This window comes from Zalophus californianus, chromosome 10 (assembly GCF_009762305.2).
Source record: "Zalophus californianus isolate mZalCal1 chromosome 10, mZalCal1.pri.v2, whole genome shotgun sequence".
Classification (NCBI taxonomy): domain Eukaryota; kingdom Metazoa; phylum Chordata; class Mammalia; order Carnivora; family Otariidae; genus Zalophus; species Zalophus californianus.
In genome coordinates this window covers 89,114,845-89,246,237 of record NC_045604.1, presented here as the reverse complement: position 1 = coordinate 89,246,237, position 131,393 = coordinate 89,114,845, and the positions used below count along the sequence as shown (strand labels likewise).

At 45.7% G+C, this 131,393-nt stretch overlaps 1 protein-coding gene across 1 annotated transcript; it reads left to right on the top strand.

Annotated features, from left to right (window-relative positions):
- Positions 1 to 9,812: 9,812 nt before the first annotated feature.
- On the top strand, positions 9,813 to 93,913 carry CACNG3 (calcium voltage-gated channel auxiliary subunit gamma 3). Its single transcript, XM_035722370.1, has 4 exons — positions 9,813 to 11,038; positions 83,486 to 83,573; positions 88,343 to 88,488; positions 92,807 to 93,913. The coding sequence occupies exons 1-4, from the start codon at positions 10,828 to 10,830 to the stop codon at positions 93,316 to 93,318; spliced, it is 957 nt and encodes a 318-aa protein (XP_035578263.1). The 5' UTR covers positions 9,813 to 10,827; the 3' UTR covers positions 93,319 to 93,913.
- Positions 93,914 to 131,393: the final 37,480 nt, after the last annotated feature.

Sequence of the window (131,393 nt, the reverse complement as noted above, 5' to 3'; positions counted from 1 at the left end):
GGACAAAAAGAGCCAAGACACCTTTCTCCCCCAGGGCTCATTATTTCCCCCACCTCACTGAATCTTACTCTTCAGTCCACAGAGTCTAGATGGGAGTCATCAGAGGCAGGGCGGCAGGACCTGTCTGGTCATCTCTTCATGACCCCAGAGGAGTTATTTGGCAGCTCTTTGGCTCCAGATGTGGGAATATTTCATGCTTCTTGTTTTCAGCCTTAGGACTCTGGCCAACATTCCTAGCCATAGGAAAAGTCCTAAACCACATCCCGTTCCACTGATTTTAGGAAGGTGTCTAAAGTGATGTTAAGCCTCTTAGTTATCAATTGAGGTGTTTACCTCACCTCTCAATAAAGACACCATTTGAATCTCTAACTGCCTCTTGGGTCATTTTGCTTTCCTAGCACAGAGTTCTCAAGGAAAGTGATTAACCATGTAATAGTCACCCGTGTGTTATTCTGAAGGCGGTAGATTAAAACTAATCTTGTTAAAGAGGGCTGGCTTCTTTGGCATCATTCTTTTATTTATAGCTACAGCTGACAATTATTGAGCACTTCATATACGCCAGGCACTGTGTTAAGCCTGTATGTGTATCGTCATATGCAATCCTCATTATATGATAAGGACGTCATACGGACCAAAGACATAGGTCCTATTATTTTATTTACAAGGAAAGAATGGCACAGAAGGATTCCATAGTTCTCTCAAGGTCACACATCAAATGATGCAATTAGGACTTGAATCGGGTTTCAGCTGACTCCAAACCCATACTCTCCACCAGTTCTTTCTGCCGGGCACCAACCAAATACAGTGTTTGGTGCTTCTGTCCCCAAAACCTGTTTAGGATGATAGAAGAACAAAGGCTCTCTCTCCTAGTTTTCCTGGCAAAGTTTGTTAAGGACACTATTTGGGGTCTCTACCTTGAGTCTGATTTCCTTAGTCAGATCTTGAGGAAAAGACAGTGTTTTCCTTCCACATCCCTCATCTTAGAAGGTGGGAAGGAGAGCAAATAAATATCCTGGAGAAGCTCGAGGCCAAAGAACTCTGCTATTTTGTTATCTTCCTGGTCTCTGTTGTACTTTCTATTCCATGGAGCGGAGCCAAGGCTCTGATGTAACACATACACACACACACACACACACACACACACACACACACACACACACACACGCACACACACACACACACACCCTGATCGCATCATTTCCTGCTAAAACATCTCAATTCCCCACTGCCCTCAGGAAAGTCATAGTCCTTAGCAACCCTAGTCTGAGATGCCAATACTTTTAGCCTGAATTAAAGCAATAGCCTCCTAATTTGTCTCCAGACTTTCACTCTTGCCTCTGTAGAGTCTACCCCCTCAGTGGTCAGAGTGAAATTTCCAAAGTATAGATCAGAACATCTTACTCCCCTGCCGGAAATCACACAGTGGTTTTATGCTGTTGAAGAATACCTGTTCACCCTGGCCCCTGGTCTGCATAATCTGACCCTAGCCCACATCCCTGACCTCACTTCCTATGATTTTTCCTCTTGTTCGTAAGATTCCCCCCATGCTCTCCTTTCTGTCCTTCAGTGAACCATATTCGTGCTCACTTCAGGGCTTCTGCACTTGATAATCCCTTTGCCAGGGACATTTTCCCTAGATTCTTTTGGGGCTGACTCCTCTACCCCTGACTTTACTCAACTTTGTCACCTCAGAACGCCCTCCCTGACCATGATACCTAGCGCAGTCCTTCCTCCACCACCAACACTGGTCGGATCCTATCAGATGACCCAATTTTATGTCCTTCACAGAATTTACCACTACCTGCATTTTTGGTTTGTTTAGTTCCATGTTCAGTGGCTGTCTCTGTCCCCTAGAATGGAAGTTCCTTAGGGACAGAGAGTCTGTGCTATTCACTCCTGTATCCTCAGTAGCTACAGCAGGACCTGGTAAACCGGTGAACCTTAGGAGATAATCTGTTGAATGATCTAACATGGCTAAAAGACCCTGTGTGATCTGATATCTTCTCATCTGTAGCGCACCATGAACATCCCATCAACTATTCATCCTTCTTCTGGTAACAGCACCTTGATTTCCTCTAAAGCATCAGCCCTTTATCCCACTCTCAGGCTACATGAATTAAGGTGAGGCTGATCTTCCTTTTTGTGCGTCCAGGGACAGAAAGAGAGCCCGGGCCTGAAAATCCATGACTCCCATTTCCTGGCCACCACAATTGATTCAGGTCGTTATGAACAAAAATGGATCAATGAGAAACCTGCCCCAACACCTTTACTGTAACTGTTGATGGAGAGATGTCCTCTTTCTTCTGGGGTTGCTCAGCTGGGAGGATGCAAGCCAAGAGTTCTTGGTACTTGAGAAGTGAGCCAGTCTAAGAATGGCCCAGTCTACAGGGAGACGGGGCTGAGATGAAGATGCAGATCCCAGATCCAGTCATCCATGAGCTTATCTACTTTGTAGTCACATGTCCTGATTGATTGCTTTTGTTTGTCTCATACACTTGGAGTTGAGTTTCTGTCAGCTGGGGCTAGAAGCTCCATGGCCAATAGCCTACTTCTCTAATTTCACTTCTTGTCATCTGTATAAATTGGGATTTATATTCATCTGCTAAACTTGAAAAGGGATGAAATAAATTGAATCTATTTTTGTCATGTAATAAGAATTTTGAAGATAAGCAATCCTGGCCTGGAATAAGAGTTCCTTTTAAAAGCAGAGACTGAGGTACATGCAGCAGTCAAGGTTCATGGGAATGATCAAATCCAATTGAGTAGGAATGACCAAAAAATCTCTTTCCTGAGGATGGAAGAAGTTTCCTAGTGAGCAAGGAGGAACTTCCTTATCTCTTGCTTTCCAATCACCCTTCTATCTGCCCTCTGGGAGACTCTCCTCAGTCCATCTCTCCACCTGGACTCATTTGAGATGAAATCGGGGAGGACAAGCTCTCCACTGGGCTCAAGGATCTTTTCAGGATTCTCTTGTTTCGAGGTTTAATATTCACAGGTTGCTACGTATCAAGCTTGGGAACTATTCGAAACTATTGGGAACAATATAATTCCTCCAAAAAGCGAATAAGCTTCCAATATTTTCTGGAAGAATATTCATGGCCAAATATCTTATCTGTACATAATATTCAAGAGTGATGAGTCAGCCACACTAACCCCACATTATACACCTGCCATACTAAACTTTTTCCATTCCTTCACATTCATCAGGCACCATCTTTTGAACACACTAGTCCAACTGCCTGGAACACAATTTCCCCAGCTCTTCACTTGGCTACTCATCCTTAAGGGTTTAGTGTAAATGGAACTTCCTCTGTGAAGCCTTCTTCGATGACCCTCCATGACATTAATTGTCCCTGACCTGCTCTCCCCCGCCCCCCCCCCCCCCGCCAGAGCACTTGCCAGCCCTCCTCGTTTTCTTAGGTAGAGTTTCCTAGGAGCAGAGCCTGAGGCAGGATTCCACTACATGTGACTTATAGAAGGAGTGATCTTTAGGGAAAACCTGTAAGGGAGTATGGGAAGCAGCATAAGGAAAATGGTGATTCTCCACTTGTGATTTCTCAGCACCCTTAGCATCACCCAGGAACTGACTAGAAATGAAAATTTTTGAGAACCATGCTAGAAGCCCTGGGAGGTAGAACTCAGTGATCTGTGGTTCAGCCAGTCTTTTAAGCGATTCTGATGCACACTAAAAGTTCGAGAACCACAGGGAAAGGGGGCAAAGTCAAACAAGGGTGTTGTCCCAGGTAAAGTCTAGCCTTGGCCTGGCCCATGGAAGGCTCTGGAGCATCATGTGCACCAGAGCATTATCCCTCTGTTAAGAGGGCAGCCTTTTGCACCCTTGTTTCAGCCACTCACTGACTGCAGGCTGTCCCTGAGGGAGGGCCTAGAAGTTCCTTGGGTTCAGCTGCTCCTATCAACTGAAAGCAATTCTCCCAAGAATGGGGAGCTGAGAGCAGGCAGGCGGGCTAAAGAGGTCAAGGATGGGGTACAAACGCACCAACCCAGTAAAGGGTACCAGCAGCATCTACTACAGCTGTGCAATTATGTCCGTCCTCTCTAGTGGACTGAGACTTCCAGATGATCAAAACATGTCTGTCTTGCTTATTACTGACTTTCCAATGCCTGTTGCAGGGTGTGAAATGTAATGATTCTCTTTATGCAATTAATTGATTCATCAAATGCTAACTGAGTGCCTACTATATTCTGGGCACTGTTCCTGGGTCTTCTAATTTAAATGTGAACAAGACAAAGTACCTGCCCTCCTGGAATTCTTTTTGCTCTAGTCGGGGAGGTGACAATAAACACAGAAACATATATACATACCAATGTCCATATGTGTACAGATATCCATAGGATAATGTCAGATACATGCTATGGAGAAAAACAAAACAGAATGAGAGGACAGAGAGAAGCACAGGGTGTTATTTTTGATAGAGCAGTTAAAAAAGGATTCTGTGAGAAGGTGACATTTGAGCTGAGATATGAATGAAGGGAGGGGTGGAACCGAGCGAACATCTGGTGGCAGCAACTTTTATGTAGATGCAGAATTATTTCGAAATAAATGTGGTTGGTTTTTGTTTTGTTTTGTTTTAACAAAAAGGATATCTCAGGGAAGAGCATTTCAGGCACAGGGAATAGACAGATGAGTCACAGGAAACACCTGGCATTTCTATACTGATAAAGCAGGAGGTGGCTGAGAGAGAGATGGACAGGTGGCAAGCTGCATACTGTTTTTGTTTATTTTTTAATTGACTTTAAACATTTATCAAAGTATACATGCACAAGATTTTAAAACACCAAATAGGATGGAAGAGGGGGTAGATTAAGAACTGATTTTTTAAGAAGATAGGAAGTGGGGAAGAATGAAGGGGGGGAAATTGGAGGGGGAGACGAACCATGAGAGACGAATGGACTCTGAGAAAGAAACTGAGGGTTTTAGAGGGGAGGGGGGTGGGGGGATGTGTGAGCCTGGGGATGGCTCTATCTGACTGGTCCTGAGGGACCGGTCTCACACCTGTCCCTCTCCCCCAAAGATAACCACAGTTACGCGTTTCTATCTTAGTTCAATGTGCTTCACCCCAAACACAGTCGTAGGATATTTTTAGTTCCTCTGGTGGTTAGCTTTGTCGCTGTCAATAACATGCTCTAGTCTCTAGTTCTCCTTTCATCAACTCCAGGCAGTATATCTTAGCTGTTCTGTTTGTAATATCAGGGTGTTGCGTCCCTGCCATCATCCCCCTCCCCGTTCCACCATCCATCCGCTGTCCCATCACCTTTGTATGCGGTGGGAACAGAACACGCAAGCGCTTGAGTGTAAGCAAGAGAGAACAGGGGGCTTCCATTCCTGAAAGGTTGGCAAGGCTGGAGTTTAAATACGAACGGGAAGATGTGTTTTATAGCCACATTTCACTTTCAGTGCTTTTTCCATAAGCTGAATCTGAAAGTAGAAAACTAATAACTCGACCGTGTGAACACATCAAGGAGAAATTACAACATGGTGGGGGCTACACTCCTCTGTCTGTGTCTGCTTGGTTTTCGCCCTCTCCTTCACTGACATCCGTGCAGTGCCTGTCCTTCAGGCAAGTTTAGATAAGTTCTTCTCTTTTCGCCTCTGTCCCTTGGAATAAGGGCATAGACAAAAGGTGAAGCTAGTTTGGTATCATTGACACATAGCCCACATTCCACTCCTATCAGAGGGGTCCAATATCTTCAGAGTCCCCCAAACCATGCCATGGGTTGTCTTCTCATTTTTGATCCTGTTTTACTGCTGGGCCCCTAGGCATCATGCAGTGGTTCCAAATGTGAATTGCGCAGACTTTTCGTAGTAGTCTTTTAAGATGGCACTGAGGGACACCTGGGTGGCTCAGTCGGTTAAGCATCTGCCTTCGGCTCAGGTCAGGATCCCAGGGTCCTGGGATCGAGCCCACATTGGGCTCCCTGCTCAGTGGGAAGCCTGCTTCTCCCTCTCCCACTCTCCCTGTTTGTGTTCCCTCTCTCGCTGTCTCTCTCTCCGTCAAATAAATAAATAAATAAAATCTTTAAAAAAAAAAGATGGCACAGAAATTCCTCCTACTCAGAGAACTTTCTTTTCCTCCCTTCCTCAGTTCACAGTGGCTGGTCCTGATAGCCACGTTTGTACCACATGACTTTGTCTCCATGACCACAGCTGGGTGGGCCAAGAAATGGCACATGACACAAGCTAGACCAATCATTTGCTCTCCTGGAAATTTGGAATTGGAACTAAATCTTCCCACTTCAGTAGAGATGATGTAAAAACTCAAAATGCAGGTTTTATCTTGAAGATTGAGGAATAGAGAAGGCAAAACAATTTTTCTCTTTTTTAAGATTTATTTATCGATTCCAGAGAGAGAGAGAGAGAGCAGGGGGAGGGGTAGAGGGAGAGGGTCTCAGCCAGTCTGACCCAGGGCTCGATCTCACAACCGTGAGATCATGCCTGACCTGAGCCAAAATCAAGAGTCAGACACTCAACAAACTGAGCCACCCAGGTGCTCGGGCAAAACATTTTTTCTCAACAAAAAAATAAGAAAAAAGAGGCAGAGATGAAAAATGAAGTGACTGCTAAGACTCCTGATGGCTTTTATTTCAACTCCTTGCTGAGGCCTGATTGTGTCTTTGCCCTAAAATTCCTTAAAACACCACCATATCCTTATACAAAACCCCCCAATTTCTTAACCAGCTCCAGTGAGTTTCCACTGTTTACAGCCAAATGTAGTAACGAGAGACCACCTACTATAGAATGGGCTCCTTGGGGGATAGGAACCATATCTTCATGTTCTCCAAAGTGCTAAGCCTTGCACATAGTGGGCACTTGAGAAGCATGTATTGAATTGAAACAAGTGTCAACACTCCTTCCTGAATGACACAACCACTTTCAGGGGGCACTGACCCCTCCTGTGTTGAGGGTGACTCCAATCTATAAAAGGATGCAAACAAAAAAAAGCAGGTATTCCATGCTAGCTACTCCACTAAAGAGTCCAATACAAAAAAAAAAAAAAAAGAAGCCTTAATAAGAGAATCAAACATTAGTTTTAAACCACTTCAATATCTCCCAATCTCCTATCACAAAAGTAGGATCAGAAAGGATCACCAGCAAACAGAGAGGGCCTGGCTCCGTCACCGTAAGAAGAGATAGTGCTTTGAATCTCTTGGGTCCCTGATTGATCTGGTGAAAGAGCCCTCTAGTGGTAGAAATGAGCAATTAAATCTAGGCTTAGAAGCCGATTCCACACACCCCTGTATGTACGCCTACACATCCAATTGAATGAAAGGATGAGGTCACCCCCCTAGTAAGTGGGGAGTCATCCTGGGAAACTAGCTATGGCCTCCCTACCTCCGCACTCCCACTCCAGACAGGTGTTCTGACTTGCTCCAAATGCAGGCTCAGGACTTCCCACATTCTGTGATCAGCTTTGGCCCTGAGCAGAAGTTGCAAAGGGTGATCCTGCCTCACCAAGCCAAAGCCTCAGTATAAAGTTCCATCTTATAACAGATGTCCCTTTCTCTCCTTCAGAAAAACTGTCTACATCCTGACCTACAATTATCACCTCCACCTGCCTGGGCTCCTGACCCTCCTCTCCCTACTCCACATTATCCTACTTGGTTACCCAATTCCTTGTGCTGAACCTCTTGGGTACAACACCTTGTCTGTCTGGCTTTATATCACAGAGCTGTGGAGTGGAGCTGAAGCTGCTCTCATTTTACTGCAGGTCTGGTGAGTGGAGTGACTGGAGCATACTCTCCCTAAGTCCAAAGCCCATTGACCTTTCATCTACATGGTCCTCCTTTGAGAAAAGAACTTTCTCTTCCTTACTGGAGTAAGGGAAGAACGAAACAGATCCTAAAATGGCTGTTTTGGTCATTTTTAAATTATTTTATATTATTTAAGTTTCTAAGAGGAGGGAAGGAAAATTTCACGAATTTAATACCCCCTCCCAGGAAGGACCAACTTCACCTCCAAGTTATAGATAGTTTTTTCCTTAAAAAAAGAAAGGTCAAAGCAGAACATTTTAATAAGAAGCAAATTTTCTTTTTTTTTAAAGATTTTATTTATTTATTTGAGTGAGAGAATGAGAGAGAGAGAGAGAGCATGAGATGGGGGAGGGTCAGAGGGAGAAGCAGACCCCTGCCAAGCAGGGAGCCTGATACGGGACTCTATCCCGGACTCCAGGATCATGACCGAGCTGAAGGCAGTTGCTTAACCAACTGAGCCACCCAGGCGCCCAGCAAATTTTCTTTTTTAAGAAAATAAATTAAGTAACTTATAGAAGGCCTTGGATACCTTCCCCTATTGTCTCCTATTGTTCTTCGGGGGTAAGGTGAGCTGCTGTCCTGGGCCTGAGTTTATCAGTTCCACTTTGGTTACGTGGCAGATTTTTCATATTTCTACTTCCTGCCCATAAAACAGTGCTCGTGAGCCATGATATATGCCTATGTAATTAAATGAATACAGGTGCACAAACATGCACTATATCTATTCACAAGCATGTGTACCCACCCATGCACATAGCTATGCATTTGCAGCAAACCTATTTACATGGCCCACAACACTGCATACAGGTACATATATATTTGCATACATCCTTTTCTTGTGCAACAAATTTGCAGGCATTCAGAACTCATAACTAAATTGAACACAGCACAGGTTAACATTTAAACACCACGACCAGATATTCAAACCTATGTATGCCCAGATATGTTTATCTAACACCAAGAGTCAAGTTTTCAAGTGACCTTGACACCAAAAAAAAAAAAGTAGCAAAGTCACTGAGAAGTTGTGATCTACACTTGAGAACTCTTCAATATATTGCTACTACTCAGTCATCTGCATAGAAGCTCTTAGACAGATAGCCAGAGATGGCACCAGGGGACTATATGTGTCTGGAATTACCTTCCATTATTTTTTTGTCCAGTTAAATAACACTCAAACATGACAGTTGACAGTGGACACATCTCAGAAACAACCCAAGCAGCCTCAATTCCAAAAACCTGGCCTCTGGGTATCCCTCCCATCATGCCATAGGAAAAGAATAATAAAGGCATTCTGTGGACTGTCCTTAGTCAACTCAGCGTGTGCTCATGTATACGCCAGAATACATAGTAATAGAAAGATGGTCAAGTGCTGATCTTTTGCAACATCGACTATTTTCCAAAGGGAGAGTTTCATTAACTTTCAGGTGCACAATGGCATTTGCACTTTGGACTAACAAGGAAAGCAGACCTAACTTCACCTGCTTCATGGTCTAACTTGGAAAAAGATGTTAACAAATGAACGTTCCAGGGACCTTTGGAAAGAATCTGACATTTTCATGGACTCTCCCACCTTGAATCCATCAACCCCCCCCCCCACATACACAAATGTAAGAATGTTAAAATATATGAGGTGTATTCAGAGACCAATATCTCACACCCCGTCGCCCCAAATCTGTGATATGTGTACAACAGAGTCTATATACATTCAGTTCCTGATGTCTTTTAGGAATACATGATCATATGTATATGAACAGTTCCGGGTCTGATCTGAGCACGTTGTCTCCGGTGTAAACCAGAGCTCCAGAGAACGAAGGGTAGACATATTGGTTTGTTTTCTGGGGAACCAAACTGAGACAGACTATACACAGATGTGCCTGTGACAACACTTTTTACCCGCCCAAGTGAGACATAGATGCGTCGCCCAGAGTCGCCGGTCCCTTTAAGAAGACTCGGTCTTCCCCAGTGGGCTCCAGCGGCGCCCGCAGCAAAAGGCAAACTTGCTTGGCTCATTGGTGGGGGGAAAACGCCGCGCTGGGTGGGAGCTGAGAGCGCGCCAGAGTGCGCTGCGGGCTTCTTTCCCCTTCCCCTTTCCTTAACCCTTCCGGGAGCAGAGGAACAGGGTGGTGCTGCAGCACCGACGAGCCGGGCCGCTGACTGCCGTGGGCTCCGGAAACTTTGCGCGGAGCATGGGATTGACTAGGCAGAGCCGAGCCGGCTAGCTGGCCTGGAAAGGGACGGGGGAAGGGCGGCGGGAGGGAGGTCCGACCCTTCAGCACCCCAGGTCTCTAGCCCGGGCGCTAGAAAGGCAGGGGTGCAACAGCAGCGGCAGTGGGGGAGCTGTCCCTTCAGCACCACCGACCTAAACCTGGCATTGGGGAGCCGGAGGCCGGGCAACAGGCGGGAGCTGTCCCTTCAGCACCGCGGACCTTTGCCCTCCGATGAAACCGCCTGGCCCCCAGCCCCAGGACTCTCTCTTTTCTCCAGTTTGAGCGGGGGTGTCAGGAGCAGGCGGAGAGCTTTCCTGGGAGGCTGGGGAAGCAATGAACACTCTTCTCAGCGACTCGCCTCCCAGCAGTGCTATTTTTTGCCATCCGCCCTCACCCCCAGCACACGCGCTCGCACACACACGCACGCACGCACACACACACACATAGACCTCTCTGGATTTCTTTGCCTTGAGTCTCCCGGGGCTGTGAGGAGCTAGGCGCATCTCAAACCGAGCTGGCAGCTCCAGGCTCCGGAGCCATGCCCTGCACGGACCCTCATCTTTACCAAGCTCCTGAGGAATGAAAGGAACCCAGGGATCCTCAGAAGGCAGCAGTGATGTACCAACCCCTGGAGCCTGCACCCTTCCAAGGGCCATAGGCGACCCAGGGAACCGGAGAGAGCTCCAGACAGGAAACCCCAGCTTTCCTAAAGTCTCTGTGGATGCTGACAAAAGGAGACCCGAATTTTTGGAAGAGCCTGCCCTAGGTTACCCAGCTGCAGAGTGATTTTTCCCTCTGGCATCGAACCTACCCCTCCAACCCCCAGCCATCCAGAGTACCATGAAGAATTATGAGGATGTGTGACAGAGGTATCCAGATGTTGATCACCACTGTGGGAGCCTTCGCAGCTTTTAGTTTAATGACCATTGCAGTGGGCACGGACTACTGGTTATATTCCAGAGGTGTGTGCAGGACTAAATCTACAAGTGATAATGAAACCAGCAGGAAGAATGAAGAAGTAATGACCCATTCGGGGCTGTGGAGGACCTGCTGCCTAGAAGGTATTTACAATTTCTTCCCAACGGCCCCAAATGATGCAGTTTCTGATATCTGATATTCCAGTGGGTGTTTGGGGAGATGGAGGCAGTGACGGGGAAAGAGGAATAGTTTGAATTATTGCTGAGAATGTGCAGATGTCCAGATTGTTCCCAGCAAGACTAATGCTGTGTGGAATGAAGAGGTTGGGTCTTGTTGATTGTTTTTGGTTTAAGCTTCATGTGATGAGATTTTGTGGCACTCTAAGCAGCTTCTGCAGTTGAGCAAAGTCTCCAAATCCAAAATTCTTAAGCATTTTGTGAACTGCTTTGATCTGTGGCTTGTGATGGGGTCTTTCGCTCAGCTTAAATTGCATTTCAGTGGGGAGGGGGAGGGAGAGGGAGGGAGAAAGAGAGAGAAAGGGAGGAGCGAGAGATGGAGCGAGAGAGAGAGAGAGAGAGCTAGGCTGGCACACTCTGAGCTATTTCCTTATTTCTAACATAGTCTTATCAGTTTCTTCTGAGTTTGGTCTAAGTAGATATTTTCATGAACTTGCATTGCCAACCAGACTAACATATGTGAACCCCTACACACACACACACACACACACACACACACACACACACACACATTTTAACAAAACTTCCTTATTAATACATGTTTCACTGTTTGTAATCAAAACAAAACTGAAGTGTTAGCATTTGATATCCACCTGTCTTTTTTCTTAAATCATTGCCAAACTCAACAAATATATTTTCATGACATTTGCATAAGACTGATTCTCCAAAAATCACAGCTTCTAATTTTAAAAAAAATTGAGAATTTGCTCTAAATTATAATGAGGAGACAGACCAATTTTTAGAATGTCAAGCTCTTGGTAACCTGTCTTACTATTAAACTCACTTTCACTACACCAGAAGTCACTCTCAGCAGCACTGGGCAATGCCTGAATGTCAGTGGTAGTAAATAGAAAGATAGAGAAGAAAATCAAAGCTCTTTCAAGCTTATGTGCCTGAGGGAAGGCACTGGATTAGAGGGGCAGAAGGGAGTTTTCTCAGGCTTCTGAGAATCTGTGAAGCTTCACAGTGATGAGCAAGGAAATCTGGGTTTCCTATATGTTCCCCTCCCCTGTTTGCCATTGGCTCTCCATGCCTGCATTCCCACTGGCTGGCATTGGTCAGGGCTTTTTGAGAACTTGCATTTATGTAAATCACTTAGGAAATCATGCTATGACATCACTTGCTAGTGTAATATTGCATCATTCCCTGGCCTTCTTCCCATGTCCTGACACTCTGAACAACTGCTCTCCTCACTAGCACTACTACAGTCAATTCTGTTTCCAACACATATTGCAACTGGTGGAATCCCAGGTAGGAAAAGACTACTTTAAATGCAACAAGGATCATTGTGCTTGAAGTCAGAAGACCTGGGTAATGCTGCAAACTATCTGTGTGACCTTGGCTAAGACATTTACCTCCTCCAACCCTCGTTTATCAATCTGGGAAATGATTCCTTTGGAATAGGTGATCATGAATTAGCACTATCCAAAGCTCTTAGTTTATCCAGTGTAATGATGGAAATTTTAGAACAATTCTTTCCCAAACATTGACAAAAATCTAATATTTATGATCATTGGTGATCAGATATGGTGAAATCATTTACCTTGGGGAAATTCCATAATTCTCTTTCTTCTATTGACAACAAAGAATTGAATTACCTTTGTAAAGCTGTGATTTGGTGGATGTTTTGATGTCTACATGGTTCTAGGGATGGCATAAAAAATCTGAGCCAAACAAGGTATATATGTAGACCATGTTTCAGTTATTTCCAGTTCTTCTTCTTCTTGGAGCAAAACCTGGGAATGTACAATTAAACACCAATTTTGGCTTCCCCCATTAGGGCCTAAAATCCCTAAATCCTTGCTCAGAATTTCTCAACTGATGGTTTCTCTTTTTCTCCAACATCATGTCCTACACCCACAGTTTGTACAAGGAATTGGAACCCCACCCAGGCATTCTGTGGGCTTAGTGGGAGAAGTAAGAATTTGAATCAAGATGGAACTGGATGCATCCAAGATATACTCTTGGTCAGGTGAATTCTTTTGAGAAAATTTGTTGCAGTCTTCATGCAATTTGACTCAGCCATATTTTTTTTTACATTTTTTGAAGTATTAAATATGGTAACTTTAATGAGTCACAATGAATTTTTAGCTATGTGTACACCCATGTAACCAACACCTAGATGGGCCTGGCTGGCGTCTGAGCCAAGGTTTTTCTTCGTGTACTGAATATATCAAGTGTGCAAGGAATTTCAGGAACCTCTGATTTTCTGCATGCAGTAGGCAGAATCCATCCTCTGGAAGAAAGGTGTATCACCATCTCTAATTCAGTATCTCCTGTCTCCTAGAGTCTCAACATCCTCATTTTCTGGTCCTTTAGTGTCAAAGAATAACTGGAGGTCTTGCAGCTCAGTTTTCCCTGATATCAAATTAGAAGTCCATCATCACACTTTTTTAAGAGCCATAAGAGAATGTGGCTATTTTGTCCAAAAGAGAATGCTCAGGAGGAACATGACAGCTGTCTGCAAATATCTGAAGAGTTGTCATATGGGAAAGAGATTTGGAATGTTCTATGTGGCCTCCAGGGGGTAGAAGTAAGAGCTAGAGGAAAACAGGTTTTACCTCAATGTAATTAACCATGCAATGTGGAAGGAGTGGGTTCTCCCACCCTAAGAGGTATGGTTCTCTCCACCACCAAAGATATTCAAGAATAAGGAAACGACATCAGTGTTTCCAAACTTGGCTAGTCATCAGAATCACATGGGGAGCATTTAAAAAAAATAGATTATTAGCCCTCACAACTAGATTCTCTGCTTCCATAGGTCTGTGGTGGATCTGAATTTTCTGAAACTCCTCCAAGCAATTCTGATGTTAAAGCCAACACGTATTATTTACAATGGGCCTGGCAACCATTACATGTGTTAAAGAGGATCACATCACTCAAAGGAGAGAAGGGATATTTCCAGTTTTCATTGCTATAACTCATCAGGATGTCATTTCTATTTAGTACTTACTCTGTGCTAACACTATTCTGACAATTTTGAAAAATTAACTTTTTCCTCTTCAGAGCAGCTCACTGATGGAGGTATTTTTATTATCCTCACTTTAAAGGTGAGGAAACTGAGGCCTAGAGAGATTATATGACTTGCCTGAGGTCACATACCTAAACCCAACAGGTACTACTTCACCTAAGCCATGTTGCTTCTCGGAGCATTTGCTAGAGATCATTAATTCATGCTCCAGTGGAGGTTCTTTGGTACAAACATTAGCTTGTGAGAATGCCCAGACACATGGGTTTTTCCATTCAGAAGCCTCAGGTCCCAGAACACTCAGCATGCCTGTGCCTCGTCTGCAGGGGTGCAGGAGACATCAGACAAACTCGGAGACGGCAAAGGACACGTTTTGAATGAAGAAACAATCGACCTATGTAGAGACACCCACACTCAGAAAGCCTGACTCATTATCTCTATCTGGAAAGCACGCAAGGCATTCACAAAGTGGGGCCCCAACTTGCTGTGTGTTTTCAATGGCAGCATGTGTTTGAATGAGAATATGTTCGGTGTATGAATCCCCCCCACAAATAAGACCCCTTGGAGTCCTAGACACAAGCAAAGTGATATATTACGGAGTGGAAAGACCCCGCTGGACTGGTAGCAAGGAACCCTGAGCACTCATCACATTTCTGTCACTACCAGTTACGGGAATTGTGCATGTTCTTTTCCTCCTTTGGGCCTCAGTTTATCCAATTCTGAAATGAAAGCTTCAGATAAGATTAGGGAGAACAAATCCATTGTCCATGTGGACAAGGCAGGTAATGTAACAGTTGAAACAAGCATTTCACTTAACTCAATTCTATAGGGGGAAATCACTGCACTTGAGAAGATATATGGTAACTGAAACAAGGTCTCTGTGTGGCGGGCAACAGAGATTGGTGGGGACAGAGGCAAACCAGAGAACACAAGCCCTCATCCAAGGGACAATTACTATGTGACTTGAGTTGATATTTACTCTGGGGAAATGTGTACCAAATTCATACCAATATCCCAAATATTTAAAATCCACGTGTAAAATCTCTCGATTTTTAAAATGTGGGCAACTAAATTAACTTTTTAAAAATGCACTGCCTGCCAAGCCAAACTTGCCTTGTCGTTGAATCTGACCCATGGGCTGCCAGTTTAAAGGTCCCTTTAATCCAAATTTCTGTTATTTCCATATTTTATTCCTGAGTTATTCTCCATTAGTCAGTGATCACTTTTTCAATTCATTAAAAAAAAATGCTGACTAAGAAAATAAAGCTCACTTAGCTTTTAGGACAAGGAACTTGAAATTATGGAAAAGAGTTTCAATAGCAGAAATAGCTACAGATGGGCCTGGATGACATCAAACATCTGGCTGAAAAACTGAAAAAAAATTAGCTAGTCATTAGAAGTTCCCCCATATTTCCAAATCTCCAGATGGTTGACTTTTTCAGCCAGATGGGGTTGCAGCTTTATTTATGTGTTCAGAAGCCTTTGGGGAAGCTGCAAAGATGTGATTAAGGACAGGGATAAGAGAAGGACATAACAGTGGTCGAGTATTTCTTATGTGCCAAGCCCTGTGCTGGGTGCTCTCACATGCAGTAACTCATACACTTTTCGTACTTCCTATCTCCCTCCAGTAGAAGATAAGGACAGGGGTCCTTGTCTGTTTGGAGCACTGCTCTATCTCTACAGCTTAGGAACAGTACCGAGTAGTCACTTCTGCTCCTTTACTCCAGCATCTGACACTGCGTCTTCCCTTAGATGTGGGTGCAGAATGCTCTGACTCTCTTCCCTACCCTTGACCTTCTCCCTGGTCCTTTCCCTGCATGCTTCCTCTTTGCCTCTAAAGCCCAAGAGGCAAATAGAGGAGAGAAGTGGACTAGAATCTTAAGGCAAATGAGGGTGAGTGACTATGCCTGTGTTTGTGGGACCAGTCAGGATTGGGGAGGTGGCAGAGGTTGAGGTGTGAGCATGATAATATTCAACCAGAACATGTCTGTATAGCCATATTGCTTGTTAAAATGTTGAAATACTTTCCTACTTCTTGGTAAACAGCATCTGGTCCAAGTCCCCCATCAACCCTCCCCCTCCCACCACCACTATAGCTACCCTAGCCTATTCTGGAACCTCCCAGACATCTACGAGATCTGTCCAGTAAAGAGTTAAGACCTGGCCCAGCAGAGGCCATCATGATCATGATCCCGTCATGATGCTATGGAAGCATCCATTCTGACTGGCTGGTCTCACGTCCTACCTGTGATTAAATATTCTGAATATTATTCCCAGTTCTATCATTGGTGGAAAAGACCTACTCCTCTTCTTTCTACCTCAAACCCAGCCCCCTACCTTCTGACTCTAATATCCTACTCATTTTAAGAAGTAGATGATTTGAAAATAATTCTGTTTACTTCATCACTTGAAATTTTATATTCTGGATTAGAAAAAAGGCAAGTGATCCACATTCCAAGGTTGGGTAACCAGTGTGGGTTATTAACATGGTGACTAGTGTGGGTTACTAGTGTGTGTCAAGAAAAAGTAAAACAAGAAAAAAAAAACCCACAAAAAAAGATGACTGTGTCCTTTGAATGTTCTCTTAGAACAGTGTCTAACAATCTTACTGAAGGGATCATCGGATTCTTTAGAGGAATGTAATTTTTGACTTAGTTTTATTATAGATAAAGGGCCGTGGTATAGTTAGATGTTTATTTGTAGAAAACTTGGAAAGATGCACATAAATTTGCTCATTAGAGGTGCAAGTGATTTCTGTTCATTAGAAGAGATAAGCTCAAATGTTGTAGATTTATTGCCCACCTCTCGGACATGAATCAGTTTTACATCTAACTTGACATTCTTACTTCAGAATTTTTTCCCTGAGAAACATATATAACATCCTCCTTTGAACTAGCTTTGTCATTCTGCTAGTTCTCTCATTGATGAGTTGAACTAAATTTGACATGAGCTCATTGTATATTTTAGGAAAATTATGTTTCTAACCATTTAAAAATTATATTCTGACATGTGGAAGCACCCCCAGTGAAACCAATGTTTCTCAGGTTAAAGAGAAGCCCACAAAACTGCAATGTTGTTTTGCTTTTTCCTCCATCCACATGACCCTGCCAGAGCCCCCTTTTTCATTATAGGAGCAAATGGGCCTTTAACCACTTATGAACTGTTCTCTGACCACAGAGAATATGGGATAACAGCAGGGGTCTTGAGGTCAGGTAGACCTGAATTCTTACCTGATCCTGCCATTTACTGGCTGCAATGCCTGGGAAATTGCTTCACCTCTGAGCATGAGCTTCCTTACCTGTAAAATGAAGACACACAGTAGCAAGCACTGTTCAACTATTTCTATTTTTGTGGTTCCTTTATTCCTTCATACCTCTAAATAATACATTGGCCAGGGCGCCTGGGTGGCTCAGTTGGTTAAGCGACTGCCTTCGGCTCAGGTCGTGATCCTGGAATCCCGGGATCGAGTCCCACATCGGGCTCCCTGCTCAGCAGGGAGTCTGCTTCTCCCTCTGACCCTCTTCCCTCTTGTGCTCTCTGTCTCTCATTCTCTCTCTCTCAAATAATAAAATAAATAAAATCTTTAAAAAAATACATTGGCCAGTAGTCCTTAATTTATCCTTTTTAGACAACACCCATTTGCAAAGACAAATGATAAGCTAGCTTCCTTATGCCACCTCCCTTTCTCCCAAAACTTGTTCTTCAGTGAGTTACCTGTGGCTCCAAGAAGAATCATTCACAAAGATTGAGGGTGCCTGCAAAAATGAGAGACTGGCATCATATTCCTGGGTTGGACACTGCTCACGTGCCTACTTTAGTAAGGAGGCTGAGAGAGAGAATGGCTATGGGGCCGCCTTTGTGGAATGGGGAGGTTTTGCAGGTTGTGTGGATCTGGTAGTGAAGAGCTGAGCTTGAGCCATTTGGTCAGTATCCCACCCAAGAGAGCAGCCCAATAGGCAAGAAGACCCCAGTCAGAGCTACATAACATTCACGACAATGTTGCCCTGCACAGGGCTGCTGGGCTTAGTAGTGATGCAGGGGCTGAGAGTGGGCCCCTGCCCCATTCCCCAAACCATGCACCTTGGCCTAGAGCTGAGTCCATCCAAAGGGAGGAGGGGCTTTAAAAAATGTTCACAGGGTACTGTATGGTCCAGCAGCATGGGACCATGAGTTGCCAGTGATGGAAGCCAAAGGGGGATGGAAGAGACTGGATCAGATTCAGATATCCCACATGGGGGAAGGAAGTTGCAGTGGGAAGACCTCCTAGGGTTCTCCAATCACCAAAGCACGTGTCTCCAAAAGTCAGTCAACTTGTCGACCCCTGCCACACAGAGAACCCTGACGATCAGTGTTAGCTGGGGAAGTAGTAACAACAGTAAAGGTTTGCAACTTCACCCAGCTAAGTGAAGTGACATTTTGGCCTTTTTTTTCTTCCTGCTCCCTGCCACAACACACTGAAGGCGCTAGAATCTAAAAGAGGGATGAGCAGAGATAGCGCATTGCAATCTGGAAGTTTTAACAGGCAAAAGTGAGTGGAAAGTTATGACCTCTGCCCAAAATACTATTTTTTAAAGATTTTATTTATTTGTCAGAGAGAGAGAGATAGAGCACAAGCAGGGGGAGTGGCAGGCAGGCAGAGAGAAAAGCAGACGCCCCACTGAGCAAGGAGCCTGATGCTCAATCCCAGGACCCCAGGATCATGACCTGAGCCGAAGGCAGACGCTTAATCGACTAAGCCACCCAGGCGCCCCCACCCAAAATATCATTGAGAAAATGAGAGGTTGGATATAACACAGTTGAAAGCTAAAAATAAAACAGTTAAACATTCACACTCCACTAATTTGAGATTCTTCAATAAACAGGGTATATGTCATCATGCTTTGTCTCTAAAATTCTGAAGTTGAAAACCCAATGGTGTGTATGTATATCTACTGTGATACATAATTGTATCTCAGGGATTGGCAAACTATAGCCCATGGACCAAATTCAGCCCATTGACTATTTTTGTACAGCCCACAGGCTGAGAATATTTTGTACATTTTAAGTAGTTCAAAAAATTAGATAATATCCAATATTATTTCATGACACACAAAAATGACAAGAAATTCACATTTCAGCATCTATACTTCTGCATATTGCCAATAAAAATTTTATGGAAATTTGTTTTCTCTCTTGTTATATATGTATAACATATAGTATCCTCAGTTTTGCTGCTTGGCCTGCAAAGCCTAAAATATTTACTGTCTGGCCCTTTACAGAAGAAGTAAAGTTTGCCAACTCCTGTTATATCTCACTGGAGAGGCATGGAGGAATCTATAATAACATTTTATTTCTAGAAGTACCCTTTGTTTTCCTGAGAATATTGGTTGTTGTGGCAGTCGTGGTGGTGTTTTTTTTGTTTTTTGGTTTTTTTTGGACTATTCACCTTTATCACTGACTCTTCGTCTGACCCAGTATTCTATGAGTCTTCTTCTCTTTCCTGGAGAACTTGCACTTAGCTCTTTGCCCAGGTAGTACTTCACTTCTTCCTGAGACATAGAGAGGTTGAAAGAAAGTCAGTGAGATCCTTCCCTCGTAAAGGTCTCCAGGAAAATGCAGCCCCTGCCCAGGTACACAGGGAACGATGCCTGTCTGGGCTGGCAAGAGGGGAAAACTTTGGGGGCCGGTGTTCTGATGGCAATGAAAAGAACAGGACACTAGAGACGGGGTGAAGGTAGACTCGATCAGACATGGTCACTGAGTAAGTGAGGGTGAAGAAATTGATGTCCACAAAAACGAGGCTGTTGGTATTGGAAGTCAGATAGAAATCCTCCTCCATTTGCCCCGTGGATGAGGTTCAGCATGCTCATGAAACTCAAGACAAATATTCTGGAAATGGGTGCTTTTATGGAGACATAGTCGTCCTCCAAAAATGTTAAGAATCACTAATGTAGAGCCTAGGGCAGAGGTGAAAGCTGGGATGACCTGAGGATCACCCAAACCTAGGTGGGAATTGAAGATGCAAAAGTACACAAGAGGGGCCAGAGAAAACCCAGTGGGTATGAAGAGGGAAAGTGACAAAACCCTAAGTAGCTTTGACACTTGGGGGGCTGGGAGCAGAGGAGCTGGTGAAAATTGGAAAGAAAAGCAGAGATGAAGAAGAAATTATCAGGATTCGACTCGCATTTTAAGGGTCCACGGAGGTTTGCTCCAAAATGATGGAGAAGAACAATCAAGTTGAGACTAGCAGCTCTCCAGCCCAAGAGGTCTGCACGAGAGGACCCACGTCCAGGGCAGATCTGCCCTTCCTCCTGGAATCAGTAAGCAGGTGGGGTGTCCACAGAGATCCTGGGGGCTGCTTCCAAGGAAGCTGCAGAAGGAGAGCCTGGGCCATGAGAACCCCAGAAAGAAGTGCCAAGGAAGTAATAAATAGCGGACACTTAATGAACACCCTCTGTGTGCCAAGCTACCATTACTAGGGCAGACCGAGCGTTTATTTCTGGACTAACCCCTGAGCACCGATTGACTGATTGATTTAACAGACACATACAATATACCAGCCACTGTTCTAAGTGAGCACTTGGCAAATGTCATTTGATCCTTGTTACATTTTCAGGAGGTAGATACTGCTAGTATCCCCACTTTACAAGTAGGAGGACGGAGACCCAGAGAGCACATGATTAGTAAGAGGCAGAGCTGGGATTTCAACCCTACCCTGTGCCGCTTTTGGTGACTGTACTCCAGGCGCTTGGATAAGTACTTAGTGTAAACAGATGCAACTCATAATAGCCTGTGTACTACTCAGTAGCTCCACCCACAAGGAGACTGAGGCTCGTAGAAGTGAAGTAGCTTGCACTAGATCGCCTGCTAGTGTGTTCCCCAGAAGCTGCACCCTCAACACCACACTGCACTGCCTTAATAGAAGGACTTAGGCCTGGTGGGCAGGTCTTCTTCAACCTGCTCACTCCTTTTTTTTTCTTTAAAGATTTTATTTATTTATCTGAGAGAGAGTGAGTGAGAGAGAGAGAGCATGAGCTGGGGAGGAGCAGAGGGAGAGGGAGAAGCAGACTCCCCACTGAGCAGGGAGCCCTAATGTGGGGCTTGATCCCAGGACTCCAGGATCATGACCTGAGTGGAAGGCAGACGCTTCACTGACTGAGCCACCCAGGCGCCCCTCCAACCTGCTCACTCCTATGTCAAGGAGGGTTTGGTGCCAGTCCCTAGCTTTTAGCCATTCAACAATTGGAACTTTGGTGTAAAATAATTATCCCAACCTTTCCCAATTTTTATTACAAATCCAGCAAGGTCAGGGAAAAGAAATGGTAGAACAAGATTTAGATATGGTAGTACTGGGCTGCTGAGAAACACCACCTCTGGAGATCAAATGTAAATTTTCTTTAAATGGCAACACCAATCATTTGGAAGTGAGAAGAGCCGAGTTTCTTAAGGAGTTTCTGATTAGACGCAAGTGGGCAAAGCATTGGAGATTCTTGCATCTTCTACATTGGATTTGGGTGTCTGCAAACTTGGGGAGGCCATTAGGTTCATGGCTGTCCCACTCTCCCAGGAGTAAACTTGGACATGTTGTTTGTTTGATTTATTTGAGCTTTCGATTCTGTGTCATGCAGGAATCAAGTTCTGGTTTAGGGATCTGCAGCCTGATTCTCATACAGCGCTTAAAGAGCCAAAATCATATTTGAAGAGCACGAATACCCACTAGACATGCAATAGACCAATGTACCACCAGGCCGGGTTCTTGGTGACCTTGGGGTTAGAGAGGCCAGAAGTGGGCAACAAAGATGAGGTTGGGGCAAGCAAAGCCTGACACCGTACATCTACCTTTCAATCTGCATGTTGTAAGAAATGTTATCAACTATCTTGTTGCCACCCAAATACACTACCAACCTTATTTTGCTGAACTGGCACATAGTAGATGCTCAATAAATATGCATTGAGTTTGTTGCTTGAGGGTAGGCAATTCAGTCATCTTGAGCTTCTCCTAGTGAACCCATGCTAATTGCTACCAATCGCTATTCTGCTCTTAAGTACTTATAAACCACTTTTAAAATAATGTATCCTATAACTTCCCTCTGTCTTAATTGCTGATAATTCCGTAGCCTGTATTTTGAGGAAGTCTGACTTCACAGTCAGTCCTGAAAATCTCCACATCATTTGTCCATCCCTTATTTTCCATTTTTTTCCTCAAAGATTATTCAGAGTCGTTCAATAGTCTGGGTACAACCTGGGGAAAGACAAAAGTAAATACATGTTGTGTGGACATATTGTAGGCAAATCCAGCAGACACTGTTTCTATTCCTTGTGCTTCAGAGTCTATATATATATTTGGTTACCTGCATGTTTAGGAAATGGAATCTCCACAACTCTGTATTCTGCAGCATATGCTATTCTGCATCATGCAAAGCTGCCTTGGAATACAATAATACCTACCTGTTAAAATGATTCCAGAAATCATGGGTAACTGTTGAAGCATCTTCCACCATCTCAACTATTACAAAATCCTACTGTCACCTGTGGAAATTCGTTTTGGAATGCAGCAGTTCATACAGATGCATTATTTACAACAAATTGTTGTGACCCTTTGCAAATTACAGGACGGCAGAACCAATTAGCTGTTTATCAGCTTAAAATGCCTTAAAATATATCCTACCAAGTAAGTCCTGGCTTTTCAAAATATTACTTTTCACCAAAGATGAATCTGGCTTGTGATCAAAATGCTCTAAGTGTTTAGAGAAAAATAAAAAGATCAAATCAAGAGGCAATGATGTTAATCTGAGTCAAAGGTCTGCTGCACAGCATAGTAATTGCTCTCCTCTGCTTCTTCACTCTGTGGTGAGTGATGGCTTAGCTCCCGAGCACGGGGGAGATGGCAGGTTGGGTTCCAAGAGATAATAAGGTCTGAACCAAGGAAAATTCTGTCTGGTCCACCCCCAAAGATGATTTTCCAGTTATACTCCCTAGGGCTGGGCTGCAGCACCATCCCTTTGGCTTAGGTAATGCACAGTCACAGCCCAGCACTATGGACTTTCTCCAAACCGTCCGAAAGCTCGAAGATGCACTAGAGTGGGAAGGGGGATGAGATTGTAAACAGTGTGATCAAAGTAGGCCTCCCTGAGAAGGTGACATTTAATCCTGGATATAAAGGAGATGAAGAACCAAGCCAGGTGGCTATCAGGGGGAAAGAGCATTACAGATAGGAGAAAGCAAATGCAAAGGCCCAGGGGTGGGACGTGGCTGGGGTGTTCAAAGAGCAAGGGAGTCGCTGCGGCTGAAGAAGATGATGAGCTCAGAGGAGGGAGTGTATCAGTTGAAGGGGCTTTACCCCAGACTGTGGCCCAAGACTGACATGTTCTTGAGTTTGCCATGCCCGGGTCTTCTCAATAGAGTTATTTGCTGCTTGATGGAAGGAATGCTTTGTCCTGTGACCTCCCTTGCTTCTTGCAGGCAAGAACTTCAGCTCTAGTCTTTAAAAGTTTTTGCCTCACCTTGCCCTGGCGCTTCTTGAAGACTGGGCACAATGGAACAGCATCCCTTCACCATCATCTTCCTCCTTCCCCTGAAAGCAAACCATGGTCCCTTACTGTTTTCAGTATTGTATTTCTTTACTGTGGGGAAATGGGGGGATGACAGTGATGTGGAGGTTTCTCATGCGTATCGAATCTCATGAAGTTCTTAGACTCATCCTTCCCGATGGGCAGGCCCCCCTAACTCAGATTCTCAACCTCCTCCAGCTCCGGCGGTCATCTTCTCCCATCCTGCTCTCCCTTCTCAGCCTGGAGAGCCAACAGGGGGGGTGTGAAGTGAGTGATTTGCATCTGGAGGAACTCCAGCCTGGCTCCCTGGCTCTCTATGTCCTTACTGAGCACCTACTAGGTGCTAGACATTATGCTAGGTGCGAGGATTCAGCAGAGAAGAAAATAGACAAGTTCCCATCTTTGTAAAGTTCAGAACTGTAAAGCGAAGACACTGAGAAACTGCCTCCAGGTAAACAGAGCAGGATACTCCTGGAAGATGCAGTAGGAGCCCTGGGTTAGTCAGGGGGAGAGGAGGCTTGACACAGAATGTTCTCTTAAGGGCTTGCATGTCTCCAAGGGGTCTGGCCTACAACAGATGCCCAAAACACATTTGGCAAATAGGTTACCCAGAGGAGAACGGACTTCTCCAAGGATGGAATGGAAATGAATTCAGAGCTCCTGGTTTCCTATCCTTAAGCAGATGGGAAAGAAAGCAGGACAACAGCCTACTTCTAGAAATCCATGGAGACAAAATGAGTGACTACACATTTCTCTTGGTGTACATTTTTAAACTCTCTTAAAAAAAAAAAGCCTGGGTATTTGATTTTTGTCATGCTTTTTGAGTGGCATATTTCTCTTATTATATTTTCTTAAAATACTTTTAACATCAAAGTAACACAAAAACACATTCTCAATATAAACTTTTAAGACAAAACAGACCAGGCAAGGGTTCCTCTGTACTCTCTCTGTATCACTCATCCCTTTTCCCCCAGATGACTGCTACTTCCATGAATCTCTAATAAATATCATTTCCCTGTCTTTCTGCTCTACCATGTCAAAGAGATTAGAAAGGGTATATTTTTCTCTTCCAGTTTAAATTCTTCACAATTTACTCAAAAGTTTTTAAAAATTATCTTATAATTTACTAAGGCATTTAATCATGCACATTATTTTTAAAATTAAATCATGTAGAAGGGCTCTTAATGACAAGCATCCGCCTCAGGGGCTCTTCCTCCCCTTCACCCCAAGTTCTACTGCTCAGAGCAAGGGTTTTTCCCCCCCTCCTTAACCATTTCTGATTCAGCTCTTGCGGTGGTTACATCTATATCTCTAAATAACGTGTTTATCCTGTTTCTTGATTTATAAGCTGTTGACTTCCTGCCATGATAGGTGAGGATTTAGTTAAATCATTCCACCCTCTGTATTGATTCCCTTTCTAATTTCTAAAAACAGCATAAACCTTTATTTCTTTTCCCATCCCCCTTGGGTAGAATGTTTCAGCTTCTCACTTTCTAGAATGGTCCACATTCCCCCTTTCCACTTACCCGTGTCCATTAGTTGTACTTTTGCTTTCTCTTTGCCAAGAATTCACTCCGTTTGCATTTCACTCTGCAACTATGCTAATGCCTCCCATGCTGGGGTTATGGGTCAATTCTGAAGTTTGAAAGCCAGTGAAATTATTATGATTAGGTGGACAATGTTTAGTGCAAAGCTAAGTTGATTCCTAGGATTTCATTTTTCTCTTTGCGTTTTCAATGTCACCATCTTGTAGCCATTCAAAAAAACAAACAAAAAGGTCCAAATGGCGTCTTTTTTTCTAACATTTATCCAGTTGTTCAAAATCATGCCATATATTTGTTTGTGTCACACTTGGGCTTTTTGGTACAGTTTTCATTTTTCCTGGAGTTTCCTGGAGTGACTCCAAGGTTGTTGTTTTTTTTTTTTTAAACAGGTCATTTCTGAGCAAAATTGGGCTTTTTAAATATAAGTCCTGGGGTGGGGGAAAGAACCTTCTGGAAAAATCATACCTCCCCCCCTCCTTTTTTTCTGCCTTCTCAGTACAGTGTAATAGTTAAGACCTCACCTCTATGGTCAGATTCCTTGGGCTCAGATCCCAGGTCAACAATGTATCACGGTGCACAACGGTGTACCAATGCTACTTAACCTCCCTGTGTCTTCTGTTCTCATCTGTAAAATGGGGGTGTTACTGTCCCTCCTCATAAGGTTGCTTGGGTATTTGATGAGTTCATATTTGCACAGCACATAGAACCAGTGTCTGGCACGTATAAGTACTAACTTGGTGTTGATCATTACCATCTTCCTGTGATAAACAGACTGGACAGAATCTGCCCATCTGTGTCGTTCTGCCCACAGCAAGGAACCCTCCAGAACATGGTTATCACCATTCTCCTTCGTCCCCCAAATCTTCACATTGCTTTTGGGGGCAAAGCCAGTGATACAGCTGATGGAGACCCTACCGGGGAATCAGATTCATGGTCTCTAGTGACACTTCTTAAGCCTCTTTTCATACTGGTTGCTGAGGTGGTGGAAACCTTAGGGAATCTGTATTCTAGAATATCCCTCAGAGGAGCCACATTGAGGAAAGATTACCCCTTAATAAATAACAATGGCAAGTGCATACCGAGTGCTTTACATGCATTTTCTCACTCAGTTCTCTCAAGAGCCCTATGGGGTATTACACCCATTTTACTGAGGAGCAAATGTAATTCAGCAGAGTAACTTCCCAGTTCTCCCAGCTAGTGAGTGGTAGTGGTAGGACTCAACCCTGAGTCTTTCAAGTCTGAGAACCGAGGTCCCTAACGTTGATGGGATAGTGCAGGGTCCTCAGAGTGCATTCTGTTAACCCTGGGGATAAGGGAGGCCCCCAAAGGCCATTTCATGGGGGGTCTGCAAGATCAGAACTACTTCAGAGTAGTAATAAGATGTGATTTGCCTTTTTGATGGTGTTGACATTTGCACGGATGATGCCAAAGCAGCAGTGGGTGATGTTGCTGGAGCCTGAGCTCCCACGAAAGGAGTGGCGCCAACCTATCCTCGTTGTCACTGAATTCATCACCACCACTCCCTCCCAGTGAAAGGAAATGCTAGTTTCCCTTTGAAAGGTCCTCAATGAAACAGTAAAGAAGGATTCACCTTATTAAATTCTATGACATCTCGAACCTCACATATAACAAAATGGGAAGTACCCAGAAAGCACTTCTGTGACAAGCCAAAGCACACCGTTGGTCTCCAGCAAAGCCATTTGTGCAACTGAGTTGTGTGCTGAACTAGCTGCAGTTTTTTCCATGGAACACCAAATTTACTTGAAAGAATGACTGACAGGCAAATTATGGTTATTCAGGCTTGGATATTTGGCAGACATTTTCTCGAAAATGAGCTAAGTGACCCTGTCACTTCAAGGAAAGCCACTGATGGCATCTATTGCCAATGATAACATTCAAGATTTCAAATGAAAATTACAATTTTGCTGGTATCTGCCCTTTTGGGTGAATGTGATTTTTTTTTTTTTTTTATATTGTGTCATGACATGTGCCAAATTTGGGAGACCTGTATAACTCAGGGAACCAGTATTTCCCAAATGGCCAATGCATGATGTTAAAAAATTATCCCTGAGTAAAAGATTCGGTCAAAATATGGCATGAGAACAAGGATCTTCATGCCCAAGAGCATGAAAAGTTAATTAATATGGATTCAGATTCCACATTGGAATCTTTAGGTTCCACATTGGAACCAGCCTTTAAGAAATGGCTGTTATTGAGTTTTGGTGTAGTATCAAAGAAGAATATCCACAATTATCTTCAAAGACTATTCAGATACTCCTATCTTTGCCAATCACATATTTGTGTGAGGCTGGGTTTTTTTCCTATGCTTCAACCAAAACATTTGGCAGCAGACCAAGTACAGAAGCAGATATGAAAATCTGTCTATTAAGCCAGACGTTAAAGAGATTTGCAAAAATGTAAAAACAAATACCACGCTTCTACTTTTACTTTTTTTTTGGTTTTAGAAAATATCATTATTTTTCATATAAATATGTTATTTCTGTTAATATGCAGTTGGGTTTAACATTGCTTATAAATGAATTTTTAAATAAATATATTTACGTGTTCTGAGTTAGGAAATATGAGCAAATATAACCCATGTTAACTATGGCTCAATAATTTGCACAAATATAAAGGAGTCCCGAGATGAAAACCTTTGAGAATCGCTGCTACAGCTGTATTTTAATTGTTGACAAACTTCAAGTGGTTGAGGAGAGAAACCGAAGGAGCCATTTTCATACTTTTGTCGGAAGATTTCCTTCTAGTTCTGCCTTATCTTCCTCGCTGGGAGATGAAACAGGCCCTTGGCATGTTCCAGTCTCTCTGCTCTGAGTTCTCTTTAGCTGCCACTAAGCTCCACCATTGTTCTGCCATCACTGGGATGTAAGAGGCAATGTGAGGTTCCAGCAAGCGCTGAAAGCTATGTCTTTGATTAAAATGCAACCCTGCTGGTATAAAGTTTGAGAGGGCCTGGAGGATTCATCGTGCCTTGTGTCTTTGTTCACGAACACCAACAAAGCTCAGCCATGACTCCACAAAGAGCTGGAGGCTTGGGATCTGTGGAGAGATTCCTGACATGTGGGACAAAGCAAAATGCAGGAACACTAAGCTAATTCCTCAGCATTTTAATGGATGGGGGCTTACATTTATAAACTGTCCACCTTTACCTATAATTAAAGAACCCTGTGCGTGAAGATGGAGAGTTTAGGGAAGGGAGGGGGCTGCCGGGCTGCCACTTATGAGGCATTCTTTCTGGCCAGTCCCAGTGCTAGGCACGGGGAAGCAGAGTGAAATGAGAAATAGAAGGGAGGCTTGAGGATGCTGCCAGAGATGTTTGTTCTTGTTGGTCTGTTGGTTTGCCACCCCCCTCTTTTGATAAGAGTATTCTGATCTTTTTGGGCTACCATGTCACTCTATCACTCCCTCCTCTGTCCACGTGGCTTGAGTGGAAATGACTCCAGCCTGGCTCTCGGGATGAGCACGTGACCCAGGCATGACCTTGAAGATTATCAGAAGGTATCAAGGGTTTATGCTAAGGCAGTGGTTCTCAACAGAGGATGATTTTGCCCCTCCAGGGACATTTGGCAATGTCTGGTGACACTTTTGGTTGTCACCAGGTGGGGGCATGGGGGAGGCCAGGGATGATTGATAAACATTCTGCAGTGCATAGGACAGCCCCTCACAACAAACAGCTATCCAGCCCCCAGTGTCAACAGTGCCAATTGGGGTGGAGAGACCTGACTGGAAGATAATGGAAAGCCATGGAAGGCTTTTAAGCAGAGGAATGATGTGCTCTGAACTGACATTTTTTAAAGTATAGTCAGGTGCCATGTGGAAACAGATTTTAGAGATTTAAAAGTGAAGCAGAAGAGAGGGCTGCCTGAGTGGCTCAGTTGGTTAAGCGTCCAACTCTTGATCTCAACTCAGATCTTGATGCAGTCCTGAGTTTAAGCCCCACGTTGGTCTCCATGCTGGGGGTGGAGCTTACTGAAAGAAAGAAAGAAAGAAAGAAAAAAGAAAGAAAGAAAGAAAGAAAGAAAGAAAGAAAGAAAGAAAAAAGAAAGAAAGAAAGAAGAAAGAAAAAGAAAGAAAAGTAAAGAGATAAGCCACAGGACTATTGCAATGACCCCAGTAATAGAAGACTCTAGAAGTTTGATCTGGAAATACATATTTTGAAATCGTCAGTGGCAAAGGTAGAGCCTTGGTGTGAATAAGAGCCTCCACTAAGGGGGCTCCTGGGTGGCTCAGTCGTTAAGCATACTCCTTCGGCTCAGGTCATAATCTCAGGGTCCTGGATTGAGCCCCGCTTTGGGCTCCCTGCTCAGTGGGGAGCCTGCTTCTCCCTCTCCCACTCCCCCTGCTTGTGTTCCCTCTCTCACTGTATCTCTCTGTCAAATAAATTTAAAAATCTTAAAAAAAAAAGAGCCTCCACTAAGGCTGCAAAAAATAAGAGAAGAGAACCAAAGACAAAGCCCTTCATGCAACCGTGTATATAGCAAGTTAAATAATGACAGTATCTAACATTGCTTGAGAGTTTATGTGCCAGCTACCATGCTATCATTTACATGATCATGTTTGTCCCTTTTGACAAGGCTTATCGTCCCCAGTTTATAAGAAAACTTAGGAACAGAGAGATTAAGTAACCAGCCCAAAGTCACACACCTAGTTATTATCTGAGACAGATAATGAACTCACAACAGCACGACTCCATGGCCTTTTCCCTTAACCACTAAGCTGCCGCCTCCCTGAGCTGAGAAGCATCTTCCAAAAGAAAAACTACTTCTCTCACAAGAGCTGAAGGATGAAGGGGAGTTAGAGAGATGGACGAATGAGGTGGTGTTCCAGGAAGAGCATGCACCGCGGTCTTGAGGCTAGTGAGAGCACGGCGTCATAGGGAAAACCAAGCATTAAGTAATGGTAGGATGAGGGTGTAAATTCATAGGTGGGGTGAGTGTCAAGGATAGCAGGGGGCATGTCATGCAGATCTGTGGAAAGTATGTTAAGTTTATCCTGAGAGCAACAGGAATCCTTTGAAACATTTAGAATGGAAGTATAAAAATCTGACATCAGGTTTTCATTTTTGAGGCTCTTTCTGGCTGCCAAGTGGACAATTGATGGGGCAATGGGAGAAGAATATTTGAAGGCCAGCTAAAAGTCCTTCATGCAATAATCCAGGAGCAATGATGGATTTCCCTATTGGGGAAGTGACAGTGATGACAGAGACGTTGGCTGTCACTTTGGGAGATGCTTAAAAGCTGGAATCAACAGAATTCCCTGTTTGTTGTATGTCAAGTGCAAGGGGAAATGAGGTCAGGGGACTCCCATGGCTTTAACCTTTGAGTGGATGGTGATGCCTTCTACTGATGGAGAATTTGTAGGGGGAGCTGGTAATTAGGTTTCGAACATGTTGAATTTGCAGCTTCCCATCTAACATTCAAGTGGGGGTGTTAAGAGGGCGATTGGATACGCTAATCTTGAACTCATAAGGGATGTTTTGTCTAATTACTTCCCCATACTCATCCCTGTATTTTTTGATCAGGAAATAGTCAAACATGTATATTCCAACCTCTGCTAATTCCATTACAGACAACTAGTGAAAGGTTATAAGATGAGGCTCCGTGTGACAGAGGGACTGATGTTAAAAGTCTGAATGCAACACCCGGGAGGTCATTGCTAGTTTAACTGGGCACAGATAGTTTCCTGGGTCATGGAAAGCAAGCTGTGTATACCCATTGTTTCAGCCCTTCTCCTTCCATTTCTGACTTATCTGATTTGGGGTGAACGTTAAAGAATCTATTCATAAATGGTGACCTTTTGAAATTTGAAATGATGGTTTCAGCTAATTTCCATTCCAGCCCTGGGGCTGCTGCTTGAAGGTCATGAGCTTGAAGCTCTTGACTTGTCTCTAGTCTGTGCTCTCCACCAGTATTTGGAAAAGGGCAGTGTTATCTTCATCCTTAACATGCCCATCATTTGGATGAGGGATCATCATTCATCATTCTGTGACCACACACTGAGGATGAAAAATGTACTGAGTGCCGAGTTTGTGTTAACAGCAAGACCCAATCTATTCTGGTGAATTGGGGAGCATATCATCTGAGATCATAATAGTATAATAATATTGCTGTTATCACATAGAGTTCATTCCATTGTAAGTGACAGAAAACCCAATTCTGAATGACTTAAGAAAAGAGAGACCTCTATTGGTCTCTATTGGCTCACATAATCGGATAGTAAAGGTACGGCTTCACACAGGGATCAAGCTCCTATTTCTCTTACCATTCTTTCTCTGCTTCCTCTCTGTTGACTTCATTTCATAGTAATGGATGAGTGTTGGTTTGTAAACTGGACCCCACACCCGGAGGGCAAAGAGAGACCCAAGAAAGAGTCAGACCACTCCAGATGGGAAGGTGGCAGTTTTAACAAGCAAGGGAACTTACATAGGAGGGTTGTCCTAAGCAGCTGCAAGACAAGTAATTCTCTGCATCCCCCGCCAGAATCTTAAACGTTTCCATAGAGGCCTTAACTGGCTTCAGTCACATTGTCAGTCCAAATGGTCCAATACCACCTTACTCTCTCGAGTCCACCTCCTTGCAAAGGGCTCTGACTGTGGGGACAGTGGACAGATAGCATACATTCCAAAGATGGGGGTGGGACATGAGGAGCCTCCAAGTGCCTGGGTCCAGCTCACAGGTCAACTTGCAGCCACATCCTCTCAATGACCTCCTCCAAAATTGAGAGACTCAGGGATACAATATGGATAATATTATGCAACTCTCAGGGCTATATTCTATACTTGAAACCAGCCTAGGGCATGAATTTCTTTCGCAGCAACTAAAAGCCTCATTGCCTTTCATTGGCTCTGATTAGGTCACATGTCCATTATTGACCCAATCACGGTAGACCAGGGGTCCCAAAGGGCTGATTGGCTCAGGGCTGAGTCTTGTGTTTTAACTTTGGAGTAGGAGAGACATAGACCCCAGAGATAATTATGATTATAAATGACAACCATTATTGATTAATTACTGCATGTCAGGCATTGTTCTAAGTAGTATGGTCCTTTTAACAACCCTGGAGGTACCTACCCTTGTTATCACCCTTCTAATGATGAGAAAAGCCAAAATACAGTGAGATTAAGTAACTTGCCCCAGGACCCACAGCTGGTAAATTACAAAACCAAGGTACAGAGAGGCGAGGTAACCTTTCTAAAGACCCGCGGATGGAAAATGTTGGAGCCCCAGTACAAATGAAGGCAGCCTTCCATGGCCTGGGCATTTACCCTAAATCAGGATCCAGTTACCAGATGTCTGCTGTCAATCAACACTTTACGGTTACAGAGGATTTTCATACGTGACTTCATTGTTCTTCCCAACTTTAGGAATGATGTAAGACTTGGGAGCATTATCTTCATTTTCTGATGAGGAAATTGAAGTTCAGGTTGAATGGTTTGCTCTAAGTCAAACATCAGTAGAACAAGAACTAACACCTCAGGCTTGTCCTTTCTGACCCTGCAGTAAGGTAGCCTAGGAATTGAATAAATGCTGGGGAAGCCACAAAGGCCTGGAAACATGTATTGGTCTCATAGCAAGCTGATCCTCAAGGTTTTACCCCTTGGTGCGTCCATGTTACTTTCCTTCTGTGTTTAGTTGTAAGCAGATAGGAGAATCCCAAGAACATGGACACAAAGTCGCCCTAGATATTTAAACAGCAAATTAAACTATTTATGAATTATGAAGTAGTTCAACCACATGGAGTTGAATTATGACCTTTATCTTTTATTAAATTCACACACATGTAATAGATCTGTATCAGTTTTTGGATTTTCTATTTTCTTTTAATCTTTATTTCTATTTCTGAGGCTCTATCATACTATTGTTTGAATTAATATAGCTTTATAAAACTCTTCATACCAGAAGGGCATGTTCTCCTTTTTTTTAGAAGGGCATGTTCTCCTTTTTTTTTTCTTTAAGATTTTACTTATTTATTTGACAGAGAGAGACACAGTGAGAGAGGAAACACAAGCAGGGAGAGTGGGAGAGGGAGAAGCAGGCTTCCTGTGGAGCATGGAGCCGGATGCGGGTCTCAATCAAAGGACCCTGGGATCATGACCCAAGCCGAAGGCAGACCAGACGCTTAACAACTGAGCCACCCAGGCACCCTGGGCATATTCTCCTTTACCGTGCTTCTTTATCAACACCTTCTCAAGAGGTTCTTATGTTTTGATTTTCCCTGTGAATTTTCTGACTGTTCTATCAAGTTGCCGGAAAAACTGGAATATTAATAAAAATTTAATTAATAGAGTTATTTGGGCACAGTTGACCTCTTTAGAACATTGAGTCTTCCCCCATTTAAAAACATAATATATCTCCCGTTTATTAATATTTACTTCTGTCTTTTTTTAAGATTTTATTTATTTATTTGAGAGAGAGAATGAGAGATAGAGAGCACGAGAGGGAAGAGGGTTGGAGGGAGAAGCAGACTCCCTGCTGAGCAGGGAGCCTGATGCGGGACTTGATTCCGGGACTCCAGGATCATGACCTGAGCTGAAGGCAGTCGCTTAACCAACTGAGCCACCCAGGCACCCTTACTTCTGTCTTTTAGAGAAGTACCATTTTCCTCATTCAAGCCTGTGCATTGATTGGGTACATTGTTTGTACGTAGGATTTATAAATCCGGGTTACTAATGTTAATGGGTGGTGTTTCCCAAGATATTTTCTGAGTGGTTAGTATTACTGGTATATGAGGGATTTATTGATCTGTAATGATCTTTTTGTAAGCTGATTGAACTTTCTTACTGGTGCAAGCTGCACTGTAAATAACTTAATTTGGTTTTCCAGGTAAACAAAGATATCCTCTGCAAATAATAGATAGAACTTTTATCCCCCCTACTCTTTTTTCTCTGAGCTTAGAGAATAGTGTTAGGTAGCCGTGGTGCTCAAGGACCACCTTGTCTTGCTCCTATAACCGTAATTGTAGTATCTTGCAGTGTCTTTCAAAGTGCAGTTGCAGATTTGGATATAAATCCCAGAATTTGTGCAAACCTAGTGATCTGCATTTTAGCAAACTCCCGGGGATGATTCCTGCTCCCCCTAAAGTGAACAGCTGCTCCAGGGTTTCACCAAGAAACCCGGCATTTGCTATTGGTTTAAAATGTTCTCGTTATCATGCTATGGAGTTTTCCATCAATGTGTAGCTAAGAAAGAATTTTAATTGGGTATGGAGGTTTCCATGTTCAGATATCCATTGACATTGCAAGCTTTCTGTCCTTTGGCTGGCTAATAGGCGAAGTTAATGCCTTTCATATTAACAAACTATCATTCAATCTTGTACTGAATCTTTTTGAGACATATTTTATCTTTGATAATGCTGAAATAGATTTGCTAATATGTAATTTAGGTTTTTTTCCTCTGTCTTTGTCCATGACACTTGCCTTTTTGTATGCTATTTGCATCAGGTTTGGGAATCAGAATGGTAGTAGCTTGATAAAATGATTTTCTATGCCATGAACGAGATTCCATAGCATGGAATTTTTCATATAAAATCTTCTGAGCCTGACGCTTTTTCGAAAGTAGTTCTTTGACAACTTCTCTCATGTTTTATGTGTCTATAGCAGGCCTTTTTGTGGAGTCTTTTTTGTTACCTAGAACATCATTTCACTTCATAGAAATATATAAATGTTTTAGTACAGAGTTGAATGGTGTGATTGCTTATAGTTTATTTTCTTTCAACTCTATCTCCCCCACCCTGTACCTTTTCTCATTTTGTCTCCAACTGATTAGTAGTTGGTGTCGTTTCTTCCAAGGCTGTGCCATTGGGGAATCTGGGTGGCTCAGTCCTTAAGCATTTGCCTTTGGCTCAGGTCATGATCCTAGAGTCCTGGGATCGAGCCCCTCATCGAGCCCCGCATCGGGCTCCTTGCTTGGCGGGGAGCCTGCTTCTCCCTCCCCCACTCCCCCTGCTTGTGTTCCTGCTCTCCCTCTCTCTCTCCGTCAAATAAATAAATAAAATATTAAAAAAAAATTTGAAGACTGTGCCATTGAATTGTCTTTTAGTCTTTAATTTTTAGGCTTTGAGTCTTCATCTCTTTCTGGTATTCTATGTATTTTTTAAGAAGCTGGGAAAAGCTGTTCGAAGGTAGCTAGCCAACTACTTTTTTGCTCTTGGGACTTTTTAACTCAGATTTAAATTTGCATCTTGTTCAGGTTGGCGTGTCTTAAGGTGAAGAGGTCCTTTTAGGGATCCCAACTGTCATTCAGCAAAGTCACTAGACCTCCCAGCTAAATGTCATCTGCCAGGGTGATTGACTAGCTCGCCACTTCAATTTTCACAATCACTGATACAATGACTGAAAAAGAAAAGTTGAAGAACACAGATCTGTGGTAAAGAATTAGCTAGGCATGATCGCCAGCAGAATCTTTGTCTGAGTGGAAACTCACTTCGAGTTCAAGTGAGCTCCCTGGAAAGCCAGATCCCATGACATGGGCTGAGTCAATGTTCACTCATGGACTTCACATTCATCGAGGACTTCCTCTGGGTCAGGAAGGCGCTGAGCTGGTCTGAGACAAACAAAGCTGAAAAGATGTGACTCCTTTTCTCAGGGACTTGGAGTATCAAGAAAATCTTTTTTTATGTGATTCCCCTACAGCACAAGCTTGTCTCAGACTGTTATTACTTTCTTACATCTGCAAATACAGATTAAATTCTCTCTTCAAAAATTGTAAGAGTGGAGAGCCTGGCTGGCTCAGTCAGTAGAGCATGTGGCTCTTGATCTCGGTGTTGTGAGTTTGAGCCCCACATTGGGGTATAGAGATTACTTAAATAAACAAACTTTCAAAAAAATATGTTTTGGCACCTGGGTGGCTCCGTCGGTTAAGCATCTGCCTTCAGCTCAGGTCATGATCCCAGGGTCCTGGGATGGAGCCCCATGTCAGGCTCCTTGCTCAGCGGGGAGCCTGCTTCTCCTTCTTCCTCTCCCTCTGCTCCTCCCCCCGACTCATGCTCTCTCTCTCTCAAGTGAATAAATAAAATCTTAAAAAACAAAACAAAACGTGTTTAAGCAGTGAAACTACCTAAAAATAGATAAAGAAGTAATACTATGCCCTGCTCAATTCCCACCCTGCCCCCTCTCTACCCCATTCCAAAGTAACCAATGTTAACAGCCAGATGTGTTTCCTCTACATCTTCACCCTCAAAACGCACACATACATGCACAGGGTGGGGGGAGGGACATTGTGTGATTTTTAAAATTGAATCACCCTGGAGATATTAGTCTGCCACTTGCTTTTTTCCCTCAATACATCCTGAATATCCTTCCAGGTCAATTGGCACTGATCTAACTCGATCTTTTTAATGGTTACATAATATTCCATACAATGAAATCACATCCCTGTATTCAACCATGTCCCTAATGATGAGCATCCACCTTGTTTCCAGTTTTGTTTTGTTTTCAGCCATGCTTACACATGTGTTCTTGTGTAGTGGTGCTTTTGTTTTTATAGGCTAGATTACCCAAAGCGAGACTGCTAAATTAACAGAGGTATGAGGTTATGATCTCAATAGATATGGACAGGTATTATCTTGAAAAGTTGTAGGAAGGGGGTGGTTATCAAGCAGATGTCTTAATTATCAAGATAAAATACACACACACACACACACACACACAAATTCAAAGATTTTGCTTTGAAATGAGACCCCCTAGAATAGGTTGGAAGCACAAATACAAGCCCTGAGTTTCAGTTGTCCTTAGCACCCCCTGTTGCCACCTCCATGCCAGCCCCCAGGGGCCACTGCTCTGAAAACAATAAGAACAGCAAAGCCAATTTATTGAATGATTCCCAAGTCATACACTAGTGCCTTAAGTGCATGTTTTTCATTTTATCCTCCTCGCCAAGTAAGAGATAGAGCCTATTAACTACCATCCTCACTTTACAGAAATGGAAACTGAGACCTAGAAAGTTTAAGTCACTTACTGAAGGCCACACATCCAGTAGGTAGCAGAGCTGGGATGTGATTCCTGTTCTGCCTGGCTCCAAACCTGGGCTCTTAAACACTGTGTGGGATTTCTTCCAAGGATCCCATTGCTGGGACTGTTTCATCTGAGCCCCAAAGTGACACGAACATCAATATTCACCTGGAACCATGGCAGGGGCCAAGCCCTGCCTCCTACTGTGAAGGAAGAATACTCCTCTATAAAGCATTTGAAGTGATCTTGACCTCCAGATAGGGCCTTCCGTATTCAGAGGAAACTGAGTGAGCTCCCAGGGCACTAGGTTGACATGCTTGCTTGCCCCTACTCACAACACAGAGGCCAGCTGTCTTCTCTTTCTCCCTCTCTCTTTCTTTTTCTGAAGCAATTGAGAGAAATGGAAACCCTTGGCTTCACCTCTCCCTATTCTCTCCTGACAGCCAACAGATAGTCATGGTTAAAATTGTAGACTCTGGACTCAGAATGACCTGTTTGGAAATCACTTTGTTAACCTTGGGCAAATGTCCTGAGACTCTCTAACCTTCTGGTCTCCCTGGAAGCATAACCATCCTACTCAGGGCTTTGCCTTACCTTGGGGATCACTGATGTTTTAAAGTAAGATTGAGGGTAATATGGAGAAGAAAAATGAATTCCCATTTACTGAGAATCTATGTGCTTGGCACTGTGTTAGAAGTTAATAAACATTAACTCAGTCCTGTGAAGTAGACAAAATTATTCTTGTTGCACAGAGGAGAAAAATGAAACTTGATGGGTCAGTCAAACCTGCTAAGTTTGCAGAGTTAAAATGATGGTGGTGGTGGTGATGTTGATAATGGTGATGATGGTGGTGGTGATGATGATGGTGATGAGTGTGATGATGATGGTGATGATTATGGTGATGATTGTGATGATGATGATTACAGTGATGATGTTGATGATGTTGATGGTGATGATGTTGATGATGATGATGATGATGGTGGTGGTGGTGGTGATAGCTATTGTTTATTGAACATTTGCTGTGAGTAGGCATGATGCTAAGAGTCTTGTTTGCATTCTCTCATTTAATCCTCACAAAATCCAACAGGTAAGTCCTATTATTATCCCCTTCTACAGATAAGAAAACCAAGATCCTAAAGACTAAGTGACCTGTTAAAGGCACTCAGTCCAGTGTTGGGGCTGGGATGAGAATCCAGGCCATTCAGATTGCTAGAAGCATCTCTTCACCTTACTTGGGTAATGAAGGCCTTGGTGGAAGTTACTCTGATTTAAACACTGAGCTTTTTGGACCACTCCCGAACAGAGTGTCGGGCAGCTCTACAGAAGGCCAGGCCTTTGGAAGAAGAAACCAGATTCCATCTCCTGCCTGTCTTCATCCCTTCATCTTTTAGGCTCTGTGGGCAACAGTTTCATGGCAGGATTCTGCATCCTGTCTCGTGGTCATATGTACCGTCTGTGCTTGGCACAGCCGGCTTTCTCCATGGAACATCTGTGGCTCACTACTACTGTGAGTGATTCTATTTTCCACACATCTCTAGCTCGTTAGAAAGCAAGGCTCCTATTTGTTGGTGGATGTTTGCAATCTGAATGTGAAACACTGCAAAATGATGATTGAGCTGATTCACACTGCGGAAGAGTCTGTGACACATAAACACACACACACACACACACACACACACACACACAGAGGAGACACCTAATTAGTGAGGGTTGAGTTGGCACCTGATCCAATAGGTACCCTAACTTTGTCCACTGAGGGGCCATTTGGCTCCTGGTGACGGTTGCTGAGCCGGGAGCTTTTTGTGCAGTGATGGTGGTCCTTCTGGCCAGGGCTGCATTCCAAATGTCCTCTGGGCCACCCAGCCAGCTGTGGTGTCAGTATTTGAAAGAAACACTCTCACTGCTCACCCAAGGTAGCAAGAAAGCTGAAATAAACAACATCCACCCCAGCGGACCCAGGGGTCTACAGAGAAAAAAGAGATTCCCCCTCTCCTCTGCTATGAATAGGCCTTAGAACTTCCTCAACGTTTCTCCCAGATTTTCCACTTCTGGGCTCTGGCCAAAAGCAATCTTTAAAAATACACATTTGGCAAGAATCTGCAAAAAAAAAAAAAAAATCCCTTCAGATTGTTATGTGATGGTGGGGAAAAGACACATTTTTTTTAAACTCTAAAAAAAGCACCTTAGCATTTGTAGGCTTTTATAATTCTGAAACAGCTGAAATGCTCAAACTTTCAAGTTGGCAGGATTGAAACTGAAATCTGCAAAGCCAGTTCAATTTGACAAGAGTGGGAGCCTTGCATTTCAGAGGGTTTTGATGAGCCTGTGGGCCTGAGCCATCAACACAATGGGTGGCCACCCACTCACAAGGAGCCCTTCATGCCTGGGTCCTCATCTTCCTTCTAGCTACCTGCAGAGCTCACTCTCAGAGATGCTCCTGGCTCCGTCCAAGAAGGCTGCCCCATTGCTCTGGTAGCTGCTGGTAGCTTAGCAGACTGCGTAAGGATTCAGCCTGTGGAATCAGACCACCTGCAGTCCTGATTCCACTACCTATAAACTGTAGGACCTTTTTTAAGTTACTTAATTATACTATGCTTCAGTTTCCTCATCTGTAAAATGGAGCTAATAACTACCTAATGGGACTGCTGTAGGAGCTAAGTGAGTTAAGTATTGAAAATGCCTTAGAACAGTGTCAAGTCCATGAGACATTCAATCATGTTGGCCATTATTTATTAGCAGAGAAAGCTCAATTGCAAAAGACAGATTTGGGGGAGTGGCTAGATGACCAGAAGTCTAGTCCTGGGGAGGTCAGAGAGGCTTAGAACCTAGCATGTCAGGAGGGAGGTTAGGACAAAAATCACCGTAGATGGAATGTGGATCTACTTTGTGTCAGAAGCTTTACTGAGATTCAAGAGTAATATTTCATATATTTGTTGATTGATACCCCTCTTGCTCCAGAAAGGATTTAAGGGGGTTTCTAGGTACACAAAATAAGAAAAAGTGGGTCAAATTTTTAAAATTGGACTAAGAAAGAAAAAAATGGGAACAGGACAGAGCCAAGAATGAGAGTAGAATGTACCTCACAATGAACTACATTCTTGCTCAGGGTGGTTCATAAAGCTGCCTGTGAACCAAGCTTCCTCTCAGCCTGGTCCATTGCATGCCCACAGTGCTCAGAATATAGGAAACGTGGTGGCTAAGCTGACCTGCAGTCAAGCCCACCTGGTTCACAGGCTCCGTGATTTGCCCTAGGCCAATTGCTGAATCTCTTAGAGTTTGAGTTTCTTCACTGGAATGGGGATAATAACTGTAGTCATGACATTATTTTGAGGGCAAAATGAAATATTATATGTAAAGTGTTTATCACAACACCGACCACTTAAGTTAAGTATTAAATAAAGAGTTGCTAGAATAAATAACTCTTAGAATTTATAGACATGTACCACTCTCCTTGGTACCAAGATCAGATAAGAACCTCTTCCTTCCTAAGAGGATGTAACAAAACATGCACTCATGGCAAAACCTCAACATGGGCTGATGGCAAGACCCCCAGAGCCATAGTGCGCCTTGCTTAGGAGCACGGTGGAAGCATGGGTTCAAGTCCCAGCTCTGCCATTAAGTAGCTGTGTGATCTTGGGCACATCACTTCACTTTCCTGGTACACAGGCCCTTCATCTGTAAATGGGCAAAATAATGGTACCTCCCTTATAGGGTTCTGATGGGAATTAAATGAGGCAATAATAGCTAAAGCATTTAGCAGTTTTGGTAAGCATTTACCGCTCAATGACTGTGTTGTTGCTGTCGTTGATGTTCACGTTGTGAGTCATCCAACATTAGTCCAGCTTGATCCAGAGGGATACTCGGAACACCTGAAAGGTGGGTGGTCTGCATATCCTGAAACCTGTGCCAAATACTCTCCTTCAACGGCTCTTCTCTACTTCCCGTAACCACCTTGTGACAACACACTTGAAGACCACACTCTCTGGCAAACGTTCAAGAGCAGCTATTTTATCTTGCCAACCGAGTACAAACCATTCAGGCTTAAATAATCAAGTGAGGGATAGAAGCAGTATCCTGTAAGAAAAGAGGACAAGGGGCCTTATAAGAACCTGGGTCTGAATGAAAGGCCATTTCAGTATTCTCCCTAGAAAAATGGTGTTGGTGAAAGTGAGGAGCTCAGGGTTGAGTTATTATGGCTTAATGGTTAAAAGCATGGGGGGGCGGGGCGAGGGGGTGGCGGGTCAGATGGTTCTGGGTTCAAGACCTGCTTCCGCCACTTACTGGCTATGTAGCCTGAGACTGCCTGTGCCTCAGTTTCATCCTCTGTTCAACAAAAGGGAACAGACAATAATATCGCCAACCTTGGGGCACCTGGGTGGCTCAGTCGTTAAGCGTCTGCCTTCGGCTCAGGTCATGATCTCAGGGTCCTGGGATCGAGCCCCACGTCAGGCTCCCTGCTCCGCAGGAGATCTGCTTCTCCCTCTCCCACTCCCCCTGCTTGTGTTCCTGCTCTCGCCATCTCTCTCTCTCTCTCAAATAAATAAAAAATCTTAAAAAAAATAATAGCGCCAACCTCATATGGTTGCGATAAGGGCTAAGTGGATTGGCACATGTAACATGCATTGAACAGGGGTGGCCCATAAAGCCAATCTAAGCATTGGCTGCTATTATCACGGTAATGGACGAGGTAAGGACATGGGGGCGACCGACGAGACGGGCTCCTGGGCACAGGTGGAGCGGATAACAGGGTGCGCGGAGGTGGAAGGCATTCAGGATGAGCAAGGTGGCAGCTAAGTTTAGTGCTGGAAGGGAAGGATTTGAATATGCATGAACTGTCCTCTCGCTGTGCCAAGCAGCTTGATTTTTCAATCGCTCCTCAAAGGGAGTCATGAATGGGGAAACAGAGTCAGCAGGATCCCCCCCTGCGGAGTACAGCCTGTGCTTGTTTCCTTTGTTCAGGCCACCAGCTTCCCCAAACCCCTCTAGGGGACCAGAGAGAGACGTCCCTTCCCTGTGTTAATAAAACTACCTGTGGAGGGGCAGTGGGTCAGCAGGGAGTGGGGCATTGATTCCTTTCCAACATGTAAACAACTCCTGGTCTGGGGTCATAGCTTGTTCGCAACCAGAAGTGGAGAAGAGTCCTGGCTGGTTTCCAGGCGTCATCCCCGGAGCTGGTATTCCTCCGCGTCCTGCCCTCCCCCCTGCCTCTCTCCCATCCCCTCTCCCTAGCCTCTCTCTTCTCTGCCCCTTTTCTCCGGCTCCCTCTGTATCTCTCTCCCACAAATCTATATTCAGTTTCTGTCTTCCAAAAAGAAAAAGTGAGTAGGAGGACAAATTGTTTAACAGCAATGCAGCTATTTTAACAAAATGCTTTTTCCTTTGAGTCAGTCCTAAGACATTAGGGTATAGTCTAAGCCAGAATGAACCAAACAATAACCCTAAAAAATGAAATGGATTTGGGAAAAGAGCCTAAACTCCCCGGACAGGATGGGGAGCGGGGAGGGACAGAGAGCAGACATGACTCCACTGGGCCAGAGAGGAAACCAAATCAAGGTCTTTGGTTAAAAGATGGGGGGGAAAGCCACCAAGGAGGAAGTGAAACATTTCCATCGTTTGGATGTCAAATTTATTCCATGCCAAACACCTGGCTCTTGAAAACATGTGGATGATTGTGTAAACCTGGTTTTTCAGATGTTGGCCACTCTGAACATGGGTTCTCACCCAAGTCAAGAAGTCCTTGTCCCTTTGACTTATTGATTTTTATTTTTTTTAAAGATGTATTTATTTGCATGTGAGCAGGGGCAGGGACAAAGAGAGAGAGAGAGAGAGAATCTCAAGCAGGCTCCTCACTGAACTCAAAGCCCGACTCAGGGCTCCATCCCAGGACCCTGAGATCGTGACCAGAGTCAAAACCAAGAGTCGGACACTCAACCGACTGAGCATCCTACGTGCCCCATCCCTTGGATTTAAAGATCCTGGAGCTGTCAGGAAAATATCTGAAGTCTTCGCTGTTAAAAGAGCCAGAATCTGAGCTCTGGGCTCAGCTCTGCCCCAAGTTACTCTGTGCCCTGGAATGAATCATGCCCGTTGGGGGCCCCTATTTCCTTCTTTACAGAATGAGAGGATTAGATGACCTAATCTATTAGATGACCTAATTAGATGCCCTGCCAGCATCTGAATCTTCCTTTATCCCTGGCAGCTAGCTGTGTGTCGCTGAACAAGAGACTGTGTAACACTCAGGGATCATCAGTTTCTTCATCAGCAAAATGGGTAACAGTAAGGTTGTTTGCTCCACTTCCTTTTCCCACCAGAGACTGCCCTCATTTATAAAGATAAAAAGTATCTCCCTGGCACATTTCAGAACTTACACAATTATTGGTAATAAGATTCTTGTGATACCCTCTACAACTGACTGGGAAATATCCTCCAACGCCAATCTGGTTCCATTTCATTTTGAGCCTGAGAAAGCCAACAACCAGAGAGGCAAATCTACCTGTGCTGCACAAATCTACCTGCCCTGCATCAGTCAACAGATGTTTTGAGTGCCATTGGAAAGCACCAAAGGAGATCTAAAGAGAAGAGATTCCCTCTTGCCCATGATCTTGCATCTGGTTCTGGGATCCATACTAGAAACATTATGGGTGGGGGGAAAAAAAAACCAAAAACAAAAAAACCTTGAATCAAGAACCTTCCAACCCTCTTGCCTCTTATCCCATCCATCTGATACCCAGCTTCTTCCTCAGCTGAAGCAATGTGTTTTCATAGAAAACTGAGCTTGCCTTATCTCCCTTCAAAGAAAATGTGATGCTTCTGAAAAGATATATTCTTCCCACAAACAATGCCGTGCACCTGTCGCAGGTCCAGGAGCAGGAAGGCAAATCTAGGTAGTGAAATCTCCTCCTTTGGTTTATCTGCAAACTCATTGCTTAGAGAGGGCATCGGAAGAAGATACCAGAACATCTTCCCTGCGGGTGGCTGAGCCAGCAATCCCCTTGGCGTAGGAATGAGAAATCCCCTGAATTAGCCAGTGTGAAGGGACACAACACCATCCCTGCTAGCAGCCGAGCCACCTGTGCCAAAGCTGCGGGGTTCCCAGGAGTCATTCACTAATGCTGCCCACAGGCCAAGGGAGAAGTCTGTCTGCTCCGCCGAGCAGAAGGTCCAGGTTCCAGGGCACTGGAGGAGATAATTGTCTTCATAGCCAGGAGATGCTTGGCAGGGAGGTCAAGTAACTCTATACACTCCAAAAAAAAAAGTCTAGGCAGATGATGGTGATAAAACCATATTATCCTTAACTCCCGGCAAAACAAACAAATGAAAGATATTTTAGAAGCAGCATGCTATAGTAGAAAGAGCGAGAGGGGTCTGAGACCTGGACTCTTGCCAATGACAAGTCCCATGCCAGTTTATCGGGTAACATGTGAGAAATGATCCTTGCCCTGCACATTTCCTAGGGCTTTTAGGACAATTGAATGCGATACTAGGTGTAAAAGGACGTTGAAAACTGTATTGTGAGTCATTCATCCATTCATTCATTCATTCAAATAGATAGGAGTGTGCACTAGGTGTCGGGCATCGGGGATCGAGCAGTGCTAGGTGGCAACTGCCCTCAGTGGGAGGACAGCTGTGTCACTGCCCAGGAATGGTTTCTCAGGAGCGCCCTCCAGAGGCCAGGTCCTAGCAGTCCACCTGCCCGTTCAGCTGGAAGTCGAGTTTCTTTCCTTGGGTCCTTCTAAGTCTCCAGGTGGCTTCCTGGGGGCCAGATGGTCAGTCCATCTTTCTCCTGAGCGACTCTCCAGAGTCGCTGCCTGAACTGGAGCCCAGGGAGATGGCTCCCTGGAGGCTACGATGTGTCACAACTGCCACCGTTGATTCTCGTTTCCGCAAGGATCCCCACTGCCGAGCCGCCCAGCTTGCCTCCTGGGACAGGAAAATCCCTGATAAATTCTCAACCTGCTATACTTGGCACTAGATTGGCAGCTAGATTTCGGTCTCCTGAGATAGTGGGATTTCTACCCAGGCTGCTGCGATCCTTTGAGGTGTGAATGTTTTAAAAAGCTGACATTTATTGAGTGATTTAGCGGTTTCTGGGCTGGGTATTATTCTGAGCATGTTTCATACAATAGCTTCAAATTTACCTCTAAGAGGTACGTATTCAGGATTAAACCCATTTTATTTTTTTTATAATTTTTTATTGTTATGTTAATCACCATACATTACATCATTAGTTTTTGATGTAGTGTTCCATGATTCATTGTGCATAACACCCAGTGCTCCATGCAGAATGTGCCCTCTTTAATACCCATCACCAGGTTAACCCATCCCCCCACCCAGGATTAAACCCATTTTAGAGGTAAGTAAATTGAAATTTGGAGAGGTTAAGTAACCTCTTAGGTCACCCCTAGAAGGGACAGCGCCAGGATTTCACCCAGAGCCATCACCTCCAACCACCAAGCTCCACTGGAGGAGCTGAGGAGGAGAATTTTGCAGGAAGTGCAGCACACCAGAATAAGTTCAAGTTCAAGCTTGCCCTCTGGATGGCAAAGTCAGAGGGAGGGGTCCCATCCTCTACCAATCCATGACTGTCTTTCCTGTGTGTGTGTGTGTGTGTGTGTGTGTGTGTTTCTTCCCTTTTCAGTGACCTTACTTCCAGGCTTGTCTCCATCTCAGGGGTGGTGGAGTGGGGGGGTTCCACCCTGCCTTCCCACACCAGCAGCCGGGCCAGTTTGCCCTGACAGGGTTCCCCAACTTTACATCTTTGTCTTCTTCTATAAATCCATCCTCCGTCAAAACCACAGATCAACTTCAGTTGTGTCTCTTGCAGGAAACAAAATTAAACCTCTTCCTCACCAGACACCCAGCTGTGCACAAAAATTAATCAATTACTTTTGAGATAAGAGCTGCAAAAGAGAAGCTCAGGGGGGCTATGGCCATACTCCTGTTATCTCTGAAGACACTCCTCGAGCATTCTTTGGAAAGGGAGGTTGGGCTTGCTGGGGATGTGTGCTCATCCCAGTGGGTGTTTCGAGATCTACAGGCTCCCCTGGAATGCCGCTCTCTCTCTTTCTCTCTCTCTCTCTCTCTCTCACACACACACACACACACACACACATTCTCTTAAATGATGATATTAAAGCATTAACCCTCCTCATTCCTTGGTGTGCATGACAACTACAACTGTGTCTAAGAATGAAATTAGCTTCCTTATATGAAACCAGGACTATCAGAATGCATGAGGGAGGAGGTGCCTGTATGAGTCACAAACGTCCCAAGGAGATGAATGCCCTGGACCAGAAAGGGCTCGGTCATTCATTCAGCGTCTGCTGGTCATTTGGGTCTGCAAATGGTCCTTACCTACAACTGCCCGTCTCCTAGGGACAGGAGCTGGGGATGCAGCTGGCGAGGTGGTCCTTGGTCCGGGGAGTGCTCACAAGTACGATGCCTGCTCCCTCCTCCGGACCCCCTTGACCCGGAGTCCTAGGCAACAGCTTGGTTTGAAGCAGCTCCAGGGAGTGTGATGGGCAGCCGGAAGGAGGACGGCTGTGCTACAGAAAGCAAGGCCTCCAAAAACCAAAATAGAAATCCTCTCAGCTTAGAACTGTAAACAGGAGAGGGCACGGAGCGAGCAGAGCAGGAGATGCATGTATTCGTTCACTGGCTTTCACAGCAAGTGTTTATTGAGAACCTACTGCACGCCAGGCAGCTGTGAGAGTCCCCCAGACTCGGCAACCTGAACAAATGGAAACCTCTCCGAGAATTGTCCAAGAAAGGAGCCTAAAGTTGGACAGGAGAGACTGTGGGCACATCGCTGCGAGGTTCTAGAACCTCTCCACCCATGTGAGCCGTTTTGTTCTGTTTCCCAGATGTGTTCGGCAATAAAACCCAGGCACTGGAAAGGATCTCCTTGTGTTTTTTTCTAGTGGCCTTGAGAAAGGGAAAAACTGGATTTTACCCCAAAGCTGCCTGTCACCATGGTCAAGTGGGGGTTCATGGCCTGGGCCTGGAAGGCTGTGTTTTCTTTTCTTAAAAAAAATATATATATGCATATATTTAATACATATGTATCTATAAGTATATACATATGCATATATGTATGTTTATATGTTCTTTTTTAGTGTAGAAACAGTGTATTATTCACTATAGAAAACTTAGGAAATAAAAATTAGTTTGAAAGTAACAAGTAATAATTATCCTCATATTCTCTCAGCGCAGATACAACCCCCGTCAAGTATATATATTTACATTTTCTACTCTATATACCTATCCCTTATTTTTAACCAGAATGAGATTATACCATAGATTTTTTTGTAGTGTACTTTTTTATTTATTAAAGTATCACTATCATCTTTTCTACATCCACAAATGTTTTACTGCATCATTTAGTGACCAGATAGTATTTCCTTTTATGATGTACCATAATTTATTCAGTTCATCCCCTGTTATTGTGTATTTAGTTTGGTTCCAGTTAAAAACAATAGACACACACATATATCATTGTAAATAAATTCTCGCACATGTTCAGAATTATATCCTCATGATAGAATTTTTAGAACTGAGCGCACTGAGTAAAAGATGAGCATATGTTTACATAAACTTTTGACTTAGCATAGTTTTTGATTTATAGAAAAGCTGCCAAAGTAGTACAGAGAGTTCCTGTATTTGTATATTCAGTTTCCCCTGGTGTTAAGAGCTTACATTAGAAGGATACATTTGGGGGCGCCTGGGTGGCTCAGTTGGTTAAGCATCCAGCTCTTGATTTCAGCTCAGCTCATGATATCAGGGTCATGAGATCGATTCCTGTGTCAGGCTCCCTGCTCAGCAGGGAATCTGCTTGAGATTCTCTGCCCCTCCCCACCCCTCTCAAATAAATAAATAAATAAATCAAATCTTTTTTTTAAAGGATACATTTGTTCCAACTAATGAACCAATATATATTTTTTAAAGATTTTATTTATTATTTATTTGTCAGAGAGAGAGAGAGAGCAAGCACAAGCAGGGAGGGTGGCAGGCAGAGGGAGAAGCAGGCCCCCGCTAAGCAAGGAACCCGACCCAGGGCTCCATCCCAGGACCCTGGGATCATGACGCTTAACCAACTGATATAGGCATCCCTAATATATTGACACCTTATTAACTAAAACCGTATTTTATTCTGATTTCCTTAGTTTTTACCTAATGTCCTTTTCCTGTTCCAGGATCCAGTCCAGGACACCCTGTTACATTTAGTTATCACATCACCTTAGGCTCCTTTAGACTGTGGCAGTTTCTCAGACTTTCCTTGTTTTTGATGACCTTGATGGTTTTCAGAGGTTCTGACCAGGTATTCTGTAGCATGTTCCTCAGTTTGCCTCCATCTATGTTTTTCTCGTGATCACATCAGGGGGTATGGGATTTTGAAGGGACAACCACAAAAGGTGCTGTTCTTTTTTTTTTTTAAGATTGTATTTATTTATTTGACAGAGAGAGACACAGAGAGAGAGGGAACACACACAGGGGAGCGGGAGAGGGAGAAGCAGGCTTCCCACCGAGCAGGGAGCCCGATGCGGGGCTCAATCCCAGGACCCTGAGATCATGACCTGAGCCAAAGGCAGACGCTTAACGACTGAGCCACCCAGGCACCCCAAAAAAGTGCTGTTCTCATCACATCGAATCAAGGGCACGTGCTATCCACATGACTTGTCACTGTTGATGTTGCCCTTCATTGCCTGGCGGAGGTCACGTTTGTCAGGTTTCTCCCCTGTGGAGTTGCATTTCCCCCCTTCCATACTGTGCTATTTGGAAGGAAGTTACTCTGCACAGTCCACACCTAAGGAGCGGGGAGTTATGCTCCCCTCTTTGAGGCGGCAGTAAATTATTTGGAATCCTTCTGTACAGGAGATTTGTCTCTTCTCTCCCCACTTGCTTATTCATTTATTCATTTATTCATTTATTCATATCATTATGGATTCATAGATATTTATTTCCTTTGGACCATAATCCATTACTCCACTATTTATCTTGTTGCTCAGATTGTCCCAGCTTTGGCCACTGGGAGCTCTTTCTGTTGGCTCCTGTGTCCTTTAGATAGATCCCCCATTGGTTGATATCTTGAACACTTCCTTGTTGACTGGCCTACAAGATGCTCCAGTATCCTCTTGTGTGTTCCCTGCCCCAGCCCTGGAAGAAGTCATTTCTCCAAGGAACCCTGGTTCTCTGATTGGAGACCCAGGTACTGGTTAAGCTTACTCCACCAGCATGCCATAGACATGAGCCTGGGAATGCACGTATGTATACAAGCTCATGTGTGTAGACGTATCTATAGTTATTCCTATATTTCCCCATCGATATTGATATGAAGCTAAACCTGAGTTTATCGTCATGTCTCCAGTTCAAATCCAGTACCACTTAGTTCATTCCAGCCTTCTCTCTCCTCGAGGATAACCATATCTTAAAGTCTTTTGATTTCTCTTACCATGTTGCCTTCCATGAACTTGTTTTGGGGGGGAGGACAGGAGGGAAAGAAGTATGCCTTGAACCTATTTGCTGCCCATCAGGTTTTAATGAAGTCGGTTGCACACACACAGAGGATGGAATGATGCCTCCTAGGATAACATTGCTCAGGCTATTTGAGGGACTTACAGTCCCCTTTGCTTGAAGAGATCAAAATCTGAAAGTACTTGTGTGCACAACTCACCCACTTTGAGAACCAGAGACCACTGACATCAAAGAACTCTGGGTAGAAAGCTGTGGCTATTTCTACATTTATTTCTCGCTTTGTAGACTCCCTTTTTTGAGCTATGACTAAGATCTTTGATCTGAGTGGCTTCCAAACTGCTTTTAAGTCCAGATAAAGAGTCAGTCTTTTGTTCCCAGCTTGTGGACCTGGGACCCCATGGGGGGAAGCAATGGACTCTGGAATCTGGAGACAAAGGCCACAAACTCAGGTGCCTACAGAGCCAGATGGGTTATCATAAGGGAAGGGGTTGGGGGGAGGATGGCAAACCAGAAATCACATGGCCCAATGCAGGAATGTGGGTCCAGTGTTGCCAGGTCCTCTGACTTTTCAGAAGAAAGCCAGAATTCTCGATTTTTGTGTGAACCCCTGAAGTTCTTAAATGTTGGCTGTGATCGTCAGTCTTTCTAAAATGCCGTAAGAGCCAACCAAAGATGTGCTCTGGCAGGATATGACTGTCAGAACCCCAATCTGGGACCTTGGTATTTGTACTCCCTGGTTGCTAGAAAAAAAAACACACACATCATAACTCAATTATCTGGGGATCCATGACCATCCTTTTATAGTAAAAAAGGGTCCCCCACACTACAAAATTTGGGTCACATGGGGTCATTTTGTCTTGCAAAAACATTCACTTTTCTTTCTTTCCTGGGGTCAATGAATTTCCAGACAAGCTGGGATCTTTTCTCTGGAGGCTGAGGGATTAAGCCTGGAACGTTAGCCAACCACTGCCACTTCTCTGGCAGTGTTGGGAAGCGTGTGGGGTCCCACAGCCCGACATGGTCACAGAGAGCGTGTATGCAGGGAGGGACCTCTGCCCACTCTGCGAAGGGTTATCCTTCATCCCCCAGTCTTCATGGCATCCTTTGCTTCTCTCACTCATGACTCTTTCCAGAACCCATGGGGATTGGTTTGAAGGCATTGCCCAAGGCAGGGAGTGGGACTGGGGCATTATTATTCATCCAGCAGGATCAGCTCTCCAAACAAAAATCATACTTCCTTCGCTTTCCTTGACATCTTTTTCACCCAAGAGGGCACTCTCAGTTGTCAACAAAAGAGTTGAGACATCAATGATCATTTTCTTATAGTTTAAAACAACAGTATCCTTTGCTGGTCCTCTGAGCTTCCCCAGACCTGCACCTCCTTTCTGCTCTGCTTGGGGCATAGATCTGGGTTTGAAAGTCATTACTTAGGTGAGTTACTCTCCATGGGATAGTTCTGAGTATCTATCTAGTGAGATGACATAGATAGGGATTTGAGACTGAAGCCTTGGACACTGTAAATTTGTGATCTCTCTCATGCTCTCCCAGTGCCCACAGCCCCTAGGGCCTCGGGCAATGGGGAAAGCAAAAGAAGTCACTCAGCCTTCCCCCTTGATTCCCTTTATCCCTTATCTTCCGGTGCCCGCTCTTTTCTCCCTCCAATCCATTTTCGGCATTGTCGCCTGAGGAATCTTCTGAAAACATCCAGAAGGTCGTGCTATCCTCCTGCTTGCTCTTCTCCAGTGGCTTCTCCCGGCTCTTTAAAAGTAAGCCTCCTTGGGGTGCCTCAGTGGCTCAGTCGTTAGGCGTCTGCCTTCGGCTCAGGTCATGATCCCGGGGTCTTGGGATCGAGCCCCACATCGGGCTCCCTGCTCCGCGGGAAGCCTGCTTCTCCCTCTCCCTCTCCCCCTGCTTGTGTTCCCTCTCTCGCTGTGTCTCTCTCTGTCATATAAATAAATAAAATCCTTAAAAAAAATAAGTAAATAAAAATAAAAATAAGCCTCCTTATCACAACCCAAAACCTTGCTACTCAAAGTGTGGTCCTTGGACCAGGAGCATCATCATCACCTGGCAGCTCGTTAGCAATGCAGCTCCTGAACCCAACCTACTGAATCAGAATCCGCATTTTAACAAGATCCTCTGGTGAGTGGGATGCACATAAAAGTTTAAGAAAACTTACGTGTGGGCTTGCAGGCTCCAGACTAGGGGCTGTTGCCCATGGTTGCACATTTCATCACCTGGGGAGTTTTTAAACACATTCGTGCCTGGGCTGCATCCCACTGAGGTGGGGGTGGGGGGTAGGGGGGTGGGGGGGAGGTCCAGGCACTGTTTGTTTTTTTCTTTTTAAAGATTTATCTATTTATTTTTAGAGAGAGACAGAGAGAGCAAGCAAGGGAAGGGGCAGGAGGAGAACGAGAGGGAGAGAAGCAGACTCTCTGCTGAGCATGGAGCCTGACATGGGGCTTGGTCCCACAACCCTGAGATCATGACTTGAGCCGAAATCTGGAGTCCCACACTTCACCGACTGAGCCACCCAGGCGCCCCCAGACACTGGTGTTTTTTTAAAAGCTGCCCAGGAGGTTGTGAAGTACCGTCCCGCCCCTTCTGTCCCTTGCTCACCTCGCCAGCTTCCTTCCCATTGCTTCCCCCTTCTCTTCTCCAGCCACAATCAACTCTTTTTCATACTCTAGCAAGCTCTGAGGTCTCTCACCCTTGCATTCCTACTGCCTAGAAAGCCCTTCTTAGGGAGGTCATCTTATCATCTAGGAATCTACTTAAATGTTAACTTCTCAGGGAACCTTCCCTGACTCTTCAATCCTCCCCCTCTGCCCCCGGGTTCCGTACCCCATTACCCTGTTTGATCTTCTCCATGGCATTCATTGCTATCTGCAGTTCCCTCGTTTCCATATTAATTTGCCTACGGAGGGGCTGCTTTCCTTCCTGAGATTTTCAGTTTGGGGAAGACAGAGACCTGGTGGCTTTCAATCACCCCCAGGGCTGGATTCAGAACAAATGAAGCATGTGCTTTGGGCCAGAACACGTGGGGGAGGAGAGAGAGAGAAAAGCTTTTTAAAAATGAGATTTGATATTTCAAAAACTGACCAGAGTAGTCATCATGGAAAAAATTAGAATGTGTTGTACTTTCTCGTACATATGTTAAGGAGAGTGGTTTTTCTAATTGCACATGGAAAAGGGTACCATCATCTTTTTAGGACTTAGAGCTTTTAAATTTTAAGCTTTTAAAAAAAAAAATCAAAGTGTAACACATGCAGAGAATGCATCCCACGCATAAAACTTAATGAAGTTTCATAAACTGAACACACCTGGTCACCAGCACCCAGCTCAAGAAAGGGCACCCGCTCAGCCTCTCTCCCCCACCTTTTGGTCACCACCGGCTCTGAATTCTAACAGTGGGTGTTTTGAAAGTTTTAATCCAATGCCATCACCTCTGAGGCCCGGGGACGAAGCAGTACCCAACCAATACTAGATGACCAATCAGTGTCTGCTGAGTAAACTAATGGACTAATTGATTACTTTCCTCCAATCATTTCATGCACACCCTTTCTGGGGAATCCAGAGAGTGTGGCTCTCAGAGGCTGAGCTAATTTGAATTTTTTTAAAAGATTTTATTTATTTATTTGAGAAAGAGAGAGAGTGAGCCAGAGAGAGAGCACAAGCAGCAGAGAGGGTCAGAGGGAGAGGGAGAAGCATACTCCCCGCTCAGCAGGGAGCCCGATGCTGGACTCAATCCCAGGACCCTGGGTTCATGACCTGAGCCAAAGGCAGACACTTAACGACTGAGCGACACAGGCGCCCATGAACTAATGTGAACCCAAAAATTGGTAGGCTCAGAGCCCACCTCATTCTCCTTTTGGATGCCAAGTAACAATGGCAACGGGTCCAATTGGTATGGATGGAGCCTTTTGATGGAACCAACCAGGTGAATTTCTTTGGTGCTTGCTCTGGTGTCGTTCACTTGGCTGTACCACTGCTGTTGTGGGGATTATCACTCCAGCGGGCTTTTCTTGGAGTCGCTGTGCTCACTGCCCTTTTGGTTTCTTTGCATTTGACTGCAGCTTCTAGTTAGCCCCATGGAAGCTCGGGGTGCCTATTCTTCCTCCTGGGCTTTTCGCTCTCTCCCTTCTGGCTGATGAAGCCGCCATGCTGAGCAAGGTAGAAAGTCTGAATGGCAGTTTCAGAAGCAGAAAGGTCCTAAACCCCAGTTTCCTGTGTAGCGGGAGTGTTTGGAGTGTGTTGACCCCAAAGGACAGGGACCACCCCACCATCCGCGGGCTATTAACTCTTCCTCTGTCCATGTTCCCCACCCCACAGCTTTCCCTATATGGCCAGTTTCTTCAAAATTCAGCCGTCCCCACCTGTGAGACCCTATCCCGGACACCATCCTTCCCTCCTCCACCCCCACCACCACACACAAGTCCCCCACTTTGCTTTAGGTGTGGTGCTGTGCTCTCTCAGGCAGAGTAATGACCTCTCCTAACACTGCCAAGCCCTGCGCTACACTCCACCTGCAGCCCTCCATCAGCCCTCACCCCAGCCCTAGGAAGCCCTCCTGGCCTCGTTGACTTACCCAAGGTCTCTCCGCTAGCAAGCGGCAGAGCCAGGATTGACACCCGAGTCTGGATGACCTTTGTGGCAGATGCTGGGGTGCACCAGCACGAGCTTCCCTTCAGCCCTCCTCCTCCCACCGTGGGGATTGCACCTGTTAGCCCAGCCTGCTCACAGCGGAGCCCCTATCCCAGAATTGCCCTCCGCCTAAGGGAGTGGCCCTGGATCAAGGTCACATGCCTTTCCCAGAGACATCCAGCGTCTGGTCAAGGTGGGGAGGTAGGGGCCCCGCCTCCTCGCCTTCATTCGGGACACTCTAAAATGCCTTCTCATTCCAGCGTCCCCGTAGAACCGCATGGCCATTCCGCTCTCCCTCTCACTCCTTGGGGACCGGTCCCAGGAGCCCATCCCAATAAGCCTCTGGCACATAAATGTCCTGGAGACTGTGTACTCGGAACACAAACTGAGACCGCTCCTAAGTCCCACATTATACTCGTGGCTCTGCCGTAAGCTGTGCCCACGCCCTCCCCATCACGGTACCTAGCGAACAGAGAAGGGACAGAGCAGCCCAAGCCCCCCATTTCTCCATTCCATGTACCTCCTGGAAGACCCGGAGGCCCCCACATATAACTAAACGTTTGTAGGGAACACAGGCTGGTGTGTGACAGGCAGGGGCTCTTGTCCCCAGGGGGGATTCCCTGCATCCTTTGCATTTCTGACTCAGGGCTCTACTTCTTGGGGTTGGTGGCATCGCCTGAAACAGAGAGTGGGTTGCAGAGGCCGTGATGCCCCCAACAGCCCTGGACCTGCAACAGAAGGGGCTCTCTGTGTTGTGGCCTCATCTGCCCCTGAGGGGGCAATGAGCTTGCCAATGCATCTGCCTCCTCTCCGCCCTGAACTCGTGACTTGCTGGCAGACTCTTCTTCGCATCTGAAACTCCCGGCCATGGGACAGAACCTTTGTCTTTGTGGACACTCAGGAGACGTTGCTTGAATGAACAGATGAGCCGGGGACCCAGGAGGAAGGCCAGTAAAGGTGTAATGACCACATGTGTTGGGGGTTGGATGCCGGATCATCCCGAAAGCACGCCCCATTTTATCCACCATAGCAGCTCAAGCCCCTAGGGGGAAGGGCAGATTATTCTTGTTGCTCAGTGCCTGGATGTGGCTGTTTCTGAAGCCATCTCTTCTAGTGCCAGGGCAGGGCAGGCACGAACATTCATTGCCTTCTTATGTGCTGGAGCGTCTGTACCACCGTGCAAATGGGAGGCTGTGGCCTTGTATTTTTCTGTTCTGTCCATCCTCTCTACAGGCTGTCCTGTATCATTATTCCTGCATTTTCTTGTCCAGGCCTGCGCCCACTGTAAGCACTTAATTGGCTAATATCATCAGTGGTAAACGCTAATCGTTTTTAAGCACTGACGATGTACCACCCGCCGACCTACCTTTGCCGAATTAGCTCATTTAACCTTCATAACAGCTCTATGCATTGTTATTCTCATCTTGCAGCCATGGAAACTGAGGCACAGAGATGTCAAGCAACCGGCCTGAGGTCACACAGCTAAGGAAGCCGTGGAGTTAGGCTCTGAGAGCAAACGCTTAACCGCTGCTCTGTGGCTCTCCAATGGACACAGAGTTCAGGCGTTCAAACAAAGGAAAAAGGACTAACGAGCATGTAGGGAAAAAGAAGGCAACAAACCAGTAGTTCGTGCCTCATGTGCTAGCTACTCTCCCGTGCTTTATGTCTTTTTCGCCCAACTGCAGCACCGTCAGGTAGGGGGGAGGCTCAGAGAGGTTAGGCAACTCACCCCAGGTCATCACAAGTATCAGAGCTGGGATTCAAACCTAAGCCTCCTGACAGCTGTCAGAGCAGCTTGACTCTTTACAGAAAGTTCTGGGTCATGAAACGTGTTCAGCAGGAGAACACCACCAGATCAGCTTCTCGCTCGGGCTCTGACCTCCTGGTGAGCCAGCTATCACTCGTTTGTCTTGGTTTTGCACACACGTCCTAGCACAAGGCCTGTTGAGCGAGCAGATGAATTACAGTTCACGTACTTTCATGCAGGGGTGCCCGGTGCCTGGTGGTTCTTCATAGAAATAGTGCAAGAACATGCTGTGTGAGTAATGATTTCTCCACCAAGCAGGGAGAATGATCTTTGAGAGTAAATCAGATCATGTCCCACCATGGATGGTGGGGAGGGCATCTCTGAGGAGGTGACATGCGAGCTGAGACCTGAACAGGAAGATGAAGCTAGCCGTGTGAGACTACAGAGATGTGTGGCTGGCAGGTGGAACGGCATGTGCTAAGGCCCTGGGGCAGTGAAGGGCCTGGTGTGTTTGCAGCTGGTGTGACTGGAGCACAGCAACCAAGGGGAGTGGCATGGTGGGAGGCAAGCCCTGGAAGTCAGAAGGGATCATGATGGAGGGACCACTCAGCCTGGTGGGGACTTCAGATGTGGTTCTAAATGTGATAGGAAGCAGGGGAGTCACGTGAAGTGGGTTGTCTTTGTAAAACCTCACTATGGGCAAGAAAAGAGGAAAAGTAGAAACAGGGAGACCATGGAGGTGCTGGTGTCTTGGACCAGTGTGAGGAAGAAGGGTTCCCAAAAGTTACCTGCTTTGGAGATTGACAGAATCTGCTGACATATTGGACATTTGAGGGCAAGGAAAAGATATCAGGTCATCAACTTTTCTGAGATCGGGAAGACCCAATCATGAAAATAGCTATAACTTACACAGTGTTTATTCTGTGCGTGGCCCCGTTGTAATCACTTACCACAGATACCACATTTACTTCTCACAACTACTATCCTATGGGATAAGTAAGTCTGTTATCCCCATTTTACAGATGGGGAAAACTGAGGTACAGAGAAATTAAGTGACTTTCCCAAGGTCATAGAGCTAGTAGGCGGTGTTGCAGGGATTTGGACCTGGGCAGTCTGGCTCCAGAGTCTACACACTGGAATTTCACCTTGGATTCTCCTCTTCAAGAGGAAGTTTCACAAAGCAGGGGGATTTCTGGACTCCTCACATCCTGCTCTGAGATGTTCAGTCAGTGTGCACAGATCAGCTCATTGGAGCTATTTTCCTGAGGGTGTTTGAGCTCAAATGGAGGCAGACACTCCTCCTAGACACACCCTAGGTGATGTCCCTGCAAGGGACAAATACTGGGTACTCCAAAGCCTCCTGCTTCCCGGGCAGCTCTCCAGCAAGAACACAAGGGACCCAGATCCTTAGGGCATGCTCAAGCTGTTTCCCTTTTGTATGTCAGGAAGCGGCAGCTAGCCACAGGACACTTGGGTTGTCTCTTTCAGCCACAGTATGGGGCAAAACTTAAGAGCAAAAGCTCACAGGTAGACCTAAGGCACATTACTTGACCTCTCTGTGCCTCAATTTTCCCATCTGTAAAGTGACAACGTTAGTATCCCATGGGTTTATTATGAGTTAATGTCTGTACAGTGCTATTTAAAAATACCCAAGACATTTTAACAGCTTTTTAAGCATGTGATATTAAAAAAAAAAAAAAAATGGTGGTGGGTGGGGGGCACAGGGAAGAGACAGAGACTTCTCCAGGACAGGCCTGTGATCCACAGACCAAGATGTTTCCAACATGATCATTTGTCATGTCTGTCCCTGGACCTGATCTATTTGGGGGTTGATTTGGAAAAATGTTAGAGTCAGCCTTCACCAACCTGCTCTAAATATGAAATCAGAATCAACAAGAAGGAATACGGAGCAAAACATTAGTGGTTGGCTGGATTGCAGGGGCCATGGGGAAACACAGCTTAGACTATAAACCGTGGCCTCCTGTTCTGAGGCTGCAGGGGGGAAACAGATCAGAGTGTGAACCCAGCCCCCTGGGCATCTGCACTTGGATAGTCCACGATCCTCTCTAATTGATGTCCATAATCCAGCCCCAAATCCCTCCCCATCAACACAACCTACGTCCCTCCTGACTTCTGAGTTGCACAGCAAACAGGAGTGTAGCGTCCAAATCCAGAGCTCGGCCACCTGGATTGGAGGCCCAGCCCTGCCACTTGTTAGCTGGGCTTCCTTGCATGAGTCATGTGCCCTCTCTGTGCTTCAGTTTTCTCATCTATAAAAAACTTGGATGAAAACAACAATATGTATCTACAGTGCTCTTGGACGGATCACATGGAAGTGTGTTTCTAGCACCCAGTAAGCAGTGAATAAATAGCATTTGCAGTGTATATAACGATTTGCCTTTTGTAAAAAAATAATAATAGTAGCTAAAATTTCATGATTCTAAGGACTTTGCAGATACAAACTTATTGATTTCTTACAAAGACCCTCTGAGATGAAGCTGTATTTCCAATTTATAGATGAGGAAAATGAGCCTCAGAGAAGTAGAGCAACTTGCCCAAGGTCACACAGCCTGGGTGGCAGGGTCAGAGTTTGAACTCAGACACTCTGGCTCCAGAGTCAAGGCCCCTATGTTAAGAGAGGTTCCTTTTCTTAGCACTTTTACGTGTTTGAACCTCTATTTTTCCACTTTTTCCAGGTTCAATGAAAAGATGAAACTGGCCGAAAAGATAGATCTAGCATGTGTTCAGTGCCCCCAAATGGAGCTCCTCTCATTGCCTTGTGTGGGCTGCAGACCAGGCAGCATAATTTACGAGGTCTAGTGCTCAATGGAAATGGGGAGCTCTTTGGTCAAAAAATATGAAGAAATTCAGGACAATGAGAACAGAGCATTAAACCAAGCATGGGACTGTTCTAAGCACAGGACCTTGTAAATCGGCTCCGGGTCCAGGCCCACAGAGCTGGCCCCAAACTGGGTATGGACCCCCTCTGCCCCAAGGGCAGCCCAGCAGCCGTGGCTGACCCCGGGCCTGCTGCCCAAGTGAGTGGCCTTGCCCTTCTGCCCGCCCTCCCCTCAACCCCGGGTGAAAAATGTAGGAAGCCCTGCCCTCATGGACGAATCTAGAGAACAGGCTCTTCCTCGGTCTGAGCCCAGTCTTTTCCCCAGGATTTATTAGCCATCAGAATGTTCTGCGTGTGTGGGTGCCACAGCCCTCACGTATAGATATATATATGTTCCTGTGTTCCCACCGACTCCCCAGCAGCCATGTGGCAGCTTCAGTCTGAAACCCGGCAAATTCTCCAAGGACTCTCACAGCTGCCCGTGCCTCCTCGCCTCCTCCTCCCCCTCCTCCTCCCCCTCCTCCCCCCTCCTTCCTCCCTTTTCTTCTCCCCCTTCCCCCTCCTCCTCCTCCCCCCTCCTTCCTCCCCTTTCTTCTTACCCTCCCCCCTCCTCCCCCTCCTCTCCCTCCTCCTTCCCCTCCTCCCCCCCTCCTCCCCCTCCTTCCTCCCCCTTCTCCCTGCTCCTCCCCCCTCCTCTCCCCTCCTCCCCCTCCTGCCACCCCTGTCCATTTTCATGCCATCCGGGAGCCCTCCACAACCAGGAAATCCAGGTGGTGATGGCGGGTAGAAAATAGGAGCCATGGGCTCTGGGCATGATGGTGTTTGAGAAGCCACAGGCCCCAAGCATGCCCCCTGTGAGGCCCTGCTCCCCCCCTACCCCAAAGGGAAGCTACAGATCCAGGCACCGATTTTTATTCTGATTTTTATTCTCTGCCGGGGATCTCAAGGAAACTCCTGAAACAAGGGAGTGGCCTGGCCCACCTGAAGCCCTGAAGGAGCTGATGGCTCTAGCGGGGAGTTTCCAAGCTCCAAGGCTGGCGCTGGCACCTCCCTAACTCAGAATCCCCAGCCTCATCCTGACACCCTGCAAAATTATTTTTGGAACTCTATTAATTCAACAAGTCTTCACTGAGCGCTTCCCTGGGACCAGGCCACGTTGTCATCCGGCCGGTTCGCCTCGCTTCTCTGGCCAAGATTTAGCCATCTCTGTGCCTCACCTAGACATTTTGGGAGAAAGGCCTTCTCCAAATCCAAGTAAGGGACATTTGGACTTCTTGGGTGTATTTCTTCCGCTGTTAGAACACATCTGTCATTGTATTTCCTCCCACTCTGATCAGCACCCTCAACATCCCCAGCATCAAATGTTAACTGAGAACATGTATTGAACATGTAGTCATTCAGGCTCCAGGCTTCAGCGGCATCTCTCATCTCATCCTCCAGCACCCCTGGGGGACTTGTGCTCTGATGATCCCTCTCTTACAGAGGAGGAAACGGAGTTTCAGAGAGTGTGAGTGATCCAAAGTCACACAGGGGCCAGGCTAGAGCAGTAACCTTGAGGTCTTCCCCACTTGGAGGATCTCAGGAACCCTTTGCACATTATCTGCCGTGCAGGGCGTCAAGAGCAGGCATAGCTGTCCTTTCCAATCCCTGGCAGGAACCCCTGCCTAGGGATGCCCCCCACCCCAGCTGTGCCAGCTCCTGAAACACCACCGCCCCACGCCTTCCACGTCAGTGCCTTGGCTGGGGACCAGGCCCAGACTTTCCTGCAGCCCAGCCTGATGCCCAGCACTCCAGGAGCTCCTCTCAAACCTGAACACTCACTGTCCGCTCCGAATGGATTCCCTCTTTGTGAGTCTGTGCTCTCTCTCCCCAGTGAGACAAAGCTCCCGCGGGAAGGTCCTGGCCTGCTTCCTGACGTCCCCCACAGAGCCAGCATGATGCGGGCAGCCATGTTGCTCACTGGGGCGACAACTGATTGATCCGTCTGTGGCTTCATTCTGCTCTGGGCACCTTTCCAGATGACCTCTCAGCAGCCCAGCTGAGACACCCCAAGATTCCCCCTACCCCCAGACACCCCCATATCCCCAACTTGACCCAGGCTGTGCCTTGTCTGTCCTTGGCTCCTGGGAGCAAGTGATGCTTCTGCCCAGTTTGTCTGGCATCCCCCAAGGTCCTATTATGGTGGCTCCAGGTTCAGATTCCAGCTCAGCGACCTGGCTGGGTCGTCCTTAGATCACTTCCTTCACTTCCTTGAGGTGTAGGGCCCTCACCCATGAGATGTGGGTCAAAATGCACAGGGAAACCCATAGCAGGGGAAATGCTTCATAGAGTCCTGGGTCACAGGCACCACAAGTAGGACCAGCTTCCCAGACTGGAACAAGGGACTCCTATGAATGAAGGGCTCCCCCACGTGACCCACCCAGGCTGCATAGTGACCGTCGTCATCATTATTGTCCACATAGCCTCATAGCCTGTGTCCCAAGTCTATGCTAAGTGCCCTATTTATATTATCTCATTGATTTGGCCACCTCAACTTTCCAGTTGAGAACACTAAGCTTAGAGATATTGAGAAATTTGAACAAGGTTGCACGGACAAGAAGGGAGCAGGTGGGTTTGAACTCGGAGTTGGCTATTCCTGAGCCTGAGCTCTTAACTACCAAGTTCTCTGCCAGGCTGGTTCCCTCTGAGGCCGCTGGACGACACCGATGTATCTCGTAGAGCAATCAGACAACGGGAGGTGAGGCGGGTACAACAGAGCGGTTGGGTGTCCTCCTCAGCAGAGTCTGGGCACCAGAGCAGAACGTGGAGGAGTCCCTGCTCACAAGGATGGCTGAGACTCCAGACCCGCTGGGTCAGAACCTCTATCGGAGGCTGTATGTTAGCAAGTGCTCCGGGGGATTCTGTACCCCCTGAAGTTTGAGAAGCACTGCCCTTGAGAATTCTAGCCTCTGGGCCTTTGCTCATGCGCCTCCCCCCCGCCCCCCACCGCAGAATGCTCTCCTTCTTTGTTCTTAGCGTGGCCAGCTCATGCTCAGCATCCTGCCTCAGCACACACACCCCTTGAGAGGCTTTCCGCCCAACCCACTGTGGCGGTCATGGCTCCTTATTTATTGCCTTCATAGCATGTCCTCCCCTTGGTAAGGTGCTCGTTCCTTCTCCCCCCACCTCCACAAAGCAGGGATTTCATTCATCTGACGTTCCTCTGCCGCCCGGAAGCCAGGCATGGTGCTTAGTACACAGTAGGCGCTCTGCAGATTCTTGTTTGGACAAATGAATGAACCAACTTCACCTCCCTGCCTAGAGCCCAGCTCCTCAGGCCCCTGCCCAAACCAACTTCTAGGTTCATCACCCTCCGGTTAGTAAATGGTGCCTCCCTCCGGACAAAGTCTCAGCAACACAGGTCCAAGGGCCTTGCAGATCAGAAGGAAATTTTCTGTTACAGGGCAGGGCAGGGTGGCACTGAGCAAATTCGGGCTGCTCTCATCCCGTGAAGTGGAACTATTGATGTTCTCTGCCTCCGGGCATGGAACCTCTGTGCTGCCCACTAGGGATGGAAGGGGGTCACCTAGCCACTTCCTTCTACCAGGGGGCTCCCCGACAGCCCACCAGCAGGAGGCTCCCAGGCTCCCGTGCTTCAGGTGGCACCTACCTCGTCTGATACCTGGTATCTGGACCAGACACTAAATAACATCCCACATGGTGAGAAAGCTATTTGCTTTTCAATTCACAGTATCTAGCTAGAATTTAATAACATCACTTTGTTTCCATTGTATTTATTTTTGCAGTGGACTTCTATTTATGGCCAGCGGCACTTGTTTTCCATTTACAGTCAGGTTTTAAAGTTTCCTTTGAAAATAAATCTCCATTTAAAGAAAAAAAAAGTGAATTGATTTAAAGAGCAATATAAGACAAATATCCAAACATAGGATATAAATACACAGAGAAAGACAGAAGAATGGAGGAATCTGTGGTTTGCTGTAGTTGCACACCTCTAGTCTCTTCCTCAGATGCATTTCAGGAATCAGAATGGTAGGATTCCAGAAAGGTGCTAGGGGATGTCTCCCGGAGATGGCTGTGAACACCTCTGGAAGGGCACCCTGCCTTCAGATAGACACATTCATCACTCGGCAGCAAACCTTGGGAATAGCTGGAGCAAGTGAGACCAATAAACACCACGAATGCTTTCCCACGTCAGCTCAGGTCAGGTTCTGCCATCAGATGAGTCCCTGTGACCACCTCACGGTTTTGCTCCCAAATAAATGATAAGGTGTTTTTATTTATTCAGGGCTGTTTGGGATTCAGAATTTTGAATTAGGAATGGTAGCCCTTGAGGGCGCCTGGGTGGCTCAGTCAGTTAAGCGTCTGTCTTCGGCTGAGGTCACGATCTCAGGGTCCTGGGGTCGAGCCCCGTGTCGGGCTCCCTGCTCCACGGGAGGCCTGCTTCTCCCTTTCCCTCTGCCCCTCCCGCCCACTCATGCCCTCACTCTCTCTCTCAAATAAATAAATACAACCTTTAAAAAAAAATAAAGGAATGGTAGCACTTAGAAATGATACTCAAACTAATCCTAGCTGGGAGTTAATGAGTATTTCGTCATGTTATCTGCTTCATTACGGTGATTATAGCCATTTTCCAGAGGAAGAAATTGAGGCCTCAAGGCGTTAACTCATTTACATGGCTAACACAATGGTGGAACCTGAACTGGAAGCCAGACAAGTGAGAGGGAGAGAGCGAAATGGTCCAGAACTCACACAGAGCCACTCTTGTGCCCTACTGATGACTCCCACTCTCCTACTTGGATTGAAATTCCCACATCAGCATCATTCTTTAGTTAGGTGAGAAAGGGGAGACACCACCTCCAGGCACCCCAGAGAAGCGCAGCCCAGCCAGCACCTGAGAACAGCTCTGTGATTTTATTAACACTTCCATGGAACCCTGGGGTGCCCCTGGGCACCCGCCAAAAATTGCCAGGATGAGCTGTAAGCTTCATGGCCATGGTTTCTTTTAGCCTCTAATCTGCCCCTTCCCCCTTAAACATACTCTTGATTGCCTATTTTTCCCCTTTAGCTACCATGTTTACTGAACACAAACCCCACACCAAAAGGTGATCAGTTAGACATTTCTTTACATATTACCTCTGCTTTTAGAAAATTTTTGAATTTGAAAAATATGGGAAATTGGAGCCAAAAAAGCAAAAAAATCACTCATAATCCACTTTTACAAATAGAGAATAAGAGGCAAAAGTTGTCCCTCCCAATTCTGCCACTCAAATTCTATCCCCTCCGCACCCCACAGAGGTAACCACTGTTGAAAGTAACCTTCTCAATCTTTTCCTATGCCTACTGAGACGTGTCTATATCCAGATCTGTATCCATGACAATTCTCTATTTAAATCAATACCTACCTATTTAGCTGTCAACCCACAAAATAGCCTATGTACAGCTGCTCAGGTGGTGTACTGCTCAACTCCTAGGGCCACCGTTTACATTAACTGCATATTTTTGCTTACACAAATGAGATGAAGCCTTCCATATCGAACTGCAACTTTTAAAAAATACACCCATTATGGATATCTTTCCTGGTCACCCATATAGTCAGAGAGATGGGTGCCTAATAGTCCATAGCATGATGCACCACGGTGAATCCAACCCTTCCCACCATAAGATTTGTCTAAGATTGGGGTGCCTGGGTGGCAGAGTCGATTTCGGCTCAGGTCATGATCTCAGGGTCATGAGACTGAGCCGCACGTCGGGCTCTGTGCTCAGTGCAGAGTCTGAGACTCTCTCTCCCTCTGCCCTTCCTGCTCATGCTCTCTCTCAAATAAATAAGTAAATCTTTAAAAAAAGTTTTTTTTTAAAGATTTGTCTAAGATGTTTCCAAGCTTTCTGGCTCTTACTCTGTCTTTTTAACACTCAGAGCAGCCCTCCGAGGATGGTGTCAGTATGCCCACTTTAAGCTAAAGAAACTAAAGCTCAGAGAAGTAGAGTAACTTGCCCCAGGATGAACAGCTAGTAAGTGGTAGAGCCAGAAGGCAATCCCAGGTTGCTGTGACTCTTTATATAAAGCACTTGATACTGAGCATGGATCACAGCAACTCTCAGTAAGTCAAAATCATCATCTTTCCAGATTAATATTGATAAATATCAACCCCTCCCCCCGCCAGAGAGAGATCTTACCTTGGCCGTGAAGGCAAAGGGAAGAGAACTAACCTTTATTTAGCACCCAGTATGCGTCGGGCACCTTAGTAGATGCTTTATATGCATTATTTTATTGAATTCTGAGAGACAAACAACAACCACAAAGCCTTTTAGAAAGCTACTAGTGTCCTCATTTACAGAAAACTCAAGTTCAGGCAAAGTAAACCACTCCATGGGAGATCGTGGAGCTGGGATTCGAACCCACTTCTTTGCTTCTATTTCTAACGGATACAGACCGCAGCCCACAAACCCAAGTGTGCGTGAATGCAATTTCATTCTTCTGGCAGTGAACACAGAGTCTTAATTTCCTTCCTCAACCGGCCCCTTGCCCCATCTCCTTTCCTGGTACCAGTCCAGTCCCACAGGTGGGAAACTCAGACAACCCTGATGCCTCTTCTCTTCCTCCACATCCACCACCCCAAATCTTACCAGCTCTGCCTTCAAAATACGGGATTAACCAATCAGCCAGTTAGCTTCTCCCACCTCCTGAGCTGTTTCCCCCAGGACACCACCGGGGCGTTGCTGTCACCAAGGACAGGGTGGCCCCAGCTGCCCCTGGTTTCACACCCCCTCCCTCTCTCCCCTTGGGACCATTCTCCACCCAGCAGGCAGCCTGAGGGTCATTGAAAAAGTCTGAATCAGGTGGTATCACTCTCCTGCTTAACATTCTTCTCCGAGCCCCCACCACATTTGGAATAAGACCTCGGTGTCATTTCATGCTCCATAAGCCCTTGCTCTCCTCCTCCTCCTTCCTGCTCCCTATTGGGTCCTCTCTGTCTCTCACGGCCCCAACTCACTCCCACTGCGGGCCCCAGTGCTTCCTCTTCCCCTGCCTGAATGCACTTGACCCTGATTTGGAATGGAGCTGGCTCCTTCCCCACTCAACCCTCGGGCCACACATCCCCCTGAGAGACACCCTCCCAGATTGGCACCCCAGGCCCCTCATCCTGCTTTAAATCCTTCATAGCTCTGACAATGATCTGAAGTCATGTGTCTAGCTGTCCTCCCTCTGCTCCCTCCAAAAGGTCCCAGGGTGCTCTCTGGGTCACATCACAGCGGTCACCAGGCCGAGAATGGTGCCTGCCATCCAGTAGGTAGGTGGCTCAAAGGTATTCACTGAGTGACGTGAGTGAATGAATTTCTCTTACAAGCCCTCTTCCATCGGAGGAGGGGACAGGCGTTTCATCACAGCCAATACTTTTCCCTGAAGGGCACCTAAGCTCTGAGGGCCAGGAGGTGTGGGTGCATCTGGTCTGGGTCATCTTGTGGCCCGCATCATCTGCTGAGATATTCTCCAACCCTGGGGCAAAGCAAAGGGTGATAACAATAAGGGTCGGAGAGCATCTGTTAGTATAGGAGACTAGTCACCCACCACATCTTTCGTCCTGCCCCATTCCTCTGCACACTGGAGACACAGGGCAGTATACAGCTCTGCTCTGGGAGACGATGCTCAGCACAGCTTCTGTGCCGGGATCGGCGACCCATAGTCTGCAAGCTGCCTGCTCTCATCACTTCATTTGATCCCCCGAGCAAGTCTGTGAAGTAGGAAGGGTTAAGGCAAGGGATCTGCATTTCACAAACATGGACACCAAGACCAGGAAGGGTCATTTGAGTTGTTGGGTTTTCAATGCAGGTTTGGGGCAAAGCCAGTAGGACTGGGAGACAGATCTGTTTTGCTCTGGAGTCCGTTGGTTCTTTTCAATGGGTAGTTTTTCAGACAGTTGCTGGAAGTTGAAACCACAGAGGAGTGATGAGAGATCAAATCCTGATGAACTTCTTTGAGACCCTGGATCCTGCTGTACCTGAATCAGCTTCACCTCTTAGATGTATCAGTAACTGCTGAAATTTGGTAGCTGCTGATGGCCAACCTGGTCCTTGCAGCAGGAGGCACGCTCATTCATTTATGCAAGAAATATTTGAGAAGGACGTAAATAAGAAAAACTTACAGAGTAAAAGGAAGAGGAGCTCTGGATTCCTAAGGATGAGACACTTACTTAATGAAAGAAAAGGGTCCATGCTGGGTACAGGCTGAGACTGTGGCATGGCTGAGAACCCTCACACCCGGAGAAGACCCTATGGAGGAATTAGGGTCTGGGAGAGCCTGGTTCCTGAGCGCCTTCTTAAGTTAGTCACGAAGGAGCACTCAGATACTGGAGTAGAAGGACCTGCATTTAAGCTGTGAATCTGCCTCTCATAGGCTGTGTTAATTGGGCAAGATACGTAACTTCTCTGAACTTCAATTTATACATTTGTGTTTTTTTAAGATTTTAATTTTTTTTTTGAGAGAGAGAGAGAGAGAGAGCACAAGCAGGGGGAGCAGCTGAGGGAGAAGCAGACTCCCTGCTGAGCAAGGAGCCCAATGTAGGACTCGATCCCAGGACCCTGGGATCATGATCTGAGCCGAAGGCAGATGCTTAACCTACTGAGCCACCCAGGTGCCCTCAATTTATACATTTGTAATAAGGTCATAACAAGAGCTGCTCTCTTTCAAGTGGTGTGAGGAGGAAACAGGAGAATGTGTATCAAACACTTAGTACAGAAAGTGGAGGGGAGAGAGAGGTCATGGCAGGATAGCAGGAAATGCGGGACTCTGGAATCAGATTCTGGCTTTGAATCCTAAGTCAGCCACAGATTGGATCTGTCATTTTGGGCAAGTTACTTATTTCTCCATGATTCAATTTCCTCATCAATAAAATGAGTATATATTAATAATACCTATCTAAAAGGGTAAGATCTAGGTGTGCCTGGGTGGCTCAGTTAGTTAAGCATCTGACTCATGGTCTCAGCTCAGGTCTTGATCTCAGGGTTGTGAGTTCAAGCCCCGCATTGGGCTCCAGGCTAGGCATGGAGCCTCCTTAAAAATAATTAATTAATTAATTAAAAAGTTAGATCTAAAGTTCTTAGAACTGGGCTTGGCACATAACAAAATCTTTCATTATTATTATTTTTTCATTTCATTATTGTTCTTTCATTCATGATTATTATTTTTTCATTTCATTATTATTATCATTAGTTACATAGTTAGCATTTGATGTATAATCGAAATGACGGTCCCAAAAAGTGATCACAAATTTGTGAAAACTCTCAATTGCAAATGACAGAAACCCATCTCAAATAATCATAAGCAGCCAAAGCTGCTATCTTATGTAACTGAAACACCCAAGGATTAACTGACTTCAGGCATAGCTGGATCCAGGGGTCCAAATGATGTCATCAAGATTCAGACCTTCAACACCTCTCAGCTCTACGTTCTTGCCTTGGCTTCACCGTCAAGCTTGCCCTCTCCAAGAGGAAGCCCTTGGCAGCTCCGGCTCCAGCCTACTACCTTAGCAACCCAATGGGAAAGAACATGTTTCTCAACAGCCCTAGGCAAGCCTCCAGGACAACCCGCCCCGTACCAACCAGGTCACATGCCCATCCCTGACACAATCACTCTGGTCAGGGAGGTGGAATTTGCTGATTGGTCAAATCTAGGTCACGTGCCCTGCCTTCAGCCAACCACAGCAGTCAAGCAAATTTGGGACACGGGTAATGACTGAATCGCATGCTCACTCCCGAGCTGACTGCGGGGTTCTGGCTATTCCCCGCCACACACACAGGCGGCGTTGAAAGACGTGGTTCCCCACAGAGGAATCAGGGTGCCGTTTAGCAGACAGGAGAATGGATACATCTCAGGCAGTGAGAACAGACACCCCCTCCAGAGTGCTGGTACTGACTAGTGACCTCAGCCTCCCTGACCATCAGACAGGGACACTCCGTGCTCTCTCCCCAAGGCCCTCTGGTCCTGAACCCGCCTAGCTAATGACTCCTGATGGTAGGCTCCCAGGCCTGAGGCTCGCTGGCCACACCCAGGGGACAGGAAAGGGGCGTGGTGAATGTGCTGTGAGCCCAAGCATCCTCTTTAAAAAAAAAAAAAAAACCACAGTCCTGGGAGAGGGAAGAAGGGAAAGGGGTAAGCGGAGGACCCAAACTTTCAAAGGCTCTGGAATAAAAGGAGGGTCTCAGCACAAGAAACTTTGAGAAGAATCTAGATTTGGAGGAAATACTCAATACTCATCCGTTCATTTACCTATTTATTTGATGACCTACTGTGCGGCAGGCACTGTGAAAATAGCAGGAAACAAGATGGAGAGACGCTCTTGGAATTTATAGTAACAGAGAATAAGCAGACCTGTAATTAAGCCCATAATTATTTATTTATAATATGCCCCCCCAAAAGAAAAGCGTGGAGTGCAGTGGAAGCAGGTAATTAGATGGCATCAGCCTGAGGCCATGTTTATGGTAAGATCTTAAGAACGAGTAGGAATTAATCAAATGGAGAATGGATTGAAGGATGTAGAGGGCAGAGAAGAGGTGCAAAGGCCCTGAGGCAGGTGAGAAAAAAAAAAAAGCCACGCAAGAGGAGTGTGGGTAGAAGGAGCTGCAGTGAGCCAAGGGCGAGATCACACAGAAGCATGACTTTTACTATTATCCTGCCCGAAACCACTTGTCTGTGTGGTCAGGCAGACCGGCAGCAAATGCTAACGCCTCACAGACAAAAAACGCGTGTTAGAGGAACAGTAAGGAGACCAGCTGAGCAAGAGCCAAGGTTCTCAATCCCCTGCACACTTGAGTCGCCTCATGCGGCCTCTCAAAAACACTGGGCGCCCCATGGGGTGCCTGGGTGGCTCAGTCGTTAAGCGTCTGCTTTCGGCTCAGGTCATAATCCCAGGGTCCTGGGATTGAGCCCCGCATCGGGCTCCCTGCTCCGCGGGAAGCCTGCTTCTCCCTCTCCCACTCCCCCTGCTTGTGTTCCCTCTCTTGCTGTGTCTCTGTCAAATAAATAAAATCTTAAAAAAAAAAAAAAAAAAAAAAAAACACTGGGCCCGCATCCGGAAGCTCGGATGCAGCTCCGCGGGGGGTTCCGGGCACCAGTGCTACTTAAGAGTTTCTGGGGTGATTCTGAGAGAGAGAGCGGGCCTGGCCACTCAAAGTGTGGTCCCCAGACCAGCAGCATCAGCAGCGCCCAGGAGCCAGTTAGAAATCCCGGAAGAGGCAGAGGCTCAGGCCCTCCCCCGGACCTGCAGGTTCAGACCCTGCATTTTCCTGGGGTGCCCAGGCTAGTCACGCACATATTACGGTCTGAGAATGGCTGATCTAGCTAGGACAGCAAGAGGTGGAGGTGTGAGGAGTACAGGGTGGGATGGCAGAAAGGAGAGAAGGTCCAATGGGTTCTACTCTAAGCGCACGGTTTCATTCCAAGTGCAACGTAAGCACGCACACACCACGCACAAGAGCACACAGCCCCGTCAGCATGCGCATCTATAGTCACATCCACACCCGGGCACCTCACACCCCTTTCCATTCTCTGCTTTTCTGGAATACATTTGCATCCACCTCAGCTAGCCCCAGATGCCCCCCTCCACCTGCACCCCTACCCCATCACACACGCTGCTGCCCTTACACATCCCACCCAGAGACACCCCGCCACACCTCCATCATATTTCAGCTCAATAAGTCTCTGGTGGGTGAGTGGGCAGGGGAATGGGGAATCTTGAAAGGGAGACCCGCCTTCTTTCTCCTGCCCCGGGCCCTGAGCCAGGCGAGGAGCCTGGAGTGAAGCTCAGATGCAGGGGAGAAACCACGACATCCACACAGGTTGCAAGGTTACCTTGCAGAACTAAATCCCAGTGTGGTGTTTGCTCAAAATGCCAGAACTATTCCTGGATGTCAGGTGCAGTTAATGGTTGCCATGGCAACCGCCCATGCTTAATGAATAGAAGAGAGTAAAAGATGCTGGATAAATGTCAGGGCCTGGGATGGATTTGCTTGGGAACAAATCTGTTAGCGCTGGGCAGAGCTGACCAGTGAAGGTTGAAATGAGCAGTCCAGAGTAGCAGGAAACAGATCCAGCAGGCTCCCTCTCCTTTTCCTCCATTTAGCAGAGTCAGAATGGCACAAAATGTCAAAAAGCGTGACTTTCTGTATAGACAGTTTAAACATAGGTTCCAGTGTTGTGGGTTTGATCTTGCAACATGTTTACAGAGTTTGTAGGGGCAGAAGTCTGAGCCCAGCTCTCTCAAGAGTTAAGAGATGACACTTCTTTAAAAAAAAAAAACTCTTCTGAATTGTCGTTTTTTAATGAAGAATGTGCCAAATCAGCGTTAAAAAATAAATAAACTTTTGGAAAGACAGTATCAAGAAAATGAGAAGACAAACCACAGGCTAGGAGAAAATGTTTGCAAAAGACACATCTGATAAAGGATTGGGTGTTTTCTTTAAGATTTTATTTATTTATTTGAGAGAGAGAGAGAGACTATGGGGGGGGGCGTGGACAGAGGGAGAAGCAGACTCCCTGCTGAGCAGGGAGCCCGACACGGGGCTTGATTCCAGGACCCCAAGATCATGACCTGAGCCAAAGGCAGATGCTTAACCGACTGAGGCACCCAGGTGCCCCTGATAAAGGATTGTTAGCCAAAATATACAAAGAAGTTTCAAACTCAAATATAAGAAAATAACCTGATTAAGAAATAAACAAAGACCATAACAGGTACATCGTCAAAGAAGATGTCCAGATGTCAGATAAGTGTATGAAAGGTAGCTCCACATCATATGTCATCAGGCAGTGAAAATTAAAGCAACAAGATACCTCGACACACCTATTAGAATGGCCAAAATCCGGTACAGTGGCAGCACCAAACACTGGCAAGGACGTGGAGTGACAGAAACTCATTCATTGCTGGTGGGAAAGCAAAACAGAACAGCCACTTTGGAAAACAGTTTGGCAATTCCTTCCAAACTAAATTGACTCTTACCATGTGACCCAGCAGTTACACACCCTGGTATTTACCCAGATACTCCTTAGTCTTTACATCCACACAACAACTTGTACACGTATATTTACAGCAGCTTCAATTCATAATGGCCAAAACCTGGAAACAACCAAGATGCCCTTCAGTAAGTGAACGGATAAATACACCGGGGGTACCTCCAGACAAGGGAGGATTATTCAGCGCTGAAAAGAAATGAGCTATCTAGCTATGAGAGGACATGGAGAAACCTTAAATGCATATTGTTAAGGGAAAGAAGCCCATCTGAAAAGACTACATACTGGATCATTCCAACTCTCTGACATTCCGGAAAAGGGCAAAACTACAGTAAAAAGAACAGTGATCTCCAGGGGTTGGGGGTATGCAGGGATGAGTAGGTGGAGCACAGAGGATTTTTAGGGCAGTAAAATCATTTTGGGTCATCGTGGATACGTGTCACTGTACGTTTGTCCCATCCATAGGGTGTACAACACAGAGTAAACCCTCATTAAGCTATAGACTTCGAGCGATGATGATGTGTTGAGGTAGGTTCATCAATCGTGACAGAGGTACCACTCTGGTGAGGGACATGGACAGCAGGGGAGGCTGTGCGTGTGTGGGGGCAGAAGGATATGGGGAATCTCTGTACCTGCTGCTCAATTTTGCTATGAGCCTAAAACTGCTCTAAAAATAGTCTATTAAAAATAAAAACAGGGGTGCCTGGGTGGCTCAGTCAGTTAAATGTCTGCCTTTGGCTGGTCATGGTCTCAGGGTCATGGGATTGAGTCCCACTTCGGGCTCCTTGCTCAGCGGGGAGCCTGCTTCTCCCTCTCCCTCTCCTCCTTGCTGTGCTCTCGCTCGCTCGCTCTCAAATAAATAAAATCTTAAAAAAATAAATTAAATTAAATTAAAGACAACCTTTTGAACCCCACACCTCCACATGTTATCTTGTAATTGTGCAATTTACATGTTACAAACAGAACTTAGCAAATGGAGGGGTGTGGTCATGAGGGAAAGGTTGGAAGTTGCACACTGAATGTCCCTCAAGTGTCAGTGTGTCTCCGTGACCATGTGTGGAGCTGCGTTTGGGAACGATGCCAAAGTCCACTGACACTAGTAAACGTGACCGTGTCCAAAGGACAGGCCTGCTCTGAGCTCACAGCGGGTGTCAGGGACTCAGGGCCATGTGGTTCTCACTTGCTGGAAGACCTCAAACAAATCTCATATATTTCCAACCTCAGATCCAGTAAGACGGAATCGCTGTCCATGAGCCCCCCAAGCTCCCAAGCCCCCCTTGCTTGTCCTCCAGCCAAGGCCTCAAATAAGGCCGAGTCCTTCGTGTGTGACATGACGGTGATGTCCACCTGGCTACAGACGGTGGCTCTCAGACTCTGATGTGCATTCGAATCTGAGAGGTGCCTGCTAAGAAGCATGGGTTCTCAGACTCGGATTATGCCTCCTGTAAGGGGCCCAAGAACATGCTTTTTTTTTTTTTTTTTTTTTAACAAGGGCCCAGTTGATTCTTACACAGATGGATCCAGGCACTTTTCCAGGCACCTCTGGAGGAGACCTGTCACCACCTAAAAGCAGCAGTGATGAAGGGGCTGCAGGCCTCTCCCCAGAGCCCCTGCCACGACCACGGTCGCCTCTGTGGTATGGAAACAGGATGAGTTCTCACCTCCTGTGAGTGCCCACCAAGACAGGATTGGGAAGACTTACAGAAGCACATGAGTGGTTATGGTGACCACCCCAGCCTCATAGATAAAAATAAAAATAAATACTAAGCTATTCAATAAGGAAGATCAACACACCTTTTTCCATGCTATTTTAATGCTCTTTTGTAAAAGTCAAATATCAAATAATTTCCAGTTCTCATTCTCTTTCTCTCTCTACCCCTGTTTTGCTGGTACCCCAAGTACATGCCTAATTGGCTAATCCCGCTCCAGAGCCTATGCAGTTCCAGGTGCTGTGTTGGATGCCAGGCTGCAAAGGAGAGCCAGAGGACACGTTGTAGATCAGAACCATCTCGGCCAGGATGGGCGGGGCTCCAGGGTCTAGGCTCGGGGACTGGCTAGGACCTGAGCTTTGGACGAGCCTGGTGATCCAGTGGGACCTGCAGTTAGCCAAATAATTAAGGACCAGGGAAAGCATTTTACCCCAAACCCACCCAATGGGCCGATCAAAGTGCCCAACACCAGGCTCTTCAGAAATAAAGCAGGCCTATCCACTGGGTGCCAAGAAGGACAGGTGGCACCCACAGTCTCTTTCTCCTGGCTAAATTTCCCATACTTGGTTCCAAGGCAGGACACTCTCTCCATCAAGCAGGCATCTCTCTCTGGGCAGATGTGGGAAGACTGGCTGGCTTGCCTTTCCACCCTCAATTGCCAGCTTCTTCTTCAAAGGGTTCACGGTGGCTTTCAATAATTCCTCTGAAGGCACACTCCATCCCTGCTCCTCTGCAAGCCCCTGGCGTCCAAAGAGAGCTTTTAAAACTATAAATTAGATTGTGTTTCTCAGCTGTTTAAAGCATCGTCTGACTCCTTCGAGGACCTGCTGTCCCCCTACTCACCTCTCTTGGTTCCGGAAACACACTGAGCATTATCCTTCCCCAGGGCCTTTGCATATGTGATGCCCTCTTCATAGAAAGCTCTTCTCTCAAATCTCCCCATGGTTGGCTTCATCTTGTCACTCAGGCCACCTTGTCAGAGAGGCTTTCCCTGTCCACCCAACCTCATGATTGCTCCTCCCCGAGTGACTCCCTCCAGGGTTTATTATTTTCACGGCACTCAACACTAGTTGAAATGACCTTTTCCTTTTTGCAGAAAGTTTTGTTGCATTTATTATTCATTCACTGTAGGTCTTTCCCCATTAGGGACCCCGGGTGGGCTCAGTCAGGTAAGCATCTGACTCTTGATTTTGGCTCAGGTCATGATCTCAAGGTCGTGGGATCGAGCCCTGCATCAGGCTCCACACTCATTGGGGAATCTGCTTGAGATTCTCTCCCTCTCCTTCTCCCCACCCCTGCGCCCCCCCCACTCTCTCTCTCTCTCTCTCTCAAACAAATAAATAAAATCTTTTAAAATATATAGATACAACAGACTTGAGATCCAGAACCTAGTCTATCTAGTTCACTGATAAACCCCAAGTGCCTATGACCGAGCTTAATGCAAAGCAGGCACCTCCGTGGGACATCCGTTGAACAAGATTGAATCGGGATGTGCACCAGCGCAGCTCAGTAGTATCAAAAGGGGATGCTTCTTCCTGCCGAACTCACTCACTCCTATGGTTCTCTTATTAGAAGCAGCGAGCCATAATTGCTATACCCCACATGCTTCATCTTCCTCAGACCTATTAGTTCAGGGTCCCCATTATCCAGGAATTCATCACCCAAATCCCCACACATGCTAGGTTGCATGGACAAGCGAGCAAACGCCATCTTAATATGAATTATGTATTAATGGCTTGACGACTTATAAAACCAGGCACAACAAAAACACCCTCCCAGCCCCGTCCCACGCCCCCCACCCCATTTCATACCCCGCAATTCACAGTCTTTGTCCGCAGCCTCTCTCTGATTGCTAGCTCTTATCAACATGGGACAATCCGATGCAAATAGAGGCAAAACGATTGCAAAGTGAGATTGCATATCTAGCAAAATACACAGAGCTTCGTGGTAATGGACGTGAGGAGTGACGTGCTATGCCAGCCGTGGGCCCCCGCAAGCAGGCCAGAGGGACACCCGGTAGCAATGCAAGAAGAAAAAAAACCAACAAGAAGGATGATGTGTTAGGCACATCGAGTGATTTGAATATCAAAGGATTAAGAGAAGCTCTTGAGAGAATGATGACGTGCTCAAATATTTTTTTGCAAAAAAGGACCTACTTTATGATCTGGCTGTGAAAGTAAAACATTACAACCCAGCTGGGAAAGTGAAGGATTTCATATTGGACTCTCATGTGATTTTATCAGAAAAAATTATGTTCCCTTCCCAGCAAAAATCAACACAGCTTACTTTTTTGTTCGCCCCGGTGTGTCGTTAGAGAAGATAAGACAAAATAAACATGTTCTCATAAGCGATCATTTCATTTTCAAGATAAAGGTGGAAGCACGTCTTCCAACCTCATCACTTACTATGAAATAAAAGTCCCTTCCTTTCGAGGGGACTCACCTAGCAGGCAGTGGTTCTCAATCTCCAATGGATAGTTAGCCTCATCTGGGGAGCTTGGAAACCTCCAGGTGCCCAGATGGATTAAGTAGGAGTCTCTGTGTTTTCCAGCATCCACCCCATTAATCCCAATGTGCAGCCCATGTTGAAAACCATGTTTTAGGGTGCCTGGGTGGCTCAGTTGGTTAAGCGACTGCCTTCGGCTCAGGTCATGATCCTGGAGTCCCGGAATCGAGTCCCACATCGGGCTTCCTGCTCAGCAGGGAGTCTGCTTCTCCCTCTGACCCTCTTCCCTCTTGTGCTTTCTATCTCTCATTCTCTCTCTCTCTCTCAAATAAATAAATAAAATCTTAAAAAAAAAAAAGAAAACCATGTTTTAAGGTATTCTTCTCCTCTGTAATAGAGATCTCCTGTTACACCAAGAACCCGAACATGCTTACAGTCAAGAGGTCACTTTTGCTTTCTTAAGTATTCGTGGTGCATAAACGAACCTGACGTTCATTCTTTCCTGATTCCTTGAGGCCAAGTCATTGCGATGGGGGCCTAACCAAAGACCTCTGTCTCTGGACCCAGAGCTCTGGTCTCCAGTTGGCCTTGGTTTTGAGCTCCGAGCTAGAATTTGGGAGCTTGAAATTTGGTTGCCCCAGCTGGGCTGGTGACTGAGATGGATGCCAAGGTCTGGGCACTGGTTGGCAGGGTTTCCAGGCTGGACCAGGTGCTGGGCACTGCCGCTGGGCTGGGTGGACTGGTTAGATGTGTCCACCCTCACTCTGAGCCCATGGTAACTGTCCAGAGACTACTCAGAAGTGATGTCCCTTTATTAGGTTGGGGGGGATGCCACTGCCACCAAAGTCTCCCCAGGACTTCCAATGTAGGGTATTCCCAGTCTAGAGGAGGCAGATGTGGAGGGCCCCTCCAGGAAGATCATCTAGAGGTTCTGCTAATGTTGGAGGAAGGACATCAGGGGACAGCAGCCCCTCTGAAGAGTCTCCTTTCAGGACTGCAATCTTGAGAAGGTCAGGGAAGTGAAATAATGCCTCACCCCCCCCCCCCATCTGTCTGCTCTGGATCCAGAATTTCCGGACTTAAGGCCAAAAACACTTAAGCAGAGCTGTCTTTAGATGACCCAGAAAAGCTCTATCTGGCCCTTGCCCAAACTTGGCATAGCAGGTGGTCTAGGCTTGTTCTCTCTACAGTGTGACCTTGTAAATCTTCCACCATAGGCCCTCATTCGCCCCTCTGGCCTCCCTTCTGTTCCTCAAACTAACAAGCTCCTTCCCACCTCAGAGCCTGTGCACTTGCAGCAACCTCTGCGTGGAAAGTCTTTTCCCTGGCTCTTCGCACGACTGGCTCCTTCTCTTTATGCAGGTCAGAGCCCAAACATGCCCCCCCAACACTACCACCCTGCCCCAAATGGCTCACCGTCTGCCCCCACCCCACACATGATCACCATCACTTCATCCTGCTCCATTGCTTTAAAGCACAGGGATCTTGTTCATCTCTTTATGAGTCTGCAGACTCTCTCCCCAATGAGAATGTAAGTTCTGAGGCCCAGAATCTTCTGCCTTGGGCACTAGTGAATTCCTAGAGAGGGAGGGAGAGAGAAGGGAAGGGCAAAGGTTGGACCAACCAAGCTCATACCATACCGGTCCTACCTCAGTTCCTACTGTCTAACCACCTCTCCCCTGGAACCACTGGATCTGCCTCCCAGACCAACCACCGCTGATGCTCTAAGTTACTCTGAGTTACTCTGAGTTCCCGAATGACTTCTCTCCCACTCAACAACGCTCATGCTATCGCTCTCTGCCTCCCTCACTCTGACGAACTTTTAACTGCCCTTCAGATCTCAGTGTAGACATGATTCACTCAACATTCAGTTAACAGAAATCACCCTACCAAGTTATCCGGTGAGCGAATTTTCAGGGATGAGGGAAATGCTTTTACTTTCAATCTTATGCCGTTCTATAAATACTGTTCGAATTTTCCAACTATGAACACCTCTATTCTTTTAATTTAACAGGAATTATAGGAACATGGGATAATGCACTGTGTTTCTTATTTTCCCTGTGATATTTCTCTGCATTGAAAAATATTCTAATCAATGTAATTTTTAAATGTCAGTACCACAATGACTTAATTAGCATCGCTTCCTTGTGTGGTTTAGTACCTTGGAAGAAGCCACCTGACTGAGCTCTTTCATTCATTCTAATATTTTGTCCAGCAAATTGCCTTGAGCTTTTGCAAGTAGACTATTCTCTCACCTGGAAAAAAAATGATAATTTTGTCCAATTTTTCTATTGTTTGTTACTCTTAATTCTGTTTTATTTCTTCTTGCACCAGAACTTATAGAACCATGGTAAATAAGAGAGGCGATGGTGGGCATTCTGTCTTCTTCTTGATTTTAATGGGACTATTTCTAGGGTCTGACCTTTTATTTTATTTTTATTTAAAAATTTATTTATTGATTTAAGAGAGAGAAAGAGAGCAGGAGCAGGAGGGGCAGAGGGAGAGAGAGAGAAAGTCTCAAGCAGACTCCGTGCTGAGTGTGGAGCCCAACACAGGGCTCGATTCCACGACCTAAGCTGGGTGCTTAACCAACTGAGACACCCAGGTGCCCCTCTACAGTCTGGCCTTTTAGAAGGATTTTTGGTTGAAAGGAAGTCCCCTTCCTCTTATGAAAGATGTGTTCTTTCATTGTCTGAGCCAGAGATGAACCATTGGCATAATCTTTTCTGCACAGGATGAGGCTTGTTTTCACCAGAAAACGAGTCTCTGCAATGTATTCACTTCAACATGTCAGGAACTCTGCCCTGGCTCTATCTTCCATTCCAGACCTCTTCCTGGGGTCCCGGGGTCTTACGGTCCCAGGGTCTGTGTGTCCTGACAGCCTAACTCTCACACCTGCCCTACCCTGCCTTCCCATCACCTCTCCCCTGCAACCACCGGATCTGCACCCAGAACAGCCCCCACTGATCCTCCTCCTGGTTGACCACATTCCCGGGTTCTGCTTCTCTCTGCCCCAGGGCCTTGGCTTAACCTGGGCTGGGACAGTGCTTGTCCCCGTGTCCTGACTTCATCTTTGCAGGGTCTCTGTTTTCAACATCTCTCTTGGTTCCATCCTTTGCAGTTCATGGGCAATTCCAACCCCATCCTATTTTTCTTAGATTTACTGAGATGGGGAAATACTCCTGAGAAAATGTAAGTGAGAAGAACAGCATGATCTCAATTTTATAAAACCATTTGTGTGTGAAAGCATGGAGGGGGGAAAAAAGTCTGGAAGGAAATATACAGAAATGCTAAATAGTGGTTATTTCTGGGAGCTGGCAATATGCTCCTTGTATGAATGGCCAAGTTCACTTTTTGATGAGTGTATGACTTGTGCTGCCAGCATCGTCATCTTCAGCGTGGAGTCTTCCTCGGGGAAATTCTTGATTCCCTTTCGTTTTATATTGCTTTTTTAAATCTCATCGTGGCACCAATGTGTCTCGTCTGGTCCTAAAATACCTACCCAAACCAACGGTAGTAATAGCTAGAATTTATTGAGTTCTTACTATGCGCTAAGAGCTGTCCTAAGTGGTTTACATCATTGCCTGATTAAAAGCATACAGACTGATGCTCTGTCTATTCTTATAACCTCAGTTAATTCTCCTGACAATTCCACAACGTTGTTATTATTACTATCATCATTCTATAGAAGAAGAAACTGAGGTTTGGGGAGGTCATTCGCCATGGGTACTTCAAGCACCGTAAGGCCAGGTGGGGAATTTGGCCAGCTGGAAAGTTCGTCCCCAGCTGCAGGGGACTGTTTTACGAGTGAAAATGTGGGACAGAGCTCCCCATTTTTTAAAAGAGAAGCTGCAAATGAGGCTTTCATGTGGCAGATCCTGAATTTTAAATTGCAGCAGCATATTGAATTTAAAAAAATACAACAAAATAGGCACTAAAATACTGCAGGTTAAAAAAATAAAATAAAACAAGCCAAAATGCCAAACAAAACATTCCATGACCCAGATTTGCCCTAGACATTATGTCCTTTAGAAGAACCAGGCTGGATGATGTCCTCCAGCCCCCCTGAAGCCCCAGATACTCTTTTTCATGCTACCTCATGGTACAGGGCTCTTTAGACCATGGATCAGCAAAATCTTCCTCGGCCAGATAGCAAATATTTTTGGCTTTGCTGTTTCTGCCATTTTGGGTGGAAGCCATCAACAAAGGGGCACGGTTGTGTTTCAATACAATCTTGTTTACAGACGCTGAAATTTGAATTTCATATCATTTTGTGCATGTCGTGAAACAATATTCTTCTTTTGCTTTTTTTCCAGCCATCTAAATATGCAGAAACCATTCTTAGCACAGGGGCTGTTCAAGAACAGGTGGTAGGCTGCTTTAGACCCTAAATACTGGTGACTGTTTCTCCAGGAGCTTCCGGTGTTTGCGGCTCTAAGCTCTAGGATCCAACTGCCCTAAACCACCTTGGGGAAGGCCCTTGTCACAAGCAGCTGCCGGCGTGTGTGTGTCTCCTCATTCCCACGTGGTTCTGACTGGTCTCTCTTAGTGGTGTCCATGTTTCATCTTCAGCTGAACCTTGTCTTCCCATGAACGCCTTGGTGGGGGCGCCTGGGTGGCTCAGTCGGTTAAGAGTCTGCCTTCGGCTCAGGTCATGATCTCAGGGTCCTGGGATAGGTCTAGGGATCGTGCTCCCTGCTCAGCAGGGGAGTCTGCTTCTCCCTCTCCCTCTGCCCTCCCCCCTCCCCGTCTAGTGTGCTCACGCACACGCTCTCTGTCTCTCTCAAATAAATAAATAAAATCTTAAAAAGAAAGAAAGAAAGATAGAAAGAAAGAAAGAAAGAAAGAAAGAAAGAAAGAAAGAAAGAAAGAAAGAAGGAAAGAAAGAAAGAAAGAAGAAGGAAGGAAGGAAGGAAGGAAGAAAAAGAAAGAAGAATGAAAGAAAGAAAGAAAGAAAGAAAGAAAGAAAGAAAGAAAGAAAGAAAAGAAAGAAGAGAAAGAAAGAAAAAAGAAAGAAAGAAAGAAGAAAGAAAGAAAGAAAGAAGAAAGAAAGAAAAAGAAAGAAAAGAAAGAAAGAAAGAAAGAAAGAAAAAAGAAAGAAAGAAAAAGAAAGAAAGAAAAAGAAAGCCTTTGTGGTGTACGTCAAACAACTAACAATATTTGGTCCCACAACCACTGCCTTTGCCCTGCTCGTTAGCCCCCAGTGTAGATTATGGAAAAACCATGGTTGATAGAAAAACCATTGGTCCTGTTCATTGCCACAATCAAGAGCTGCCTTTGGACCACAAAATTATCTAAAAGCTGCCTGGCAAAGGACTTTGCTGGAAGAGAGTACAACTCACAATAGTGGTTAAGAACTTTGGCTTTGGAGTAGGGCAGACTTCCATCTGAGACTGCCCCTTATAGCTGTGTCCCTTCACTGAGGCTGTTTCCTCACCTGTCAAAAGGGATCATAATACCAGGCACCTCATACCGCTGTTTTGAGAGCTAAAGAGGATAAAACACGTACAGGGCTTAGGATGGCACTAGGTATGTGGTATGGGCTCAGCGTGTGTGACTTGTTCTGATTTCTTATCCAGCTCGCCGGAAGGGAGTGGGGTTTATAAACTAAGAAGAGTATGTGAATGGAACTCTAAAATCTAAACAAGAAAGAAAATTAAGGCCTTTTTTTTTTCATATCAGGGAGGAAGTTATAACTTTGTGTTCCTTCCAAGAATATCTTGGAGTCTGCAAGGCTTCTCTCCAGGACTCTTCCTGGTGCTGAGTCCATTCTTTGCCTGGTGAGCAGAGAATCAGAACCAAGGGGATGCTTTACATACAGCATCACATTTATTGGGAAATGCCTCTGGCTTGGAGCCTCCTTAGAGCAGGGGTTAAATGCATGGCACTCATTATTATAAGATAATTATTGACATAATAATAATGACTACCATCCATAATGCAACAGTGAAAACCACAGGCTTTGAAGCTTGGATTCAGATATCGATTCTTCTCCTTTCCAGCTGTGACACCTCAGTCTCTTCTGTGATCTGGGTTACCTCATCCTCACATGTCAGTATTAATAGCCCATACCTCCCAAGGCAGTGGACAAGAATAAATGAGAGAAGGAATGTAAGGTTTCAGCTCTGCGCTTGGCCCACTGGAAGCATTTAATAAGTGCTGGCCACTATCATGACACACCTAGAGTTTTGCAAAAATTATCTCATCCTTACGGTAGCTGGGCTGAAATATAAGGCCAGATATGCTGTCATTCTGATCTGCTGTCCGAGATGCCACCCTGCCTCTCCCCCTCCACAACATGTTCTCAGGCCGGCCCAGGAGCAATGATGCATAATTCCACGCTGTGTTATGGTGAGGAGTTCTGAAATTGTTGTCATTTATAAGAACTGGCAGAGCCGTTAGCTGGCCCAGAGATCCGTTAATTGGCTAGTTAACAAACACCCACAAGGATTACCAAAAACCCAGAATGATTTAAGTCCAACTGATATGAAGGAAGAAAAGGAAGCAAATGTTGGCAGTTTCCCCAAGATGCACCTGTGCCAAATGTTGGCAGTTTCCCCAAGATGCACCTGTGCATTCTGTGCCTCCTGAAGGCATGGGCCACACCGCAGAGCACAGCCGGGTGTGACCAGGGGCGAGGGAACAGTCCTGTGTCAGATATGAGCAGGATCAGGGACAGTGGGCTACTCCTGAACCCATGCCCGGGGGAATCGACACCTGGGAGTCAGCAGATCTTGACTGGAGCTGTGTGAGCTCAAGCAAAATCCTCACGTCCAGTTTCCTCGTCTGTAAAATGGAAAATTAATACATACAGAATCCATTTCCTTCTCCTTTTTTCCCTCACCAATTGTGGGGGGTGGGGCTGGAACAGATAAGGCAAGACAGTCCTCATAATGAATGATTGTGTTCCATAGCTATTTGCTCTTCCTTATAGATCCCAACATCATTCAAAATCTAGGAAGCCAATTTTCTTTTCTTTTTTTTTTTAAGGTTTTATTTATTTATTTATTTGACACAGAGAGAGAGAGAGAGAGAGAGAGAGAGAAAGAGCACAAAAGCAGGGGGCGCAGCAGAGGGAGAGGGAGAATCAGACTCCCCACTGGGCAGGGAGCCCGATGCGGGGCTCGATCCCAGGACCCCGAGATCATGATCTGAGCTGAAGGCAGACAGTTAACCAACTGAGCTACCCAGGTGCCCCAGGAAAGCCAATTTTCTAGGAAGCGAAGTTTTCTGCTGCTTCTTCTTTCTTCTTTATAGATCTCAACATCATGCAAAATCTAGGAAGCCAATTTTCTAGGAAATGAAGTTTTCTGCTGCTGCTTCTTTTTTTTTTTTTCCTTCTCTACTTTTGTGCCCTAGGACAGGTGCTGATGGGCCAAGTTACGCACAGCCTGCAACAACCAGAGAAGTATCTTCACCATGGGGGTGAGGACCCAGGCTCACCCCCAGGTCTCTGGCTCCTCCCCCCAGCTCAGACCCACATGTGTTTCCACAGGGGCTTTCCGAGGAGTGTGCAAGAAAATCGATCACTTCCCCGAAGATGCTGACTATGAACAAGACACAGCGGAGTATCTCCTGCGTGAGTTCCCACTTCTGGGGTCTCCCCTAAAGGGGGTGGGGGTGGCCTGCAGTCACCCAGCTGCTGTTGAGGCTCCTCAATACCCACACCTGGAAATGGATACTTTCAAAAGAGCTTCTGGGGACCTTTGCTACTAGACAGAGACATTCAAGTGATTCTGACATCTAAGTCTCTTCAATGTCAATGAACTAGACATAGGAGGAAAAGTAGGTGAGTCAAAACTGAAAGGTTCTTTTTAGTCTGCTTAGGAGAAAATCTAAGGAATTTTCTTCAACTGGAAACCAATTTTCACCTTCCCAAGAGAGCTGAGTTGAGGTGCTAATGGGTGAGGTGTTAATGGGTTAGGTGTTAATGGGCACGGTCCTAAGGGGCAAGCCCTGGGAGATTAAATGCAAACCCAAATTCGCCTCTCTGCAGTTTCAGTCCTATTGGGGCAGGGCCAGCGTCTTCCTGGGATTGCCCCAAGGTTGGTAACCTGGATATGACATGGTACTGTCACAAATGCAGCACATGGTGGGCAGCAGAGCGTGGGGGCTTAGTGCGAGGGCTCTGGGTTCTGGTTAGACCTGGCCTTTTATGCCCTGTCTGACTCTCTACTGGCTGGGTTAAAGCTGGGTACGCTGCTTTACCTTTCCATCTCCCAACTATCCTTACCAAGTCAGAAATGGAGATGATAATGTCATCTATGTGACAGGCTTGTGAAAATTAAATAAGCTCATGCCATTACGCTCAGCCCAGGGCCCAACATGGCGTCAATGAAGGAATATAGGCTAGCCCTTTTTTGTTTTGTGAGACAACCAATAGCGAAGTCCAGCTGCAGATATGCACCTGACACTGATCCAGGCACAGAGGGACTTTGACATTTCATGTAATCTAAATGTAACTTCTTCAACAAGAATGTGTGTCAAGTTCACTCAAAGGGGAATTTCAAAGGCATTGACTAATTTATTATTAGGGAATGTTAAATGTAAGGTTTGCCCTTTTTTGTTTTTAACTGCTATTATAAATAAAAACTTCAAGAAATTGTCCTATTCAGATTATGTTGATAACTTGTAGCTCAAGAAGAGTGGTTTTAAAATTAGAACCGTTTGTAGCCCTGCTCACACCTGTTAGTCTGCAGATGTATGAGCCCTGAATCATATAACAATGTTAGTTATATAGTTATTATAGCAGGGTCAATTAAGAAAGTCAGTTTTAAGCTGATTTTTAAAACCTAAACATACCATTTCTCTTTTTCCAGTCCTTATGCAACTAGTAGGATTTACCCAAATGCCTACTAGGATTTGTGCCAGCAACTCAGAAAAATGTGGTATGGGGAACACAGGGCATATTTAGAGATGTAGCTTTGTACTTGGACCTCCTCCGAACAGCTTTAAAGTCATCTCCAGTGGGGTTTTCCTGAGTGCCCATCATTTTTCTTTGTTTTTCTTTCCTGCTTTAATGAAACATTGTGATGTTTGCCCCGTTGGAGGTGGAACACGAGCTATAACTTCTATTTCACAGCTCCCAAAACTGATTTTCAGTTCTTCCCAGAGGTGGATTGCATTTCTGACAAAATATTTTGCTCCCCTCTGGGAATGTGAGGTCCTCGCCCCCATCCCACGGTCCGCTCATAGTTCATCATTAGCCTCAGAACCAGGCTAAGGTTCAGGGGAGGCCTTTACGAGCACACAGATGTCCTGTGAGGGACTTTGGAATGCCCCACTCCACCACACAGAGCCAGGGGCACGTTCCCACAGGGCTCTCCAGACCCCTCCGATGTGTAAGCTGCCAGTTCCTGTTGTGGCCACACCATAGTGGGACTGGGACTCGGCACATTGATTTTTCTGCTGTTTCCTCGTTCTTGAGTGCTGTCAGGGAAGGTTACAGCTTTACCATAGAGCATAAGGTTCACTAGCCCACGCGTCCTATGGATGAGAGACGCCCCATAATATAGCCCTGGACTTGGCCAGGTCCTGCTCTGATGCCCATGGTAGAATTACACTGCAACAAACTGCCCTCCCCACCCCTAAGACCTCAACTTACCCCCAGCTAGTTTGGGGAGGAGAAACAGTAAAGGAAGGAAGGCAGGGAGGAAGGGGGATGGAGAGAGGGGGGAGGACAGTAAAACCTTTTTGTTCTGAAGCCACCATGTGTCCACTGGGCTAAAATGAAAGTAGAGTAGATCACACCAACTCAGCAAAAATGGCAGAGGCAAATGTCCTGAGGCAGACACCTGCAGCCACTTATTTCATCTGTGGGCTAAAGAGTGGGGTCTGGCCACCAGTTGGTTGCCACGGAGTTACTGCAGCCAACTTCGCACATCTCATAGCCACCCATTTCAAATTTGCACTTTTATAACCAACGAAGTTCAATAGCGTCAAACGTCCATAATTATTTCCTTTGGGCATAATCATACTTTACAAAAAAATTTTTTTAACTACTCTTTTAATCGATTGAACTCATCACATTGAATATTCGAGCAATTCCTGTCAATACACAATGCAAATGAACGCTTTAAAGGTTTGTTCACGTTAGGGTTCGTTTGAAAACACTGGAGGCAGATCAACCCCTGATATTTGTGGGGCCCTGGGCTGAGGGTCCAAATGGAAACCCTTAAGTCATATATGTAAATATTGAGAAGTTATAAATAAGCTATGCCCACAGTCGGGCCCATGTGCCCACCCACCTAGGACCCGAGAGCCCCTCCTCAGGGATACCCCTCAACCTGGGGACTAAAGGAAGCGGGGGTCCAGCCTTTCCCAAAACTTGACCATGGAAGCAGAAGGATGGGAGGGACACTGTTATCAGGCCCCAGGTCTGCCCAAATCCCAACACTGGGTGATTTGGGGTGGCCGTCTTTAAGCAAAAGCAAGGACTCTTTCATTTTCTTCTCATTGAGAACATCACCCCCGTGGGCCCTCAGACTCTCACCCCATTTTTCCATCACCCCTCCCAGGCAACCCTGTTGGCTAAATCAGCTACCAAACTTTCAGAAAACTTTTTCCATGAGACCAAATAAAACACCAGCCCTAACATGGCAAAAAGAGCTTGGCAGTAGGCACATAAGCTCCTCCGTGCAGTAGCGAATAGAAACAGCAAGAGTTGGGTCACCATGAATATGGGGCTTGAAAGCCTTGAACTTTCAGCTTTGAAATTCCCAAGGCCAAAAATGAACTTGGGATCCTTCCTGCCGCGCCACCCCCACTCTGCACCTGCTCGTGCCCCGTGGCATTCTGGATGGCACCAGGGGCTCAGCAGCCGAGCACCAGACATGGGCATCAGCTCCTCTGTCTCCCACAGCCCACTGCCAATTCTGGTGGCTTTGCCTTAGAAATATATCCTGAGTCCCACAACTTCTCGCCACCTCCAGCCTACCACCCCGGCCCCAGCTGTGGTCAGCTCAAGTCTGGCTTCCACGGCCCTTGTGGCCACAACAGCTCACCCCTTCCAAAAGCCCCACAGTGTTCAGCGCTCTCCTGTCATTATCTTGACATTTTTCATGATTTTGGAACAAGAGCCCTTGCATTTTCATTTTGCACTGGGTCCTGCAGATTATGCCGCTCTTCCTACCTGTCAACTTGACTGGCTTGGAAGCCACATGAGGCCAGGGACCCTAGTTCTTTTGTACACTAATGAACATGGAATTTGTTCAGCTGGTATATTCTGGTCTGGACATAGCAGGAAATACCCTTATACTGGTTGGGTGAATACTGGGTCCCCCACCATAGAACCCCTCCCCCAGAACCTTAGGGACCCCAGGACCCAGCACAGCGCACGTACATTTAGTAGGTGCACAGTAACATTGTTGAATGAATAAACAAACTCATTTGTTCCTTCAGTGACTGAGCGGGTACTAAGTGAGGATTGCCAGACTCAGTGTCATGCAAACGTAAGTGTGTCCTGGGAAAGAGTCTGCATTTTGGTGAACAGCGTGTGATCTGATGGGGGTCTCTGGATGCAGGGCCAGCAACATAATTGGCAGGGTCCAGTGCAAATGAAAATCCCAGACTCTTCATTCAAAACACCGGCAAAAAAAAAAGCTTTTTCTTTTCTTCTGTTCTCTCTCTCGATCTGTCACGGTGTCTTTCATTCGCTATTTCATGTCACACTACCGCCGGGGCCGGGGCGGGGGGTGGGGCACAAGACAATAGGTGAATTCGTAGCTTTGCGGGTGCCTGGGGTTTGCACCTAACACTGATTCTTCCTTAGTCCATGCCCAGCCCCCACCAGGAAGGAAGGCTGCAGTGATCACTGGTTGGGGCAGGAGAAGGGGCAGCTAAGTTCCCATCCCGGGGGAGTGGGGAGGTGGAGAGCTGACAGATGGTGGGATTCCCCTGTGAGTCAAGGCTCCAAGCCCCCCACTGCATGCTCCGCTGGCCCATCAGACTTCACTGCTGAAACATAATGCAAGGGGCGCCTGCGTGGTTGACCGTCCAACTCTTGATATCAGCTCAGGTCTTGATCTCAGGGTCGTGAGTTCAAGCCCCACATTTGACTCCATGCTGAGTGTAGAGCCTACCTAAACACACACACACACACACACACACACACACACACACACACACACACAATTCAAAGACAAAATGATTAAGAATTTCAGGACGGTGACTGCAGAGTCTTAGCCACAAGCACAGGGCCCTGAGTGACATTACTGGTCTCACGCCCATGTTAGATGCAGGCTCTGACCCGCTCGTGTGCTGTTTTCCCCTTGGGCACCGCATGGCCTGGGATGGGTGGAGGCCTGGGGCCGGCTGGGATGCAGGTGGAACCGTCTCCTCTTGGTCTCCGCAGGGGCCCGTTGAGGGCCTCTAGTGTCTTCCCCATCCTCAGCGTCACGCTGCTGTTCTTTGGCGGGGCTCTGCGTGGCAGCCCAGCGAGTTCCACCGAAGCAGACAACAATGTCATCCTCAGCGCGGGCATCTTTTTCGTTTCTGCAGGTGAGCATCTGGCCCCAGCCCAAGATCCTCCCAGGACACCCAACCCAAGCCGGGGCCATGAGGACAAAGCAGTGCTATTTGGGGTTCCGTGCAGGGAAAGGGCGAGACAATACTCGACTTGTGTAAGAATGAGGAGCCAGAGACTTTCATTGAGAACCAAAGATGCTGACACGCCGGGAAGCTGTAATGGAAAGGCAAGAGGAGATGGGGGGCAGGGTCAGCTCAGAGGGAGAGAGAGGCTGATTAGTAAGAGAGCGTGTGTGACCCTGGAAAGACAGGGGTGTGAACCGCGAGGGTCCACTTACACACGGATTTTTCGACAAATCCGTACGGTAGTGTAAATTTATTTTCCCTTCTTCTTAATGACATTTTCTTTTCTCTAGCATACTTTCGTGTACGAATACAGTATAGAAGACATATGACATACAAAGTATGTGTTAATTGTGTCTGGTAAGGTTTCCCGTCAACAGTAAGCAATTAGCAGTTAAGTTTTTGGAAAGTCAAAAGTTAAACCCAGATTTTTGACTGTGTGGGGGGTCAGCACCCCTAACTATTGTTCGGAGGGTCAACTGTCTATGCTTGCACATAGGGGTCAGGTGTATGTAATGTGTGTGCCTGAAAGACTGGCTAAGCGTATTTTTAATGGGGTCCAACTTTCTCTTCACTTGGATATATTCACATATGTCTCGGGTCCTTTGAGACATGTCACAGCATTCCAAGGGCTCAGATCCTCATATCGTTCAAGGCGTCCCCTGGGAACAAGGTAAAAAGCCAGCAGCCCGGATGCTCTCCAGGGAAGACCTCATAATCAATAGCTGGCCTGACCAGAAGGTGGCAAGAGTGATGAGAGACAATCTTAGTTCAGGAAGGGGTCCCATGCACTGCCTTCTCTCTCCTCCCTCCATCCCTAATCGTCCTCCACACACCCTCATGCTCCTGGATTCCATCCCTCCCCACCTAATAACAGTAGCCACTTCATGGTGTTGCTGGAAGGAGGCTGAACATAAAATGCAAAATATATTTTCTTTTTTTTTTTTTAGTTTACTTATTTTTTACTTTGGGGGGGCCTCAACTCACAACCCCGGGATCAAGAGTCACGTGCTCTTCTGACTGAGCCAGCCGGGGCACCCCAAGATCATTTTCTAGTACTGGAAAAGCGAGCAACAATATCATTCCAAAGTCTGAGACCCAGCGTCTTAACCCCCCCTCAAGACCTTGCTCCCATTCCTTCCCCACTGTGTCCCCTTCTGGGAAATGAGGAAGTTGGATTTGTATCCAGCTCTGAGTCGCTGGACACCAACTCCAGCAACAGACCAGGGAGGGAGCCACTATCTTGCCATGGGAATGTGGTCAGCCCAAACGTGGCCGTGGCCTCTGACCTCTGCCGACTGATGGTAACGCCTGGCAAACCCAGGGATTTGTGTGGCTTTGAGGCACTTTCTGGTCACCGGTGGCCCATCCAGACCCCCTGGGCTCTGACCCACCTGAAGGATAATGGATTGTGCTGACATTCAGGTTTCCCGTACAGGAGATCATTATTTTGTTCCCCAAGGGGGTTGTCAGGAAAGAGTGTGTCAGGCAAGCAACTTTTTACCTCACAAGGGATACTGTGAGAGATGGCAGGTGGATTGGACGCATGGGAACCACGAAACATGCGGGGACAGTGGCGAAAGCCCTGAGGGAAAGCCAGAAGCGTGGGGTCTATTCCTGGATCACCCCCATCTCCCCAAGGAACCCCAAAAGCCTCAGTTTTCCACCTATAAAATGAAAGTTTCAGAAGAGTCCACACTCTCTAAGGCTTTTTCTCGTTGAGCTATTCTAAGGATCTGTGGTTTGGGGCAAGCAATCAAGAACCTCTGATGGGCACCTAGTACCAGGCTCGGTTTCCCCATCTAGAAAAGAGAGTCAGGGGGCACCTGCTGGTTTGGTCAGAAGAGCGTACGACTCTTGATCTCGGGGTCGTGAGTTCGAGCCCCACATTGGGGTGCAGAGATCCTAAAAAAATAAACTTTAAAAGAGGTTAATTTTTTTTTTTTTACAGCAGGTCTATTGCAATAATTGTGACAGTGCATATTAAGACTTTGCACAGTGCCTGGCACATGCCCCTAAAAATCAATTGGCAACCCCTTGGCTCCCTGCCTCATTTAACCTGGTCTGACATCTAAGTCTTTCTTTGAATTTCTCCCCCTCCTCCCACCCTATTGAGACTTCCTTTAGGGGCTTCCCAAACTTTACCACCCAAATTTCCCTGCTGGCAGAGGAGAAAGAAAAACGTGGCCGTGGGGAGTCGGGGCGGCGGAGGTGGGGGGGGCATCCGTTAGAAGCCGCCTTCAGTGAGCTGAAATGTCTTTGAAGTCTGTCCCCCATTTACACTTAAAAATTCATGTGAATTCTGCTCTCTCCTCCTTATTATATGCATGTTCATTTTAATATAAAAGAAGGGTCTTCCCTACTAATCTTCAAGCCAAGTTGACACTCCAGAAAGAGGAGCGGTTTCTCATCCTGCAGTTTCCAGCAGCTTGACACAGGGCTGTCTGTCTATTTAGAAATAGCTCAGTGATTAGAACTCGCTGCCGACCTGCTGGATGCCTGCGCAGGATAATGCCAAGAGGAGAGGGGGCAGAAGCAGTGCCCACCCCCACCCCCCTGCATCCCCACCGCCTTCTAGAAGCAAGTCCTAGATGGAGAATGGCCAGAGGATCATATTCAAATACTAACTCCCTTCCTGCACGTGCCCCAGCCAGGTCAGAACAGCCCCCGTGTCCCCTGCTCTGTCCAGCTTAAACCCTTTAGTTGCTGGACTGTGGGGAGATCGTGGGGGACCTCCAGGAAGAGTGTGGGGCAGTGACGGAGCACAGGCGGCTCCTGGATATGGTTATTTACCAGCTGGTGCTAGCAACCTGTGATGAGGGCCAGTCGCCATTTAGCATCACCTAAATTTGGCAACAAGGAGGGTACCCCTGATATACAACCTCCCTGAGTCATTGTTGGTATCATGGCCTAGATGAGGCCCTTGAAGCACAAGAGACATTCCACCTTTGGAACAATAATGTGAGAAAGGCGGGGCGCTCCTGGGTGGCCCAGTCGACTCTTGGTTTCGGGGGCTCAGGTCACAATCGCAGGGTCGTGGGATCGAGCCCCGCGTCGGGCTCTGTGCTAGCAAGGAGTCTGCTTGAGATTCTCTCTCCCTCTCCATCTGCCCCCTACCCCCGCTCACTCATGCTCTCTAAATAAATAAATAAAATCTTTAAAAAAATAATAATAATGTGAGAAAGGCTGTCAGAGATAATCACAGCCCCTGGGCCCTCAAGTCTATTGTTTTCTTACCACTCCCTAGAGAATCAATTCACCTCCAAGTGACCATTTCCAGCACCTCTCCAATTGGCACCTGGGGGACCGCTAAGTCTGCACGCCTGGCCTGCTGGGGACAGCGGCTGCTTGCTCCCCAATTCCCGATGCTCAAACGACAGCTTATCTAAAGCATTATCTTATCCTGTGCAGATGAAAAGACTTAGGAAGCTACCATCCCTTCCCCTTGGGTTCCTTAGCTCCCCAAACCGCCGGGGCAGACCCATCTATGTCCACCAGACTGCTGCATTTATACTCTCCCTAAGCATGTCCAACTCCATGTAGTCACATCTTCCCTGCTCTCTAAACCTGTTCTCTCTGCTGCCTCTTACTTTAGGCTCAAGATGCCACCAACCTCCTTCGTCAGCCCAGCGAAAACCCTAGCAGGTCATTCTCGATCCTTTCTCTCATCCTGCACAATCAGTGTGCAGCCTTTAGTCTCCCAGCTCAACCCTATGCAATGTCACCTTGTTTTCAAACCCCAGTGGCTTACCTGTTCTGCCTCCTTTTGCTCCCGAACCAGTTTTTATGTGTTTCTGGTAGAGCCCTTACTCTATTTTGCTCTAATTGCTTTTACGTGTCAGCGTCTCCTAACAGCGAGGAGCTCAGGAGCAGGGACCTGTAGCTCCCTCGTTTTACCATCCTCACGATTTAGAGCTGAAGATTAGGTTTTGATGGAATGAATGGCTTGTAAGGGAAAACACGTGCATCCCGAGCTCGCCCACCCTTGCTATAGGAATAGGGTATATTCTGTAGCTGAACGCACGCCCCCTGGGACCCAGCCGCCACATCCCTCCTTTCCCCAGGGACGGACGGTGCAAGAAAGGCCCAGGGGTTGGATTTCCTGGCCATAAACCCATTCTGCTTGTCTCCCAGTTCCCTCCACATTTCCTACAAATCGTTCGAGGCTCAAAGCGACAGTTACCTCTGACATGTATAAAAGACATATTTTTCTCTTCCCTTCTCTTAGGGTTAAGCAACATCATCGGCATCATAGTTTATATATCAGCCAATGCCGGAGACCCCGGGCAGCGTGACTCCAAAAAAAGCTACTCCTATGGCTGGTCCTTTTATTTCGGGGCCTTCTCTTTCATCATTGCAGAAATTGTGGGAGTTGTTGCTGTGCACATCTACATAGAAAAACATCAGCAGCTACGTGCCAAATCCCACTCAGAGCTCCTGAAGAAATCTACCTTCGCTCGCCTTCCACCCTACAGGTATAGATTCAGGAGGCGGTCAAGTTCTCGCTCCACGGAGCCCAGATCCCGAGACCTGTCCCCCATCAGCAAAGGCTTCCACACCATCCCTTCCACTGACATCTCCATGTTCACCCTCTCCCGGGACCCCTCAAAGATCACCATGGGGACCCTCCTCAATTCCGACCGGGACCACGCTTTTCTACAGTTCCACAATTCCACGCCCAAAGAGTTCAAAGAGTCGCTGCATAATAATCCGGCCAACAGGCGCACCACGCCCGTCTGAACTTGACCTCTGCCCTCTGGCCTCCGCCCCAGCACAGCCTCAGGGGCAACGTCCAGAGGTGGCTTTGAGGTTGCATGGCATGGTCCTCGTGATGGTATTACTTTTTACAAAGAATGAAACCAAATGGACTCAGCCCTCTCCCACACTTGGCCCCTAGCCCTCCGGGTCCCAACCCGCCCCACCACCCCCACCCCACCCCCCCATCCCACCCCCACCCCCCACCGTTCCTTCCCGACTTTTCAAGCCAATCCCATGATGTCATTTCTCTCTCTGTGTATCTGTGCCACATGTTTTCCTCTCTTCCTTCTTTACTGGAAGGACCTGCACATTCTTCCCTCCTTGGAAGAGGACTTTACTCAAAGTCACGGGTGGGGGCTGGGGGTGGGGGCGTGGGATCCCCGATTCCCCAGGCGCGTGCAATTGTCCCCATTGCCCACTCAACACAAATCCTCGGGACACCAACCGCCCCGGTGGCCCTGAGGGAGGCATTCACCTTTACGTGTTAGAAAAACATGACCAGAAATCAAAGATGTCAGAGCCCCCAAAGCAGCTAATGTAATAAGCACCCATGTTATTAAAGGTTTTGCCTTGTTGTAACCAACCAAGCTGGGGGTGGTTTTGTTTCTTCCGGCTACTTCCTACACAGACTCGTTGCCTGCCACAGGACTGGCTCACCTCTGTGTTGGAAGCTGAGTTTTGCTCATCTTACTGCCGGGAAGTTTCCTGGCCATCCCATCTCCCCCCTTAAGACCAGCAAGGTGCCCCCACCAACGTCAGAGTCAGCATTGTCCCTCACCTGAGTCCCTGGAGGCTAGCTGGGGGACAAGCGTGTGTTAAAAAAAAATCTGGCTCTGGCACCCAGGAGCTCCAGGAGCTGGGGCGAGTCTTACCTCACCTTCAAGCCTCGGTCCTTCTCATCTGTAAAATGGAACACGGTATAGCACCCTCCTCCACAGAGCCATGAGGTTCAAATAAAATGCCATGTGCAAAATGAGTAGCACATTGTGAATAATCGATATATGTAGTTTTAGTTTTTGGATGCATTCTAAGCAGCGTGAGCATTATCTGAGTCAGCTTGGGCTGCTATAACAAAAAAACACCCTAGACAGGGTGGATGACACTGCAGACATTTCTTTCTCACCATCCTGGAGGCTGGGAAGTCCAAGCTCAGGGAGGGTGCAAGCAGATTTGGTTCTCAGTGAGTGTGGGGTCTCCCGATTGGGTGGGGGCTGGTGGCACAGGCCGGGGAAGAATTCACCCGAGGCAGAACAAAAGAGATAAAAGTTTATGGAATACACCGCAAGGGAGCAGCAGATAGGACAGACAGACTGTCTGCCAGGAGGCGGGGGTGAGGGACCATAGTCACAAGGCAGAGTGAAGGAGTATGGGGGCAGATGGAATTTTCCTTCCCTTCCTTGGAAACCTTAGGTTGGTTGTACATAGTCCATTGGTCGGTTAGGGCCTATGGCTTAATGAGCCTGTTTGCATTCAGCCTGGTGGTCTCTGTGGGCCCTTTTGCCTGGCTCAACTTTCCATGGCTCGAGCCACTTGCTTAAAAACAGCCTCCACAGGGAGGGTTCTCCTGGTTTGCAGAGGGCCGCCTTCTAGCTGTGTCTCCGCACAGCTAGTTAAGGACAGCGCTCTCGCTCTCTCTCTGTCCCTCTGTCTCTGTCTCTCCCTCTTCTTAGGAAGCCACTAATCCCGGCACCCGTCCCCCACCCTCATGGCCTCGCCTACCCCTCATTACCTCCCAAAGGCCCCTTCTGCAAATACCATCACAACGAGGGTTAGGGCTTCAACGTATGAATTCGGGGGGGTGGGAGACACAGTCCACAGCAAGCATTATTGCAAGAAGACAGAACCAAACAGAAACGGTTCTATATTGGGGGGTGGGCTGGGAGCAGGGGCTCTGAGGGCACTGGGGGAAGAGAATGAAAGGACATCTGAATATTTTGAATACTCCATACCAAAAAGCATGAGCTCCATGTCACCTCTGCGGAGGCTGACTTCCTGGAGTGTGTTTTGGCCCACACCCTGCTGTTCCCCACTTCCCAGCTAGCTGTCCCATCTAGGGTTCTGGTTCCTGCAGAGGGCACGGGCAGGGTCCTGAGAGGTCATGCTTACCTCTCGCTGCCAGGTGTGGGGCTGGGTTCTAGCACTGTACACATCCACCCAGGGATAGTCCCGAGTTTCCGAGGATGAGAGATTACATGACTCGCCCAGACTTCACCCCCACTAGGGGCCGGGAGTCCCGGGAGCGAGGCACCTGCCCGCACCCACGGGGTCGCTTTGATTGCCCAGTGCAGACTCCCGCTGATTCGTTTCTTTTAATGCTTAAGAGTCATTGTGTGCAAATCACACTCACATCAGATGATCTCCTTGAATCCTTAAAACAGCCCTGTGTGTAGTAGGAAATACTCTTCCCATTTTGGCACGCGGGGAAAGGGGCTCAAAAGAAGTGTCTCACGCGGGGAAAGGGGCTCAAAAGAAGTGTCTTAGGTGCTAATGAGCAGAACTGGCATGGATGCCCCACCTCGGCTCCTGAAATTGAGTGACTTCTTCATCTTCCAGCATTTTCCAAACCTGTCATCAGGGTACTACAACCCTTGCGACGTTTCTCATAGGCACACACGTCGACAATTATCTGTCTAATGTTTTTCTTTAAATTGACTCGCTTTTTACTTCAATAAATGTATCTGGTAGTGAACGTTCTGTCACTACTTCAAAAGGAAAGCTAGAGTCATGAGCCATAGAGAAAGTGGCAACAGGGAAAATAAATACAATGAAAACAAAACACTCATGCCGCCTTCTAGCTACTGCCTGATCTTTGTAAAAAGGATATAACCAAAGCTGTTAGGAAGATGTTCAAGATATTCTTGCACCAGAGAAGAAGCTTCCTTCGGCTTAATCGGAAGGATCCAAGGAGCACTGGCAAAGGGAGTAGCTTTCTCACTATGGGATCAGGTCCCATGGTCTCATCCCTCGTCTCGGGAATCGGGTCTCCAGGCACCCTTGGAGAGGGAAAGATCTGAGAGATGGAGCAAGTAGGTGATGAATCCTGTGAAACGGAACAAACGGCAACCTATAGCCCTGGCAATCAGGACTTTGTCAAAAACAGGGCATCTGGGGGCGCCTGGGTGGCTCAGTCGGTTAAGTGTCTGCCTTTGGCTCAGGTCATGATCCCGGGGTCCTGGGATCGAGCCCCACATCGGGCTCCCGGCTAAGCGGGGAACCTGCTTCTCCCTCTCCCTCAGCCTACCGCTCCACCTGCCTGTGCTCTCTCTCTCTTTCTCTTTCTCTCTGTCAAATAAATAAATAAAATCTTTAAAAACAAAGAACAAAAAAAAACAGAGCATCTGGGGAAGCTGATGGGGATGGAGAGAAAGTTCCCAGGGGCTTCACTAGGTGGACGTCTGCTCTGGACCAAGTACAAAAGGCCAGAGAGCAGGAGGAGAGAAGTAGGCATCTGATCCCTGGAAGGACCCCCTGCCCACCCCTCCCACATCCCGCACCATCTAGGTCTGCTCCCTGCATGGTTTGGGCAGCCTCAGAGAGCTTTTGCTTGAAGCCTGCTCAGCTGGACCTAGCTGTCTGGCATCAAATAAATATTATTACCACCTGCAGTTTGCAGCCAAGATCCCGGCCAACCCTTGTCATTTGAATCCCTGTGAAGGGTATTCATGGTCACTGGGCCCCCACTCTGTGGCTGCATGAGGTAGGTACTATTGTTAAACCCCCTGGATAGATGCTGAAACTTGCCAAGAGACAGCAAAGCAGGTACTCAACCCCACGTCTGCCCAGCTCCAAAGCATACGAAAGAGCCACTCCCTAAGTTGGGCCGGTCACGCTTCTCAAATCTCTTGCTCCGTTACTGAGATCCTCATCTTCTCCCCCAGATGCAGCTCTGTTTACCAAGGAATATAAACAGGGGGCTCTAATTTTGATGGAGGCTCGAGGAAGAGGCAGTGGCATTTACAATCAGACCTAAAAGAAGAGTTAGAGTTAGCCAAGTAAAAAAAGGGACGTGTACAGGGAACAAGAGTAGCATATGCAAAGGCCCTGAGGCTGGAGAGACCCTCCACCCCCTCCCCCCACAAAAGCCTGCAAGGCTGGAGCTCAGAGTGAGAGGGAAAGTAGCATCAGGTGAGTCTTAAGAGAAAGCTAGATCCAGAGGATGTACATTAGAAGCACGTTAGGGATTTTGAATTTGAACCCTAAGTACACTAGATACAATCTAATATGTATTTTCAGAAGTCTAATGTTAAGTGTCCAGTGAAATACTCGTTTCCTAAATCTTACCTTTAGAAATACTTCACTAAGAGCTTGTATCATTGCCTGCTTTGTCCACAGTCTCTAACATGTGGACATAACAATGAATTGGACATGAACTTGCCTTGGAGTACAGTTGGCCAGATCACAGACTACACCTGATTTGCAGCTAGCCAACCCTTTTTTTTTTTTTTAAGATTTATTTATTTACTTTAGGGGGCGGTGAGTGGCAGAGGAGAGAGAATCTCAGGCAGACTCCCTGCTGAGTGTGGATGCAGGGGCTCAATCTCACAACCCTGAGATCATGACCTGAGCAGAAACCAAGAGTTGGACGCTTAACCCACTGAGCCACCCAGGTGCCCCATGAGGCTAGCCTATCTATTCATAGGGTGGCCAGTGGCCTAGGCTTACCTTTAAAAGGTAAATTGAGCCAATCAGACAATCTCTGCTGGGAATTCTAACCAGGAGACACAGAAAACAGTTGCTAGTTGGCCAGAGGGAGCAGAACAGAAAAGGTATAAGGAAGCCTTAGGACCCGGGCAGCAACAGTGGGCCAAACTCAAGAGGACAACCCTGCAAAGGCTTCCCATTGTAGGTAAATAAAATCCAAATTTTTGCCATGGTCTCCGAGGTCTTTCATTATTGAGACCATGCTAGTCTGTCCAACTTTATTCTGTCACTTTTCACCTTGCTGCCTACTGTCCAGTCATGTGTCCTCTCTTTTCAGTTCCTTGATCCAGCCAAACATAGTTCTGCCTCAGGGCCTTTGCACCTTGCTTGAAATCTCTTCTCTCTTTATATGGCTGGCCCTTTTTCATCTTTCAGGTCTAAGCTGACAAGTCACCTCTTCCTTTACCAATTCTCAACAGGAGATCTGCTGTTTTTCTTTGGTATAGTCCATACTTAATCCCTTGATAGTTCAAAAGTCTGTAATATTTTGTGTGTATATGTTTACTGACTAGAAGTTAAGTTCCACAAGAGGAGTGTACCTGACTGTCTCGTTCTCCACTGTTGTCCTCCGTGCCAAGTGTGGAGCTATTCATCTGGTGGATGCTCCACCATGTGAAAGAAGCAAGCAGAGAATGTGAATGCATTAAGAATTGTTTAAAGGAAAGCCGTCCCATCACAAGGAGAGCATGGTTTCCTTGGTTTCTGGGAGCTTCCTCTCCCATTTCCTCCGAGAGACTTTATCTGCATCCCTTCAACAATCTCCCCTTTTCCTTGAGCAAGCCCAAGTGCCTGTCTGTTCCTAGTTACCAAACGAGCACAGACTAGAACCTGTGCCTCTGGAGGCTTCCGGAACTAGAAAACAGCCAGCCATATGGAGACGGCTGAGAGTCCTTCTTAGGGACAGCAGAACAACTAGAGCAGAATGGCATTTAGTCAGGATGTTCATACAAGGGAAATCACAACCGCAGAGCCAGATCGGTTAGGAAAGAGCCAAGACAGAGGAAGAACCGGGGACCAGAAACCAGATGACAGTGTCTGAGGACTAACGAATCATCAGTCTAGAATCAAAGCCACCGTAAGGCAACGATGAGGCCAAGTCACCAGGCTGAAAGCAAGCAAGTCCTGGATGGTAGATTAAATTTGTAGAATGCTGATTGCCTCTTTGTAAATAAAAATAAAACCAGACAAACAAAAACCAGTTTTGAGATGGTGGGTCTGGACTTCACGGGTCCTTCTCTGATGTTATAAATAAGAATCGTTAAGGAGTGCCTGGCTAGCTCAGTTCGTGGAACATGCAACTCTTGATCTTGGGGTTATAAGTTCAAGCCCCACGTTGGGTGTAGAGCTTACTTAAACAATAATAATAATGTTTGGGCTGCAAGTAACACCCAATTTTAATTCAAATAGCTTGTACTCCTTAGATAGGCAACGTTGTCTGTCGTAGCAAACAAACCCCAAAGTCTCAGAGGCTTAACCCAACAAACCTAATTTCTTGCTCACACAAAGTCCAATGTAGGTTTCCTGACTGAGCAGCTCTCCTGGATGGCTCTGCTCCAGGCTCTAACTCAGGAAACCAAATTGCTTCTGCCTTACAGTTAGGCCATCTCGTGGCTCCAGGGTTGACCTGACGTTATCCACCTGGGTAGAGGCGTGAAGGGTGGGGTGAGGGGGTGAAGGATCATGCACCTAAACTCAATCTCCCTAATCCAGAAGTAACCCACTCCATGTCACATTCTGTTAGTGAGAACAAGTCACATGGTTCCATCTGGATTCCAAGGAAGGGGCTGCTGAAAATGTCATCCATGGTTGGAGAGTTTCTTCTGTAGGGTTCAAGAATGTCCTGTCCCCTTCAAGGTCCTTCTAGCCAGACTAAGAAAACAAATTGACATAGGACAGATTAACAGAAGAAAGTCAAATTTAATAGAGTGTATATGGGGGATCCACGCAGACGTGGAAATTCCAAAGACAAGCAAAATAAGGTGTACGTATCATTCTGAAGTAAGGAGAAGGGGGTAGGGTTCTGGGACTTCAAAGGGAAGGAATGTGATTCACAGGGGAATGAAAAATAGTGTATGTTTCGTAAATAAATGTTTCTGGATCACTCAGAAAGAGTGGGACATATAGAGGACTTTGATTGAATAGATCTCGCTAGGTCGCTCCCTGTCCACAATACCTGGCTTCCATCATAATGTGCTTATCTATGGTGATAGCTCTCTTCCTGGAGCAGTTTCTCTACCTAAATTCTTTTCAGGCAATTGTGGGGGAGGTACAGAGCTTTTCCTGAATCTTCTGGGTTCTGATTGCTTTTAAATTCAAAATAGTCTTCACTCCAAAGTGGCCCATCTTGGGCTCACCTGCACCGTGGCCTCTACCCTTCCAGGTAATAAGTATAACTCTATATAATATAAGGTATGCATGAATCTTTAGCAGGCGACCAGTCATCTCTACCATACAATTTAAGAAACATGTATCCCCTGTAAAAAGAAATCCCCAAGACGAACCATGAGAGACGATGGACTCTGAAAAACAAACTGAGGGTTCTAGAGGGGAGGGGGGCGGGGGGATGGGTTAGCCTGTTGATGGGTATTGAGGAGGGCACGCTCTGCATGGAGCACTGGGTGTTATGCACAAACGATGAATCATGGAACACTACATCCAAAACTAATGATGGGTTCTAGAGGGGAGGGAGGTGGGCGGATGGGTTAACCTGGTGATGGGTATTAAAGAGGGCACATTCTGCATGGAGCACTGGGTGTTATGCACAAACAATGAATCATGGAACACTACATCCAAAACTAATGATGTAATGTATGGTGATTAACATAACAATAAAAATTTTTTAAAAATCCCCAGATAAAGGGGCCCCTAGGTTAGTTCATTCAGCAGCTCAAAGATAAATTCAAGAACCCATAGTCTTTCCATCTTTCACACAAATGGGGTCACCTGTCTGCCAAAACCTTCAGTCAATAAGTGGGATGGAATCACCATGAGGGACCAGGACCAGCGGTTCTCAGCCCTGGTTGCCCATTAGCTTCATCTGGAGGAAATTTTTAAAAAATACAAACGTCTAGAATCCACCGCAGAGATTCTTATTGGATGGGTGTGAAGTGAGCTTGACCTTCAGAAGTCCCCAAATGATAGTTTAAGGACTAAAGTCCATTCACATTCTTGTGTAGCTTGATCCATAGGATGTTTCAAAAAATTGGGAATTTACAATGACAAAGCAAATGGGACAAATGGTGGCAACCGGTGAATCTGGGTACAGGCTATAGAAGCTATTGATGCCATTCTTGGCATTTTTTTCCTATAGGCTCGACATTATTTCAAAATTAAAAGTTACCATAAAAGGGGGAAAGTCGGAACTTACACCGAAACCCAGTATCTTTGGCTTCTTTTTTTTTTTTTTTTAAGATTTTATTTTATTTATTTGAGAGACAGAGCACAGAGCACAAGAGGGGGTAAGGTCAGAGGGAGAAGCAGACACCCCACTGAGCAGGGAGCCCGATGCAGGACTCCATCCCGGGACTCCGGGATCATGACCTGAGCCGAAGGCAGTCTCTTAACCGACTGAGCCACCCAGGCGCCCTATCTTTGGCTTCTTTTGGAAATCAGAAAATCTGGGAAAACCGGGTCTGTATTCCCACAGAAGATAAAAAGCAGGCCTAAGCAATATGGCCCAGACCTTGGATCAAGTACACCCTGGGGCGAGGGCCTGAGCATCAGTATTGTCTAGAGTTCAGGTGAGTCTGAGAATCAGGCTTGGGAATCACTTCCTGAAGTCTTTTGCATTTTCATCTGTTTTCTTCTCTCCTGTTCCATCCTTTTCCAACCTCTAAGTATAGCTCGGATTATTTTTTGCCAAACGCAGCACCTTGCACTTGCCCACACTGAAGCTCATCCTTGGCAATTCCTCGGCCCACTCACACAGCCTGGTGAGATCTTCCTGCAGCTTATCACCAGTGGCTTGGCATTTCACTACCTGGCACAGCCAAGTGTCACCAGGGAATGTGGGGCTCACACCCCTCACTCCTCCAGATCAGTTAGGCAAATGTCAAATAAGACCAGCCCTAACACTGACACCCCACTGTTTTCAATTAATTAATTAACTAACTCATGACAACCCAACCAAGTCTCTGGTTGCAAGCAAAAGAAGCCAACTGTGGTTAACTTAAGCAACGGAGGAACTTCAAGAGGAAAATCAGGGCTTTGTTCCAGCTGTGCTGTTGACATTTGGGGCTGGATAGCTCTTTGTTTGGGGGGGGAGGGGGTGGGATGACAAAGGCTGTTGAGGAGCAACGCGGGCTTCTACCCACCAGATGCCAGGAGCACAAATCCCCCTCCCTCGCCCCCCAAGTGGTGACAGCCAAAAATGTCTCCAGACGTTGCCAAATGTGTGGAGTGGGGGGGTGGGGAAGTAAAAGTCTCTCCCAAAGGGAAAGCTGAAGAATCAAGTTTTAGAGGAAAAAAAAAATGGCAATCTGAGTCATTCTAGGGTTCTAGACCATAAGGACTTATAGATGATTGAGTTTGAATCCCGGCTCCTAGTTGTGTGACTTTGGACGAGTTACTCCCCTGCCCTGTGCCTCAGTTTCCTTTTCTACAAAATAAGATCATTGGAATAGATTGGGTTATACGGTGGAAACAAACAACCCCAAGGTATCAGGAGCTTAAAACACAGGCTATGTATCCAGTGTGGTCAGCGGGGATCTGCTCACATCGCCCACTCCGGGAGTCCCAATGTCCACCATCTGGACATTGCTGGTCAAAGTGAGAAGATGAAAAGAAAGGGAGGTGATAAGCTGGCTCTTAAATGTGCCTGCCTGGAAGGGAAACACATCATTCCTGCTCAAATCCATTGAACAAAATGAGTCATATGGCTCTACTGAATTTGAAGGTGGACAGCAAAGTAAAAACCTACCACATTCCTAGAGAAAGAAGAGCAAATACGGATTGATAAGTAGCACTAATGTTGGACACAAGTAATAATAATACTGACTTTATAAATGTGTAGGGAAGGGAAAATTGTTAATACATACAAAGTTCTTAGGACAGTGCCTGGTATCTATTAACTGCTCAATAAACACTAGCTTATTGTTACTTATTGATTCAGCAAGAGTTTATTGAGCATTGTGAGGGTCAGTTTTATGTGAATAACCCAGTTATTCCATCCAACAGTAATGCATGTGTTGCTGGGAAGAAATGTTGCGATGTGATTGACGTATACAATCACTTGACTTTAAGTGGCTTATTATCAATAATCTGGGTGGGCCTGATATAATCAGTTGAAGGGCCTTAAGATCAGAACCGAGGCCTTTTTTTAGGACTTTATTTATTTATTTATTTATTTGAGGTGGGGGGAGGGGCAGAGAAGGTGAGGGAGAGAATCTCAAGCCAACTCCACGCTGAGTGTGGAGCCCGACACAGGGCTCGATCCCAGGACCTCGAGATCGTGACCTGAGCTGAAATCAAAAAGCCGGCCACTTAACCAAATAAGCCACCCAGGTGCCCCAGAACTGAGGCTTTTCTAAAGAAGAAATTCCCCCTGTGGACAGCAGCATCAGACCCTGCCCAAGAGTTTCTAGCCTACACCTCGTAATGGCCCACCCTCCAGATTTCAGATTCGTCCAGCCAGCCCACATTTGCCAATTCCTTGCAATAAATCTCTTTATAGCTTTAACCCTTGATATCCACCTCCCTCCGTGCCTCCTCCCCTCTCCCTCCTGTCTTGTTAAATAGCATAAATCCTGAGTTTTATTCCCCACTTCTGGGGTTGACGCATCTCTGGTTTCTGACCTTTTTGTCCTGACTCCCAGCCTCCTTGATAGAAGTTTCCTGGCTTGACTCACAGGTCCTCATCCTGTGAGAGAGAGGTCTTTCTCTCTCTCCTGCTACTGCTCATCTCTTTAGAAGTCTGGCCACTTCTTCCTCTGCGTCGAGTGTCCCGAGGGCTAACGGAGCTTGGAAGAGCAGAAATTTTGAGCTACGTGACCTTGACCTCCTGCCCCTGCTGCCCCAACCCCACTTTCCTGTCTTTAAAACAGACCCAGTTCTTTGACTTTAGGCAAGTTACGCTTGATACTTTAGTTTACTCAGCTGCTAGAGGGGGGATCAGGTTATGCCAACTCAAAATATGCCCCACCCTCTTAGCATACAGAAGGATTATTTTGAGCTGAAGGCAATCAAGAAATGGCAGGTTTAAGAAAAAAAGTCTCTCTACCCTCCCCCTTTCTGCCTAAAGGCAGGGCCTAAATTTCCCTTTGTGAAGCTGTCCCCCAACTCCCCATTCCCACACCAGGAAAAGGAAATGAGTTTTAATACTGGCACCACCTTGAATCCGCATAAACAAATCTTACTGAAATAACCCTTACCTTCCATTAGTTTCCCCCATATATTTAATTTCTCACCCTCTACTGCACTTTGAAGCCCAAACCTCTTTCCTTTCTGTTGTGTCACTTCTCCATAATTCTCCATAAATTTATCACCCTTTGTGAGAATGGTATATAAGCTCTCAGGCCTAACCACTTTGAGTTTTCATTCCTTTTCTGTGAGATCTTGGTGTGCATGAAAAAAAAAATTATAAGCATCTTTTTTTTTTCCATCTTCTCCTGTTAACTTATCATTTGTCAGTTTAATTTACACGACTCAGGTACCAAACGTAAGAGGATAGAGGAAAAGGGTTTTCCTTCCCCATACTCCAAAATGGGGATAACAGTAGAATCCACCTCACTGGGTGAGGTAAGGACTAAAGGCGATGCTTGTGCGGCTCTTAACACGTGACCAGCTCATAGCCAGGGCTTGAGAAATGAAAGCGTATTACATGGTTACCAATGCTAGTCCGATTCCACCCTCAGCCCCAGTATCCTTGCCCCTTAAGGTCTCAGGACAATTTAGAGAAGGCAGAACAGCTGAGTTGCAGAAACTTAGTGGATTTTATTAACCACAAGGCAACAAGCAATCCCCACTTCAGGTCTATCTCAGGAAGGAGACTTTCTAAAATTCAGATCTGACCGTTTTCTTCAAACTCACCCTCTCCCATCAGGTAATTAGACACTTCCATTCAGCAGGGAGCCCAGGGAGCCGGCTTCTCTCTCCCTACCCTGATCCAGTCTCTGGCTCCCCACTGCCAACGTGTTAATCACCAGCCCAGCCGAGGGGGATTCGCAGGAAGCCTTGCGCTTTGAAGTGGCTCAGTTTACCTACACTTTACATATCACGAGGGAAGAAGACAATCATTATTGGCAAGAAAGATAGGAGGAGTAGCAGAGGTCGAATATTCTAAAGCAATCATTGGGACAACAGAAGGAACAAAAGGAATGACATTATGCAAATGGAAGCCATTCCACCCTTGAGAAGATAATGTCCTCTCTGAACACAAAGAGAGACAGTTAAAGCAGCCCAGTTCATTCCAATTCTGTTTGAATAGTAAGCTTCCTACTGATTAATATTGGGCCCGGGTAGCATCAGTGCTCCGAAACATTAACACTTTCATATTCCTCAATAATTGTGTTAGCCTCGTCTGCATTAGATTTTAAATATTTCACAACATCGGGCGGGAGTCAGTACAGTAATAACTCTTAACATTTCTCCAAAATAACTCAGAAGTGGCTTGAGCCCACACCTCTCCCCTATTTGGCAGGTTTTCCCTGTGTAGCCTTTTGAGGTTACCAAAGCAGGGGGGTTCCGGTGGGGGGGGTCTTCCGATTAGTAAGTCAATCCTCAGGGAAGCAAGGAAGGAGTGTCTGATTTAGGCTACCTTCGGAGAAAGCAAGCTATATGGCTGAATCGGAAGAGCATCCCCCTTTGTCCTTGCACCCCTCATCCATGGGACCAGGACCCTTCCTTCTCTCCACATTGAGAAACCAGGAGAAAGAGATCAGAGCTCAACCCTCCCCACCAGCCAGAGAGCAGAGGACAGCAACCACCAGAGTCCGCAAGCGTGGGGCAGCTCCGGTGGTTGGGGCTTGATTATTTGCAGGACAGGGAGAGCAGATTTTAAGGAAAGGACATCTGGGGACATAGGCTGGCTTCAGAGTGGGAGGAAGTTAAGGACAGGGTTGAGGGTGTTAAAAAGAAAGCCACAAGGGCAAGGTGGAGTCACTTGCCCCCAGGACAGCAAACCAAGACTTAATTGCAGATTCATCCTCTCTCCAGAATTCTAAGCCAATCAATCTGGGATTTTTCTGATCAGCCCCAATGAGGTAATCTGTCACATGGGCTCTCCTTCCTCCATAGTAAAATGAGGTAATCCACCTAAAGAGCCCCCTGCCCTACCCTCTAAGGGAAGGTGACCTTGCCTGAAACAATCCTTTTTTTTCTTTTCTTTTGCTAATAACCTCCCATCCCTCCCTTCTTCCTATAAAAATTTTCCATCTTGTAGGACTCCTCAGAGCTCACTCTACTTGCTGGATGGAACGCTGCCTGAGTCATGAATCACTTAATAAAGCCAATTAAAATCTTCAAATCTACTCGGTTGAATTTTGTTTTTTTAACACTTGAGAAATAATAAATCTGACCTTATTATGCTAAAGACACAGCAACCCTTTTCTTGACTTGGGCTTTACTACAATGCAGCCCCACACTTACTGAAAGCGCCTCTCTTTACCCTCCAGACACGTTATTCTCAACACATTAGAACCACCTTAGGAGTTTCAAAAAGGAAAACAACATGCCTATTTCCTGTCTGTAAACACGAAACAAACACTTGCCCTATGTCCTGGCGATTCCACTTCCAACATGCCCAAGAAAAACAGACACACCCAAAAAATGAGTTACACCCAAAGATATGTACAAATATGACCACAGGAGCTTTTATTATGGTAGCCAAAGTGGAAAGCAATTAAATTTCTATCATAAATAGAATGGATTGATACATTGGTATCTGTTCAGTCGATGGAGCAGATTACAGCTGCACCGGGCACCGTAGATGAGTCTCACAGACATTCAGTGAAGAGAGAGAAGCTAGATCTAAAAGAGTGTATATACTGCTTGGTGCCGTTTACATGAAGTTCAAGTGCAGACAAAACTAATCTAGGTGAGAGAAGTCAGAATAGTGGTTCCCTGCAGGGGGCGTGAGGAGCAGTTACTGCCTGGGAGGGACATACAGGAGCTTGGGGAGTTGATGCTAGAAAGTTCTATAGCTTTTTTTTTTTTTAAGATTTTATGTATTTATTTGACAGAGAGAGAGCACACAACCAGGGGGAAGGCAGGCTGAGGGAGAAGCAGACTCCCCGCTGAGCAGGACCTTGGGACAGGCGGGGCAGGTAGGGAGAGATAGATGGGGGGGGCCCCGTGATCAGGCTCACAGAAATCCCAAAAATGTGGAGGCATAAGGAAACCAGAGATAAGGGAACACTCCAGACTACCCTGCCCTAGGTGTCCGAGGGGAAGTCTTACTTATGACAGTCTCCTGTGGTCAACAGAAAATAACCAAATAGAAAATAACTAAAAAGAAGTAAGCCATTAAAGATGTTATCACTAGTTCCTAATCAATGGTGTCGCCAGTAGAGAAGTCAAAAAGATTTAAGTTCCCTGGCTAGCTTTTTTTTTTTTAATTTTTTTTCAATTCTTTTTATTATGTTATGTTAATCACCATACATTACATCGTTTGTTTTTGATGTAGTGTTCCATGATTCATTGTTTGCGTTTAACACCCAGTGCTCCATGCAATACGTGCCCTCTTTAATACCCATCACCGGGCTAACCCATCCCCCCACCCCCTCCCCTCTGAAACCCTCAGTTTGTTTCTCAGAGTCCGTAGTCTCTCATGCTTCATCTCCCCACTCAAGGCCAACCCTAAAAGCCCTCACCGGCAACCCTGTTGGGACCCCTCTCACTCCTGAGAGATTTTTTTTTCCGTATCCTTGCTTCATAAAACTCTATCGCTTTACTCACTCTCCTTTATCCATGAGATTCATTCTTTGACTCCCTGAGACAAGAACTTCACTCTCCTGCTTCCGGATCATGACCTGAGCAGAACACAGACGCTTAACCGACTGAGCCACCCAGGTGCCCCAGAAAGTTCTATAGCTTTATCAAGATGGTGGTACATGGGTATATATTTCTGTAAAAATTCATTCAGCTGTACACTTAAAATTTGTGTATTCTACTATAATATAACTCCATACAAGTATTTATAAAATTAGCAAAATTATATAAAATACAAAATGCCTTTGGCCAGGACCCTCTTCCCTGAGAGTCTGATTCACTTGACTTTGGATGGGACCCAAAGAAGGAGATAATTTAAGAGTCCAAGGATTTTTTTTTTCCCTTTTGTCCCCCCCAACTTTATTGAGCTATCATCGACATTAACATTGTGTAAGTTTAAGGCATACAATGTAATGATTTGATATAATGTATATGTTGTGAAATGATCTCCACAATAGGGTTAAATAACACATCCATACCTCGCATAGTCACCATTCTTTTTTTGTTTTTCTTTAAAGATTTTATCTATTTGACAGACACAGCGAGAGAGGGAACACAAGCAGGGGGAGTGGGAGAGGGAGAAGCAGGCTCCCCACCAAGCAGGGAGCCCAACACGGGGCTTCATCCCAGGACCCTGGGATCATGACCTGAGCCGAAGGCAGACGCTTAACGACTGAGCCACCCAGGCGCCCCATAGTCACCATTTCTGTGTGTCTAAGCAGTGAGCACTTTTAAGATCTGCTCCCTTAGCAACTTGCAAATATACAAAACAGTCTTGTTAACTGTGGGCCCTGTGCTATACATCACAGCTGGGGAGTTTAGCTTGAGAATTCTGCCCCCCGATGAATGGACCTATGCGCAGATAGCTTCTCTCTGACCCTGCAGACTCCCCCTCGCAATCATGGGGAGAAGAGGGGAGAGCCTGGGCATGAGCAGGAACCTCTGGTCAACTGGATGGAAGGAGGCCATTTGGCCTTGAGGCTTAAGGAGAGTTTCTGGCTGCCCTATGTTCCAGATCTTATCACCAGCCGATCTGCAAGCCAGAAGCAATGAGCGCAGAAGGAAAAAGAGCAGTAGGTACAAGGGAGATGGGCAGAAAGCCCCTGGAGGAAGAGTCAGCCTGCCCAGCAGCGGGTCCTGCCCCACAACCTTAGCTGCGCATTCAAATCAACTAGGGAGATTTCTTTAAATCCCTGATGATGCCCAGGCTGCACCACAGACCAATTATATCAAAGTCTCGGGGTGGGGGCAGGGGGGGCGGTGCGCCAGGCAGGTATCAGCATTTTGTAAAGCTCCCCAGATGATTCCATTGTGCAGCCAAGGTGGAGAACCACACTCCCCTCCCCTCCCCACCCTCACCCCCCATGCCCCGTGACCACCATGCTAAAGCACAGTGACCTTGGCCACTGTCTGAGAATCCAAACCAGATAGAGTTTTATGAAGCAAATATACAGAAAAAAAGCTCTCAGGAGTGAGAGGGGTCCTGACAGGGTTGCCAACGTGGGCCTCCACCGACAGTCTCTTATTTAGAACTGACCAAGGAGCTTGTGGCCCTTATCATTCTTGTGATGTCTTGGTCTGAGTAAGGACTGGTGATCACATCTTCAATGGCTTACTTCTTCTTTGGGGTCTTGTTATTCTTTGGCGGTCACAATGTGATTGCCATAAAACCACCCCACCTCTGACGCCCAGGGCAGGGTGGTCTGGTGTGTTCCCTTATCTTTGGTTTCCTTACACCTCAGCATTTCTGGGATTTCTGTAAGCCCGATCATGTAGCCCCCTACCTAACCCTCCCTACCTAACCCCGCCTGTCGCTTACTCAGTGAGACCCTTCAGATGTGTATCGGTGAGTCATATACTTGGGGGATGCTTGCTAACATGTACTGGGGGGTAGAGATAAAGGAATTGTTGTATGTTAAAGTAGACCTACAGGATCTTGGGGTCCGGCGAAGATTGCCTTTTTCCCCTCACAAAGTGTCAACATCCAGGCAGTTGAGTCCCTAGAGGAATGTCACTCTGCCCGCCTCAAGGACTTGTCAACGGGCTGCAAGTAGTAAAGAAATTGAGTAATTTTTCTTCTGCCTTTGTTTCCCATAGCACAGCCAGAGAACTCCTTCCCCGTGCCAACTCTGGGAAAGGTGCCGTTCTAGGTGTTGTGCAACTGAAACACAAAACCCTCAAGGACCCTACATCTTCCAGCTGGAGGACACAACCCCATGAGCCACATCTAGTGGGCACAGACATTTTTCAACTGTGCTGGATTGTTCTACTGTCAGCCTACTTAGACTGGGGGCCAGGCTTCCCAGAATCATCTTCCCTGTGCGGTTCCAGGTTAAGGCTGCCAAAGTGAAGCTGTGGGGGGTGTGGGAGGAAGCAGTGAGGCGGTACCATCAAAGGTTCCAGGCGGCAAGAGCCAGACGCAGGGGTGCTGCCAAGTTCCAGCTCACCCCAGCTCTGTTCTTCCCATGCCACGTCTCGTCCTTCTTTCTGAATTCTGGCCTTGCTGACCCACAGGGACCTGATCCACCACCGGATGCTTCCGTGTGAATTCACAAAGGCAGCAGCTCCAATGTGCCTACAGCCTTCCATGGGTTTCTGCACCAGCCCCTTGGGACTTTCACTCCTACAGCTGGACAGGACCCACTTCCAGGCTTCCCTGCAAGATGACTCGCACATCTGTGTCCATGCTTCAAGTGAGCACCTTTTCTCGGGTTTCCCTACGCCCTCTTCTGGACCTTCATGTCCCCAAGATGGTCCTGTGGTTTGGTCAGGTCAAATTCTTACCTTTTTTTTTTTTTTTCATTTTTTTATTGTTATGTTAACCATCATATATTACATCATTAGTTTTTGATGTAGTGTTCCATGATTCATTGTTTGTGCATAACACCCAGTGCTCCATGCAGAATGTGCCCTCTTTAATACCCATCACCAGGCTAACCCATCCCCCTACCCTCCTCCCCTCTAGAACCCTCAGTTTGTTTTTCAGAGTCGATCGTCTCCCATGATTCGTCTCCCCCTCTGACTTACTCTCCTTCATTCTTCCCCTCCTGCTATCTTCTTTTTCTTTTTTCTTAACATATGTTGCCTTATTTGTTTCAGAAGTACAGATCTGTGATTCAACAGTCTTGCACAATTCACAGCACTCGCCATACCACATACCCTCCCCAATGTCTATCACCCAGCCACCCCATCCCTCCCACCCCCCACCACTCCAGCAACACTCAGTTTGTTTCCTGAGATTAAGAATTCCTCATATCAGTGAGGTCATATGATACATGTCTTTCTCTGATTGACTTATTTCACTCAGCATAACACCCCCCAATTCCATCCATGTCGTTGCAAATGGCAAGATCTCATTCCGTTGGATGGCTGCATAATATTCCATTGTGTATATATACCAGCTCTTCTTTATCCATTCATCTGTCGATGGACATCTTGGCTCTTTCCACAGTTTGGCTATGGTGGACATTGCTGCTATAAACATTGGGGTGCACGTACCCCTTTGGATCCCTACATTTGTATCTTTGTGGTAAATACCCAGTAGTGCAATTGCTGGATCATATGGTAGCTCTATTTTCAACTGTTTGAGGAACCTCCATACTGTTTTCCAGAGGGGTTGCACCAGCTTGCATTCCCACCAACAGTGTAGGAGGGTTCCCCTTTCTCCACATCCCCGCCAACATCTGTCGTTTCCTGACTTGTTAATTTTAGCCATTCTGATGGGTGTGAGCTGGTATCTCATTGAGGTTTTGATTTGGATTTCCCTGATGCCGAGCGATGTTGAGCACTTTTTCATGTGTCTGTTGGCCATTTGGATGTCTTCTTTGGAAAAATGTCTGTTCATGTCTTCTGCCCATTTCGTGACTGGATTATTTGTTCTTTGGGTGTTGAGTTTGATAAGTTCTTTATAGATTTTGGATACTAGCCCCTTATCTGATATGTCATTTGCAAATATTTTCTCCCATTCTGTCGGTTGTCTTTTAGTTTTGTGGACTGTTTCTTTTGCTGTGCAAAAGCTTTTTATCTTGATGAAATCCCAATAGTTCATTTTTGCCCTTGCTTCCCTTGCCTTTGACGATGTTTCTAGGAAGAAGTTGCTGCGGCTGAGGTCGAAGAGGTTGCTACCTGTGTTCTCCTTTAGGATTTTGATGGACTCCTGTCTCACGTTTAGGTCTTTCAACCATTTGGAGTCTATTTTTGTGTGTGGTGTAAGCAGATGGTCCAGTTTCATTCTTCTGCATGTGGCTGTCCAATTTTCCCAACACCATTTGTTGAAGAGACTGTCTTTTTGCCATTGGACATTCTTTCCTGCTTTGTCAAAGATAAGTTGACCATAGAGTTGAGGGTCCATTTCTGGGCTCTCGATTCTGTTCCATTGATCTCTGTGTCTGTTTTTGTGCCAGTACCATACTGTCTTGATGATGACAGCTTTGTAATAGAGCTGGAAGTCCGGAATTGTGATGCCGCCAGCTTTGCTTTTCTTTGTCAACATTCCTCTGCCTATTCGGGGTCTCTTCTGGTTCCATACAAGTTTTAGGATTATTTGTTCCATTTCTTTGAAAAAAGTGGATGGTATTTTGATGGGGATTGCATTGAATGTGTAGATTGCTCTAGGTAGCACGGACATCTTCACAATGTTGGTTCTCCCAATCCATGAGCATGGAACGTTTTTCCATTTGTTTGTGTCTTCTTCAATTTCTTTCATGAGTATTTTTATAGTTTTCTGAGTAAAGATCCTTTGCCTCTTTGGTTAAATTTATTCCTAGGTATCTTATGGTTTTGGGTGCAGTTGTGAATGGGATCGACTCCTTGATTTGTCTCTCTTCTGTCTTGTTGTTGGTGTATAGGAATGCCACTGATTTCTGTGCATTGATTTTATAGCCTGCTACTTGACTGAATTCCTGTATGAGTTCTAGCAGTTTTGGGGTGGAGTCTTTTGGGTTTTCCACATACACTATCATATCATCTGCAAAGAGTGAGAGTTTGACTTCCTCTTTGCCGATTTGGATGCCTTTGATTTCTTTTTGTTGTCTGATTGCTGTGGCTAGGACTTCTAATACTATGTTGAATAGCAGTGGTGAGAGTGGACATCCCTGCTGCGTTCCTGACCTTAGGGGAAAAGCTCTCAGCTTTTCCCCATTGAGAATGATATTCGCTGTAGGTTTTTCATAGATGGCTTTTATGATATTGAGATATGTACCCTCTATCCCTATACCCTGAAGAGTTTTGATCAAGAAAGGATGTTGTACTTTGTCAAATGCTTTTTCTGCATCTATGGAGAGGATCATATGATTCTTCTTCTTTTGTTAATGTATTGTATCACGTTGATTGATTTGCGGATGTTGAACCATCCTTGCAGCCCAGGGATAAATCCCACTTGGTCGTGGTGAATAATCCTTTTAATGTACTGTTGGATCCTATTGGCTAGTATTTTGGTGAGAATTTTTGCACCCATGTTCATCAAGGATATTGGTCTGTAATTCTCCTTTTTGATGGGGTCTTTGTCTGGTTTTGGGATCAAGGTAATGCTGGCCTCATAAAATGAGTTTGGAAGTTTTCCTTCCATTTCTATTTTTTGGAACAGTTTCAGGAGAATAGGTATTAATTCTTCTTTAAATGTCTGATAGAATTCCCCTGGGAAGCCATCTGGCCCTGGGCTTTTGTTTCTTGGGAGATTTTTGATGACTGCTTCAATTTCCTTAGTGGCTACAGGTCTGTTCAGGTTTTCTATTTCTTCCTGGTTCACTTTTGGTAGTTGATACATCTCTAGGAATGCACCCATTTCTTCCAGGTTATCGAATTTGCTGGCATAGAGTTGCTCATAATATGTTCTTATAATTGTTTGTATTTCTTTGGTGTTGGTTGTGGTCTCTCCTCTTTCATTCATGATTTTGTTGATTTGGGTCATTTCTCTTTTCTTTTTGATCAGTCTGGCCAGGGGTTTATCAATCTTGTTAATTCTTTCAAAGAACCAGCTCCTAGTTTCATTGATCTGTTCTACTGTTCTTTTGGTTTCTAGTTCATTGATTTCTGCTCTGATCTTTATGATTTCTCTTCTCCTGCTGGGTTTAGGCTTTCTTTGCTGTTCTTTCTCCAGCTCCTTTAGGTGTAGGGTTAGGTTGTGTATTTGAGACCTTTCTTGTTTCTTGAGAAAGGCTTGTATTGCTATATTCTTTCCTCTCAGGACTGCCTTTGCTGCATCCCAGAGATTTTGAACAGTTGTGTTTTCATTTTCATTGGTTTCCATGAATTTTTTTAATTCTTCTTTAATTTCCTCGTTGACCCATTCATTCTTTAGTAGGATGCTCTTTAGCCTCCATGTATTTGAGTTCTTTCCGACTTTCCTCTTGTGATTGAGTTCTAGTTTCAAAGCATTGTGGTCCAAAAATATGCAGGGAATGATCCCAATCTTTTGGTACCGGTTGAGACCTGATTTGTGACCTAGGATGTGCTCAATTCTGGAGAATGTTCCATGGGCACTAGAGAAGAATGTGTATTCCGTGCCTTTGGGATGGAATGTTCTGAATATGTCTGTGAAGTCCATTTGGTCCAGTGTGTCATTTAAAGTCTTTATTTCCTTGTTGATCTTTTGCTTAGATGATCTGTCCATTTCAGTCAGGGGGGTGTTAAAGTCCCCCACTATTATTGTGTTGTTGTCAATGTGTTTCTTCACTTTTGTTATTAATTGCCTTATATAATTGGCTGCTCCCATGTTAGGGGCATAGATATTTACAATTGTTAGATCTTCTTGTTAGATAGACCCTTTAAGTAGGATATAGTGTCCTTCCTCATCTCTTATTACAGGCTTTGTTTTAAAATCTAATTTGTCTGATATAAGGATTGCCACCCCAGTTTTCTTTTGGTGTCCGTTAGCATGGTAAATGGTTTTCCACTCCCTCACTTTCAATCTGGGGGTGTCTTTGGGCCTAAAATGAGTCTCTTGCAGACAGCATATTGATGGGTCTTGTTTTTTAATCCAATCTGATAGCCTGTGTCTTTTGATTGGGGCATTGAGCCCATTTACATTCAGGGTAACTATTGAAAGGTATGAATTTAGTGCCATTGTATTGCCTGTAAGGTGACTGTTACTGTATATTGTCTGTGTTCCTTTCTGATCTATGCTGCTTTTAGGCTCTCTCTTTGCTTAGAGGACCCCTTTCAATATTTCTTGGAGGGCTGGTTTCGTGTTTGCAAATTCCTTTAGTTTTTGTTTGTTCTGGAAGCTTTTTATCTCTCCTTCTATTTTCAATGACAGCCTAGCTGGATATAGTATTCTTGGCTGCATATTTTTCTCGTTTAGTGCTCTGAAGATATCTTGCCAGTCCTTTCTGGCCTGCCAGGTCTCTGTGGATAGGTCTGTTGCCAATCTAATATTTCTACCATTGTAGTTTACATATCTCTTCTCCCGAGCTGCTTTCAGGATTTTCTCTTTGTCTCTGAGACTCATAAGTTTTACTATTAGATGTTGGGGTGTTGACCTATTATTATTGATTTTGAGAGGGGTTCTCTGTGCCTCCTGGATTTTGATGCCTGTTTCCTTCCTCACATTAGGGAAGCTCTCTGCTATTAATTGCTCCAATATACCTTCTGCCCCTCTCTCTCTTTCTTCTTCTTCTGGGATCCCAATTATTCTGATGTTGTTTCATCTTATCATATCGCTTATCTCTCGAATTCTGCCCTCGTGATCCTGTAGTTGTTTATCTCTCTTTCTCAGCCTCTTTATTTTCCATCATTTGTTCTTCTATATCACTGATTCTCTCTTCTGCCTCATTTATCCTAGCAGTTAATGCCCCCATTTTTGATTGCACCTCATCAAAAGCCTTTTTGATTTCAACTTGGTTAGATTTTAGTTCTTTTATTTCTCCAGAAAGAGTTTCTCTAATAACTTCCACGCTTTTTTCAAGCCCAGCTAGTATCTTTAAAGTCATGATTCTGAACTCTAGGTCCGACATCATACTAATGTCCGTATTGAGTAGGTCCCTGGCTGACAGTACTACCTCTTGTTCTTTTTGCTGAGGTGATTTTTTTCGTCTTGTCATTTTGTCCAGAGGAGAATAGATGAATGAGAGAACAAAATGCTAACAGGTTAACAACGTCCCCAGCAAATATACTGTATACAAATCAGAAAAGACCTGAAACCAGGGGAAAAGAAAGGGAAAGAAAGAGGAAAAAAAAAGATAAAAACAAAAACAGAACAATACAAAAAAGCAGAATATGATCAAATATGATCAGGCTAGTGCATAGATCAGTGCCACACACTAGATTTTGGGCATATTTTGGTCTGTTAGAAAAAAGTGCCTCCTAAAATTCTAAAGGAAGAAAGACATATATGTACAAAATAAGGGTTGATACAATGAAGGGATGGAAGATGACTGTAAAGATGAAAATTATAAAAGATTTTATAAAAGGAATTGATAAGTTGTTTGAAAAAAGAAAGAAGAAGATTTAAAAAAAAAAGAAAAAGGAAAAAGGGAGAGAATGTGATCAGGCAGGAGACTAGAACAAAGCCATACACTAGTGATTTAGGGTATATTTTGATCTGTTAGAAGAAACTATCTCAAAATTTTAAAGAGAGAGCAACTTATATATATATGCCAAAAATAAGGGTAACTACTATGAAGGGATAAAATATGACTCTAAGAATGAAAAATAAAATTTTTTTTTAAAGGGATTGATAAGATGTTGGTTGAAAAAGGGAAAAAGAAAAATTAAAAAAAAACAGTTAAAAAAATTAACTTTGATGAACTAATGAATCATGGTAAAAAAAAAAAGCCATGAATTCTATGTGCAGTATTCCCCTAGCGCTGGAGTTCTCCCATTCTCCTTGATCGGTAAACTTGGTCTTGGCTTGCTGGCTGTTCGTGCTGATCTTCTGGGGGAGGGGCCTGTTGCCGTGGTTTCCAAATGTCTTTGCCGGAGGCGGAATTGCCCCGCCCTTGTGGGTCCGGGCTAAGCAAGCTGCTCGGGTTTGCTCTCAGGAGCTTTTGTTCCCAGCAAGCTCTCGGTACAGCTTTGGAGGACCAGGGTGAAAATGGTGGCCTCCCAATCTCCGCCCGGAGGAGCTGAGAACTCGGGGCCCCGCTCCTCAGTGTGCCCCCAGAGAAAAGCAGTCACTCCCGTCTCCCCGGTCTCCGGCCGCACTCCGTGCTCACCCGGCCTGTGACCGAGCGTTTCTATCTCTGGCACCCAACCCCGTGTGGAGTCTCCAAACCCAGCAGATCCCTGCGGTGTGTTCCCGCGCCGCTCCTCCCGGGGGAGGAAGGGGAGTCTCCCCGGCTCTGCCGCTTGTTGGGTCCCTGCTGGAGGAGCAGTGGCCCGACTGGGCCGCGGATCACAGTTTATGGCCACCCCGAGCTGAGAGCCCGCACCTTGGCTCTGTCTCTGCAGCCGGCTTCCCTGCTCCGATACCTGGGAGCTCTGGCGCACTCAGGCACCCCCGGTCTTTCTGTGACCCCGAGGGTCCTGAGACCACACTGTCCCGCGAGGGTTCCACCCCCCGCTTAGCCAACTGCAGCGACGTCCCTCAGCGGAGCCGACTTCTAAAAGGTGTGATTTTGTGCTCCGCGGCTCTATCACTTGCCAGAAGCGGCCGACGGAGGCCCCCTCCCCCGCCGTCTATCCTCCCGAATATCGCCTCGGATTCACTTCTCCACCCGTCCTACCTTCCAGAAAGTGGTCGCTTCTCTGTTCAGAGAGTTGTTGCTACTCTCCTCTTTGATCTCCTGTTGAGTTCGTAGGTGTTCAGAATGGTTTGATACCTATTCATCTGAATTCCTGAGACCAGATGAAATTCAGGTCTCTTACTCCTCCGCCATCTTGCTCCGCCCCCTCAAATTCTTATCATTTCTGATAATCTAACTCTCATTGCAGTTCTGCTTTTCTGATTCCACCCCAACAGATACTCCGTAGAAAGGCAGGAGGGAGCCTCCCAGGATGTCGGAAATGTTCTAAATCTTGATCCGAGTGGTGGTTACATGGGGTCTATATATATATTTAAAAGCTCATCAACTCTTACAGCACATACACTTTCTCATTCACGTGCTGCATCTCGAGAAATTTTTTAAAAGAGTGACTCAAGAGACTTCATTGGCCAAAAAAATACATTAAAGCGCAACAATATGGAGATGGAATGCAAGGCCTCTGGGGCACCTGCATGGACCACAGACCCCCTGCCCTAAGCCTGCCTTGCTCACGTCCTCCCGGACCCCAGCAACACCTCTCCCTGCTCCTCCTGCCGCTGAATATATAGCAGCCCTTGCAAGGTCCCCTCCACCTGCTGGCTTTGACAATAACAGATCATGATTACAAAGGGCTTTCGACTAGAGAAAGATCTTTGGTCTTCATTAAGGTTTATTTGTGACTGTTCCAATGGTGGTTTCTGAGAGAAGAGAAAGAATGCCGATGGCAATTAGGCTCTCCTAATTGCAGTACTCACTGATTGCCTGTATTAAAAACATTTGAGGAAGTATAGCAATTAGAGCTTTGGGAAATATTTAAAAACAAAGTGAAAAGAGGCCTCTAAGCGCAAGGACACAGAGGCAGCCAGGAGCCCCTTGCCCAGCTGGAGTAGACCCCGAGAAGCCCTGGATGTCTGGGCAGCTCACCCCCCTGGGATGATGGCCATGACGGGTCTGAGGAGAAAGAGGCATGTTTCCACCCAGGCACCCTCCAGAGGCGGCTGTGAATCAGCCCATGCAGAGGCAATTTTGCAAACAGGATAATTGTGTCAGGAGCCTGCTAAATCCATTCAACCAAGCTACAGCATTATTCCCATTTTAAAGATGAAGAAACTGAAGTTTCCATCTACAGAGAAAGTGCAAAACTTTCCAAGGTCACACACTGCAGGTGGCAGATCCCAACTCAAACCCAGGTCTGTTTGATCTCAAAGCACATGCCCATAACCAGTACATTATTTCATAGCGTCCTCAGTCCCCAAACCCTGATTCCTCTAGCCACCAGCACCCAGCAAGTCAAGCTTGCTTGTGAGTTCACACTACCACATCCCACCTACCCTTTACCATGTCTCCAAGAACTCCCTCCCAGCCACCAAACTAGGTCACAGGTCCCCTTGCTCTCCATCAGCCCTCTCCAGTCCTGCCCAAGAGCTGGGGAGAAGCTCTTAGCCTCTCCCCACAAAGCTCCTTGAGCTCTTGGGGTTTCTCCACTCCTCTTGCCAGCCAAGATCAAGGTTCCAAGGTCTTCCATTTGTCCTTGGAGATCTACCTTGAAGAAGCTACTCATGATCACCACTAACCTTAAAACATTTACCACCATTGCCCAAACTTTCTTTTTCCTTTGGCCCCTTGGTCCCCCACGACTCTTAAACTGCAATATAAACAACATGAAGGAAGGGATTTGGATGTTTTATTTCCTGCTCTAACCCCAGCACAGTAGGTGTTCAATAAATAGTTGCCTTTCTTTTTATCCAACCAGAAACACATTCTCTACATTTCTTCCAGGCATCTGGAAGATCTTTCTTAGAGATCTACGTGATCTTTCTTAATCGCCAGAAATGCATCCCCTGTGTTCCTTTTTATCGATCACTTGCTTTAGATTCATGGCTTCATGCCTTCCAACCTAGCCTGGATAGATTTGTATGGCCACCATTAGAGCATGAGAAGCATTATTTCTAAACCCTGACTTGTAAGAAGATGATGACCTCTAGGTCACGGTCCTAGTGCCACCCCAGGTAAAGGTGTTCTCAAATTCACCTGTGTGGTGCCCTGAAGAAAATGGGTTGTACCACACATTGTACTGTGTCCATCAGGGAACAAGATTAAAACTTTATTTCCATCTCCTAATTGGTACTGGCACCCCGAGAGAAATACTGGCCCATTAAGTAAGGAATGCTAATTGCTTACTCACCTCCTGCTGACAGTGATGACAGGCTTGGTTAAGGGTTTTTATTAAGGCCCATTAAAGGGAAGACGATGCAGCAAGCTTCTGGGTTGCTTGGCAGGGAGAGAGGGCACAGAGATGCCGAGGGGTGTGGTGGGGTTAAAGTGGAGGAAGGTACAGGTGAATGAGGAAACAGGCTTGGGGGAGGGAGGGCTGCAGGTAAGATTAGATTGGCTGCAAGTAACATAGATCATGTGACTTTTAAATAGTTTTGAATCTGAAATATGTGTTGTTAATTTAAAACAAATTGAATCCTTATTGATTAATATGCCAGATTCTAAGCACTTTCTATACATTGCTGCATTTATCCTCCTCATGGCAATCCCACCAGGTAGGAATTATTACCAGCCCCATTTTAGGAATAAGGAAAGTGAGGCCTAGAGAGGTAAAGTAATGCTCAGAGTCCCTTAACTAGTCTGTCTATTTCTACATCATATCTCTTGAACACTATATTATGGGAGTCAGGACTGAGAGACTAATGGGCTTTTTGGTGTCTGGACGTTTCTCTACCACCGACCTTCTGTCCCTTGATTCGATCTGAGATTAACTTGCTGAGTGCCTACAATGAACCAGTTCTATGCTCTGTACTCAACACATAAGTAGAGTGTTAGAAAGTTCTCTTGGGGGCGCCTGGGTGGCTCAGCCGGTTAAATGTCTGCCTTCAGCTCAGGTCGTGATCCCAGGGTCCTGCGATAGAGTCCTGCATCCAGCTCCCTGCTCAGCAGGGAGTCTGCTTCTTCCTCTCCCTCTGCCCCTCCCCCCTGCTCATGCTCTCTCTCTCTTTCTCTTGCTCTCACTCAAATAAATAAAATCTTAAAAAAAAAGAAGAAGAAGAAGAAGAAAGTTCCCTTGGAGGGAACTCCTGTGACAAACTGAGTATAAGCACCCATATTTGTGTTACCCTCAAAACCCATGAAAGAAATCTATAACCACATGGGAAAACAAGAAAGCATCATCAGATGGTCAGAAATTTTAAGTCAAAGCTGAAAGCAGGGAAGCAGATAGAATAATGATAAAATGGGAAGAAACCATCACCAAGACCTGCAAGAGAATCTCCAGAGAAGGTAGGAATGTGGGGAGAGGGACTCCAAGCTGCACCTGGATAGTAGAAGGAAGGGTGGGGCCCAGGAGTACTTGTCAAGGTGAGTAACTAGGGAGATAAAATAAGGACACCAGCCCTTGTGGTTACAGTGAGGTGTTTACCAGATGAGAGCACTGATAAGGAAGACAATCGAAAAAGTCCCGCACTCAGATATACTATGGTGGAACCATCAAAAATAAAGAGAAAATCCTAAAACTTCCAGAAATACAAAAAGTTCACTTAAAATCATTGTCCTTATCTGTCTCCCCCCTGTTTTTATTTTTAATGGAAGAGACTTCAGATTTTGAATATGTATGAATAGAAGATAAAGAAGCTAAAGATATGAGAGGGCATCATTCATATAGCATGACCTCTGTTGAGGTGGATTAGGTTGAGAAACTCTTTTCCTCCTCTATAGCAGGGGAAAAAACCCTAAGAATGGGTGGAGATGCAGCTCAGTTTCAGTGGGATGGGCAGAGAATTGAGAGAGATCATGCTCTGGTAACCTCCATCTCTCTATTTTGAATAATTACTATGTGTCAAGCACTGTCCTTAACATCTGAATCTCAAAACAACCCCACACACAGAGCCTGGGAAAAAACACAGTGCATTTGTCAAAGGAATAGTATCCAAAATATATAAAGAACTCCTATAAATTAACAATAAAAAGCAAACAACTCTATTTTTTTTAATGAGTAAAAGCCATGGACAAAATTCACAAAAGAAGATATACCAATGATCCATAAGCACATGAAATTGTGTTCATCATCATTAGCCATCAGGGTGATGCCAATTAAGACCTCAGTAAAAGGTCATTTCAAACCTGTTAGAACAGCTAAAATCAAAAAAGACTGACACACCCAGATGTCAACAAGGCTATGAAGCAACTAGAACTCTCATACATTGCTGTGAGAATGCAGAGGAGGGAGGGAAAAAAAAAAGACTGCAGAGTAGTGCAACCATTTTGAACTACTTGGAAGTTTTTTACAAAATTAATTATATATCAACTATGTGGCCTAGAGATTCCAAGCCTAGGTATTTATGCATGACAAATGAAAAATATGTCTACAAAAAGACTTGTAAACAAATGTTTATAGCAACCTTATTCATAATAATTACAAAGTGGGAACCGTTCAAAATGTCCATCAAGGGAAGGATATGGATCCATCAATGCGTACCAAATTTTGGTATGTCCACACAATGGAACACTGCTCAACAATGCAAAGGACACTTATGTCCACAACAACATGGACACATCTCAAAAACAGTATATTGAATAAAATAAGGTAGTTACAAAAGAGAACATGACTGTGTAATTGTACTTATATGAATCTAAGAACAGGTTAAAACAATCTATGGTGATAGAAGAAATAGATTGAGTAGAAAATGGTACAAGTGAACTTTCTGGGATGACAGAAATGCTTCATACCTTGTTTTGGGATGACTGTTGCACAAATGTATACAAATGTATACAATAGTCAAAACTCATCAATCTGAACACTAAACATCTGTATGTTTTATTCTATATAATTTAAACTTTAATTTAAAAATACATTTTTAGGGGCGCCTGGGTGGCTCAGTCATTGGGCTTCTGCCTTCGGCTCAGGTCATGATCCCAGGGTCCTGGGATTGAGCCCTGCATCCGGGTCCCTGCTTGGCAGGGAGCCTGCTTCTCCCTCTCCCACTCCCCCTGCTTGTGTTCCCTCTCTCACTGTGTCTCTCTGTCAAATAAATAAATAAATAAATATACATGTTTAGGGGCACCTGGGTGGCTCAGTCGTTAAATGTCTGCCTTCAGCTCAGGTCATGATCCCAGGGTCCTGGGATTGAGCCCCACATTGGGCTCCCTGCTCAGCAGGAAGTCTGCTACTCGCTCTCCCACTCCCCCGCTTGTGTTCCTGCTCTTGCTATCTCTCTCTGTCAAATAAATAAATAAAATTTATTTTTTTTCAAATAAATAAAATTTATTTGACAGAGAGATAGAGAGCACAAGTAGGCAGAGCGGCAGGCAGAGGGAGAGGGAGAAACAGGCTCTCTGCTGAGCAGGGAGCCCAATGCAGGGCTCGATCCCAGGACCACAGGATCATGACCTGAGCAGAAGGCAGCCGCTTAACCTACTGAGCCACCCAGGCGCCCCAAATAAATAATAAAGTCTTAAAAATAATAATAATAAAATAAAAATACATTTGTAAAAAAACCTACGAGTTGGGTAAAATATCAAAGTTCAAAGGAGTCAAGATTCCAGCTTACAATCACACAGTAAGTGAGTGGAGTGGAAATCATAACGAGATCTGACCGAGTCCAAAGCCCAGGATATGCCCAAGAACAACTACATTAAACCATTTCAAAACATTTCTGCTAGGGCAATTAGACAAGAAAAAGAAACAACAGAAAGCTGGACTGGAAAGGAAGAAGTAGAACTATCTCTATTTGTAGATGACATGACGTCATATATAGAAAATTCTTAAAGATATGCAAAAAACTATTAGAACTAAAGAACAAATAAAGCAACATTGCAGATAAGAATAATATATAAAAACCAATTATAAAAAAATCAATTGTATTTCTATACAGTAGCAATGAACGATCCAAAAATGAAATAAAGAAAACCATTACACTTACAAGAGAATCAAAAAGAATTAAAGACTTGGGAATAAGTTCAATGAGAGAAGTGCAAGATTTGTACACTGACTACTGAAGAACATTGTTGAAAGAATTAAGGAAGACCTAAAGAAATGAAAAGATATCCTATATTCATGGATCAGAAGACTTAATATTGTTAAGATTGCAATAATCCCCAAACCGATCTACAGATTCCGCACAATCCCTATCAAAATCCCAGCAGCCTTTTTGCAAAAATTGACAGGCTGGCCCTAAAATTCATACAGAAATTCAAGGAACTCAGAATAGCCATAACAATCTTGAAAAAGAATGAAGTTGGAAGACTCACACCTCCTGATTTCCAAACATACCTCAAAGTTACACTATGAAGGCAGTGTGGTACTAGCAAGAAGGTAAACTTACAGATCAATGGCATAGAATTCAGAAGCTAATGATAAGCCCTTACATTTATAGTCAATTGATTTTCAACAAGGATGCCAGGACAACTCAATTAGGAAGGAATAGTCTTCCTTCTTTTTTTTTTTTAAGATTTTATTTTTAAGTCATCTCTACACCCAATGGGGGCCTGAACTCACAACCCCAAGATCCAGAGTCACACACTCCACCAACCGAGCCAGCCAGGCACCCCAGAAAGAACAGTCTTTCAACAAATGGTGCTGTGACAACTGGATATCCACATGCAAAAGAATGAAGTTGGACCCCTACCTCACACCATATACAAAAATAAACTCAAAATGAATCATATCTAAATGTAAGAGCCAAAACCATAAACGCTGTAGAAGAAAATACTGGACTAAATCTTCAAGACCTTGGGTTAGGCAGGGATTTCTTAGATATGACACTAAACGTGTAAGCAATAAGAAACCCCCCCAAAAAAAGAAAAAGAAAAAACCCCAAAAGATATATTAGACATCATTGAAATTAAAAAATCGTGCTTCAAAGAATGCCATCAAAACCACAAAAAGACAACCCATGCAAGAGGAGAAAATATTTGGAGATCGTATAACTGACAAGTGACTTATAGCCAGACTACATAAATAACTATTACAACTTAAGTATAAAAAAACAAATAGCCTAATTTTAAAATGGGCAAAGGATATAAGGATAGGAAGATAATAATCATTAGAGAAATGTAAATCAAAATCACAATGAGATATCACTAGAATGACTAAAATATAAAAGACAGACAATCACAAGTGTTAGTAAGGATGTGGAGAAATCAGAACCCTAATACGTTGCAGGTAGGGTTGTAGAATGGTGTAGCCACTTTGGAAAACATTCTGGCAGTTTCTCAAAAGTCCCCAGGTGACTTACCTACTTAATGGTGACTCAAAAAGTTACCGTTCTGGGTTACCATGTGGCTTGAGAAGCACCCGAAAGAGTTAGAAGTATATCTCCCAAAAACTTGTACACCAATGTGCATAGCAGCATTATTCATAATAGCCCCAAACTGGAAACCTAAATGCCCATCAACTGACGAATGGAAAAAACAAGTACATGTCCATACAAAGGAATTTTATTCAGCCATAAAAAGAAATAGAAATACTGATACATGCTACGATATGTATCAATCGAAAAAACCATTCTAGTGAAAGAAGCCAGTCACAAAGACCACATACTGTGTGATTCCATTTATATGAAATGTCCAGAATAGGCAAATCCCATTGAGCTAATAGATAGAAAAATTAGATTAGTGGTTGCCAGGGACTGGGGAGGGGGGCGGGGGTGAGGAGTACTTGCTAATGGGTATGGGGCTTCTTTTTGGAGTGATATGAATGTCCTAAAACCAGAGAGTGGTAATGATTGTCCAAATTTGTGAATATAATAAAAAAATCATTGAACTTTACTATTTGAAGGGGTGAATTTTATGGCCTAAGAATTATATCTCAATAAAGCTGTTATTTAAAAAATTCATCTTCTGGAGAGGAGGGGAAGATGGGGGATGGGTTAGTGCATATTGAGGGCTTGGAGTGAGTGATGAGGTTTGGGAAATCAATGGCAGTAGGCGTGTAATAGGATTGCCGAGCAGTGGTAAGGGTCTGTCCGAGACATAATACCACAAAATTGTAATGGCACCCAATCTGCATGATTGGGAACATCTCACACCTGTGCCTTCTAATCTACGACCCGCAAGCTCAAAGGCCCCAGGCATCAGTGTAAGAACCCCCAGAGTGGGCACCAGGCCTAGAGCATCCAGTAGGAAGAGCGAGGGCATACCCACTGCTCCTTCCTGCCCATCTCCCAAACACCCCTGTTTTCACACCTAGTAAAAAGAAAAGCTGAGGACTTGGCTAACTATTTCTCAAGTGGAATTTCTAGAACAAAAATATCTCCTAAACCTGCTGCCTAAGCATCAGGCAGAGGACAGAAGAAAAAAGAAACAAGAAAAGGAAGGCATTTTCCTAGTAATTAAATCTGAATTATTCACAACCTGTTAGACACTTTTTTTCCTCTGATGTAGAAGAATACATTCCCATTTCTCCCCTAAGTCCTAAATGTCTTTGCAGTCAAGCTGAATTGTGGGCTGAGGGCTTTAACTTTACAGAAGGAGCCAGGGGCCTAGACTCTGTTCTCACCTCTGTCATCCGCAGACCCTCCCCCCAGTTCAACCCTTACCCTCCCACAGCTGCTCAAAGGGGCCAGTTGTACCTAATGACTTAATCGTCCCTCCCCCTTCAATTAATTCATCCAAGGCTTGTATATTATGAGGGTTCTTTAAATTGTTGCAAAGTGACCTAGTTTCAACTAACTGAGGCAAAGTGGGGAATTTATTGACCACACTAACTAAAACTTAGGAAGACTAAGGATGCAGCTGCCTTCATGGACAATAAAAGTGGGGACTCACATACCTTCCTGCTCCTGCTGAGCACGTGAGTGCCCACCCATCCCCACCCTCACTGCCTCCCTGTACCCCCAACACACGCACAAACCAGTTGGGTGATACTTTCTTTTTTTCAGACCTATTTTCTCCATGCACCTGAAAGCATGGCAATTAGTCATGGCCAAGCTCACATCTCATCATGTTCACCCAACATCTCGTAGTTTTAATTCAGAAAATTGCAAGGAAGGTTCTTATTTTCTTGGTTGGGTCTGATGCCCTGAAGCCAAAGGAGCAGGGCATGCTGTGGTTGGCAATCCCCATTCAAACCATGTTGTTGGAATGGGAGCAGGAGGAGTTGCCCTAAAGAAGGGAGGTGATGTTCCTAGTCAGAAAAGAGTCTAGGACAAGCAAAGCTACCAATGGGCAAGTCCATGGCAGCCAGATTCCCACAGCCTAGTGCAAAGAGCTTAGGATGTGGACCCAAAACTCTTGTGTTTGAATGTAACTATGTCACTTACAAGCCATGTGATCTTGGGCTCAGTTTCCTTGTCTGTAAAATGGTCATAATAATATTTTCCTTATATGAGTAAAGTATTCAAGGGAGCAGAGAAAACTCCATTTCTTGATGGTAAGAGCTGCCAAGTATGGAAGTTGACTTTGAAATCTACCCGTTTGGAAACAGCTAGAAGGAGATGCATCAGGTTAGAGGTGGGGAACTGGGTGGGAGCCAGGAAAATGGAGTGTTCCAAGGAAGTTAGGACTGAGTCTAGGAGGGCAAAGAGGTGGTCAGTGACATCTGGAGGAATTGGCCTCTAAGTTAAGGACAGGAAAACAGGGATTGACCCAATGAAAGAAGGGAGGGGAATGTTCTCGGCAGAGGTATTAGCATACAGAGAAATGCAAAAGTGAGGAAAGCATAGTGCATTGAAGTTGCTAAAAGTAGTTCAGTGTGGCTAGAGCATGAACTATCTCTGAGTCTCAGAGGTAAGCCGGGACTCAGCAAGTAGCTTTTCCAACTCATGGTAACAACTCTGAGCTTTATCCAAAAGCCGCAGACATTCACTGTTAATTGGTCTGGAGTAGGATCCTTGTATCTGTATTTTTTAAAAGCCCTCCAGGTGCTTTTTCTTTTTTTAAGTTTATTTATTTATTTAAGTAAGCTCTACACCCAACATGGGGCTCAAACTCAGGACCCTGAGATGAAGAGTTGCATGCTCTACCAACCGAGCCAGCCAGGCGCCCCCTAAAAGCCCCCCCAGGTGTTTTTAATGCCTTTAATGTTTTTAATGAGAATGACCAGCTTAGCACATGAAAAACATTTCAAAAAATGTTTGCCAGTGATTTCAATCCACATTTCCATCGCTGTCTTCTCTTCCTGGCCCCAGTGATCTCCTGCCCACGTCCTCCTACTTGAACTCAGTATGTCCGAGGGGAAACTCCATCTCCCAGCTCCCCTTGCAGGCCAATGAGGGATCCACGCCTTTCACTGGAACAGAGGTTCTGGGAGCTAGACCCAGGCTGGGGAACTACTATTACCCTGTGGCCGAGAGCAGAGAATAAAGGGTAACTGAAGAGAGTTTTGAGGCTCAAGGAGCTGAAGAATGAAGTCCAGTTGGGAGTCACAGAGTTGGATCGCAGGCAAAGAAGCGGGAAAATGGTTATAAGCGAAGGACTTTCAGCCTCATAACCTCATAGGCACCTCCTAAGTACTCAATAAAAGCTTGGTGAAAGAAACAAATGAACTGAAGGAAGATTCTGAAAGCCTCAGTGTGCTGAGCCTGGCAGATTTCACATGAAAAAGCTAGTGGCATTTGCTCACAGCGGGAGTCCCCCCATTTTAGTGTGCAGAAGAATATTCTGGGGATTCTTTAGCCGTATTGGCTGCCTCCTATTCCTGGGTCACTCCAAGCAAAGTCCTTCCTCAGAGCCATTGTATCTTCTGTTCCCTCTGCCTGGAGCAACTCCTCCCCCACCCCCGCCCCAATATTCACACGATTACCCTTCTGGTCTTTACTCAAACTTCACCTTCATGCTTCCTACCTCTTTCCTGGCTTTATTTTTCTCCCTAACACTTATTACTAACTAGTATGCTGTATATTTCACTTAAATATCTTGTCTATTTGGTGTTTCCCCATTAGCTGTAACATCCCTGCAAACAAGGACTCTTTCTGTTTTGTTCCCTCGCATATCCAGAGCCTAGAACAGTGCCTGGCAGACAGTAGCCCCCCACCCCCACCCCCACCCCAGGAGATGAATGAATAAGTAAAGCAGTCAAAATTGCAGCCTCTGTCCCCAGAGATTATAACCCAGCAGGCCTGGGTAGGGTCCAGGAACATAACATGGGTACCAGGTGACTCTAAAGGAGATGGCTGGAGGTCACACACCAAGAAACATTTCTTAGAGGAAAAAACAAAAAACAAAAAACAAAAAAACCCATGGTTTTGTCTGGACACAACTCCCTTGACAGAGTGGGGAGAGCTGGAGGCTGAGGACTTAGGGGCTCAGGATCCCGGCCATCTTTCCCCGTTTCTTTCCTGTGCTGAGACACGTCTCACATCTGGTGATTTGGCAGAGGGAAGCGAGTGTGTGCAGGAGGCAGGGAGGTGGGCGGCCAGCTCCTTGGAGGATGCCTCACTGTGAGAGCCAAACTGCACTTCTGGGCAAAGCCCCAGGTGGAAGAAGTACAGTTCCCGCCGCAGGACAGGGCCTTCACGAAGCAGGAATCTGAGCTTGGCAGGGACGGCTCTGGTACCCCACAGCAGCACCACCCTTTCTGCCAAAATCCTGCTTGGACAGCCAGGTTCTGCAGTGCTGCTAAATGCTTAACCAGCCTGGGGCAGGGGTGGGGGGTTAAGGGAATGCATGCATGTATATACAAACCTGAGTTTATTATAAATGTTACCAATAAAAAGAATGTGTATCACATGCTTTGCAAAAAATAATAAAACATAAAAATCCCTCCATTGAAGAGAACCCAGAACCAGGGGTTTCTTTTTTCAAATTCGATTGTGGTAAAAAAAAAAAAAAAAAAAAACATTTAACATGAGATCTGCCCTCTTAACAAATTTTTAAGTGTACCATGCGACCTCATTATCTATAGCCACAATGCCATACAGCAGATTGCTAGAACATTTTTCATATTGCGTCAGTGGAATGTTATACCTGTTGATTAAGAACTCCCCAGTCCCCCTTCCCTCCAGCCGCTAGCAACCACAATGCTGTTCTTCGCTTCTCTGAAGTTTGACTGTTGTAGATATCTCATATAAATGGAATCGTGCAGTCCTGGACTGGTTTATTTCACTTGGCATAATGTCCGCCAGGTTCCTGTAACAGGATATAACAGGATTTATAGATTGCATTGTTGCATAGAGCAGGATTTCTTTCTTTTTAAGGTTGAATGATATTCCACTGTATGTATATATACCACCTTTTCTTTGTCTATTCACCCAATGATGGGCATTCGGGCTTTTTCCACATCTGGGTTATTGTGAACAGTGCTGGAATCAACACGGAAGTGCTAATATCTCTTCAAGCTCCTCATTTCACTTCTTTGGGATAAATACCAGAAATGGGACTGCTGAATCATATGGTGGTTCTATTTTTAATTTTTTGAGAAACGTCCATACTGTTTTCCACAGCAGCTGAACCATTTTACATTCCCAACCACACTGTACAAAGGTTGCAACTTTTCCACATCCTCACCAACATTTTTTGATTTTGATTTTTTTTGGTAATAGCTGTGAGCAGATATCTCATTGCATTTCCCTAATTATTAATGATGTTGAGCAATTTTTCATATGCCTACTGGCCATTCGTATGTCTTTGGGAAAAAAATATCTGTTCAAGTCCTTAGTCCATTTTTAAGTCAGGTTATTAGTTATTTTGTTCTTGAGTTGTAAGAGTTCCTCATATATTTGGGATATTAACCCCTTCTCAGATAAAAGGTTTGTAAATATCTTCTCCCATTCTGTAGGTTGCCTTTTCACACTACTGATTATTTTCTTTACTGTGTACTTAATTCTTTGGGAATGCTTATCTTGTATCTGCGGCCAACCTGTGGTTACAATTCAATCTTGATGTCACAATACTGTGTGCTATTCACAATGTAACCACTACAAACATGACCATACACTTTTTATGTTTAACCTGCATTATTAAAATTTTTCTCTATCACCGTCTAAAGTCTAGACATTTAATCAACAAAACAATAAATCAACCTCTGATTTGAAGTGTTGGCTGATTTCCATGTGCAAGTACTCCACTGCAGCTGATTTCAAGCCACCAATATGATGTCACTGACTACGGAGTTGGCAGTTGTAAGAGATGCTCTGTAGTACCCCATCTTATAATACTTCCACAATATTTATGTGAATATATGCTAAATAACATATAGTGTATATGTTTTATGGTACAAATATACACATAGAAGTGTGTATTCAAGAGCATGATAATAGCAAAATGTAAAATTATCTGGAAGCAGTAAGTTTTGAGTGTTCATTACCTTTTAAAATATAATTCAGTCTGGGGCGCCTGGGTGGCTCAGTTGGTTAAGCATCCGGCTCTTGGTTTTGGCTCAGGTCATGATCTCAAGGGTTGTGGGATTGAGCCCCACAAGGGGCTCCTTCCTGAACATAGAACCTGCTTCAGAGTCTTTCTCCCTCCCCCTCTGCTCTTCCCTACTCTCTCTCTAAAATAAATAAATAAAATCTTAGGGACGCCTGGGTGCCTCAGTCGGTTAAGCATCTGCCAACAGCTCAGGTCATGATCCCAGGGTCCTGGGATGGAGCCCTGCGGCAGGCTTTGTACTCAGCAGAGAGCCTGCTTCTCCCTCTCCTTCTGCTGCTCCCCTGGCTTGTGTTCTCTTTCTCTCTGTCAAATAAATAAATAAAATCTTTAAAAATAAAATAAAAGTAAAATAAATAAAATCTTAAATATATATATAATGCAGTTAATCATAAGTTTATATAACTTAATTTTTAATAAAGGCTGTGTGTAACAGCCAGCTTGCAA

Coding starts and splice junctions, on each gene's coding strand:
- CACNG3 (XM_035722370.1), top strand. CDS start 10,828: ATGAGGATGTGTGACAGAGGTATCCAGATGTTGATCACCACTGTGGGA. Junction 11,039..83,485: donor GAGGACCTGCTGCCTAGAAG/GTATTTACAATT, acceptor GTGTTTCCACAG/GGGCTTTCCGAGGAGTGTGC. Junction 83,574..88,342: donor GCGGAGTATCTCCTGCGTGA/GTTCCCACTTCT, acceptor TGGTCTCCGCAG/GGGCCCGTTGAGGGCCTCTA.